General features: G+C 38.6%; 2 protein-coding genes across 3 annotated transcripts; one reads left to right on the forward strand and one right to left on the reverse strand.

The window, feature by feature from the left end:
* Positions 1–2152: 2152 nt before the first annotated feature.
* On the reverse strand, positions 2153–61561 carry MOSPD2 (motile sperm domain containing 2). 2 transcript variants are annotated; one of them, XM_032880153.1, is made up of 15 exons: positions 61288–61560; positions 61053–61122; positions 42120–42275; positions 40414–40500; positions 38592–38746; positions 35228–35288; positions 32499–32537; positions 19807–19931; positions 16851–17027; positions 15748–15860; positions 13572–13668; positions 12622–12718; positions 11962–12091; positions 4722–4824; positions 2153–2551 (listed from the first exon to the last, which is right to left on the reverse strand). In XM_032880153.1, the coding sequence occupies exons 1-15, from the start codon at positions 61294–61296 to the stop codon at positions 2510–2512; spliced, it is 1461 nt and encodes a 486-aa protein (XP_032736044.1). In that variant the 5' UTR covers positions 61297–61560; the 3' UTR covers positions 2153–2509. The 2 variants fall into 2 exon arrangements, with proteins under 2 accessions (XP_032736044.1, XP_032736043.1); XM_032880152.1 differs by lacking the exon at positions 2153–2551 and adding an exon at positions 3754–4146 and having other exon boundaries at positions 61288–61561.
* A 265-nt stretch (positions 61562–61826) lies between these two features.
* FANCB (FA complementation group B) lies at positions 61827–86562 on the forward strand. Its single transcript, XM_032880150.1, has 9 exons — positions 61827–61860; positions 68907–69924; positions 74312–74464; positions 75211–75303; positions 81179–81307; positions 83760–83926; positions 84553–85010; positions 85129–85366; positions 85891–86562. The coding sequence occupies exons 2-9, from the start codon at positions 68977–68979 to the stop codon at positions 86300–86302; spliced, it is 2598 nt and encodes an 865-aa protein (XP_032736041.1). The 5' UTR covers positions 61827–61860; positions 68907–68976; the 3' UTR covers positions 86303–86562.
* The last annotated feature ends 57617 nt before the right edge of the window (positions 86563–144179 follow it).

Here is a 144179-nt window from a genome sequence, read left to right on the forward strand (position 1 = left end):
TTTTGCTTGGAAGGGGACACCAGTGGGTACGGACAGGAAGAGAATCTTTAGACAATACAGGGAGGTAATTTTATTCGTGGAAGGACAAAATTACGAAGATGTGGAAGAGTCTAATATTTTTATTGAATTGTTACAAATTTAAGGGAAACTTAGGGATGGACTATTGCAAGATCAATTCCGTGTGTGTGTGTGTGTGTGTGTGTGTGTGTGTGTGTGTGTGTGTGTGGTTTTGAAGGGGTGTGGGTGCAGTGGTGGAAGGAACCATCTGACTGAAGTATTTTTTAGAAGGGATACTCCTTCAGAGGATTTAAGGCAGCCAGTCATCACTACCCTTCTAAAGCATGTCCCTTGACCTGGGCACTAGAATTAAGAGTGGGGTAGCAAGGAGGCAAGGGTAGGAGTACAAAAGAGGGAAACATTTGGAGAACTGATGATTGGCTTTGAATGAGGTGGGATATTCATTAAGATCAACCCAAGTGTGGAAGGTTCTAGGAAGATGGGATGGAAGGTGGTGGGGGCAACAGCAGCAAAAGCAAGGCCAGCCTCTCCAGGGCTGCTTTAAGTGCATTCTTTTCCCCCCTTGTCACACTCGTCCTGCATAGCGGCACGAGAATTATCAGCCTCAGAGACGAGGAAACTGAGGCCCAAGGAAGTCAATGAACATTGCTGTCACACAGGCAGCAGGTGGCACAGAGGGCAGCTGCACCCAGCTAACCTGACTGCAGAGCCCTCGCTCCTAACCACCTTTGCCTCCAATGGAACAGATGGGACAACTTCCATTCTGTCTTCCCGGGGTGGGGAGAGAAAGGGAGCCCAGTGCTTCTGGGGGCTGATGTTGTTTGGACATCAAGGACTTTGAGTTGTTGGTGAAAACTTAGGGAACAAAGCAGATGATGGTTGTAAAGGAACCAGCCCTTCCTTAGCTGGAACTTTCCTCATGGGAGCTTTTGTTTCCTAGAAAATTGTATCTTTTAGGAAAGCAGGGCATGGCCTCACAGTCCTAGGTAGATGTGTTCCTTCTTGGTAGGTCACCATTTTGTCTTTGTTGTAGCTCTGTTCTGAATTTTTCTCATCATTTTGTGTTTTCACTTCCTTTTCAGTTTAAGAAGATGGGTCTGTCCTATTCATTCTATTTTTTTATGGAGTGGTAGCTGCCACGTGGGGGTTATCTTCCAGGGGTGAGGGGACCACACCAATAATCCTCAGGGCCCCCCTAACCACACCCACGAGACCCAGGAGCCAGGTAGGGCTGTCTCTCCACAGCCTGCTTCCTGCTGGTTCCTGTCAGGCAGGAAGGTGTACTATGACTGAGAAGACGTTGGGTGGTTCTGGCTCATGTGGGGCAGCCTAGAGAAGGTTCCATGACAGAGCTTGTGGTCCTGACAGTGAGTCCAGTGTTACAGAGAGCTCTACTGAAGAGTAGCCTGACCCTGACCCGGGTTGAGAAGAAATGGGACACACGAAGGACAGGTTCACCTGATAACACAATTATAATTCTGGAAGCTCACGGCCCTGTCCTTATAAAAATGCAAAGCAGGTCCAAAAGAAATTAATGTGATATTTGAAAGGTCAGAGTGTGCCTGAACATTGATTTTAAGATGCTTTATCAATTAGAGACCAGAAGTTTTTCCTGATGATATTTATTTCATAAATGTAATTATTTTTCTAAAACATATTAAAATAGAAAACATGTTTTTTTGATCAATTATACAAAGGAAATACCAATATAGTAATAAAAATACTGAAAATATATGAAAAGCACCAGAATATTAGAGAAATTACACTGGCAACAATTCTAGGAATATATTTTTTTTTGCAATTGTACAATAAAGTGCTATTAAATCCAGTCAAAATTAGTGGCAAGATATAAAAACAATTATGGTATTACTATGAAATTTGAGGCTAGGTTTAACGGCAACTGCATTTTTAGGCTACTTTCAGATCAAGCTAATGATAGTTTATTAATGTTTTCGTGGAAAGTCTATTAATTTCCATTCTCAAGTGAAAACAATCTAAATCTCGGTGTTGATCCTTGGTAATTTGCTCATGAATAGCCAATGATAAGATAAAAAAATAAAATTATCATCAGAGTCCTTAGAGTAATAATCATACAAAGTGTGATGAAATAAGAGACAGAAGAAAATCGAATATGTGATTAGTTAAGACAAGACCAAAAGTTTAGAAGCCTTTGATTTTATGGTTAATTTTCAGTCATCTTGCATAGTCTCACTGAATAGACACACAAACATTAACAAGATAGGTTATTCAATTGAACCCGCCAGACATCGGGGAAGAACAACTTAGTGAGTCAATGTCATTTTCACTGGAAACATTAAAGGGACACTGTTAGGACAGCACGCTTCCAATTCTGACCAGTGAGTTCCTCATGTTTGCCGAGGAACAGAAAACATACACAGATACTTTGGGGTTAGAAGCTAGGCAGGCCGGGGATGTGACACAGAAGGGGACACCGCTGTGCACACACACAGAGAGATACTATGGCCAGTACTTAGGGTGTACTGAAGTCACTTTCACGTCTGGAGTTGGCAGACTACAACAGAAAAACCCAAATTAAGACAAAGCATCAGACCAGTGTCCTTTTAAGGTTTTATTTCTAGGCCATTTTTGAGGGGACTCTATCGTATCATGATTTACAACTCAGCTCTGGAATCCTCCGCTTCTCCAGATGAAAGCTGCCAACACCACACTCTAGAAGAGAACATTCTCCAAGCATGGCTCCATCAAAACTCAACATTTATTTAACAGGCAGATTCTTTTTTTTCTTTCATAGCAAGTAGATTTACACGTGAACCAACACGGACTGAAACTGAAAACCAACTCATTTCCTCTGCCTCTGCAGTCCTGCGAGCTGTATCCTCTCAGGACCCACCCTTGGGATTACTGTGACAAGGGGAGAGGATCCAGCAAGCCCACCAGCCCCACTCTGGAGGTGGTACAAGTGGACCATGATTCTACTTTTCACTCAAAAATGGAGATTTGACACTTGAGTTTTGATACCCCCCCCCAACCCTTCTAGGTCCTCTAGTCTTTTTGTCAAGTTTCCTTCTTGTGGCTGATTCAACCAAGGAACTGAAATGTAAATGAACTTGGCTATGCCTCTCAAAAACTAACTTTTCAAAGAAATTTTAACTTGCTTAGAAAAGAGCGTGTAGGTGGTCCAGGGTTGGGAGTAGGCCTTTCTAATAACTGAAGCAAACGGGTCAGTGTCCAGCCACCGTAAACAATGTGATACCGAATAAAAAAGACTGGGAAGTGCGACCGAAAGGACTTTTCTTCTCCATGCCACTGAGAGAACGCAAGGAAAACCCAACACGACTTAGTTTCCCAAATTCTACCTAAACGTGAGTGTTCATTAAAAAGTCCGAGATTAATAAAAGGCAGACTTTAAGTTAAGGAAGACAGATAAGAAACAAAGGCTACAGGTGGTTTGGCCTTAAATAGTTTTACATACCTAAAGAATATCGACTAGCATCTGGAAGTAATTCTCAAAATTACAAAGTCATGTTTACAGAAATTACTCTGTAAGTATGTTTTTTTTCAATATACATGTTCTATATACATAGTATAGAAAAGCTAGTAAGTTGGCTCAGCTATAATGATTTTGTCATAAACAAAAAAAGATGACATTTATTGGCTGCAACAAAGCTTGTTCCGTACACGTTTCAGTTCAGCTACTGTATATATATAATAAAACTTAAAACTTTAGAAGTCTTCAAAGGGAAAAAATAAATTCTATCTAATGTATTAATTTACACATGGCTGTGCCTTGACTGGGCAGCCTCTAGCTGTAGTCTCTTATGATGAATGTCTCCAGTGTGTCCTTATTCTAACAGACTTTATTTTCAAGATATGTATTTGTCCCCCTCTAAGTGTCGCACGTTTCCTTTCAGGAAGCACAGATGTGCGACACTTTCAGTAGTATGAATTTCTGGGTCTTTTTCCAGCTAATGATCGAGAGAGCCATGTTTCCTACTGAGTGCCACTTCTTTAACTGTACAACAAATAGAAGAAAGAGATGACGAAAGCAAGCAAGAGCATTGTTAAGGAAAGCAGCAGCTGCTGGAACCAGATACAACGCTGAACTTGGTCTTCAAGCTTCCTATTGCTTTCTAGTAAACGATTGAGCTACGGAGGGAAAAAGAATGAAAGATTGGTATCAGTAAAACAGCACGTGAATCATGGGCATGACAAATAGGAATATTAGAAATCCAAACATTTACAGGATGGGGTCCATCTGTTCTAAGCAGCTGGGAGCTGGAAACGCAACAAGGGGTTACATTTGTTTGGTGAACAGCTGTGTGCCTGCTTACTCTTATTTGGGAAAGGGCGGCTTTTCCAGTGGAGAAGGAGCAAAGCAAGTCCTTTCCTGGAGGTTCTGAAATCAGCTACGCAGGAAGAGAGCCCCTCCGTCTTTTTCAAGTTGAAATGGTACCCCTCTCGTGAGCTCCAATTCTTTGGCGCCCCCCCAAGGCACCATACACCTTGTCCAAATTAAAATGGCCAGAGCTTTTCAAAAGTTAATGCATCTCCCAAAGGAACTCACCACTTAGGATTTCGGATTTGGCTTCCCCTCGCAAAGAAAAGAGCCTTCCTGTCATGTCTATGCCAAAGATCTTCCCTTTATCGGTGGGGAAGAAGTGGATTTCTAACACTGGTTAGCATTACCAACTCTTTTTTAGTTAGGGAGAAAGAACACTTACTTGTAGATAAAGATCTTCACTGGTTTTATCGGACATGGCAAGAGCACTGTCTTTCAATGTCAGAGTGGTTGGTTTACTGCTCTCGACAATATGGCATCTTAACCTATGAAAATCCAAAGGACACAGAACTTATTAAAATTTTTAATGAAATTTTTTTTTATAAAAGTAAACTACAATGTGAGAAAGTTGATGGAACCAAGATGAAAGTACTCCTGCTTCTTCCCCAGATACACGTCCAGTGGACCTACCTTGGAAGGGGACCCTGACTAGCTGCCCCCAAATACGCTTCCCTGACTTGAGGATTATCTGGGGCTGCTTATTGTTTAAGAAACAGCAGGCCTGAGAAAGTTTTGAAAACCTCTTGTCAGGGTCATTGACATCAATAAGGGAAGGAAAGGTCCCCCTGTAAGGGTGTCTTCCTCTCCCTGCCAGGATGAGGGGATGACCAAGATCTCTAAGAACTCTTAATGGAGAAGGGACCAATTCACATCCCAGCAACCTTACCCATGTTGACTGTGATCTTCCCGACAGCCCCCCATAATGCACTCCCTTACCCCCACCCACTTGTCTTGAGCTGGAGATGGTATTTAAGGTGGTGTCTTGGGCTACTTTGGGGAGTTTTTCTGTATTCCTGGGTCTCTCCCATATATACAGGAGGTACACATGGTATTAAACTTCTGCTTTTCTATTAATCCTTAATTACAGCGGGTGGGGGCCTCAGCCAAGAACCAAGCACGGTAGACGAAAAATTATTTTTCCTCTCCTCTATTTGGCAGCCTATGCTGGGACCTGGTGAGACACCATACTTGCCTGGGAGCCTACAGATGGGAGCCTGGAAAACTGGCAGAGGCCGGCGAAGGTAAGAATTCTTACCTAAGCCCGCTTTCCTGGATCTACTATCTGGTGCCAGGTCGAGGGAGAAAGGTCAAAATTTGACCTTGTCCCTTCCTTTCCAAATTTAGATCAGCAGAAGAAAGTAGGTCAAATGAGGTCTTCCTTTCATCTTGCTCTGGGTCTTGAGAGCTTGGCTTTGGGAACACGAGAATATTCTTTTTGGTCTGTCAGCTGGAGGGTGCATGTGTACACAGGTGTGTGGCAACGAGTAGAACAGGCCGGGGATCTGAGGCACTAAGGGACAGGCAGCATCCTCTCCGTCCAGCTGTGCCAGCTCTCAGGGCAGTTTGTCATTAGGGGCCCCAGTCTGTGAGGGGCCTTTGTCCTCTCAGGTTTTGTGGTTGCTAGTTCTGGGAAAGTCCAATCCCGTAAGTCCTTCCCTGATGATGGAGATAAGAGGGTCTTAGGCCTCTCACATTCTTGTGGAAAACTGGAGATTAGCATCTTCGCTGGACCACTCTTACCACTTGGGGCAAGGGAGGTCTTTGCTTTCTTATGCTAACTCCGGGGGTCCTGTGACGATGGCATCTTTGGCACCGTCTCTGGGGATGCCTCTTGTGTCCGTTGTTAAACCACAGAATGGCCTATTGGCTTGAGTCATGAGAGAGATTAATAGAAGAGCCTACTTGCCAATGCCAGATGATGGATCTTTTGAGTTGGAAGAGCTTCTCAAAACACTTTGAGGGACTCAAAAAACTTTTTAAATGCAACACTGAAGCCGTTCAAAGTCTACCTAACCTTACCAATGCTGAAACCTCCCCCAGTCCTCTCAAAATACCTGTAGGTACTATAAAAGCTGAGGATGTTGGAAACAGAATTGTCCTGTGCTTAAGAAAAAGGAGGCAGAAACAAATTACTTTAGACATCTGATAATAGGCAAATAGATATCCCCCGAATTCCTAGAAAAAAAAAAATCCTTGACACATTCTCTGTGCCTTTGAGGGACAGATTTTCTACCCTATCTTCTCTAGGACCTGACTGCTACCTCTCTGAAATACAGATGTTAGGGAAGGGATTTCCACTGGAAGGAAAAAAGGGAGTTATTTGGGATTTTGGCAAATGAAAAAACAAAACAGGCTTTTAGCCACCTGAGCAGGTAAACGGATTCCAGCTGCCAGAAACACAATCTAAACCTAAATGTTCTTTTATATAAACTAGTGAGTTTTATGTTATTGTGCCTGATTCATGGCTAAAATTTTAGAGCTATAGCTAAAAGGTCTCTGTGTCTGTATGTTTGTGTGTGTCTACATATGTATGTTATAGATGTGTAATATTTTTCCAACTCGGGATGGTATTGCAAAAATGAATTTGTAAAAGTGCTCTTTGACTGGCTTAAAGAAAAACAGGCATTTACCAAATTAAGTATTCCTAAACCTCTTAGAAATATAGAAACTAACCTAAGTGTCTTTCAAGTTCATGTGATATAGATTAATCCTAGGTAAAATAAAAGCTAAGTTTGTTGGTTTAATTAAAATAGGCATGTCTTCAAAGTTATCAGTATTAGATGCAGACAGGCAACTTTTTTTCTTCTGGCGTTTACCTGCTCAAAAAGGTTCATGTTATGTCGGGTACATAATTTGTCAGCATGAAAAACAGCCTGGGATGCTGGCTGACTGATGTTTCACGAAGCTGGCATGAGTATTCAAGCATAATTGTTGGAAGCAAGTGATTTAGACATAAGCTGATAAGAGTTTTTAGGTGAAGTCTACTGAAAAACAGGTTCTCCAATCTCCTTGGTAACTCGAAACTTTAGTTTTGCTAAGTTAAACGGGAAATTCACGGACTGACTAGATCATTTCCAAGTAAGATAAAATATTGAAACATTAATTACTGAACATCGGTTTATCTACTTTTGGCTTCTTACTACAGAGGAACTATAAATACTGAGTCTGTTAGTAAACATATCTTGTGCCACACTGAAAAATTGTACTATGAGGAAGCATATGCTTCTAGAAATTACATATTCATAGATTTACCAATCTACTGAATGCTGGTGTTAACAGATCACAATTGCTTACCACTTAGTTGTCACTAGAAATGATGGGTTCTAAGGGTTAAGAATTCTAATTCATGTATGTAATTACTAGAAATAATAGAAGCAACTAACTCCATGTGCAGCGAAAATAGAATGTGTTTTTGGCCGAGGAAAGGTATGAAGTACGGACATGTATTTTCGTTAAGTGGAATGAAAGTAATTTTCTCCTATATCAAAGCTGGTTATTTCAGAATAGGGAAGATAATAAAGGACAAACTAAATGGATATAGGCAGTTGGAAAGAAAGACAGAAAATTTTACTTTGTGTAGTCGAGCTGGCTAAAACGGAATGAATTTGTTATAAAGGTTATACAAATAAGCTTCCATATCAGTAGTGTACTTATGTAAAACTAAAAATTAATTTCATCTGCTAAAAGGACAACCTTTTCTTGGACTATCAGTCAGCTACTGATAAGATTGCAAAAGGCTTTTCTTTAGCTTTTAAGTAATCTGCCTAGAAAGCAAAGATGGGGCGTTTTATGAGAATAATTTCCTGTGCTCAATGTTATCTTCATCAATAGCTCAGCTCTTTGAATCTTTAGAAGACGATTTCCCCATGTTTTACTCACAACTCTGCAACTTTCTGTATTTGCCTTTGATATTTTATCGTCACTATGGTTAAATGGACAATTAAGTATTATTTCATGATGATGATCCCATTTAGTCAAGTGTCTAAAGCCTTCTGATGTTTTTGACAACCCCCAGCTCAAATTCTAAATGAAGACTTTCTGACCTTGAACTATCTCTGAAAATTTTCAGAGGTCCACTGGAACATGTCCAAAGATTTGTGTTCTCTTCTTATAAAAAGAGATATAAAACTCATTAGGCTTATTTGCTGTGCTAAATTACATGGGAAGCACTGTCAGGTTAAGTGATACTATATACCTTCTTCAGATTATATTTGTATAGATGTATTATTATCGTAAGTGTTCCAGAAATAGTATAAAATTCCAGTTAGTATCTACACTGCTGTATGTCACAGAAATAACCAAATTTCCTTGTCAGAAGCATTACAATGAACTCTCATCAGAGCTATAATAATGGCCATTTTTAAGCCTTTTTGTCACTTAGAGAAGCTATGGTTTGACTCTGATCCTTTTGCAAATGTGTTTCATGTTCAGAGATTCATGGAAAGGACTCTGACAAGTACTCCAGAGAACAGGTTTCTAATAACTTTCAGATCATAAAACTGAACTGGGCAAGAACTTCCAGAACCAATGAAAAAGGAGGATTCAAACAGGCCAGGAATGAATAATGTGCAGTTGAATGAACTGATGACTGTACTTTTTTTTTTCTGCTGGTTCTTTAATGTTTGGTTTTTTTCCCGATTTAAGCTATCTATGTTTTTTCTTTTCTCCTAAGCTATTTATGATTGACAGCAATTTGGTAAACTATACATTTGTGAGCAGAACTGAAACTTCCTCCAGAATTCAGAAACTTAGTATTCTTTCATGGAAACAGAGTTGTTTTGTTTTGTTTTGTTTTTGCATAAGCATCTGTTCTCGTTATATTAGGACACAATTGGAAGCATGGTTGTATTACCAAGGCTTTCACTGGATTCATATTTGAAAATAATACACATAAAATCAGGTATGACCAGACAACTTTAAGGAACTAAGGTTGACTTTATGGAACCAATAAAGCCCCTTAGAAAGGAAAAATGGACCTGTAACCTTGCTTATAGGATTTTGGACAGCCTTACCAGGTGAGTAAGGTAGGTCCCTTACCTTGGCCGGCTCAGGGTCTTTGATAAGACAGGAATTCATCTAAATCTGTATAATAACCTTACCCTTGTTTACTGTGCTTTTCCTGATAACCTCTCCTAACTGGCTCCCCCGCCCCTGCCACTTTTCTTTTGTCTTTTGCTGGAGATGGTATTTAAGGTGGGAAGAGGCAAAATTATTTTCCCTTCCCTACCTCTTCTGCTTCTTAATGTATGTATAATAATACAAGCAATTATAGATGCCACTCCATAACTCAGGGAAACTTTTTTTTTTATGGTGTTCAGTAGAATTCATCCCGTCTTACTACTTGAAGGAAACCACCCTTTCTAGATGGGAGTCATGCTTTACCTGGCCTTCAGTACCAAACCACTGAGGCTCCCTCTGTGAGATAAGTCACCCTCTCCTGACTTACAGAAAACCAAACCAGGAGGAATTGATTTAAAAAAACCCCAAACCCGCTTCTGAGGGACTGTCTGATAAGAACTTCAAATGAATATTTGTCTGTTATACCAGTGTTACTTACTTATTCTTTCCATTTGTTTTCATAGCCATGACTTTGAGAAAAATGAACTCTTGAGAAAAATGAACTCTTGATAAAGGAGTAAGTAGACCCTGTTATCATATGGACATGTAGATATGTAACTACTCCATCTAAAAACAAGTCAAGCCCACCACGAGCCTTAATGTGTATCTGTGTTCCTTCCTTTTTCTGGACTAAAACTGATCCCTACCTTGGCTTGAGTGAAACTCCCAAGAAAGCTGAAGGGACAGGACCTGCCAATGATTTACCTTGTAGAGTTGGCTTCTCCCATTGACAGACCTGTGCCAAACAGACCCTTTGTCAACACCACATTCTTCCTTCTGCCAACAAGCCAAACCTCTAGGTTTGCCTTCATTTCTTGAGAACCTGGCTCCTGCCAACTGAAAATGCTCCCTCTGATGTCAGTGATGACCTCTGTGATGTCACCAATGGCCACTGCTCCCACCTCATCCTTCTTGGCCGGATGGCAGTACTTAGTAGCACTGGTCCCTTACTTTTTTGTCCAACATGCTTTCCTAGACTTTGAGGACACAGTTCACCTACTGGTTTCCCTCCTGAATCCCTGCTCGGACCGTCTTCCTCTGGCCACTAACTAGGCCTCCAGGCTGGGGCAACTGAAATAAAGCTCGTCTTCCCAGGCCCACGCCTGTCCTCCTCCTGTCTGTGAACAAGCCTGCAGTGATCCTGACAAAGGTGAATCAGGTCCGGTTGCCGCTCTCCCATGGGTCTCACCATGGTGACCGAGCTCCTCCTCTGGGCCCTGCCTGCCTCTCCAGCTTTCTTCTTACCCTGGATCCTTTCACCTGTTGTGTGCCAGCTACATCTGTATTCTTTAAATTCCTTTTGAAGATTTAACTTGGCCACGACCGTTACAAGGTTTCCCAGCTTCTCATTTATCAAGGGGGACAAAGAACTACCTACCTCCTAGGGTCATTTGAATGACGGAGTGAATAAATCAGAGTAAAGCACTTAGAACGGCACAGGCTGGCAGCCCAAGCTATTCGTGTTAACTCAATATCACGCTTTCACCTGTGTCTGCCTAAAGTCTGTTTTCAACACGGCCCCCAGAATAAGCCCTTAAAAAAAGAAAAAGCCAAATCACTTCCTGACTCTGCTTAGCACCAACTAATAGATTTTCCTCTCAAAATCAGACTTCCTCACTCTGGTTACCTACTACCTCTTTGACCTCATCTCCCACATTGTCTCCCCCAGCCCCCTTACTAGATTCAAGCTACATTTACCTCCTTGCTGTAACTTACACAGGCCAAGCACACTCCTGTTTCAGTTGTGGTTCCTTCTACCTGGAAAGCACTTTTCCCGGTTATTGACATGGCTTACTCTCTTGTATCCTTCAGGTCCTACAAAAACCACCCACCATCGAGAATCCTCTGTCTAGGCACTATTGACATTTTGAGCCAGATCTTTGTCTTGGGGGATGTTTAGCAGCGTCTCTGGTCTCTAACTGCTGGATGCCACAGTCCCCCACTGCCCAGCTGTGATAATGAACAACACTCCCAGACACTGACAAGTGGCCCCCTGGGAGGCAGAACGGGTACACTCCAAAATCACCCCACAGGCTTTTCCTCCTAATGTATCCTAGGAATTTTTTCATGGCGTGACATACGGATTTACCACACTCTTTTGAACAGCTACAGATTCAAGTGCATTTTCCTGTTACTTTACTGGGGTTCATTAGGTTCATTCTTTCCCATTTTTCACTAGTACACACAATGCTGCCACACACACATTCCAGTACCCAAGACAAGTGCCTACAAAGGAACTGCTGGGACAGAGCAATCTATGTAATTCTGACACGTCCAGATTCCTGCACTGGCCTGGAAGCAAGTCTGCTATTAGCGAGCTCCTTGAGAAACTGCGCTCACCTTCACCTGGGCACCCCAGAGCTCCGGAGAGCTTGAGGTCACCCCAGAAGCCTAAATGTGTGCCAAATGCGAGGAGGAGACCCCTGCCTTGTCCACGCAGGCAGTTCTCTCTCTCTCTCTCATTCTTCCCATCACATCTGAGAGTCTGTGAGTGAAAAGCATACCTGTGCTCCATCACTTTGTTTCTGGGAACTTCTTTCCAGAACGGAGTCAATTCTGCTGGGCCCGTGCCAGATGACTGCTCCATTTCTGCAGCCATGATCAGAAAACGGTCTTGGGCAGAGACTGTTAAACCTGTGTTCCAAAAGGATGACTTACTATATAAACAAGAACCTTTACAAAGGGTTGGACACAGGGCTTAAGGCATTATATTCTTGAACACAATGGAAAAATAGTATGAAGTACCTTAAAATATTTTTCTAAAAAGGGAAACTTTCGAAAAAATTCAATGTAAACTGGCATCAGTTTCAACAAACAACTTTAGGGGCACCTGGAGGGGTCAGTTGGATAAGCCGCTGCCTTCGGCTCAGGTCACGATCTCAGGGTCCTGGGATCGAGTCCTGCACTGGGCTCCCTGTTTCTCCCGCTACCTGCTGCTCCCCCTGCTTACGCTTGCTCTGTCAGAGAACTAAAATATTTACAAAAATTTTAACGAGACCCATGGACCTATCTCATTTTACACATGAGAAAATAGATGCCTACAGTGCAATGAGGTGACTTGTTGACACTCAGCTGATTTCTAGATTCTAGTCTGGCTCTACAGATCCCCACCCAGCCCAGGTACCCCCCAGCACACCCTCTGAGGCCATCGGGCCACCACTCACCCCCGTGGGGAGACACAACTATATCAACTGATGCTCCAGGGTCACAGCTGCTGTTGCTCGGCTTGACTCTGTATTTTTCTGGAGCAGTTGTTCTCACCTGTTTGTAATTACAATTGTATTTTACAATTATGCATTTATAATTACAATTGTATAATTGTGTTTTTACAATTATACTAGTCCTATAGTAACTAGTAACATAAGAAAAGTGCTTCTTGGGGATAAATGGCTTAAAAATGAGATGGAAAAAGTTAACAGTTAATAATGAAGTCTACAAAACAACCACGGTGGTTAGGCATAGAATGTATCTTTCCCCATCAACAGGAAAACAGTATCTCAATCTAGTCTCACTTAGCCTTTCTATGAAATATCTTGTGTCTGGTGATTTCTTAACTTTAATGCAAATTAAAAATTTAAAAAAACCTGGGGATCAGGACATATTTTAATAGCATTCATACATTAAAACACATTAGATATTCAAAGAACATCCAGAACATCTTAGTGGTTAAATTAAAATGATTTAAGGAAATAACACATTATGGGGCAGTGGTAAACTCAATCATTGGGTTAGTATCTAGTATAAAGTACATTCCAAACTATATCACACTCGGGGGAAAATGCACTTTTGATTTTATAGTTTTATTTTTCACCGTTAGTATGAATTATCTATATAATGAGTGATTTTCCTTGGCTTTTTATTTACCACAAACATTAAGGCCTGGAATTAATTTGGACATTAGCCTATTATGGCTCATTAAAGATTGAGATACAGATCCCGGGGAAAACTGTAGATAAGCTATGCCATGTGGTTAAAACTAGAAGGCAGTATAACATGCCTAAAAATGTCATAAAAACACTGCAAATTAAAAAATTCTCAATTGTTCAATTAAAATGTCTGAAATCACTTCCCAGATCAGATTTCCACCTAGAATTTATATCTTTCTGATATTTACCTTAAAAGCTACGATGTTTTTTGTTATATTTGTCAACACTATTAAAGTTTTCTTCTCTCCAGATTCTGTACTTCCAAAATACAGTTCTTCTGCTGGGCTAGGTGGTGACAAAAATATAAAGCATTTGTATTATTCAGAACAAATGACAATCTAATCATTAGCTGGAAGGAAAGTATTTGGTTAATATTTGCTGCTCATTTGTATAAAGAGACTTCTTCAAGAAAGAAAAGATTACAAAGCAATTACCTGATAGAGTTTGTGTTTTAATCTTACTAATTGATTGCATGCTATTTAAAAGTCCTGTGGTTTCCCCCAAGAATCAAAAGCAAACTAGGAAAAGGAAAGGAGAGAGAATTAGGAATATTCTAAATTAGCCTATAATCAGCACCATCTTAGGGTGCATGTAAACTCTTCGGAAGGTTACAGATAATCAAAACAAAGAAGAAACTGTTGCTGCAACTTTAATTACAAAGAGATTAGATGGGGGCATAATTTTATACACCAACAGAGAAAAGCATAACTTAAAACGGAAGGTCATTAGAGATGTATTTAAGTCACAGAATAATTCCTTATGTAATTCCTTAATAAAAACAGCTTTTTCTAAGTATTATGGAATACGAAAAACACAAAAATAAAATTTGGGGTGGGAAGTATTGGTTAAGCAGTAAAATCAGTGAACCTCAAAATGCAAATTTTACTATTACAGGCCCTGGTCGTACTCACAACCTAAAAGAAAAACTAAAAGACTGAAGCAGAGTTTGTGTAGTTTAATTACATTAGTCGAACTATATCAGGTGCCTCCAAACAATGGGCAGAACTGTTTTTTTTTTTGTTTTAGATAAAAAGGTGAATTCTTCAGACTGGCCTTCACTTCGAACTATATATTTAAGTAGATTTGTTTTATATCAGGAATGTCTACATATATCAGAGCCATTCATCTGGAGGACACACATTTTTAAAGACGTGTTTTCCAAGGAGGGCTTTGCCCAACTCTGGACAAGACAAATTAGCATGCTGGCTGGCTTCCTTTTAGAACCCAATCGGAAATAGACCACAGAGAAGAGAAGAAGGTCATGAATCTCAAAACCGCTCTCAGTAACCAGCTCAAAAGCCTTGAGACATGGTGGGGAGACCGATGTTGGTGGAGGTCCGTCCATGTGCCTGTGCAGGAGCAGTGCTGTGACCTGCAGCCCTACCCTGGCTCTACTCCGGCTTTCTCCCTAGGCAGCTCTTCCAGCCAACCCTTCACACTGGTAAGCTGAGACCTATGGTTTTGAGAGGCTTCCAATGAAAAAACAGTGTGTAATTCCTCAACCAGTAAAGGGAAAAATGGAAAACAAACTTCACAGGGGGGAAACCGGCAAAGAAAAACCATGACCGGCAGAATATGCATATGTTGTCCCCCTCCTCGGCACTCCCCATAAACACACAGAGATTGTAGAGATAAATCCAAATATAACAGTAATCAAAAATGTGTAAACAAACCAGATTTCTCAATTAGAATTTTAGGTTTTTAAAAAGTCTAGCTGTACTGTTCGTAAGAGTCATACTTGAAACACAGAGATTTCAAGTATGGGATGGGAAATGATACATTAGATCATCACTAAGAAAAGTTGGTTATAGCAGTATTAACATAAAGCCATACAGATTTACCAACGAAAAGAAACAGTAGTGAGAAAGAGATCTTTACATAATGGTTAATTACCAACAACCCTGAATCTTAGATTGAGTAACCCAGAAAAAAAATAGAGATGTACTGAAATCTAGCTTTGGTAAAACACCTATTTTTCTAGTTCAGCTTTAGCTTTTAGAAGGTCAAACTGATAAATGCTTAGTTCAATGCCATTTCTGACATCCTTCAAACTATGCAAGCCAAACAGTACCAGTAAAATGAGAAAAAATGTGTGTCATTCAGATTAACTATTAATATATGAATATTCATTTTTATTACCTGGTATGAAATGAGGGCCCTTTAAACACATTTAATAGAATAAATAACAAAAAGGTAGCTAGAATATCTACGATGACTGGAAACCAAGTTGAGTCTTTGGATATCTTTTAATTTTATATTTCCACAGTTTGAAAAACAGTACAGGAGTTTTCTTAATTTTGCAATTCCTTCAAGATAATCAAGACAGGTTATAAAAGCGTAGCTAATAAAATCAACTATGATTACCTGATGTGTAATAAAGGCCCTTTAAACACACTCAATGGTTTTTTGAAAGCTTTCATTTTGGAATCAACCTTTTCATTTTCTTCTGCTTTGGAAGTATGTTCAGTTAGGTTAATCTAAAGACCAAAAAAAAAAAAAAAAAGAAGAAAGAAAAGATAAAAAAATTTAGTTTCATCCTGATAGCTGGGAAGTTCATTAGCTCAAAAAGTAAACATTAACGGTGATTCAATCCAAATTACAATCTTTAACATAAGTTTAGTACACTTAAATTATGTATTTACCATATATTAACATGACCATGTACATATATTTGAAAGCATAGTTAAATAAGTCACTACAGAAAATATAACATGGTCTTTCCCTTACAGTCTTTGAATTGGCTCTGAGTTATAACATATTTATCCCTCTTACCAAGCCCCTGATGACTCAAAAAGATAACTAAGTGCCCTTTCAAAATAGAAATAGAGGAAATAGAAGGTTTTAAACTGATTTCTAGCCCAGCAAGGTGTATTGAGGAGGACACATATCACAATGAGCACTGGGTGTTACACACCAACAATGAATCATGGAACACTACATCAAAATCTAATTAGTACTGGATGGTGACTAACATAATAAAAAACATAATGAATTACTTTGACTTTATCTCAGATAAATCAAAAACATTTTCAATAAAACAGTTCCTTCAAAGTACATTTTGTCAATTTTTATACAAATGCATGAAATCAGCCTTTTTTTTTAAAAGATTTTATTTATTTGACAGAGAGAGAGACAGTGAGAGGCAACGCAAGCAGGGGAAGCGGGAGAGGGAGAAGTAGGCTTCCCGCTGAGCAAGGAGTCCCGTGCGGGGGCTCGATCCCAGGACCCTGGGATCATGACCTGAGCTAAAGGCAGACGCTTCATGACTGGGCCACCCAGGAACCCCTGAAAGCAGCCTTTTGAACCACCAAAGTGACACTACTGGTTAGCTAGTACCATCCTTCCTCTTTTTTACAAAGATGTGGAAGGACAGCAAGTTAAATGAATTACTCACAATCATGTCCCTAACTAGTTCTAGAGTGGTGGACAAACCGCAGGTTTTGAAACCATTGTATTGTTAGAATTACCTTTTTTAGAAGAGTTGTTTGTTCTTCATTAGAAACTGTTTCCAAGGTTTCTTTGCCATCACTTTCTAGGTCTTCTTTACTTGAAGCTTCATCCTCACTAGCAATAGGCCCATTTTCACACAATGGTGTCTGGAAGTCGTCATCCACTAGTGGGGGATAGCTATACTTGAAAGGATCCTAAGAGAAAGGAATTTTATAACAGCCTGCTAAGAGGTGGGTAGAGAAAGAATTCTCTAAGTAAAATTAAAATCCATTCTCCAGGCCAAAAAAAAAAAAAAAAACCACCAGAAAAGAAAACCAGACTTAATTAGTGAAATTTTTAAAAAAGGAAGCATTTCCCAACACAAAGGGAAAGAGCAGTTAAGTGGTGTGGACAAGTGGCTAGCCATCTGTGAAAGCATCGAGCTGGATCTTTAGCTCATTCTTCGCACCAGAAGATTTTCAGATGGATTAGAATCTTGGAAGTGTTTATTTTTTTAAAGTTTATTTATTTATCTTTAGTAATCTCTACCCTCAACATGGGGCTCAAGCCCATGACCTTGAGATCAAGAGTAGCACACTCATCCGATGGAACTAGCCAGGCACTCCAAAAGTGTGTCTTTTTTAAAACCCATGTAAGCTTTAAAAAAAACAAAAACAAAAAAACCTCCAGAACAACACACAGGCTTAAAAAACAGAAAACAAAACACAAAACCTAAGTAACAAAGACCTTTCGAATCATAGCACAAAACCTAGCAGGCATAAAAATATTGATAAAAATGGAGCACGCTAAAATGAAACCTCTCTGAATTGCAAAAAGTAAAACCCAGCAATCAACCAGCCACCCACAACCCTCTGCCAAGAAAACCCCCTAAAAAGCCAAGTTTGTTTCTTTAAAGCCACAACTGGGAAAATTATGTACCACATGTATCAGAAACAAGACAGCTTTTGTTAATACATACAAATCAAGGAGAAAAGAGCGATAACAGAACAAAAAATAAAGGAATGATAGAGTTCATAGAAAAAGAACAGACTACGCTTTTATATCAGAAAAAATGTTCAACACCACTTACAATAACAGAAATGCAAAGCCACAATATTCTGCACCCAAGACTGGCAAAGATTACAAAAATGAGAGTATGTGATGTTGGCACGGAAGTCGTTCAAGCATTGCCACACACTATTGGGGAGTGAGCACAATCTCTTTAGTGGGAAACTGGCAACAGATAAAATTTAAACTACGAATACCTATTGACCTGATGATTTTACCTCTAGGAGTTCATCTTCTACTTACACTGCTGTACCCATGTACCAAGGGTTATTTACAAGGCTAGTCACTGCAGCACCATTAATAATGGCAAGGTTAGGAAACAACTACCAGTCCCTTAAAAGAGAACTGATTAAAATATATTATCTTACATCTGTGTAATGGAATAGTCTGTAGTGGTTTAAAGAATGAGACCTCTAAGAATCAGTATGGTATAACCTGGCAAGAAATGATGTGGGGAAACCAGTAAAACAACATACATGAAAAAATAAAATGGACAGAGTATCTCCAGGAGAGAAAACCTGGAAAACAGTGACTAACTGCCTTTGGAGAGTGGCAGTGGGGAGTAATGTGGGGAGGGAGACATGTTTTTCACGACACTGTTGTACTTTTCAGTCTTTTGGTACTGTTTGCTTTTTTAAAAATGCTGTCTATGTATTACTTTGGGGAAAAATTTGTCCTAAAAAACTACACCATTAATGACAGAGAATGGAGATATTTTCTACCCCTAAAAATATTTTTTACTAGATCCCATCAATTTTAAGGTACAACAATTCTGTGGGCAAATTATTAAAAACAAATCAGTCAACTAGCTCATTTAATTAAAGGTAGTACCTGAAATGAACCATACTGTGTTCTGCTATTAAAATGTAAAATACAAAGCCTCAAAATAGGAAAGTTGCAAATTTCAAAGTAAAAGTATTGGTTCAAGTTTTTTTTCTAATCAAAGAAAACAAAAGGACATACCAAAACTTTCTATCTTGCTAGTCACTTGATTCTGGTTGAATACAATTATACCAGGTAAGACAGTGTATGTAGTAGATTGTAAAAATCAAACAATTGAAATATTAACAATCAAGTTAACCCAAAGCACACCAAATCCACAAGCTTTCATAGTTCAGAAGAAAAATCATTATCACCGTATGTTTCACTGTTATGTAGTATTAAAAATTTAACATAGACCTACTTATTCCTGGTCTCTCATTTGTAAGTAGCAAAACCATTTCAAAAAACTTGTTAATATATATGATTGTTTAAATTAAAAAGACTGTTCGACAGTAAACAAATGGAAGCAAACTAAAGGCACGTGAAAAAAATTCAGTAACTCATGGTTACCAGTTAAATAATTTATGGTTCATCTCTAGATACAGGAATACTATGTCACCATAAACAAGAGTAAAAAATAGTTTGTCATATTGATCTGGAACGATCTCTAAGATATGTTGTAAAGAAAAAAGGAGGATGCACAATGGTGTAAAAATACACTACTTGTTTAAAAGAGATGGGAGGGAGGAAGAATTACATACATCTTTGCTTATATGTATTACATATATCCTGCATTGCTTACATGGGCGATACCGATTCATGGAAATAGATAAAAGACACGGAACTGGGCAGAGGAAGAGAGTGACTGGGATAGCAGTAGAAAGCCTTTCTGTGGAATATTGTTTCTGAATATTTGTACTGAATACCAAATATTTTTCAGTTTAGAACCACGTAAATACAGAACGTACTCAAAATGAAAACTGAACAACTTGAAAACTTATATAAAAATGTCTATATTGGTGTTATTTTGGAGTATCTATGATCTTTCTCTGGATGTTAGGATACTGCTTTTTCTTTTTCCTTAAGGAAAGAATGCGCCAATGGCAGCCTAATGCGCCATGATGCAGTCTTATTTTAGAAACACATTTCAAGGACGATACTTACAGTCCCACCCATGTGGGGAGGCAGGTACTCCACACTGACATAGTCCTGGACGTCACTTTTACTGGTAAACTTCAACAAACTCACTGCTTCCGGACCAAGCCAGGATTTCACAATTTTGAAAGCAGCTAAAGAAAAAACAGTCACTTCATTAAATTCATTCTCTTTCTCAATCTTCTGCATGTGCTAATGTAGGTCTTCTGAAATTAGTTTGGGCAAAACTCTGTTAATATGTATCTTTCCGTGGTATGATAATTAACATTCACTAATCCCTGTAGGCATCTACATTGTGACTGTTATGGGTTTCAAGTGTTCCAGGAAGATCGAGGAAGATGAAATTACCTTGATGTGCATCAAGAAACTTACCAAGGTTCTGGCCTCTGTACAAATCTGTCCATGATACCCACTACTAAGATTCCCAGACACGGAATCAAATAGCACTGTGGTTTGAGGAATAACTGCACAATAGAATGGAAAGAGTAATTTTTCCTTATACTCCTGATCAACCCCCAACCTGAAAAACCTTCCCAAATGGGAAGTCAACAAGAGAAGGAAGTAGCCCTCCTCATGGGTTTGAGCTAAACTCAGACTTCATCCTAACCCTAAACTTCTCAGCCTTTCTCCCAAGCCCTGTAGCTTATATAACTGTGAGGGATCTTATTTCTGGAATCTACAAGAATACACCACTATCAAACACAGCTGTTTTGTAATAACAATCTTGTTCTTTCATGCTATTCTAATTTATACTTAATTTCTTAAAACCTTGTTTCCATTCTGACATTCTAAACACATTTTAAAGAAATTAAAAGAAGAATCCTGCATTAATTTGCAAAAGCATCAATGAAAAATATGAGGAAATAAAACAGCATGATAAAAATTAAATAGTGGTTCAGAAAACTGCATTTTTACTTTGGCTAATTATGCTTAAATTTTACATAAGATTTACATTTTCATTAATTTCAATTTTAAAAGTCTGTGAGTTGACATGTTGGAAGCTATGCTACTTGAATTAACCAAAGTGCTAAATCTAATTTTTTATAACAGCTTTGTTGAGATATAATTTACATATCATAAAATTCACCCTTTTTAAAGTATGCCCATCAAAGGTTTTTAGTATATTCAGAGGGTTGTATAACCATCACCACGATCTAATTTTGGGACATGTTTCTAACACCAAAAAGAAACCCCTGCCTATAAGCAATCTCTCCCTATCCTCCCTACTCCATTCCCTGGCAACCACTAATCTACTTTCTGGATTTGCCTATTTTGGCTATTCCATATAAATGCCATCATACAACATGTGGGGCTTTTTTACTGGCTTTTGTTCACTCAGCATGTTTTCACGGGACATCGATGATGTTGCATGTATTGGTATTTAATTCCTTTTTATGGTTGAATAATTTTCCATTTTATGGATCTACAACATCTGTTTATCCATTCATCAACTGATAAACATTTCAGTAGTTTCCATTTTTTACTGTTATGGCTGATATTGCTATGAACTTCTGTGTACAAGTTTTTATGCAGACGTATCTGTTCAATTCTCTTGGGAATATACTTACAAATGGAATTGCTGGATTATACAGTAATTCTATCTAACTTTTTGAGGAACTGCCAAACTCCTTTCCAGAGTGGCTGTACCATTTTACATTCTCACCAGTAACGTATGAGGATTCCAATTTCTCCATATCCTCAACACCTGTTACTGACTTTTTGATGAGAGTCACCCTCGCTGGTATGAAGTAGTATCTCATTTGGTTTTGACTTGTAGTTCTCTAATAACTAATGATGTCAAGCATCTTTTTATGTGTTTATTGCCCATTTGCATATCCTCTTTGGAAAAATGTCTATTCTAATCTTTTGCCCCTTTTAATTGGGCCATTTGTCTTTTTATTGTTGTGCTGTAAAAGCTACTTATATATTCTAGATGTAAGTCCCCTATCAGATGCAGGATTTGTAAATATTTTATTCCGTTCTGAGGGTTGTATTTTCACCTTTTGGATGGTGTCCTTTAGAGTACAAAATTTTAAATTCAATGAGGTCCAGTCTATATGTTCTTTTGTTGCTTGTGCTTTTTTGGTGTCATATCAAGAAACCGCTGCCTAATCCAAGGCCACAAAGATTTACTCCTATGGTTTCTTCGGAGTTTTATAATTCTAACCCTATGTTCAGGTCTCTGATCTACTTTGAGCTTCTTTTTGCATATGAAGGGAGGTAGAGATCTAACTTCATTCTTTTAAATATGGATATTCAATTATTCCAGTATCATTCATTAAAGAGACTATTCTTTCTCAAGAGAGATCTTGGAAGACAGTGGCAGAGTAGAAGAACCCTAAGGCTTGCCTCCTCCCACAAATACAACTAGATAACTATCAAATCATCCTAAAATGCCCCAGAAGCTTCTTTGAAGACTGGTAGAACAAACTCCACAAGTAAAGGTAGAGAAGAAGCCACACTGAAGAAGGTAGGCAATACAGAGACTTGGCTTGGGAAAGAAACAGATTATGGCTGCTACAGTGGGGACGGAGCCTTGGTCATGGAGAAGGGCAAGAGACAGACTAGCACACAGGGACGCATGTGGGGACAACAAATCCCCCCTAGCAACTGACTTGGAAAGCGAGAGCGAGAGGGCCTGAATTTCTTAAGTTCTTGCAATCAGTAGGGCTTAAAGTCTAGAGTTTAATTTTTTTAAGATTTTACTTATTTATTTGACAGAGAAAGACACAGCAAGAGAGGGAACACAAGCAGGGGGAGTGGGCGAGGGAGAAGCAGGCTTCCCATGGGGCAGAGAGCCTGATCTGGGGCTCAATCCCAGAACCCTGGGATCATGACCTGAGCCAAAGGCAGACGCTTAATGACTATGCCATGCAGGTGCCCCAAAGCCTAGAGTTTTAAATGTCAGTGTGCTTGGCTCTGGGAGAGCTCAGAGGACACTGGGGCTGCTCTTGGGGAGAAGGAAGGACCAACAGCCCACTGATACACAGTGTAGAAACAGAGATCTCAAGAGCGCCTGGGGCACACAGTATGAAGGTAATTTGCTCACCTTGGGAGCATGTCCCAGACAGGCAGCATTCATGGAGAGACCCCTCAGGTAACAAAGAAACTGGCTGATACTATTTCACTTGCCCCCGCCCCCCCAGCGTAAGCCCGGGACCACCTGCAGGAACCAGCACAGGGACACCTGCTACCTAACTTGCTTATACCCAAGCTCTTCCACACCCATACGCTCCAAAAGAAAGGCCCTTCCCAGTCACAGCTGCCTTAGCCCCAGGTCTGCAGGCTGAGAAGACTGGCCCAAACCCTTGCCAACACTGCGTCTCCTGACCCAGGAGTTTTGTGAGGCCTCAGATCCTGTGGCAGCACCAATAGGTCTCACTTCACAAACAGACCAGAGCACGACTAGTTACAATGGGCCACATTCAGGCCAGGGACCAAACACGGCCCACAGCAGGCAAAGAGAACCTCTGCAGATGACTGGCCTGAAGGATAAAGTGGGCAGGACACAAGAGCGGAGCCCACACAGCACAAACTAGAGACACTCCCAGAAGTGCCAGACCCTGGGGAACAGGAGATACTACACAGCAGGCCACTGCAGGACCTCTTCTTCACAAAGCCATTACCCTCAAGAATAGGAGATGGAGCTGCCTCTCCTAACATACAGAATGGGCATAGAAGATGTGGAAAAAAGGAGACAGAGGAATTTGCCCCAAATGAAGGAATAGGACAAGGCCCCGGCCAGAGATCTAAGTGAAACAGATATAAGTAACATGTCCAGTGGAGAATTTATTTTTATTTAATTATTTTTATTTTTAAAAAAGATCTATTTATTTTAGAGAGACAGTGTGAGCAGGGGTAGGAGCAGAGGGAGAGAGAGAGAGAGAGAGAAAGAGAGAATCCTAGCAGACTCCATGCTGAGCGTGGAACCCAACAAGGGGTTTGATCCCATGACCTTGAGGCCACAATCCAAGCAGAAACCAAGAGTCAGATGCTCAATCAACTGAGCCTTCCAGGCGCCCCCTGATGGAGAATTTAAAGCAATGATCACAAGGATACTCACTGGACTTAAGAGTGGACCGCATCCATGAGACCATTAACACAGAGATAAGGAATAACAAAGCAGAGACAAAGGGCTCAATAAACAAAATGAGAAACACACCTGATAGAATGAACAACAGGCTGAAAGAAGCAAAGGAATGAATTAGTGACCTCGAAGACAGAAATGGAAAATAATCAAGATGAACAAAAGAGAGAAAAAAGAACTAGGCAAAATGAGAACAGATTTAGGGAACTCAGTGGCTCTATCAAACATAGTAACATTCATATTATAGGAGTCCCAGAAGAAGAATAAAGAGGAAAAGGGGCAGAGAATTTATTTGAAGAAATAGTGGCTGAAAACTTCCCTAATCTGGGAAGGAAAAAGATACCCAGATTCAGGTGGCACAGAGAACCCCTAACAAAATTAACAAAAGCAGATCCACATCAAGATATATTGTAGGGGTGCCTGGGTGGCTCTATCAGTTAAGCATTCAGCTATTAGTTTTGGCTCAGGTCATGATCTCAGGGTCATGAGACCAAGCCCCATATCAGGCTCTGCACTTTGCAGAGGTGCTTGTCCCTCTCCCCCATTCTCAAATAAATAAAATCTTTAGAAAAAGACATATTTGTAATTAAGATGGCAAAATATGGTGATTAAAGAAAAAATATAAAAAGTAGCAAGACAAAAGCAGACAGTTACATACAAAGGGAACCCCATAAGGCTATCAGTGGATTTTTTAGCAGAAACTTTATAAACCAGAAATGAATGGTATGATATATTCAAAATGCAAAATGGGAATAACCTGAAGGCAAGAATACTCTATCCAGCAAGGCTATCATTCAGAATAGAAGGAGAAATAAAGAGCTTCCCAGACAAACAAAAACTAAAGGAGTCAAGACTACTAATAACCCAGCCCTGGGAGAAATATTAAAGGGGATCCTAAGTGGAAAGGAGAGACCAAAAGGGACAGTAAAAGGTAGGAAACACTGAAGCAGTAAAAATGAGTATTTCTGTAAGAAATCAGTCAAGGAATGCACAAAATAAAAGGATGTAAAATATGACACCCTACACTTAAAATGGGGGGATAGAGGAACAAAGAATGGGTTCAAACTTAAAAGACCATCAATTTAATATAGACTGCTATATGCAGAAAAGGTTATTTACATACAAACATAATGGTAACCACAAATCAAAAACCACTAATGCAAAAGAATAAAGACAAAGAAATCCAAGTATACCACTAAAGAAAATCAGCAAACCATGAAAGACAAAAAAAGGGTTAGAGAAAACCTTCAGAAGCAACCACAAAACAAGTAATAAAATGGCAATAAATACATATCTATCAGTAATTACTCTTATTAAATGGACTAAATACTCCAATCAAAAGACAAAGGGTGACAGAATGAGTAAAAAGCAAGACCCATGTATATGCTGCCTATAAGAGACTCATTTTAGATCTAAAGACACCTGCAGATTGAAAGTGAGGTGATGCAGAAATATTTATCATGCAAATGGTTGTCAAAAAAAAGCCAGAGTAGCAATACTTATATTGGACAAACTTGACTTTAAAACAAAGATTAACAAGAGACAAAGGAGGACACTAAATAATCACAAAGGAGGAAATAACAATTGGTAGAAATAACAATTGGAAGAAATAACAATTGTAAATATTTATGCACCCAGTGTGGGAGCACCCAAATACACAAAAAAGTTAATAAGAAACATAAAGGAGCTAATCAATACAATAGTGTAAGACTTTAACACCCCTTTACATCAATGGACAGATCACTCAAACAGATAATAAACAAGGAAACAATGGCTTTGAGTGACACACTGGACCAGATGAATTGAACAGATATATTCAGAACATTCCATCCAAAGACAGCAGAATACACATTTTTTGTCAAAGGCACATGGAACAGTCTCCAGAACAGATCACATATTAGGCCACAAAACACGCCTCAACAAATTTAAAAAGATCAAAGTCATATTATGCATCTTTTCTGACCACAGGAAAAAAAAATCTGGAAAGAGCACAAATACATGGAGGTCAAATAACATGATACTAAACAATGAATGGGTCAACCAGGAAATCAAAGAAATAAAGTATGTGGAAACAAATGAAAACGAAAACACAATGATTCAATACCATTGGGACGCAGCAGAAGCATTTCTAAGAGGGAAGTTTATAGCCATACAGGCCCACCTTAAGAAGCAAGAAAAACCACAAATAAACAACCTGACCTTACACCTAAAGGAGCTAGAAAAAGAACAATAAACAAAACCTAAAACCAACAGAAGGAAGGAAATAATAAAGATCAGAGCAGAAACAAATGGTCTAGAAATTAAAGAAGCAGAACACATCAATGAAACCAGAAGCTGATTCTTGGAGAAAACCCATAAAATAGCCAGACTTATCAAAAAGAAAAGAGAAAGGACCCAAATAAATAAAATCACAAATAAAAGAGGAGAAATAACAACAAACACCAGAGAAATAAACAATTATAAGAGAATATTATGAAAACTACATGTCAACAAATTGGATACCCCAGAAGAACATTCCTAGAAACATATAAATGAACAAGCCTGAAACAGGAAGAAATAAAAAATGTGAACAGACCAATTATCAGCAAAGAAATTGAATCAGTCATCAAAAAACTCCCAATAAACAAAAGTCCAGGACCAGACAGCTGCACAGGCAAATCCTACCAAACATTTAAAGAAGAGTTAATACGTATTCTTCTTAACCTATTCCAAAAAACAGAAGAAAGAAAACTTCCAAATTCATCCTATGAAGCCAGTATTTCCCCAGATACCAAAACCAGATAAAGATACCACAAAAAAGAAAACTACAGTCCAATATCTCTAATGAACATAGATGCAAAAATCTCAACAAAACACTAGCAAACCAAATTCAACAATGCATTAAAAAAATCATTCACCACAATCAAGTGGGATTTATCCTTGGGTTACAAGGGTGGTTCTATGTTTGCAAATCAATGTGATACATCAATAAGAGAAAAGAACAGAACCATGCGATCATTTCAATAGATGCAGGAGAAGTGCTTGACAAGGTACAACATCCATTCATGATAAAAATCCTCAACACAGTAGGTTTAGAGAGAACACCTCAACATAATAAAGGCCATATTTGGAAACCCATAGCTAACATCATCCTCAGTGGCGAAGAGCCTTTCCCCTAAGGTTGGGAACAAGACAAGGATGTCCACTAGAAGCCCTAGCCACATGCAATCAGACATCTAAAAGAAATAAAAGGCATCCAAAGTGGCAAGGAAAAAGTAAAACTTTCACTATTTGCAGATGACATGATACTACATGTAGAAAACCTAAAAGACTCCACAAAAAACTGCTAGGACTAACAAACGAATTCAGTAAAGTCACAGGATACAAAATCAACGTAGACAAATCTGTTGCAGTTCATACGCCAATAACGAATCAGCAGAAAGAGAAATTAAAGGTAACAATCCCATTTACAATTACACCAAAAATAATATGATAACTAGGAATAAGCTTAACCAAGGAGGTGAAAGACCTGTACTCTGAAAACTATAAAAACACTGATGGAAGAAATTCGAGACAACACAAAGAAATGGAAAGACATTCCATGCTCATGGACTGGAAGAAGAAATATTGTTAAAATGTCTATACTACCCAAAGCAATCTACACAATTAATGCAATCCCTAATCAAAGTACCAACAGCATTTTTCACAGAACTAGAACAAATACTACTACATTTGTGTGGAATGACAAAAGGCCCTGAATAGCCAAAGCAATCTCAAAAAAGAAAAGCCAGAGGTGGAGGGCATCATAATTGCAGGCTTCAAGTTATATTACAAAGATATGTGATCAAAACTGTAGAGTACTGGCATAAAAACACAAACACTGTTCAACATAACAGAACAGAAAATTCAGAAATAAACCCAAAATTATATAGTCTGTTAATCTTTGACAAACCAGGAAAGAATATCCAATGGGAAAAAGATGGTCTCTTCAACAAATGGTGCTGGGAAAACTGGACAGCAACATGCAGAAGAATGAAACGGGATCACTTTCTAACACCACACACAAGAATAAATTCAAACTGGATTAAAGACTTAAATGTGAGACTTGGAAGCATAAGAATTCTAGAATAGAGTACAGGTAGTAACGTCTGACATTGTAATAACTTTTTTCTAGATAGGTCCCGCAGAGGCAAAGGAAAGAGAAGAAAAAATAAACTACTAAGACTACAGCCAAAAAAAAAATCTTCAGAGTGAAGGAAACAATCAACAAAACTGAAAGGTAATGTAATGAATGGGAGAAGATACTTGCAAATGACAATTTTTTTTAAAGATTTGTTTATTTGAGAGAGAGAGGGAGAGGGAGGAAGGAAGGGAAAGAATGTGTGACAGAATATGTGGGGGGAGGGGCAGAGGGAAAGGGAGAGAGAGAATTTCATGCAGACTCCCTGCTGAGCCTGGACCCCCCCCCCCCCCAACTCAGGGCTTGATATCACGACCTGAGCTGAAATCAAGAGTTGGACACTTAATTGACTGAGCCACCCAGGCGCCCCGCAAATGATGTATCTGATAAAGGGTTATCATCCAAAATATACGAAGAACTTCTAAAACTCAACACCCAAAAAATAATCCAACTAAAAATGGGCAGAAGACACGAATAGACATTTCTCCAAAGAAGACATCCAAATGGCCAACTGATACATGAAAAGATGCCCATCATCACTCATCATCAGGGAAATGGAAATCAAAACTACAGTGAGACATCACTTCAAACCTGTCAGAATGGCTAAGATCAACAACACAAGAAACAACAGGTGTTGGCAAGGATGCGGAGGGGGAACCCTCATGCACCATTGGTGGGAATGCAAACGGGTGCAGCCACTGGAAAAAAAAAAACAAAACAACCCAGTATGGAGGTTCTTCAAAAGGTTAAAAATAAAACTACACTATGATCCAGCAACCGCACTACTGGGTATTTACCCAAAGAATACAAAAACACTAATTCAAAGGGATACATTCACCCTTATGTTGATAGCAGCATTATTTACAACAGCCAAGTTATGGAAGTGGTCCAAGTGTCCATCAATTAACGAATGAATAGAGAACATGTGGTGTACGTACACATACAAACACATACACACACACACACACACACACACACACACACACACGGAATATTACGCAGCCATGAGAAATAATGAAATCTTGCCATTTGCAATGACATGGATAGAGCTAGAAGAGTATTATGCTAAGTGAAGTGAGTCAGAGAAAGACAAATACTATATGATTTCACTCCTATGTGGAATTTAAGAAACAAATGAACAAAGGGAAAAAAAGAGAGTCAAATCAAGACAGATTCTTAATTATAGAGAACTGATGGTTACCAGAGGGGAGAGAGTGGGTTAAATAGGTGATGGGGAGTGAAATAAGTCAAGCAGAGTGAGTCAATTATCATATGGTTTCACTTATTTGTGGAGCATAACAAACAGCATGGAGGACAAGGGGAGATGGAGAGGAGAAGGGAGTTGAGGGAAATTGGAAGGGGAGGTGAACCATGAGAGACTATGGACTCTGAAAAACAATCTGAGGGTTTTGAAGGGGCGAGGGGTGGGAGATTGGGGGAACTAGGTGGTGGGTATTAGAGAGGGCACAGATTGCATGGAGCACTGGGTGTGGCCCAAAAACAATGAATACTGTTACGCTGAAAAGAAATAAAACAAAAACGAACAAACAAACAAACAAAAAATAGGTGATGGGGATTAAGGTACGCACTTGTCATGATGAGCACTGCCTGATTAAAATAAAAACTGAAAAAAGACTGTGCTGTCTCCAGTGAAATGTCTTGGTACTATTGTCAAAAAAAGCAATTATTCATAAATATTAGGGTTCATTTCTGGATTCCCAACACTATTTTACTGATCTATATGTTTATCCTTATGTCTATACCACATCTTAATTACTGTAGCTTTGTACTGAATTTTGAAACTAAGAAGTGTCAGTTCTTTAATTTCATTGTTCTTTTTCAAGACTATCTTTACTACTCTTGGTCTCCTGCACATCCATGTGCACTTAACAAGCTTGTCAATTTCTGTAAAAAAAAAAAAAAAAAGGCGGGGGGGCAGCTGGGATTTTGACAGGGACTGCAGTGAATTGGTAGATCAATTCAGGAAGTACTGCCATCTTAACCATATTTCGTCTTCCAGTCCATGAACAAGAGATGTCTGATTACCGAGGTCTTGAATTTCCTTCAATGGTATTTTGTAGCTTTCAATGTATGAGTCTTGAACTTCTTTTATTAATTTTTAGTATTTTACTAAATTAGATTACTTAGTAATCTAAGTATTTTATTCTTCGTGATGCTATTATAGATGGATTTTTTTCCCTAATTTCATTTTTGGATTATTCATTGCTAATGTATAGAAATACAGTTGAGTCTGTATATTGATTTGTACCATGCCATCTTGCTGAACTTACTAGTTCTTCTAATAGGGATTTTTTTTGGTGTGTGTATTCCTTAAAATTGTCCATATACAAGACTGTGTCACCTGCAAATATAAAAAGCATTACTTCTTTTCCAACATGGATGCCTTTTATTTCACTTTCTTGCCTAAGTGCCCTGGTAATGTAAGTGGTGAGAGCAGACTACTCTGTCTTGTTCCTGATCTTAGGGGGGGAAATCATTCCTTCTTTCATTGCTATGTATGATGTTAGCTCTGAGTTTCCACAGATGCAAGTTTTATATAAATGCCCTTTATCAGGCTGAGAAAGTTCTCTTCTATATATTCAAGAATTAACTCTACCCAAAGAGAGGTCTGCCCTTTGCCCTCCGCTTTTGGAAGGTCATCTTCAGGCCTGACAGGAGTGTCCTTGTTTCCCTGAGGGCCTCGGGTCACACTGAAACAGTAGGATTTAGGGTGGGGACTTTGGTCACACAGTATGAGTAGAGCTCTGGAGTGAATGGAGACTGACCTCAAGCATGTGATTAATCAGTCAGGTCTATGTAGTGGGCCCTAATACAAACTCTGAACTGCGGGTCTGGGTGAGCTTCCCCGGTTGGCAATGCTGGGAAACTAATGTGTTCCACATTTGGTACTTCCCTGCATTCCATCCTGTTTTTCTTCCCTGGGCTGATTCAAATCTGAATCCTTTTCCTGTAGTAAACCATAACTGTGAGTATTAACAGCTTTCAGTGAGGTCTGAGTAATTCTAGTGGACTTGAGGGTGATTTGGGGAACCCCTTGAACTTACAGGTGGTGTCAGAAGTGAGAGTAGTCTTGCGTGGACAAATGTGCTCTCCCTAACTCTGAAGATATCACAACTCTTTACACCTTTTATTCCTAGTTTCTTGAGTGCTTTTATCATGGAAATGTACTAGGTTTTGTCAAATGCTTTTCTCATGTCTGAGATGATCACGTGCTTGCTTTCCTCTAGTCTATGAATACGCTCAATAACATGGGTTGATTTTCATATGCTGAACCAACTTTGCATCCCTGAGATAAATCCTGCTTGGTCGTGGTGTATAATCCTTTTTATATGCTGCTAGGCTCAGTTAGTACTTTACTGGGGGTTGGTCCACCTGTATTCGTAAGGAATAATGGTCTCTAGTTTTCTTTTTCTGTGCTGTTACTAGAATATACTTGCCTCATGAGATGAGTTGGGGAGTGGTCCCTCTTCTGTCTTTTGGAAGTTTGCCAAGGTTTGGTGTTGATTCTTCTTTATATGTTTACTAGAATTTACTGATGAAGTCATTTAGGCCTGTACTTTTCTTTGTGGGAAGTTTTTTGATTACTAATTCAAGGTCTTTTGTTATATTTCTATTCAGATTTTTCTTGAATTATTTCTGTATGTTGTCTTTCTAGGAAGTTGTCCATTTCATCTATATCATCTAAGTTCTTGGCATACAAGCGTTTACAGTATTTCCTTATAATCCTTTTAATTTCTGTAAGGTCAGCAGTGATGTCTCTTATTTCATTCCTGGTTTTCATCACTGGAATCTTTTTGTCCTTTATCGGCTTAGCTAAAGTTTTGTCAATTTTATTTAACTTTTCAAAGAACCAAGGTTTAGTTTCACCGGTTTTCTCTACTGCTTTCTATATAACAATTGACTCTGGCAAACACCAAATAAAAATGTACATTCTGAAAATAACATTAAATTTATGATCATGTTAAAAGCTGGTAAAGAGTGTTTTTCCACTCTTTCAATGATTTTTTTTTACCAAAAAATGTATGACTGTCTTATGGAAGGATAATGTGACTACAGAGATTTGGAGTCAATTTTAGATTCATCCCACCTTCTTCCTCAACACCAGAAGCCCTTGTGAAAATCTAGCCAATGCCTAAGTTCTGTGACATGCCCATCTGTGGGCGACAAATTGAGGCATCCAGCTCTAGTTGTACCTGAATGGGCTGAACACCTTGACACTGTTTTTAGAGAAGGCTAATGCATGTCCTGTCCAGAACCGGGGGTAGAATGTCAACTGGGTTTGCTTAGGAACAGCCTTTGAGTGTTCTAGCTCCAGCCTCTTAAGAGGACACACCAAGCACAACATAAACATTTTTTTAAACACCACAGAAATATGACTAAATTGGTAAAAAGGAATCAGATTTTGCTTTAGCAAATTATAAGTAATACACTCACCATTCATTATCCAAGGCATATCGAAGATCACCATTTTTGCTGAAAGACAAAAAAAGTTCATTGAATGTGATTTAGTACAATATAGTAGTATCACACTTATACTTGGTCTAGAAAAAGCTGGTGATCTAAACCTAACTAAAAACTGAGCTAGTTGACTCCGTTCTAATTCAGTGAAGTGTGAGTGGTGCTTGAACCAAGTTAACTTCTCACACTGATGAGGGGCCTACCCAGAGCAGCTTCTGGAAATGACCACTGCCTTATCACTGTCCTCTGGCAAATAGCCTATTCTCTTGTTCAATTATTGCTTTTGCTGTTTGCAGAAAGGTATGAAAGAAAACAGTTAAATGGTAAGTCGTGTCTTTGGATGTGGCATGTCATATTAGTGCTGAAGCTGCATGAACTTTAAAAATGATTTCAATGTCTCTATGTTAACTGAATTTAAATTTAAAAAAATTTAAAAATGATTTCAATGTCTAATTTATTGGTTTTGATAATTTTTTAGAGATTATACTGTTAAACCACTCGCATATTTCCCCCTCACCCCAACTTTAATACACTATTATGTTTTTAAGAAACAGAATTTATACTTTTCTTTATAAGCCTCAGGAAGCCAATAATTCCCAAGTATACAGAAGTATTATTTGCATATTTAGATGAAGACTTCAATAGCCCTATTAACAATTATGAGAAAGAACCAGAAATCACAAAGGAAGTTTTGATATCCAGTACATTGTTCTATTCAAATGAATCAAAATGTAATTTCATTCCGCTCTGAGCAGAGAACCTCCTAGAATGATTATATTAATGTAGGACAATTAAAGTATGTGTAAGAAACAAGGTATCTTCACAGAGGTAGCCTGGTGCTTAAGACCTCAGTCTTCATCTAGGATATGCCTAAAAAGAAGTGGATGTAAGGTTTTATGAAATAATGGTTGTTTCATGATAGATTTTGAAGCATAATCAGTTTAAGATTCTACAAATTTAACGTCTGCAAAACTGCATTATGTAGGCAGGATATAGTCACATGACCTCTAGTTCACTGGAATGAATAGGGTTCTAATTCATCTTTATATAGACCCATGAATGTATTAATAGTTCTCTCAAAAGAATCTTAGATATGTTTTATAAGGTAATAATGTTATCTATACTAGTTATAAATGGCTCTTCACAAACTTTTAGATATTTCAATAAACAAGTGGATATTTTATTTTCATTTCGTATATAAAAAGAACAAGCTAGTAATATGGGGCTGAGATTCCCTACTGGCCACTTGACTGTACTATAAAACTTAATGAATCAGGGTACATGGTGGATCCAGGATGAATTCAGAAGGAACAGCGGATCCTCCAGGTTTCCCAACCAGAATGTCCCAAAAGACATTTTCTTTTTACCTAAAAAGGTTCATGAGTACACCCTCTGAAGACATGAGAGCACAGGGGTAGCAAACGCACTGATTCTTGAGATCCATCATGCCTGCTCTCTATTCCTTACTTCACATGAATAATGTGAAAGCATACTAAAGTAAGAGGAGTTAGGGATTTTAAGCTTTAATATCACCCAAGTCAGGAGTCTCAAAAGACCCTAATTGTGGTATTGGCCAGGGCTGTGCCTAGGCAGACTTGTGAGTTTCCATTTTCTGATATCCCTGTTGTCTTTCTTCTGCTTTTTTCACTTTCAGTCCACTGGAGTTAAAATATATGACTTTTTATATGTGGGACAGCATCTTGACTTCTCCACTGGGAAACCGTCATATAAATCCAATAAATCAAAAATGAATACATAAGATTTAGGAGTTCTTCATTCAGGTAATTAATGCAAGAATCAATTAAAAATAAGCTCTAAGGGGCACCTGGGTGGCTCAGTCGTTAAGTGTCTGTCTTTGGCTCAGGTCATGATCCCAGAGTCCTAGGATTGAGCCCTGCATCAGGCTCCCTGCTTAGTGGAAGCCTGCTTCTGCCTCTCTCACTCCTCCTGCTTGTGTTCCCTCTCTTGCTGTGTCTCTGTCAAATAAATAAATAAAATCTTAAAAAAAAAGCTCTCAATGCCAGATTTCAATGTAGTGTATGCTAGTCTAATTTTTTAAAAGATTTTATTTATTTATTTGAGAGAGAGAGTGTGTGCATGTGCGGGGGGAGGGGCAGAGGGAGAGGGAGAAGCAGACTTCCCATTGAGCAGGGAGCTTGATGTGGGACTCCATCCCAGGACTCTGGGATCGTGACTGAGCCAAAGGCAAATGCTTAACCCACTGAGCTACCTGGGCACCCAAGTCTAATGTTTTCTTAATGACAATTTTAAAATAACAATTAGTAACACAGTTTATTTTATATACGAGTACTGCTTATCACATGGCGTATTTTATCAATACTGCTTTCCTGTTTCTTCCATGGAAGAACTTAAGAAGTTCCATATAATAAATATTATTTTAAATGAGTTGAATAAAAATGGAATAATCTTTGAAATAAAGGTATTTTTATGTACTTGTGTGTGTGTGTGTTAAAGGATGCCATCGATGCAGTTTAGAACTTAACTTCTTAAAACTATAAAGGACAATGATTATGAAAATTTTCCTTTATATCTACTAAGATAACACACTTAAACTTGTATGCACACATTTAAGCTCATCAGAAAATAACACTTCATGAATTAAAGTCTATAATAATATAAAGCAATCTCAGCCATTGTTTATAGCTTCTATATATTGTATTTTTATAAAGGAGTAAGTTACTTACAGAGGTATTTAGGATAATAAACCTTAAAGCAGTTGATGATAAAGCGTACAAAGTCCATGTCCTAAAACAAAGATTATACATTTAAATCTTTAAGACTATCTATATTAGAGAATTTTATATTGCACATTTCTAAAGGTGATAAACTATTAAATACAAATGAGACAATTCTTTAAAAAATAAGCTCATATATAAATACCTATCTATATTGCCAGGGATTAAGGTTTTAAGTCATTAAGCTACTTACAACAATCAGTCCTAAAATTAAGTAAAAGAAATCAGATGCTTAAACATCATTCCCATTACCTCTAACTAGTGAGGTACTTCAGGCTACTTAAGTAACATGACATTACAATTTGGAGCTAAGAGCAATGCCTATAGAGAAATTCTAAAAATCTGTTAAATAGTTAAGGAATTACTAAAACATATATACAGTTTCCAATCTCACTACTTGGAATGGTAATACATGTAACATCAATCCTGGTATACTTGCTTTTGAAACCTGATTTCTACAACTTGTAACAGTTACAATAAAATATGTTTTATCAATCTTTTCCACAACATCTAATCTGAACATACTGGTGTGCTGTATCTACTTCACTTTTAGCCTCTTTCCTCTTATTTAGGGACCTCGAATTAGAGTAAGAATTTTTTAGTTTGTATCTGAGTGTTGTTCATTGAGCTCAATTCCTGGGAAACTTTATGAACATAACTATCTGTTGGTTCTACCGCACTGAACACAGCAAAATGAAATTAGGTTAGGAGGGTCACTATTCATTCACACGGATCATTTCACTCCCTGTTACTCCATGGCTTCAAGCCGATTTACTAATCCTGATCAGCCGTCTTATAAGGACTGTAGGATGAAAGATAATCATGAAAATTTAAACCCATCAATTACTGAAAGGTGAGCTGTCCAGAGATGAATCTATAAAGTCATTTCTAGGACGTGAGTTGAGCATCTTTAATTTCAGTAAACTGAAAGTAAGCATCCTTAACTGTCTTAAGTATTTTTTATGGAATAAATCCTAGCATATAATAGTACCTTTACAACTAATCATTATATCTACTGTGCACTGAGTTTAATAATTTAAGAGTTAAAGAAATATCTCATAACTAGATGTATAAAAACTTGGTTACTTAGTATATGATTTGTGGCCCTCAGAGACTTTGCCCAAAAAGTCTTCATCCAATATTCTTGTTTTCATCTTTTAACTGAATAGCCTTACTTATCAAATCCCAAGTTACTGCTAATTCAAGTGGATTTGATAGGATACCACTGGTTTTAAATATATCAGTGGGTACTACAAGAAAAAGCTCCACAAAACCTATTGCTGTGCATTCTGTGAGGATGTCTTCAAGGACTACTTAGTATCCTGTAAAATGTCCTCCCTTTGGGGACACATGAAATACTTTTCTCTCTAGTACAAGTATCAGGAATGAATAAAGTTCTCCTTAGATACTGGTTTTAAAGTATGGCCACTGAAATAATTTTAAATGATTCCATTTCTTTCAGGCAGGCAGATGAAAGACTGGACTCCAATTAGTGGCCCAACTCTAACAAACAGCTTTTAATTTTTTTTGCCTTGCAATTCTGCATACTGTTTATAAGCCAACTTAAATCGTCTGTGAATCATGAGGGAGTCATATATAAAAATAACTCAATTAGGATTCAGTATTTTAAAACATCAATAATGATTTAAATACTTAGTAATGCAAATAAACCTTATTTATAAATTAAAGATAAAGAGACAGAATATAAGTAGTTTGAAAAAAAAAATCAGACCATTCAAGTCAATTCCTTGCCCCTATGTCTGGCAATAAAAAACATTAGCATTTGTTTATGATTCTGGGTTAATAATTAGAAACCATCATATACAAAGGATGACAGAATCATGATTTTTACGGAATACCTATTTATCTAGGTATTTTGATTTAGACTTTGGGTATAAAACAATTTACTCTGTATTTACAACTCACTGAAATGGAAACAAGATTGAAAAGCTCCAGGGCAATGGACTCCTAAAATATACATAGAGATAAAGATGAAAATAAAAATGTGTGCTTCCACCACCCAAAATAACCTCTTGTTCTGTCTAGGTTGTTGTTGTTGTTATTTTGTTGTTGTTGTTGTTGATGTCTAAGAGTTCCTTTTTTGGGGGCTAGGTATCACTAGCACATAACCCTGTCCCCTTTTTCACTATTCATTTTTATTTTTAAAATTTTTTAATTTTTTTGATGCAGTGTTCCATGATTCATTGTTTGCATAAAACACCGAGTGCTGCTCATTATTCATCTAAAAAAAAGGTATTTTCCAGTATTACTAGAACTTATTTATAAACATCATTTTATATAGCTACATATACTCTATCAATTAATACACCATAATTTACCATTTGGCCATGCTGACATTTACATTTTTTCTAAGTTTCCCCGATCTTATTTTTTAAAAATTTTTTTTCCAAGTTTTCACTATTTTAAATGATACTCTGAAAAAAACGCTCGGCACACAATGCTTTTTTCTGTACTCGGGATTGTTTCTTTAAAAGAAATTTCCAGAACTTCGTTACCAGGCCAAAGAATATGAATACGGACACCTTAAGATTCTTAACATACGTTGCCGAGCGGCTCTGCAAAAAGGTTTCATTACTGCTCCAGGCAGGTGTGTGAAGGCCACTTCACTGCCACCAGAAGTAGCTAAGGTCTGACTGTAAGAGACAACAGCTGCAATCAGTGTGCCAAAGGATCCTCATCGCTGCTGAAGGGTCTGTAGTTACTGAGGTCATGAGGGCCCAAATTAAAGTCTCCTGGGTTTTCCTTATTTTTTAAGCTGGACAAAATTACCTGAAGAAAGCCGGTTTCCAAAGCTAACCAAATCAAGCAAACAAAAATCGCCAACAAAATGACCAAGTGCCGTAGGTGCAGAAGGCAGGCGAACATCTCACGATTGCCAAACACGGTATGAGTCTAACAGTACTACAGAGAGCATGCATCACTTCTCTGAGTGTTTCCTGAGCCACTACTCTGTGCCAGGCATGGGGCTAGGTGCTGCAGGATATTAGTTCTAACAGAAGAGTTCAGTGGTACCACAGCTACTCATTACCCCGCCGGCTTCCACGGCCCACACTAACATCTTGTATATCACATGAAGAACATTTCTAGGAAACACACAGTTTTCCATGCCAACTACCGAAGCAAATTTCTTTCTTTGCAATCCTATTTGATATCCCACTTGACTCACAATACACAAGGAAAACAAATCCCAAACAGACCTTGGTCAGCTCAAACATACAGCAATATTTGGTTGGGAGGAGGGTCGGGGAGGACGTGATGATAAATAATGCTTGCGAATTAAAGAAATGCTTACTATGCTATTTATGCCAGTTTCTGACAGGTCGAACATCACTGTTACGGGTTTCCCATTTTCTCTTTTAGCATAACGTTCCAGCCAGAATGCGATAAGCTTCTTTTTGTCCAACATGGTTTTATGGTCTTTTACATGATACTTCACCCTGATCCAGACTTTTAACAGAACACAGGATAAAAATAAGAAAAATATCTGTCAATAGAATATGATTATACACATAGACCATTCCTTTCCCTTGACATTTTTCTTCATTTACAATTCATTTGCTTGCTCAGAATAAAAACATCTCTTCCTTCTTTTAAATAAGAAATAGTGTGCACTTGGGAACTTAGAGAGGAGTAGAGGGGGAAAGTCTTCTCCCCCGCCTTGGAAAATAAGCAAACTTCTCTAGTAAGTAAGAGGGAAAAGAAAATACAGGTGAACAAACAATATTTGGTAATAACCTAAAAGTACTGTTCCCTGTGCGTGACCAGAAAGCAAGCCAGTGGTTCTGAGAAAACCAGGACAACATCCCACGCGGAGAAGCAGCCCGGACAGAGGCACGAGGGTGGCACGAGTCGGGGCGGGCAGAGTACCACAAAGCGCAGCGCATGGCAGCTAGGGCAAAATGTGGCCAGTGCTGAGACAAGAAGCTCAAGAGACAGGGCTGGGCTGGAAAGACTCCAAGTCATACGCTAAGGTGTGCTCTTCCTACTTAAGACATCTCTTGGGGGCAGCAGCACGGAGAGGAGCATGGGAGAAGCAAAGAAGGAAACCCAACAGGCTATGCCCTGGGAAGGCAGTTAGGGTCTGAACGGGGGAAGTGAGGACTGAAGCGGGGAAGGGGCTCCACTGAAGCTGTGGCAGGAGAGGAGGTGCGGAAGGGACAGAGGCTGTGGACCTGAGCTGGGTGGCGCGGAAGGAGGGCCGGTGGTGGATGTGGCCCAGTGGGGCTTTTGTGGGGAAGGTGGCCAGCAATCAGTCCAGTGGGATCGGTCAAGTGGGTAGCGGGGTATATAGATGCACATCCCCCGGGAACCGTGTGGGGTCATCACCATCTGTGGGGAGGCAAGGTCCTTGAGATCACCCAAGGGGCCGTATCAGCTGGGAAGGAAAAGCAGCCAAGAAAGGAAGAAAGCCTGGAAAGCACATGTGAGGGACGGGGAAAGACAGCAAAGATCGAAATGAAGACGGGGAAAGAGAGCCGGTGACAGCGGGAAATGCCAGGAGAATGCACCTAAAACAGGAATGGACCACAAGCTGCAGAGAGGGAGGGCAGGCAAGCAAGCGCTCAGAGTACGGCTCAGACACTCCTGCCCAGTCACAGCCTTGGTACAAACCAAGCTGGATTCTGGACAAAGGGGAGAGAGGAATAACAAGGTAGTCATCAGAATCGTAGGGGTGGTTGTTACTGGTCCTTCTGCTATGACAGATTTCACAAGAAGCTAAGGGGAGAAGACTGGTCGGGGTTAGGGGGTCACGGACAGGACAGGGACAGACTTTGAACTTGAAAAACGCTTAGCAACAATTGAAAAGATTTTCCATGAGAATACTGTGCTGAATTTTAATATCACTAAATTACAAAGAAGATAATGGCTCTGAATTACATTATTTTGGCTATGTTATAGGATGCGGCATTTGCCTTCACTGCTTACTTTATCATAATGCAAACAGTACATACAACTAAGTGTTTGACACTCCATCAAAATGGCCCTAATGGTCCCCAATTGTGGGAAACTTCATGAGTGGCACATATGAAGAAGGTTCTGCCTATTATTAATTCAGCTGAGATAAATGCATCTCAAAATCTTGAAAAGCCAGCACATCAATTAAATATACTTACACAACTTGTTGCCTTCTTTGTCATAACCGTGGAGATAAATACCACCAATTTCCAATAACCATCTGGGAATGGAGGATTCAGTCAGGTCTAAAAAAGGATAAATGTGATGAGTAGTTGTAACTCGGGGGCCTTTTAAAAAGAAAACTTACAGTGGAAAGGTGATGTTATATAGTAGGTCTGATATTAAAAAAGATAAGCTTATTGAAATATCTGGAAAGAACCTCTGGCAATAAAAAAATGGTGTTTCTTACTAAGTAAACATATTAAAGACATGGATGAAAGAAATGAGAATAAAATCCATTTCCCATGACACATCAGCTATTAATATGTGGACACATTCCCATGTCTTGGTTGTGTTTCACATAGTAACTTTCAACAAATACTATCACTACTGGACAACTTCAAGATAACGTGCTAGTAAATATTCACATTACAGCCTCAGGATTGATTTAAAAATCACTTACGGTTTCTCTAGTAAAATATTTTTCTACAAAGACTGATATCCAATAGAGTCTAACACATTTTATAATCTTGGGGTAAGTGGAAAATACTTCAAAAAAAAAAAAAGTTAGATCCTTTAGCAGGAGGAACAAAACAAGGGTCTGCCCAGTCTCTAGTGAGAACACAGCAAGGCAGCAATGCCAAGGCTTTTGTTTCATTCACCAGTAGTTCCCAGAGAACTTTCGAAGGTTCTTTACACCTTTCTGCACCACCCCTTTACCGTATCTTGGCCATGTGTCACTGGAAACTAGCAATTCCATATAAGGAAAAACTACTGTTGAGCTTTAAAGTTCATTCTCTAGTTAAATGATTTACATTTCTTTGCTTGATTAATAAATGTTTCACCGTTTGTTGAAATGATCTATGGTTTTTATATTTCCAATCAAATTATCTCTTAAATACTCCCCTTCTCACGGATTCTTTCTCTAAGTATGAAGACTGGGGAGAGTATCTGCTCTAGATTTATTTGTTGATTTTTTTGTCTGAAGTCTCCAGACTCACTCACTCCAGGGTTTGTAACCCTCAAAGTCAAGAAATCCTTCTTTGTACTTCATCAAAACCAGTAGTTATGCCAGATTCCGCCTGTTAAATATTTAGAAGAGAGATAATGGGTAACCTTTCCTGTCAAGGGTTCTTCATATACTTGAAGACTATTAAAAAAAAAAAAAAACAAACACTTCCAAGATTGAAAACTCCCATTTTGGGGTAAAATGTCAATCTAGACTTGGGTCTTGAAATCAGTAACTTAAGCAGAGGCTGCCGTAGGCATCCTTGGGGATAAGCCTGCTTTTTTAGGGACCCCAATTATTTCGTAATGCTACAGGGGGCACCTATGAGCACAAGCAACTCTGGGGAGAGAGAAAGACATAAGGCAACTACTGAAAAACAGACGAAACAAGTAGAGATGATGCAGTCTGGCTATGGCTTAATGGTACTGAACTAAGCACGCCCAGATTGGACTCTGCTCTGAGTGAAAGAGTCTAATGTAATTCTGCTCCCTGGTGATCGCATTTCCCTATGAATGATACCACGTTGAAGACATTTGTAAGATGCTCTTTCAAAGGGTTAGTGGGTTTTTATAAAACGTTGTATTTTGGTGTTTATGACGATTACCAAGAATATCTGCAAACACACTATTTGATAAATGTAAAACTAACATTTATGCAAGGGACCATATACTGTCAAGGTTAAATTTAACGTCTTACCGTTGACGCACATTTCTTTCCTCCACTGAAAACTCTCATCAAGCATCTTCAGTGCTTCATCAACAATATTATGTCTCCAAATTAAGTAACTTTCAACCCAGTTATCATCTTGTTGTAGCCTTTCAACATCACGTGGATCATATTTATCTGGCTTATCTGGGGGAAAACAGTAATAAACAGCCAGGTCAGATAAATTCTGCTGTGAATAGTAACACCAATGCTGGGAGAGAATAATTCAGGCAAGACAAAGCAAAGCTATAGAAGAGAGCTACTTGAAGGAAGCAGTTCAGACGAAAATACAATGTAAAGGACTGATGGGATTTCTAACTGAGAGGAGAATAAAGTCATCCAAGGATGGCAAGCTTCCTTTAAATAAGCCACAGTAGAATTAAAACATAAGACCACAGTAAAATATTTTTTTCAATTTTTATTTGTTTAGGGGCTCCTGGGTGGCTCAGTGGGTTAAACCCTCTGTCTTCGGCTCAGGGTCATGATCCCAGGGTCCTGGGATCGAGCCCCACATCGGGCTCTCTGCTCGGCGGGGAGCCTGTTTTCCCCGCGCTCTCTCTCTGCCTGCCTCTCTGCCTACTTGTGATCTCTGTCAAATAAATTTAAAAGTTTTTTTTAATTTTTGTTTATTTGAGAGAGACAGAGCAAGCATGAACATGGTGGAGGAGCAGAGGGAGAGGGAGAAGCAGACTTCCCGCTGAGCTGGGAGTCCTACCATGTGGGGCTTGATTCTAGGACCAGGAGATCACAACCTGAGCCAAAGGCAGACACTTAACCATGTGAGCTACCTAGGCAGGCCAAAACCACAGTAGAATATTTTGCATGACCCTAACTAAAACTATAAACCAACATCTAGGAAGATTGTGTCGCCTCAACTGGAAATCCTTACCCTGGTCCACAAAAATATGAAGTCTTATATGTAAAGAAAAAAGCTCTACTTAAGAAGACATCTGTTTGGCAAAATCGTCTTAATTTTTTAAAAAAAGATTTATTTATTTTAGGAGCAAGGGGCAGGGAGAGTCCTAAGCAGACTCTGCACTGAGTGCAGAGCCTGACCTGGGGCTCAATCTCACGACCTTGAGCCAAAACCAAGAGTCAGAGGCTCAACTGACTGCGCCACCCACGTGCCCCTGGCAAGGTCAGTTTAAAAAAAATGAAATACAAGCTTCTGCACAGCAAAGAAAACAGTCAACAAAACAAAGAGGCAACCCACGGAATGGGAGAAGATATTTGCAAATGACACTACAGACAAAAGGTTGATATCCAGGATCTATAAAGAACTTCTCAAATTCAACACACACAAAACAGATGATCATGTCAAAAAATGGGCAGAAGATATGAACAGACACTTCTCCAATGAAGACATACAAATGGCTATCAGACACATGAAAAAATGCTCATCATCACTAGCTATCAGGGAGATTCAAATTAAAACCACGTTGAGATACCACCTTACACCAGTTAGAATGGCCAAAATTAGCAAGACAGGACAACATGTGTTGGAGGGGATGTGGAGAAAGGGGAACCCTCTTACACTGTTGGTGGGAATGCAAGTTGGTGCAGCCACTTTGGAGAACAGTGTGGAGGTTAGTTAAGAAATTAAAAACAGAGCTTCCCTATGACCCTGCAATTGCACTACTGGGTTTTTACCCCAAAGATACAGATGTAGCGGAAAGAAGGGCCATCTGTACCCCAATGTTTATAGCAGCAATGGCCACGGTCGCCAAACTGTGGAAAGAACCAAGATGCCCTTCAACGGACGAATGGATAAGGAAGATGTGGTCCATATACACTATGGAGTATGATGCCTCCATCAGAAAGGATGAATCCCCAACTTTTGTAGCAACATGGACGGGACTGGAAGAGATTATGCTGAGTGAAATAAGTCAAGCAGAGAGAGTCAATTATCATATGGTTTCACTTATTTGTGGAGCATAACAAATAACACGGAGGACATGGGGAGATGGAGAGGAGAAGGGAGTTGAGGGAAACTGGAGCGGAAGGTGAACCATGAGAGACTGTGGACTCTGAAAAACAACCTGAGGGTTTTGAAGGGGTGGGGGGTGGGAGAGCCAGGTGGTGGGTATTATGGAGGGCACGCATTGCATGGAGCACTGGGTGTGGTGCAAAAACAATGAATTCTGTTATGCTGAAAAGAAATTAAAAAAAAAGAAAAAAAATGAAATACAAAATGGAAAACTGACCATGTGTGTAGTAGTCAGTATTTCCCATAACTTATTGGAATAACTGTTTCCGAGAGTAATTTCTTATCTGCTACACATAAGCTATGGTACTTGATACTCCTCTTTCCACATGTTGCTTTATTTTTCTGTAAGTGAACTTGGTTTTGTCACAAGCACCCCTGCACATCCAAATTCTACCATTATGTAAGACTTCTTTCAAATGCTTCCTCTTCCACAAAAATTCCCCTTAGCCCAGAAGGAATTCCTTCCCTCCTATGACCAGCTACAGGACGTAAACTAAGCCTTTCTTAAGGCACTTCACATGTCTTTCCTTCAATCAGAGTGCCTGAACTTCCCATGTAGGGACAATGTGTAACAGTACAGCCTACATACAATGTAGGACTCCTTCAAAGCAGGTTATACTAGTGCCAATGAAAAGGCTTGCAGGATCACTGAATCTAATCCTTCTCCATTTTCATTTTCTCAGTTAATGCTACCCTCCCAGGGGCCCAAGTGGGAACTTTAGAAAATTCCCTGGCTCCTTCATCTCATTTTTTTTTTTTGCATCTTGTTAGATGCCAAGTTTTATAGATTTTATCTCCTATTTGCTCCGCCTTATTTCAAGCCATGAGAGATAACAGCCAACAAGGCAGGAAAATATAAACTGCAAAGACGCCTCATTGAGCCTCAATTTCCTTATCTTTAAACTGCTTTAGGTAATCACAGGGCTGTGTGACGATCAGATGAAAAGGTATATACGAAAGTACTTGGAAGTATAAAGCACGATCAAATAAAAGATTAGACCACGAATCATGCATTTGGTATTGTGTTACCTTGGATATCTGGGCTCTACTTTTCTAATCTATACGATGACTGATTCTATAGCAGGTAAACCCTGGAAAATGTTTTTCGGCTCTGTTCCTCAAAAGTACATATGTAAAGTAAACATTTTCTTTAACTTATAAACATGAGTTGGATAGGAAAGAGCGGACACTGTTTCACATCAGGAGGGCCCGTGAGAGCACCTGAGCCCTGGGAAAGCACCCTCCAGTCCGGCCACTCTCTGCTCTGCCAATACAGTGCTGTCCTTGGGACTTACAGGCTAGACTCCTTCATTTTCAAGAACATTTCCGCCAAATGCTGAAGGCTGAATAAGCGCAGTTTGCTGGCCACGAAGAACGTGACTAATTCAGTTGGCAATTCAAGCACACAGAAGTGTTTCATGTGTACTGCCCGATTCTGTCACACAGAACATTCAAAGGACATGTAATAAAGGGTCAAGGTTTAATAAAATTTACTGCTTCATCAGGGGCTTTCTAAAATAAAACCGGCTTCTTTTTTTGTTGCTTTAAACAGAGTGGCCGCAGTGAAGACTACTATGACCACTGGTCTTGATTTGGGCTGATGAGCTGGCAGGTTTGCCCATTCTGGTTTCTGTGCAATCAGCTCAAATGTCAGCATTATTAAAAAAAAAAAAAAAAGGCAAATGGCTTCTTAGCATTATTATGAAAATAGTTTTGACCTCACGGGCTCCTGCAGAATCCTGGGCAACCCCCAGGGTCCAAAGACGAAACTCAGAACAACTTCCCTAGAACAATGTATGGCAAGTGGTAAAAAATAAATATTAGCCATAGTAAGACGAACAAACCATGACTGTTGTTACTGTCATTATAACCACTTCTGGTATTACCACTAGGGATACCGTAAAAGAGACAGTGCCTGTTACTACGAAATGTAAAGCGAACTGCTTTTGGATAGCTTTTAGGGATGCAAGTCTTTGAAATTAGAAATCTCCATTTATATCAAAATGACTAATTACTGTTATTGTCAGGACCTGTGCTTACATATGAAATGCCTGTTCAACATTTGCCCCTCTACACATAGACAGGGAAAGAGAGAGCGGGGAAAAGACAGAGGAGAGGATTGGAGAGGAGGTCTGTATGGTGGTGGGGAGGGAGGGAGGCAGGAAGAAAGTCAGGACAGAGAGGAGGGCTGAAGGGGGGAGAAGGAGGGGGAGAGAGGAGGAGAGAGGGGAGAAAGGGAGAGAGACAGAGACAAAGAGAGTCAACTGAACATTTAAGGAAAGGAAAGCTTGGCCAATGAAACAATTTGCTGCTTTCAAGCACGGCCCCCAGGCAACTTAACCCTCAAAAGTGTGAGGTGGTTTTCAGAAAACCGGTCCTCTGGTAAGTGCAGGTATTATAGGAATAAACTAAAGAGGTACACTCGAAAGGTAACTAGAGCTTTCAAACACACGTTTGTGCACGTACACCTCTGCCCTTCCCACCTACTCAAGACAGCATTTTGAAAGACTTTACCTCTCCAATAATTAAAGCATAAAAACGAGGAAGAGATCAGGTATTTATAGGCCTACATTCTCATAATACCTTATCCTCACTACTTTCGTCTTGCAGAAAACCAGTGAAAACTTCATCGCAAACCAACATTAATCTCAAGTAATGGCTTTTTAAGCCTGAACTCTGCAGCTCTTCCAAAGAGCTCGATGCTCATTTTGGCCACTCCTTTGTAAGAAACCTTAATGGTTCACGTATGGTTCACTGTGTCTTTCCATTATTTATTTCTTATATGAATTTTGCTGTGTAGATAGGTCCTATACTTACACAGTGGATCACCACCAAACACTTACTCAGGTTTAGAATTTGGCAGAGAAAGAACTAAAGATAAATGGCAATGGAGGTTGAGCTCTCAGAAAGACAGTACTACATGTTTCACTACATGTTTCAAGATGACTTCTCTTTCTCAGCTTCTCATCTCTTTCTCTTTTGTGTGTATGTGCACACACACACACACACACACCCTCACTCGCACCCCTTCATACTGTCTCTCACATATACACTCCAAAAAATTTTTAAGTTTTGCAGGATAAATACAGTTTTTATTTGTAAAATGGTGAAATTTACTATTAACTTTTTCTCCCCCATATTTGTCGGCTGGTGAAATTACCAACAGGTCAGAACTGTATTTTAAAGGTAATGAATATGAAAAAACGTCTAGCCAAATTCAGGATATGGGGCAGAGTGATGGGATCAGAAGACCCATGCTACTATCTATAGGTACTGAGCAAGTCACTCTAGGCCTGATTCTCTTCTCTGTAAAATGGAGATAAGGTCTGCCTACCCGCAGCCTTACGAAGATCAAGAACATTCTGAAAATTTTAAATACTATATAAATGAATTTTCATTAACATAAGGTAGAATGCTATCCATGAATGTAAGATTAAATTCTAATTGACCTACTAATCCGTTGAGAAAATCTTAGAAGTATACTGTAGTTATTATAAATGCGCCTAAATAAAATTCAGATCAAGTTTGGAAAAAATACAGAAGTATTCTGTTAATGAAAACTAGAGAACAGTTCCTAACTAGACAATGTAGTGATGTTCAAAAGCAGCAAATATACAACTGTCAAACATTATAGTAATTTAAAACCTCCTAAACCCTCTTATTTCTCCAGGACTTTGAGCACTGATCCACTTCAAGTCCTGGCAGGGCCCTGGAAGAGCATCTGTACCGGTTGGACCATTTCTATCGGCTGGACCGTGTTACTGTCAGGAGTGATCAGGCTGAAATAAGAAAACATTCCCTTAAGGACATCCTTAAGGGAATGGTAGTAGGCCACAACCTACCCTAAACCTCCACTTTCCTGTGATGTCATCTGGTGAAAGACTAAGAGGTAGGTGCTTTTTTGAGATGGGATGAAGCCACTAGGCTACAGCAGTGATTCTCAAACTTGAGCGCCTGTTAAAATCACCAGGAGGGCTTGTTTAGAAGGGGATTACGCAGCCCCACTCCCAGAGTGCTTAAATTCATGGATGGGAACCAAAAATCTGCATTTGTAACAAGCTCCTACAGGATGTTGATGGGTGCCAGTCCAGGGATCACACTTAGAGAACCACCGGTCTATTACAGGTGTTGAAAACCTTTCCACAAAGGGCCAGGTGGTAAATATCTAAACGTCTTAGACTTTGAAGGCAAAGATGGCTGCCATTGTTGATTCTTCTTTTTTTTAAGCCTTCCTTTAAAAATACAAAAACCATTCTTAGGACAAGGGCTGTACAAGAAGAAAACTTTGCTGACCTACGATTTGTTTAGAGAGGGGAGGGGCTTTCTATCTTAGATGATATGTATCTCCATTTATTTATACAGGTGGTCTTTCAATGTTCTTTAGGAACACAACTGTCTTGATAAAAGAAAAAAAATGTTGTAAATTTCTTCTATTAGATTGAAGCAGTTTAGAGATTGTGTTGCTGTATGAGCCAATAATAACATGAGTGGCAAACCTTATACCTCTTATTTTCCTTGCCATATTGGTAACTAGGTTATTTTACATACTGTAGAATTTTAGGAATGATAGTGGAGATCACGGTCTTTCCCTTGACTTTATGGGAGTTATTTTGAAGTTTCAGTTAGATGTACCATTTGCTGTAGGTTTTTAGAAGATATACTTAGAGCAAACAAAGTTTTCCTTGTTTGCGCCAAGTTTTGTTTGCTTTACACAACGTTGAATTATAGCCAGTGTGGTTTCCTCATTGAAATAAAAGCTTTTCCTCATTTAATTTTGTTAATGCATATATATTTCTATTTGCTCAAGTAAGTATAGAAAAAAGAAAGAAAACAAATATGGTTAGCTAAAGACAAAAGAGAAGGGGCAGAAGAGGCACGTGAGATGAAAGACTTCTAAGTGTTTACTTTTTGTATGTGGCTTTGATTGTTGAACCAGACCTATTCAGAAATGTCATTGAGAAGCATGTTATCAAGGTAGTAAGCTCCTCTGCTACATTTTCTGATTATCATTTTTGTGTCCTGGGACTAGCCAACTGCCTGGGCCTTATTTGTGTGCACATCTTTCTGCAACGGGGACAGTGGTAGGGACCTGTGGCTGCCGACTCAGTCTCTTTGATGGTTACTGATCCAGGTAGGCTTTTTACTTCTCATTGAGACAATGTGAGATGATTTTTCTCTTCTCCATTAAGTTTTCCACTTAATCTAAGCTTTTTAACTTACTGTGATAAAGCTGGTGATTGTATTCTTTTAGGATTTTTATAATCTCTACCACATCTTTAATTAGGTCTGCTTTTTTGCTCCTCATGTCTTTGCATTTTCCCTTTGCAATTAATCAGTCATCCTAGGCTTGTCTGTTTCACTAGTTCTTTCAAAAAACCAGTTTATGTTTATTACATTGAGTAGCTTCTTTCCTATATCAATGAGTATCCGCTCCTATTTGTTTCCTTCTACTTTCTCTATTTACTTATGTTCATTTTGCAGCTCCTTGAATTCAATCTCTAGCTGATTTTAATTTGGGCCTTGTTTTCTAATCAATGAATGTAAAACCATAGATATTCTGTTGCTCAGCTTTAACGAGTAATTTCCATTGTGATATTCCTCTTTAACCCAATTGTTATTTAGCAGAGCTAAGAATTACACACAACACAAGGAAGTTGTTAACCTGTGGCTTATTCAGAGGTGTGTTATTTTAGTTTCCTAACATTTGATTTAAGTACCTGGTTGACGTGTTTTTTGGTGCCAAAACTCAGGATTGTGACTTTAATACGGTTGCTTAGTGGTGTGAAAACATGGGTTTGTATGATGTAGCTGCTCTGGAATTTCTGAGACTTCTTTTATGACTTAATAATGTGGTGAATGTTTGCAAAAGCTCCAAGAGCACAAATATATTTTCTAAAGTATATATATTCCCAATTTGTTGAGAAAGGACTATACATTCATATATACACATACACATATATCTTTGATCAACTCTGTTCATTGTGTTAGAATCTAAAATCTTGGGAAGCCTGGTTGGCTCAGTCAGTAGAGCAGGAGACTCTTGATCTCAGGGTCCTGAGTTTGAGCCCCATGTTGGGGGTAGAGTTTACTTAACAAAACAAAATTTTAAGGATCTCTTGCCTGCTTGCTCTATCTATTTCTGAAAGAGGTCTGTTAAAATCTTCAACATGTTTGTGTATTTCTTGAATTTCTCTCATAATTTTGGAGGCTTTTGCTTTATATATGTGAAGGCTATACTGTGAGATACTTATGTTCTTAGTTCTAAATGTTATACCTTTTCAGAGTTCCATTAATCAACAGTAGAATTCCTTTTTAAATGTACTGTTTTTCACTCTAAATATTTTGTCTAACTAAAGTGCAGCCAAGATATCACTTTTGGTTGGTACACTTTGTTTTGTACACTTTGTTTCCATCTCCTTATTTTCAACCTTTCTACATTAGTGTCTTGTAGGTAGAATGCAATTAAGATTTTTAAAATCTGCTCTGTTAATAAGTATTAAATTTGTCCATATTTATGGTAAACTCAATCCCAGGATTCTGGGATTATGACATCAACTGAAGGCAGATACTTAATTGACTGAGCCCCCTAGGGGCCCCCATCTGTTTTGTTTCTTAAATTCCATATATGAGTGAAATCATATGATATTTGTCTTTGACTTATTTCACTCAGCATAATATACTCTAGTTTCATCCACATTGTAGCAAATGGCAAGATTTTATTCTTTTTGATGGCTGAGTAATATTCCATTGTATTTAAATAACACTTCACTGAATACAAGGTGATATCCTAAGAAGTGACAGTATACTATTGACAGACTCTTTAAAGTTGCATATCTCACTTAACATTCAGGATGAACATATATGAAGAATAGGTATCAACAATTTAAAGAGGTAAGTAAAAAAAATATTTGCCAGGCACTGATAAAAGTCATTACTGAGAATAAAGATTAAAAAATAAGCAGGTCTACCAATTCTCTATCCCATCACCAATTTACCACTCAAGTCACCATGTAAAGTTACAATCTTACATAAATGGATAAAGAAGATGTGGTATATATACACAATGGAATACTATTCAAACATCAAAAAATGAAATCTTACCACCTGCGATGTCATGGAGGAAATAGAGGGTATTACGCTAAGCAAAATAAGTCAATCAGGGAAAGACAATGATATGATCCCACTCATCTGTGGAATTAAATAAAGAAACAAAGCAAAAGATCATAGGGGAAGGGAGGGAAAAATAAAACAAGACAAAATCAGAGCGGGAGACAAAACACAGGAGACTCTTAATCACAGGAAGCAAATGAGGGTTGCTGGAGGGGAGGAGGGTAAAGAGATAGGGTACCCGGATGATGTAATGAGCACTGGGTATAATACTGACAGATCACTGAACTCTACCTCTGAAACTAATAATATACTATATGTTAACTAATGGAATTTAAATAAAAAATAAAATACAATATCAAAAAGTTATAACCTTATAGTCTCTATGACAGAGGGCTAGTATTTTTAGATAGGTAAAATAAGGACAAAAATTGATAAACTCTTAAAATCTCTTCCTCTTGCTCGGATCATGACAACTTTAAAAGGTTAACTGTGAGATGTTAAAGATGGAACAAAATTTAAGAAAATCCAAGTGTCTGTTTACCTATCTTTTAAAGGCTTTCACTATTGGAGGATAATACATAACTCATTAGCTCTGAGGACTAACTTACGATCTCCCACTATATGCCAGCTCAAAATGGAGACAGGTATTGCAGATACAAAGAGGAATAAAGCCTGAGTGGATCTAGAGAGCTTATGTAAAACATTCAATAGTGTAGTTACACTTTAAATGTCATTTTCCTTCTATTCTTCCTCTCCAGAGAGGGCAGTTGATAAGGACAATCCCCGTTTTATGCACCCTTTACCTACAGAGGTTCCCTCCCATCACTGCTAATCATCCTGTCCCTGAAATTCTCTGAGATCATCCTGGTTCTTCTACTTCTCTAATCACTTTGTCTCCTTCATCCTAATAAAATGAAGGCACTCTTCAAGGTTAATTGCTTAATGGGGAAAAAAAGAAGGAAGACAGAAGAAAGACATTAAAGAATAACCTAAAGGTTATACTTCAGATGAAACAATATTATGATCCCAGATACAAGATCCAAAACTCAAGAAGGGATGGTAAATAAAGATACTAGTAACTATATGGTAAGTAGACAAACACTAACATATAAAACCGTAAGAAATGGGGGGAGAGGTGACAATGGAGAATGAGGTCAGAACTACACAATGACTCTATTTTTCTTGGAGTAGAAAAGAGGAAACATTCTTAACTCATTTTATGAAGACTGAATGATCTTGATGTCAAAATTGCGTAAGAGAAGTATAAGAAAGGAAAATTATAGGCTAACTTATGAATACAGATGTAAAACTCCTAGACAAAACGTCAGCTAACTGAAAACAGCAATGTATTTTAAAAACCTGATTAATAGAGGCTACCATATTAACAGATTAAAAAAGAAAAAAAAACAAGTGAATGTCTCATCAGATACAATAAATGTGTTCAACAGATGAAGAAAATACATTTAGTAAATGAAATTCAACCATCAGTAGCGATGGGAAAACAACAACAAAAACCCAAATGAACAAACCAGAAGTAGATGGAAACTTCTTCATTTTCATAAAGTATATCTACAGAGATCATACTTGATGGACATGTTTGGGGCTATCTTTCTAAGATCAGGAACAAGACAAGTAGGCTTTTCTCACTGCTTCAATTCAACAGTGTTCTAAAGTCCAGCCAGTGTAAAGTAAAAGCATTTAAAGTTGTAAGAACTGGGAAGATAGAAGACTGTCATTATTTCAAGCTGATGTCAGTGCCTACAGAGAAATTCCAAACTAATCTAGAGATAAATTATCAAAATTAGTAAGAGCTGGTAAGGTTTTTGATTCAATATTAATGTAAAAGTGTCAAATGTACTTTCTGTTAACCACGAACAATCAGAAAATAATTTCTGAACAGATACCATTTAAACCACCACAAAAATAAAACATGTAAGTACCCAGGAATGAATTTAACAAAAGTGAGTTAACCTTTATGGAGAAAACTATAAATCTTTCTATAAGGAAGAGTTTAGCAAAGATATCCCAGATTCTTGGTTAGGAAGACACAGCCCTGATGATGTCAAGCCTCCCAGAAGTGGTCTTCTGATTTAATACAATTCCATTCAAAATTCCAACAACAGTTGGTTTTTTTGCAGAAACATGATAAGCTGATCCTATAATTTATATGGAGGAACAACGGGCCAATAGCCTGTTGAAGGAGTGATTTTCACAGAAGCAGAAGCCAAATGGTCCATAAAGATATGAAGAAATGCTCAGTCTCGCTGGTACTCAAAGCAATGCAAATTAAAACCATAATGAGTTATCCCTACACCTTAATCAGATGGGCAAAAATTAAAAAAAAACAAAACAATGAAACACCACCACCACCAAATTTTAAAGTGTGGAAAAACAAGGACTGCTGGTTAAAATGAAAGCTGGTATAATCACTTTGGGAACCAGTTCAGCATTACCAAGTTGAACACGTGCCTCATCAATGACCCACACATTTCACTGTCGGGTGCAAATCCTAGAGCAGCAGTCCTCAAACTTCTTGTTCTCAGGACCCCTTTTACACTCTTAAAAATAACTAAAGACTCCAAAGGGTTTTTCTGTTTGTTTGTTTGTTTGTTTATATGGGTTATATTTACCAGTAGTTATTCTATTGGGTATTAGAACTAAGGAAAGTTTTAAACATGAGAACACATAAGCACATATCCTAACGGCTGTCAGAGCAATGACATCACCACATGCCATGTAACCTCTGGAAAATGCTATTGTATGCTTGTGAGAGAATGACAGTGAAAAAGGAAAATGATGCTTTGGTGTTATAAAAGTTGTTTTGACCTCTCAAGCTCCTCGAAATGGTCTCAAGGAACTACAGTTCCTGGACCAACTTTGAGAACCACTGCCCTAGAGAAAGTCTAGGCACCAGACATGTTTAAAAATGTTTGTAGCAGCACTGCACATAATAGCAAAGCCTAGAAACAACCCCAAATTCACCAGCTAATATTTTCATTCCATGCACTACTATGCAGCTATCAAAAGCAATCAATTATACTTATGTTAGACAATACAAATGATTCTTGAGTAGCAGAAGCAAGTCATGGAAAATACATTCACCTTTTTTTTTTAAGATTTTATTTATTTATTTGACAGAGAGATCACAAGTGGGCAGAGAGGCAGACAGAGACAGAGGGGGAAGCAGGCTCCCCGGTGAGCAGAGAGCCCCATGTGGGGCTCGATCCCAGGACCCTGAGACCATGACCTGAGCTGAAGGCAGAGGCTTAACCCACTGAGCCACCCAGGCGCCCCAGTTTTTTTTTTTTAAGATTTTTATTTATTTATTTGACAGACGGCGATCACAAGTGGACAGAGAAACAGGCAGAGAGAGAGGAGGAAGCCCGATGCGGGGCTCGATCCCAGGACCCTGGGATCATGACCTGAGCTGAAGGCAGAGGCCTCAACCCACTGAACTACCCAAGTGCCCCCCAAGCTTTTTTTTTTAAAGATTTCATTTATTTATTTGAGAGAGAGAGATCCTAAGCAGGCAGAGAGGCAGGCAGAGATAGAGAGGGGGAAGAAGACTCCCTGCTGAGCAGAAAGCCTGATGCAGGGCTCGATCCTAGGATCCTGAGACCATGACCTGAGACGAAGGCAGAGGCTTAACCCACTGAGACATCCAGGTGCTCCTACATTCAGCTTTCACTTAAAGTTAAAAAATAGCTAAACTTAATAAAGTACTGGTGAAGAATACATCATAGGCAGTAAAGCTAATGAAAAGCAAGAGAATGAGTAACACCAAATGCAGGACACACCACTGCTCCTGAATGGCAGTGTTAAGTACATGGGTGTTCACTTTATTCGTGTTTCATATCTGTACTTAAAAGATATTTCAAATTGTAAAACATAATAAACCAAGAAAAAGCAAAAATTAAAAGGAAATTATCAAATGAGAGAAAATTATTTAATGGCAATGAAAGAAACCACAAAGGAATGGATAGTTTTGAATAAATTGGAAACATGAAAAAACTTTCAAGACATGTCTCCAAAGGCAAAGGAAACAAAAGCATAAATGAACTTTTGGGACTTCATCAAGATCAAAAGCTTCTGCACAGCAAAGGACAGTCAACAAAACAAAGAGGCAACACACAGAATGGGAGGAGATATCTGAAAATGATACTACAGACAAAGGGCTGATATTCAAGATCTATAAAGAACTTCTCAAACTCAACACCCAAAAAACAGATAATCATGTCAAAAATGGGCAACAGACATGAACAGACACTGCTCCAATGAAGATAAACAAATGGCTAACAGACACGTGAAAAAATGTTCATCATCATTAGCCATCAGAGAGATTCAAATCAAAACCACACTGAGATGGCACCTTACACCAGGCATTAGAATGGCAAAGATGAACAAGGCAGGAAACAACCAATGTTGGAGAGGATGTGGAGAAAGGGAAATCCTCTTACACTGTTGGTGAGAATGCAAGTTGTTGCAGCCACTTTGGAAAACAGTGTGGAGATTCCTCAAAAAATTAAAAACAGAGCTACCCTATGACCCTGCAATTGCACTACTAGGTGATTTACCCCAAAGATGCAGATGGAGTGAAAAGAAGGGCCATATGTACCCCAGTGTTCATAGCAGCAATGTTCACAATAGCCAAACTGTGGAAAACGCTGAGATGCCCTTCAACAGACGAATGGATAAAGAAGATGTGGTCCATATATACAATGAACTATTACTCAGCCATCAGAAAGAATGAATACCCAACTTTTGTATCAACATGATGGGACTGGAGGAGATTATGCTGAGTGAAATAAGTCAAGAAGAGAAAGTCAATGATCATATGGTTTGACTTACTTGTGGAACATAAGGAATAACATGGACTTTAGGAGAAGGAAAGGAAAAGTGAATTGGGGGAAATTGGAGGGGGAGACAAAGCATGACAGACTGTGGACTCTGAGAAACAAACTGAGGGTTTTAGAGGGGAGGTGAGTGGGGTGATGGGTGAGCCCGGTGATGGATATTAGGGAGGGTACAGATTGTATGGAGCACTGGGTGTTGTACATAAACAATGAATCTTGGAACACTGCATTGAAAACTAATGATGTATTTTACAGTGACTAACATCACACAATAAAAAAAAATTTTAGAAATGAAAAAAGTGAAAGTGACATAAATAAGAAAAGCCCAAACCAATTTTAAAAGCCATAGTAATGAAAAAAAAATGTGAACTACAAACTGATGTAAGTATCTGAAAAGAAATTTACTCTCATTAGCAACCAGGATGCAAACTAAAACAAAGAACCATCAATTAAGGAGTAAGGACGCCACACATGGGTAAAGCTGTGGTGAGACTAACATTATCACATGTGCTGGTGGGAATGAAGCTTGGTGCAACTTCTGGGGAGGAAAAGGTAGCACATACATGAAGTGTCTTAAAAATATTCACACTCTTGAAACCAGTAATTCTGGTTCTAGACATGAATCTTAAGGAAACAATCTGAACTACTGCACAAAAAACTGTATTAACAAAAAACTGGAAGGAATATAAATATCCAAATAGGAAGTATGTAAAAGAAAATTCTCTTTTTACAGAGCTGAGTATTAAACAGTAATGAAAAACACTATTTACTTCATCAATCTAGGGAAAATAAACTGGATCGTGTCAAGTATAAAATGCAAGCCCTCAAATTACATACACGATAGTCTTTTAAGTACTTTTTAACATACAGGGAAAAAAAAACCATATAGAGGGCACCTGGGGGCTCAGTTAGTTAAGTGTCCCAGCTGGATGTCAGCTCAGGTCTCAGTCACAAGATCGTGAGTTCAAGCCCCCTGCTGGGCTGAATGCTGGGTGTGGAGCCCATTAAGAATAAAACCAAAAACCAAATGGAAAAAAAAAATGCCTCCATTGTTAGCAGAGCTATCTCTGGATGGTTAGCTTATGGGGGACTTTTCCGGCTTTTCTGGTATCATCCAAATTTATTCAAATGAATTCATATACTTGTAAAGTCAAGAAACAAACCTAAAATAAGAAAACACACCAATCCCTCAACTGCTCTCCAAACTCACTAAAGTACAAACATCGTTTTTGTTCAAAGCTTTCTACACTGCATTCCCACTGTTTTCAGCAGGTGTGCTTACCCTCCTCTTAGAGCTCATCAAAGCGGACTTCCCATGGCTTCCTGAACATGCCCTGTACATTCTCACTACAGCGCCTTAGCTCAGACTATTTGATCCATCTGGATCACATCCTCTACCTGCCCAAGTTCTACCATTTTCCAAAGTTCCACCTTTTCTGTTTTCTCACTTGATGCTAACCCAATCACCCCAACCACATGTGATTTTTTTTCCTTGTCTTTGACTTCTACAAAAATGATTTTAGCACTTATTCCTCTTGATACAATTTGCCTGAATTCTAATAGTTAGCTCTGTCTTAATGCCTCTACTAGAATGTAGTAGTTCAGGAAGTGGCTCTATCCTTCTTCAGTTCTTTCTCTAATAAGGACACACTGCTTCTCAGAATTAAGCACATAATGAGTATTTGAGGAACCAAATAAATTACTGTCACAAGGGAGTAGTCTTTTGCCTTGGCCACCAGAAGGAGGAAGAGAGAACGGGAAATGTTTCTCATTTGAGACTCAGCATGGAATTTCTCACAGAAACAGTGAGGAAAAAAGGACCACTTGTAATGCATAAAACAATTATGAACTTTTATTCTTTCTGACAGCTACAAATCTATCCATAATTGGCAACTTAATTCCTATGGGAACAAAATTGTGCTTGGAATTCCCAAAAACCTATCTCCAAAAGAGTTTCTGGAGTATAGCCAATGCTTAAAGTGATGTATTTGCAGATCATATTTTCTTTTAGGAAAAACGTCATGTTTGTTTGCTTAAGTCAGCCTTAAGCGTCTTTTGAAACAAAATATTGTTAGTGATAACAGAACAGGTGAAATGAAAGAGGAATTAGGAAAGTGCAGGTTCTCTAAGCACTTGAGTCAATATCTAAAAAATAAACTTGAAAGGGTGAATACAGGCAGACCAAAAATCCCTTTTTACCACTTTCCTACTTTACCTGATGCAGTATCTCAGGAAACAAGGTAGAAAAGTCTTCGCAGGTTTTTCCTTTCCCATTCAAGTCTTTAAATTAATTAAATTAGTATGTACAACAGCTGTGCAGGTAACCCATTCACACGAACCCAAGTGTGTATATTTAACGACAAAACCCTCTCTATACTAATGCCACAGAGTGCTCTACTTGGAAATAATGCTTGTCTTTATGAAACATATTGCGAGGGCTGCTCTTTGCCAGACTTTGTGGAGGGTGGGGAGATGGGATGGGGAACCAATTAGGACAACTCATAAAGCAGACTCAGATTAATCTTCCTATGTATATATTTAAGCATTGCTATATTAAGTATATATTGAAAACTGTGCTAAGTATACAGAAGTGAGTCAGTCCTTGCCATGGCTGCCCCAGACCCATATACATTTTACTGGAGGAAATGAACAATAAGTAAACAAATGAACACGATAATTACCGGTTATGGTAAGAGCTGTAAAGGGGACAAAACAAACAAGACAGGGAGGCTATTCAGTAATCAGCAAAGGCCTCTGAGATCCATTTAAACCAAGATGGAAAAGAAAAAAAGGACCTAGCCATGAACATTATCTGGGCAAGAGCCTCCCAAACAAAGAGAAGTGGAAAGGTCCCAAGATAAAAACAGATTCAGTCTGTTTGAAGAACATAAAAGAAGCAGTGTGGCTGGTCATGTTTTTCAAACCCTGGGTCATGTAGGATGTGATGTCAACTTTGTGGGTCACTGCAACAGGGGTCATGGGTTTTCTGAATAAATATTCTTTAAGGAACTTTTGTTCCAGTTATGTGTGCATGTGTAAGTGTGTGAGGGATTGCTATGTGTTGCAATGTGTGATATGTTTCTTACTGTGGGCAGTGGTGAAATCTGTACTAAGTGAAGAGAGTGGTTACAAATTAGGATGTAAGGGTGGGCATGAGCTTCAGCATATATGGCCCTGCACTGTAGGCCACCATAAAGAATTGAGATTTTTGGGCGCCTGGGTGGCTCACTGGGTTAAGCCTCTGCCTTCTACCCAGGTCATGATCTCAGAGTCCTGCGATCAAGTCCCGCATCGGGCTCTCTGCTAGGCAGGGAGCCTGCTTCCTCCTCCTCTCTCTCTGCCTGCCTCTCTGCCTACTTGTGATCTTTGTCAAATAAATAAATAAAATCCTTAAAAAAAATTTTAAGAATTGAGATTTTTATTCTAGACACAGTGGGAACGTATTGAAGAGTTTTAAGTTGGGGAGTGACATGATCTAAGGCAACATGATGGTGTCCCAAAAGATTTTCACTATAGTGAAATTCAGAAAACTAGCCCAAGGCCTAGCCATTAACACCAAGGATTCGGAGTGAATCACTTAATCTCTCTAGATCTTACTTTCTTCATTTTAAAGAGGAGAAGGCTGGACCAAGATAACTCTTAAGATCTTTTCTATTGCTAAACTTGTATAACTACACACACACACACACACACACACACACACACACATACACGTATACATATATCCTGCTTCCTCCATTGGGCATGAGTACTCAACTAATGGGAAGACACTAGCCCCTTAGGTCAGGTTCTGGGTTCTTAAAATACTATAAACCATGTACCTATAAGAACATTTCTATAGAAAGCAATCTCAGAATTACCTTTTTACTGGAACCACCTATATTATTTAAATGGGATCTCTGGGCTAAATGTGAAATCAAGTGCTTTTGCAACTCTCTGGTGCAAAGTTTGGGATGGGAAGAAAATTGACAGGGAGGATGAACAGATTTTCTGACCAGGTTATTTGGAACACATTTCCTTACTTGTTCTAGGTCATCATTGACATTTAATCTAGGGCAGTTTAAAGTTGCAGAGAATCTCTACAGGGTACTGAATTCAAGATGCAGAAGCTTAAACCCTTCCACAGCAACCAAATCAACTTGGGACAAAATATTCACTGAAAGCCTACAATAGGTTAACCCCATGCTAGAAAGTTTGATCTGTGTTTTTTCAGTTAATCCTCTTAACCTAATTATTCATATTTCACAGATAAGGAAACAGGGCTTAGAAAAGACAACTAAGCTATTAAGTGGCAGGGCCAGGATTCAATATTTCATATTTATGATAAAATCATCCTGCAGGTTTTAAAAAACTACTGTACAAGGATTAAATCATCAGTTTCAAGTATCTGGGACATCTGTTCAACCATATGAACACATAATGTTCAACCAATAAATCAATTCTGGACTCACAGGTACTTTGTCTAGGTACAGTGTGGGATGAAAGAGAATTTGTTCCAGCCCTGGAAAGCCTACTCCGTGGGTAGCATACTGGGTTGTATGAAGTGGAATTATGTAAAATATCCAAGGAATTTGTATCCCCAATTAAGTACACGTGAATAGCATTATGGCGGTTTCCAGATTCTTTTTCTCTATTGTTGCTGGTGAAAGGTCAGCAGAAAACCGTGCACTGGGCAGTGTCACCTGTACCATGGGCCTTGAAAGTGTCCTTCAAGTTCCACGAACTCGAGATGCTAGAAACTGACCAATTTCCAACTTATATTAACCCTTTAGGAAGCAACGGGCGTATCACCTGACCAGTTGGGAGCAGTATGCATGGCGTGTTATGTTAAAGAAAACCTTAGAAACGTGCAGGGCATCATTACTGTGAGGGTCGAAACGGTCCCTAAAGCCTCCCAAAGACACCTGCAAACACCTTTGGAAAGTTGGGGACGCTCATGCACACCTGCCTCAACAGCGAGAACGCGGTACCCACCTGTCACGTATTCGGCTTCGAATCTCCGTCGGGTCTCAGAGATGAGCTTGGCTTTATTCTGGGCGTGATACTGAAAGGGAGACACGAAGGGACGCTTAGACACCACGCGCACCACCCCGCTTCCCTTCAGCCCAACCCACCTACACCTGGGCGCAGAGCCCCCGGGCTTCAGAGGAAGCTTCCGGGTCTGCCGGGAGGGCCGGGAGGGCCGGCAGCGGCGTGGGTGCCTCCTCACCTCGGCCATGGTCGCGGTCGTGGACGTGATTTCGATCGCCGTGGCCACTTCTCCACCTGTCCGAATATCTCATCACTGGCCAGGCTGGCCGGGAGGTAAAGAGGGAAGGGCGGGAGGTGGAGACGGTCGCGTGACACCGGGAGGCGGGCGGAAGCGTCGCTGCGTTGTCCAATCCACTGTGGCCGCCTGGGTCTGGAGGCGGAACCAGGCCCCAGCCTGGCTTTCCATTAGCTTCTCCTTTGGGCTCCGCTCCCCCGACGTCCCCTGCACTGCGGGCCCGCCTCCGCCTACCGCCGGATCACGGGAGCTTCCCGCGCGGAGCACCGCCCGAACAAGCTCCGCCTGCCCTTCGCTTTCACAACATTCCCTGGAGGCCCCGCCCCCTCAGCCTCCCTTGGCAACCGTCTCCGGGAAGGTTCGGCAGGCTCCGCCTCCCCCGCTTTCGACGCAGCCTCCAGCCCGGATCTCCCAGGATGCAGCGCGCGGGCGGGAGGTTTGGAGCGGAGGGGTTCCGCGCCCGCGTAGGGAGTCGGAAAAGTGGCGGCTCTGAGACGCAGGGCCTGGCGCAGTGAGGTAGGGCTGGCCAGTCGTCCCTTACCCCTACCTGGCCTTCGCGGGGCTGGGCGGCAGAGCTGGGTTGGTTCCCGTCTTTGCGGAATAAGGGGATGGAGACGAGTGTGCCGCGGCCTATGTTCATCATGTCCTTGCTGTATAGGATTATTTCGCTTGAACCTTTCTTCACCCTCGCCGCATCTTTCCCACTTGGAGTGTGAGAAACTTAACAAGGATCATGTTTTTGAAATCCTTAAACTAAAGCAGTTATATAAACTTAAAAGGTGCAAAGCATCTTAAAAGTTTATGAACTGGGGTAGTTCTTAACTTGGGGCAATTTTGTCTCGCAGGGGACATTTGGCAGTGTCTGGAGGTGGTTTTGGTTGGCACTACCGGGATGGGGCCTAATACTGGCAACTAGTAGGTATCGCTAAATAGCCTGCAACGCACAGGGGGGCCCCTCTGACAGTTATCCAGTGCAAAATGACATTAAGTGCCAAACTTCAGAAAGATGTAGGTTTATAAGGCACTGGAACAATTTTGTAGTTGTTGGCTAAAGTAGTGAAAGGAAGTCATTTTGCATTCAAACGATTCAATACAGGCTTTAAAAAAAAACGGGAAGATAATGAAAACTACAGAGAAATTGCAGGAAGAAAAATCCCCATATTTTCACCATCTACAGTCAACCGTGATTGACACTTTAGCATCTTTGGCCGAGACTTTTTTTTAATATGCTACAGATTTTGATGGGGGAAAATTGACATATTGTTTAAAAATAATTGAATACATTGTTAAAAAACAACATTGCAGCTCTAGCGGAAGTCTCCTTCTGGCTCCACTCCCCTACCTGATATCTCTCCCCTTCTCCAGAATAAATAGTCATTGGAATTTGACATGAATCTTTACAGAATCCTTGCTCTTTAAATTTTGGACAAGTTTGCCTGGGTTTGAATCCTGGCTCTGTCACTTCCTATTTTTAGGCCTTTGAGAAGATTCTTAAACTCCATGCCTCAATTTCCCCATCTGTAGAATGGGATAACATTGCCTATAGCATAAGAATGTAGTGAGAAATAAATGAGTCCAAAGTGCTTAGAATAGTACCTGGCAGAGAAGCACTCAGGGAATGTAGCCTTTGTAGGTAAACAGAAAATATGTAATGTCGTTTTATGTTTTTTGATTTAGATACATAATGTACCACAGAATACATTTTTCTGCAACCCAGTTTTTTTTCATTTGATTTTTGAAATTAAGCCATGGTGGTATATACATAAATCTGATTCATTTTTTTTAAGATTTTTATTTATTTATTTGACACACAGAGATCACAAGTAGGCAGAAAGGCAGGCAGAGAGAGAGGGAGGGGGAAGCAGGCTCCCTCCCGAGCGAAGAGCCTGATGTGGGGCTCGATCCCAGGACCCTGAGATCATGACCTGAGCTGAAGGCAGAGGTTTAACCCACTGAGCCACCCAGGCGCCCCGATCTGATTCATTTTTAACTGTGTTCATTCCTCTGTTGATGGTCATTGAAGTTTCTTTTTTGCTGTTACAAACAACAGCACAATGAACATTCTAGAGCAATGTCTTTGTACATTAGTGTGTAAGATTGTTTCTCTGGGTTCATATCTAGAAACGAAATTGCTGGATATATCTATTTCAAGTGACTTGCTAAGTTGCCTTCCAAAGGTACATCTTTTAATTAAGAACTCATAATTATCTCCTAATTGATGGGCTCTGCCTCCATTCTCACCTTACCCCCATCTTCAACACTGTCACCAGGGTCTTTGTCATTCAGAAGTACAGTCCTGTGATTTCTATCTTTGAAATCTTTCAGTGATGTATCACTGTTCCGATAAAGTGAGAAGTCCTTAGGATGACACAGAAAACCTTTAACGTAGTCTTTCCTAATTCTCTTAGTGCATCACCATTCGCCTGTGTTCACCTACTTCTCAGATACCCTAAGCGTTGTTGGAAAAGGGAAAATGGAGCTTGATTCTGGGTAGGCTCCAACAAATGATTTCCAGTTATATAGGTAGAAAAACGTTTTTAACAGCAGACCTACTCTGTAGCCAAGTTAATTTACTTAGGTAAATAATGTCCTAAAGGTTGTGAAAGGTACATCTATCCGTATTATGCTTATAAAATGTTTAATATTCTTAGGTTTTCTTTTGAGGTTTTGAAGTCTTAGGGTTTTTTTGAAATTTTTGTTTGAGTATCTTAATTCTACCTTTTTTTCCAAAGATACTTTCTATTGCTCACGCTTGATACAGTTTCTTAGAGACATTTTTAGATTTTATCTGCAGATAATATAGTGCTCTTTTTGGATCTTCCTCAACCAGACAGGTAGTTCATTTGAAGAGTTCTGAAATTTATGACACCCAGAGGAATTTATTAGCATTTAAAAGGATCATTGTTTATTTGACAGGAGGCTGATAGGGAAGAGTGGATGAGAGTGATGATTTATTGCCAATCTACTATATTTCTGTTAGCATGTATTATTTCCCCAGTATATTCATGTATTTTCTTTTTATGTACAAAATATGTACAATCACCTATGATGTATGGTAATACAGAACAGGAAAAACTCAATTTAATTATGTAGTATTTTATAAATAATCTTCCAACCCCTTCCCCACCCCACTAGCTGCAATAGGAGGTAAAACTTAACCGGTTTGAGTTACCTGTTTGTTTGTTTGTTTGTTTGTTTGTTTTCTGTCGTAAAGGTGTAAGCCACTGTTGTAAGGATAAGTAAAAAGTCAGATGACCAATAGGCTGGAATAGTAAGTCTGGTGCCCTGATAATCAGGGTTTGATTAATCAGGGCTTGTTTATGGTGGTCTTAGAACCTCTAAATTGACCTTAGTCTCACTTGTTTCCATACTGCTTTTATCTAAAAAAATAAAATCAGCATTTATTCCATAGGCTCAAAGGTTTTTTTAATGAACATATGCTAAGAACTCTTACTCTTAAAACAGATGTTGCATCAATATAAAATAAAATGTACACAGGTATGCAAATTCAGTAAGCCTTGAGATTATAGAAAGTTTGAGGAAAAAAATTTTCCTTCGTAAGTAAATATATTAATGACTTCTAATTTTTAACTCTGAAGGTGATCAATTTTAAATAACTTATATTTAAAATGTGCATGGTTTTGCACTAGTATTTAAATATAAAGGCCTTTCATAAAACAGTCATTTAAATCTATTTGAACCTAAATCCATGAGAATAAGTTTGCATTTTGCCTAGAGCTCATGCTGCAAGTATATTGGGTTAGGATTATAACAGGGCTTTGAATGCCATGATAAACTTTATAACAATGGGTTGCAGTCTTTTGTCTCTGTGTCATTCGTATGTTCAGTTCACAGTATTTAGCATCTAATCTTTCCAGTAAGCAATTCACATATATATCTGTTGAGAAGGGGGAGAGGGTCCATGCAAGGTTTTTGAGGTAGGGGACAGTTACCAGATCAAGTTTGTGTTTTAGAACAGTAAGTGAGGTAGCATAAATAAATTGCTAAGTTGGAGGGGAGAGCCTAGAGAAAGGAAGATCAATTTAAGAAGCTTTTACGTCAGCCTAAGTGAGAGTTGAAAGCCTGAAGTACTGTAGTGGTAGTTGGCACAGAGTTGGAAGATAGTAGTTTCTAAGTTAAGATATTTGCTGGTAACATTGAAAGAAGAGTGTTAGGGGTCTGATTTTCTTTCTTTCTTTTTTTTTTTTTTAAAGATTTTATTTATTTATTTATTTGACAGAGAGAGATCACAAGTAGGCAGAGAGTCAGGCAGAGAGAGGGGGGGAAGCAGGCTCCCTGCTGAGCAGAGAGCCCGATGTGGGGCTCGATCCCAGGACCCTGGGATCATGACCTGAGCCGAAAGCAGAGGCTTTAACCCACTGAGCCACCCAGGCGCCCCGGGGTCTGATTTTCTTAAATCATAACTTTATCAAGGTGCAACAGTACATACTTAGAGTTTAGTAAAGGGGGATATTCTGCCGACCTTTTAGCAATCAGATTCTCCTGTCATATTCAGATACTGGTGAACCAGAGCATTGCGTTGATTAAACATTAGTTGTGACATTTAATAGTAAAATAACAAGTGTTATTATGTTTGATGGGGGTCACTGAGTTCCCCAAATCTGTTCTTGTTTTGCAGAATTCTTTTTTCTTTCTTTTGTTCAGCTTGATTAATTTCCATTACTCTGCCTTCTAGGTCACTAATTCTTTCCTCTGCTTCTTCCAGCCTGCTGTTTATTTTGTCAAGTGTGTTTCTCATTTCGTTTATTGAGCCCTTTATCTCTGTTATGTTATTCCTTATCTCTCTGTTAAGGGTCTCACACATTTCTTCCAAAATCCTTTTCTGTATAGAGGTTTCTTTTGGTTGTTTTTAGTACTTAAGAAATATGAAAAGCAAATAGGTAGTAAAAGACATGTTCTTATACACTTACCTCAGATTATATAATTTTATTTTATTTTATTTAAGATTTTTCTTTATTTATTAGAGAGAGAAAGCATGGGCAAGGGGAGGGGCAGAGGGAGAAGCAGGATCCCTGCTGAACAGGGAGCCCCATGCGGTGCTCAATCCAGGATCCTGGGATCATGACCTGTGCCGAAGACAGACTCTCAATTGACTGAGCCTCCCAGGTGCCCCAGATTATATCATTTTAATGCTAAAAGAACAATGTATCATTTAATGCTGAAAAAGGAAATTTCTTTTAGAAATCTAAGAGACCTGACATATCTGTGGGAAATTTTAAATAAATTATTATTCATACATTTTGTTGTAATACAATATTACCTTTAAACTAAAAGATAGTTTCATAAGTAAAAGCCACACCTTTGATTTACCTACTTATCTTCTTTACTCATTAAGCTGAAACTACTTTATGATACCTGTTGTCCCAGATATTTGCATTAATTGCCTAACAACAAACCAGTAAGCCAGTGACTTCTGCTAGTTTGTATTATGATACAGTTTTTCCAGTTGCTTCAAGTAATAGGTTTCGTGAAATTCTCAAAAACAGTATCATCAACTTAAACAAATTACCATAGAGAAATGTATTTATCTGTTACTGTATAACAAATAATTCCCAAATTTAGCAGCTTAAAACAACAAACATATCTCAAAATTACCAAGGATCAAGAATTTGGGAGCAGCTTAGCTTGGTTCTTCTGATTCAGGAGCTCTCCAGGGGGCTGAATCATCTGTAGGCTTGACTGGAGATGGAAGATCTGATCCCAAGAAGTCTCCCTCACATGGCTGTTGTTAAAAGGCCCCCGTCTCTTGCTGACCATTGGCAGGAGGCTATAGTTCCTCGCTGTGTACACATCTCCATGGGGCTGCCTGAGTGTCTTAATTATATGGCAGGTGGCTTTCCTCCTTGCAGGTGATCCAAGGATCAAGTCAACAAGGAAGCCACAATGTTCTATGACCCAGTCTTGGAAGTCTCACGTTGCCCCTTCTGTCGTATTCTGTTGGCTAGAAGTGAATCATAATGACCAGCCCTCATTCAAGGAGAGAAGAATTAATTGATGGAAGGAATTTCAAAGAATTTGTGAACATTGTTTAAAACTACAACAAATGGGGGCATCTGGGTGGCTCAGTCGTTAAGCATCTGCCTTTGGCTCAAGTCATGATCCCAGCATCCTGGGATCAAGCCCCACATCGGTCTCCCTGCCCAGCGGGGAGCCTGCTTGTCCCTCTCTCACTCCCCCTGCTCGTGTTCCCTCTCTCGCTGTCAAATAAAAAAATCTTAATATAAAAACCACAACAAATGATGTATTTGGAAATTAGACAATAAGCCACAAAATCTCCAGTTTGAAAGTAGATGCTGACTGATCGAGTCTGCATTTTAATAGAATTGCCTCTAAATTAAAATCATTTCTACAAAATGCTACATTAAGTTAAATTTGTAGATGGTTCAGTGGTAACTTTTTTCTAATTGGACTCTTGGTAGATTTTTATAATAAAAGAACAAAACCCAAGCCTTTGCAGTTTGTTTCTCATTCAGCAGAGGAAAACATTACCTAATTACAAATGATGTATTTTTCTGAAATAGTTGAATTTTCTGGTGTAAATGATCCACAAGTAGGAGAAAAGAAAGAATATGAGTTAGAGTTATCTATAGTGGAGAGGGACCTTTCAGCATTCACAAACTTAAGTATGCAACTGTACTGACGTTTCAAAGGTTGGGTACTATATAAACCAGAGCTGGCCATGGTGATGATAAGGACAACTGTAGCAGCTAAGCTTTATCAAGCACCTTATATATATGTGTGTGTCAGGTTCTATTTTAAGTGGGTTATTTTAGTTAATTTCAATACCTTGTAGGGAAGTACTTCACCCCATTATAGGTGGATATGAGGCATAGAGGGACTAAGTAACTTGGCCAAAGTCATACCTCTAGTAAGAGGAATAATGACTTAAAGTCCCAAAGCTGCACTGTTTTTGCAGAATATGGTTTAGTATTTATTTCTGTTACTCCTATGGAGATTTTTTTTTTAAACTATAGCATAGAATCCTTTGTTTTTCTTTCTTTTATTTTGGCCATAGAGTCTGTATGAGCTCCTGTTTCAGGAAAGCATGACCCCAAGTGCCTGGGTTGTGGTAGCAGTCAATCTGAGTTGTTGACTACTCAGTTGTCATTGTTGAGGGTGTAAGGGTGAGAGAAAAAAAACGAGGTTTGAGTCAACAGAGTAGAAAATGGCAGGGGGGTGGGGTTGGAAGAAAATGGGAAAACTAGATTAGGTTGGTAGGTTTAAAAGAGAGACAGAAGTGGAACCCTTAAGAAATCCCCTAAACCAGAAAAACGGTCAGGCACTTTCAGCAGACCACGCACAACTTTTAATAGATGCTGTTAACACACTCAGTTATCTTTTGTGATGTGGTTATTTGCATTGTTTGCAAACTCTGTTTTTTAACTGTACAAAGATGATATTTGGGATGTAGTTTTTTGATAAGTATAACATTATTAAGATGGCATAAAAAGCTTTAAAATGTTCATAAAACTTAATAGTTCTCTAGCAGAAATGTGTTTTCAACTGCCTTCTTGATGGTAGTTTTCTCATTACATTTTTAGGTTTAAAAGCATCAACTGGGATCCATTTGAATTCGAAAATTGGACCAACACAAAGACTTGATATTGTGGAATGTCTAGCAAACAAGCCGTGTCATCTAAGGAACAAGAAATGCTCTTGTGTTATAATGGGGAAGTCCTTATTTTTCAGCTGTCTGAGGGACATTTTGCAGGTAAAGGTCCTGCAAAAACACCTGTATTACATGTCAGGAGAATGGTGTTTGACAGAAGAACAAGAGCATTTGTTCAGAAGTCCACTGGATCCTTTATGCTAAAGGAAGAAAACTCTCATTTAAAAATTATGTGTTGCAACTGTGTGTCAGATTTCAGAACTGGAATTAATCTCCCTTATATTATGATACAATGCAATAAAAAGAATAACATCTTCACATATTTTCTTCTATTTCTTCACAGTACCAATAAATTCGAAAAGCGTTTGAGCTTTAGACTAAGCCATGAGTTGAAGGATGGTGTAAGGGTCCTTAATGGTCCGTTCGTTTTATGGAGACATGTGAAAACATTCTACTGTATCTCTTCCCAAACAGGCAAAGTTACTACTTTGTCTCTTAATTTTTCCTCTGTTGAGTGGGCAGGGGAGATTGAAAATCTAGGTATGGTTTTATTAGGACCGAAGACATGTTTTTTATCTGAAGAAGGATCCACTCAAAAGCTTTCAAAATCAGATTATGCAATTTGGAATACCAAATTTTGTGTATACTCCCTTGAAAATGAAGAAGTAGTAAGTGATGCATACATTATCCCTCCTGCTTATACCAGTGTAATAACTTATGTGCATGTCTGTGCAACGGAGATTGTCAACAATCAGTTAAGAATGTCTCTGATTGCCCTTACTCGAAAGAATCAGCTGATTTTATTTCAAAATGGGACTCCTAAAAGCGTGTGCCAGCTTCCATTTGGAGATCCTTGTGCAGTTCAACTTATGGATTCAGGCAGAGGAGACTTTTTCATCGTATCCTTTAGGTCTGGTGATGCTTGTGTCGTTTGGAAAAAGAACTTTCAGGTAGAGTACTTATTCTTATAATCATTCCATTGGTGTAGCCTTAGACCTTTTACACATTTATATGTTTCAGAGAGTGTATCCTGGAGTCTTTTTAAAAAATATTTATTTTTTGGGGAGAGAGATGGCAAGAGAAAGCACCAGTGGGGTGGGGGTGGAGAAGGGTGAAGCAGACTCCCTGCTGAGCAGGGAGCGCAATGTGGGGCTCAGTCCTAGGACTCTAGGATCATGACCTGAGCTGAAGGCAGACACTTAAATGACTTGAGTCACCCATGCACCCCTATCCTGGAGTCTTATTATCCAAATCAATTTTTAGTGCTGCACTTAAAATCATATATATTGCATCATTCTTATTTCTTTAAGTTATCTGAATACTACCTGGTAAAGGTTTTGCCTTGCCGTTTTGAGTCATAAAACCTTTGAGTTGTTTGGAAATATATAAATATATAGCTACAATTATTATATATTTATTTGTCTTTTAGTATAACTATTTCTAATTTGTTTAAAGATTTTATTTGTTTATTTATTTGACAGAGAGAGAGCTCACAAGCACATAGAGTGGCAGGCAGAGGGAGAGGGAGAAGCAGAAGCAGCCTCTCCACTGAGTAGGGAGACTGACTCACTGCTTGATCCCAGGATCCTGGGATCATGACCTGAGCCGAAGGCAGACACTAAACTGACTGAGCCACCCAGGCACCCCAAGATTTTATTTAGTTAGAGTGTGTGAGTGGAGGGAGGGACAGAGGGCAAGGGAGAGAGAGAATCTCAAGCAGACTTCGTGCTGAGCGTGGAGTCCAATGCCAGGCTCTGTCTTACGACCCTGAGATCATGACCAGAGTCAAAATCAAGAGTCGGACTCATACCCAACCAGGCCATCCATTTTTTAGGTGAATCCTTACTTCGTGTGTTTCTGTTTGTGTGTATGAAAGTATCAGGTTGAGATTGTGTTTTATCAGGCTTTTCCTTGTAAATCACCATTGTGTTTATAGGGGTTATGTAACCATATTTAACCTCTGTAATACATACAGAACTTAAATTCTCAAAAGGAGTGCCTGGGTGGCTTAGTCAGTTAAGCATGCAGCTCTTGATTTAGGCTCAGGTCATGATCTCAGAGACGTGAGATTGAGCCCTGGGTTAGGCTCTGCACTGGGCTTGAAGCCTGCTTCAAAGATTCTCTCTCCTCTCCCACTGCTGCTCCCACTGTGTGCATTTGCTCTCTCTTTCTAAAATAAATAAGTAAATTTAAAAAATTTTTGAAAGAAAAGTAATTTAAAAGTACCCTATTTTATTTTGAAAGCGATCTTTTAAAAGCATATTATACTTTTATTTGAAGGTTGTTTGGAAAGTAACATTTTCTGTCTTTCTCTACTCTCTTTTCCTTTCCCAAAATGGTAGCAGGGAAACATCTAGCATAGCCTATAATTCTTATTGGGGTCCGGGAAATGGAAAGAGCACACTTAACCTGGGTTTAAATCCCAACTGAGCCACTTACTAGTCTTACCTTAAGGAATGTGTTGAATTTTTGTGAACTCCTTTCCTGTCTTAATGAAATTGGGATCATCCTGCCTCTGAGAGCAGAGAATTAAAGCAAATGACATTGTAAAGTGTCTTGCACAGTGCTTGGCACACAGGAGAAGCTCAGTAAGTAGCTATTATGTTATACAAGGGCTAGGACTGTCATCATTGACTTGGACCTTTGAAGTCCCTTATTCACCCGGATAAGGAAAAACAGTCCCCTTGTGCCTCATTAATTCAGTGTAATATAGTCCTTATACACTGTAAGTGGGTCGCCTGCTTGGACACTGTAAAGCTCTGCTGCTAACACATTACCCAAAGAAGGATACTGTGCCACTCTGGAAGTGAGCCTGTATACTGCTGGTTGGCTTTCCTACCTTGAAACTGTGTTCTAGGTTTCTTTATCTAAAATGCACCATCATCCTTTGCACAAGTTACTTACCTAAGTCCCTACTGACACACCTCTTAAGCTACTTCTTCAGGGATTCTGTATGTCTAAGCTGTTTTCAAATGCCCTGTATCAAAAGCTCTGGAATTACACCCTGATATCCACAAATTGAGTGCTCATGAATTCCTTTGGTAACCTTGCTACTCTGGGAATTTTGCAGCTCTTGCCTTAACCTTGGTGTTAAATTTATATTCACCTACTTAAGAAATATATATCTTAGGGTAAAATATGCAGTTACTTTAAAAACAGGAATAAAGGCTAAGAATCTACAAACTAAGGAGGAGGAGAGATGACCATGTCAGAAAACCTGGGTTAAGGGAAGTGATTGCCTTTGAGGAATTATACTTAGTTTAGTAGTTAGGACAAAAAAACAAATACAGCAGGTTTTACAACTGATTGGAACATACTGTCAAGGCAAAGTTTTTTTTTTTCTAACATTGAGTTCTGAGAGGGATTTACTGTTTGTGGTATTATGTAAGAGGTTTTGAATAATAAAGTGAATACATTATTGAATAATAAAATGGTGTCTATGATAACAGTTTTGCTCCAAAATGGGAAAAACCAATAGATACAATCTTCCTTTGGGTTGGCTACGGATTCATCCAACCATCCTTTTACTACCTCGTTCTATAAGAGAATTAAGGCAGCTTAAAAGACAGGTAAAGTGCAAACAAGCATAAATTAGAATAAATACTAAAAATCAAGGTTAGCATGTTCTCAGATCAGTCCTTCATAAAAGCCCCCGGTATAATGTTTAATAGAACTTGATAGAGAGTGATAGAACTTGAAACAGAGCTGAGTTAGACAAATGCGTGATTAACTTTTCTCTTAGGCTTTCTCTCCTGAGTAGAAATTGTCTCTGTAAGTTTTGACAAGAATCTATGTAGCAGGTATTTCAAAACTGAATCATATACCTAAAACAGATACTGGTATGTTGCAGATAGTGGTTTGTATGTTCTAGGGGTGTGCTGTCAAATATGATAGCATCTAGCCACATGTAGTTATTCAACATTTGGAATGTGGCAGGTCTGAATTGGAATGTGCTATAGGTGTCAAATACATACCAGATTTTAAAGGCTTAGTAAAAAATGATAGGAAAATGTCAAATTAATAATTTTATTGATAATATTAAATTGAAATGATGCAATTTTTGGATATAGCACATCAAATTAAATATAAAATTTCACCTTTTTCTTTTCAGTGCTGCTAGAGAATTTTCTTTTGTTGGCTACTGGAAAATTTAAAATTAAATATATATGCCTTGCGTTGTCTCTCTCCTATATTCTGGACAGCACTATTCTAGAGCTATAGATTATAAATGTGTGTGTGTGCATACATGAGTACATAGCTCTATCATGTTTGCTTGTCAAGCACATTCTTCTTAAAAAAATTTATTAGAGTGGGGTGAGGAGGGAAAGAAATCTCAAACATACTCCCTACTGAGTGCAGAGCTGATGCCAGGCTCCATCTCATGACCCTGAAATCATGACTTAAGCCAAAATCAAGAGTTGGGCATTCAGCCAACCGAACCACCCAAGTGCCCCTGTTGAGTACATTTCATACCTCTAATGTCTTCGCACAGTTCATTGTATTCCTGATCCTCATGGTGGGAGTGGGGGTGGGGGTGGGTATACAAATAAGCTTTCTCCCTGCATACATAAAAACTCCTGGCTTTGGAAATCAGCCTTATATAGGAAAGATTAATATTTGGTTATATAGATTGAAGTCTTACAGGCTTGCTCTAATACATGCCACCCGCTATCATCTATCTGTGCTACCGCCAGGATTCTGAGTGGGAGTTTTAGCTTTTCTGTTTAAGCGAGAAGGAGAAGCTAGTCCCCATGGTATTAGTTCTCCAGGGGACCAATGTGGAGGCTTTCAGCTTCATGGACCTTTACGAATTTGTCTTCTGTTTTAAACTTGGGGTCCCTTGTTCTGGTATAAACTGATCAAATCATTCCAGTTGGCTAGGATGGTTCTAGGTGCCTCACTAATAGGATCCCTCCCATTCTGTGTCCCTAGTATCAGCTTTGTTTTCTTCTACCAGAGTTTAGTGTATTAAGAAAAGTTACTCTGCTTCGAGAATTTTTGAGTGGTTACCACTACCTTCTAATTACCTCAAGTTTCCAAAATAGTCATGAGAAGTTTAGAATTTATAAATCATAATAAAATCTTAATATAGAAAGCAGAAATATGACAGACCCTGGACAGACATTGATAGAACATTAAATTTCAGTATCTTGCTGTTTGTAAAACTGTTATAAATCTTTATGTTGTCTGATCCCCCAATATCTTTAGTTTTTAATGTTTACCATTTTCATTACTGTTTATAAGATTGAAGAGGACACATTACACCTACATGCACCGAAAGGATTCAGTTTATTTCATGTCTGGTTTTGTTTTTCTTTTCTACTCTCTTTCTTTCAGGTTGCTGCTAAGTGGGAAAAAATTAGATCAGTACTGATAGATGACTTTATAGGAACTGGAAGTGAACAAGTACTGCTACTTTTTCAGGAGTCCTTGAATTCAGATTGCCTGAGTTCGTTTACAATAACAGATCTTGGCTACGTAAGCTATTCAGTAAGTTCTGTATACTTAATATATATTACTTTAAGAACAGTTTTTTTAAGAACCATTTTAGAAAGTTGAAGCTTTAAAGCTTTTGACCCACTGTGTCAATGTTTATAATTTCATACTTACAGTAAACGTTTTGAACTTTAGAAATACATAGATTGAATTTTTAAAATTATACATCGAATCCCCTTTCAGGAAATGTTATACAAATTGACTATGCTTTTGATGTAAATTTGGAGTATAGTGATAGTAACACTGTAGATTAACTTATTATTGCTTTGAAAATCACATTTTATACCAATAAACATGGTAACATTGGATTAATTAAGGAGTAAAATGAAGTGAACCTGCTTTATTAAAAGAAGTAATAGTTTATAATGTCTTAAGATCTTGGACAGAAGGGAAATAATACCCCTGGAGTTTCAGATCTGCATAAAATATCTGAGTCTGTGTTTTTCCTTAATATAATGAAGATCATTCTTACTTTCTTTAGTTGTGGGATTTTTTATAAAAATTTAGTAAGCTGGTACTTTTTGAAGCAGTATATAAATGTTAGGTCAGTGGTAATAGTACTAGTAATTTTTTCTAGTTACAAGAAGTGATGGGGAAAATACATATTTTCTGTCTCTTATATAGTGGTGTATAACATGGAAAACTGCCCTTTGGATAAACTTTAATTGTATTTTGTTAATCTTATAAATTTTCAATTTATTTCAAAATTTCATTTTAGTGTTTTTTTTTTAATTTCTTAGAACAAAACATTGGATTGCAATGAAGATGACTCATTTGAAGACAAAGAACGGAATCGTTATATGATGGTTCCACCTCTGGAAAGAGGATTGAAAGTTAGTGTCTATGTTTGCTTTTTGTTTTTGCTTTTTTGGGTTGGTGCTATTCTAAAAGATGCAAAGAACCTTGAAAGAAAGGATCTTAATGTGTAAACAACACAGTGATTGAGAAAAAAATGATAATTCAAAGGATCATTGCCCTTTTAATACCTCTGTAAAAAGTATTATGACATTACTTATAAATGTATTATCTAAAAATGATACCTTTTTGTAGTAGGATTATAAATTTCATAAGACTCATAAGATAAAATATATGAAGCTCACTTTTGAAAACACATTTCTTTCTGGTCTTAAGGATCATAGTATTTCTTAAAGTTTCTTTTTTTTTTTTTAAGATTTTATTTATTTAACAGAGAGAGAGAAATCACCAGTAGGCAGAGTCAGGCGGGGGTGGGGGCGGAGGGGGGGGGGGGGGAAGCAGGCTCCCTGCTGAGCAGAGAGCCCGATGCGGGACTCGATCCCAGGACCCTGAGATCATGACCTGAGCCGAAGGTAGCGGCTTAATCCACTGAGCCACCCAGGTGCCCCAAGGATCATAGTATTTCTTAAAGGAGCATCAAATATAGTGACTCATAACATGTCCCAAACATGAACAGTTTGCCCTCAAATTTTCCGTACAAAGCTCTCTGAAAAAGAGCTTTTGGTTTTTTCAAAGTGTATGAAGGTAATGCATAGTCCCTGTAGAATACTCAGACTGTACAAAGAAATATTAAAAAGAAGCTAATAATTACTTATGAGTCCACTACTGAGATATAACCCATTTTAACAACTTTGACATGTATATTCTTGTAGATTTTTTTATGAATATATGCAAATTTACATAGAAATGTGATTATAAGATCCATGTTCTTTTGTAACCTGCCTTTTTTCATTCATAAAATATGTTTTAAAGGTTTTATTTATTTATTTGACAGACAGCAGTAAAGGGAACACGAGCAGGGGGAGGGGGAGAGGGAGAAGTAGACTCCCTGCTGAGCAGGGAGCCCGACTCTGTGCCTGATCCCAGGACTCTGGGATCATGACCTCAGCTGAAGGTAGACGCTTAACAACTGAGCCACTCAGGCACCCCTTTCATGAAAATTTTTAAGTATTCCAAAAAGTTCAAAGAATAGCACTGTAGTTATCTCTAGTCTTCACGTGGATTTAACTATTTGTACTTTTGGAAAAAATTCTGTCTTCCTCATCTGTGCTTTATATGCATATGCATGTGTGTATGTACATTTTAGCAGAACCATTTGAAAATTGCAAATATCATAACTTCACTCCTATATATTTTAGCAGGGATTGCCTAAAAAATAAGGACATTCACCTATGTAAACACACCATACTATTATTACAGTTAGAAAATTAATAATAATCTCTTGCTCTTATTTACTATTTCCATATTCAGACATCTTCAATTACCACAAAAATGTTTTTTACAGATGCTTTTTTTCAGGATCTAGTCAAAGTTTACACTTGCACTTGATTATTATATGTCTTATTGGTCTTTTTATCTAAAATAATGCCTTTCCCTACTTTCTTACGATGATACTAATGAGGAGGCCAGGCCAATTGTCCCTTTTTGTGGATTTGTCTATTTCCTTGTGTGTCATTTAACTTTTTCCTCTATCCCAGGCAAACTCATTTTTTAAAGGGCCAGATAGTAAATATTTGTACTTTGTAGGGTTCTGTAAGAAATTTTTTGCAACTATTTTAATTTTGAAAGTGAATTTACTAAATGCTTATTGAACACAGATATTAATGTGGTCAGTAGATAGTAAGATATCATAGTGGGCATAGAACCATAAAGGAAAAGACCAATACATTAAAAACTTTGATTCTCTGGACAAAATAAATTATATAAAAAGACAAGTTGTGTAAATAGAAATTGTAACAAGAGACAAAGGATAAATTTCCATAATGTAGATATGCATTCTGAAACAGTATTCTCAAGAACGTAAAGTGGCTCAACCTCAACATTTTATTATTGCTAATTAAAATGTGAATTGGACATATCTTTTTACTCTCACGGTTTTACTTCTAGAAATCTGTTCTAAGGATATACTTGTACAATGAACAAAGACGATTTTTTAGGAATGTTTATATAGTATTTAAGAATGACAAAATGCAGTCATTTTAAATATCCATCATTAGGTGTTTGGTAGATCAGTTATAATATACTTGAAGTATGGAATGGTGTGCGGCTGTCAAAAAACAGTAGGTCTTTATACTGATTTAGGAATGTTGCCAAAATAATTTATGAATTATGACTTTTAGAAATTCCACCTCTACTAATGTGTTACCTAATTTATTTAGACCAAGTCTTCTGATAAAAACCAGTTAAAATCATAGTTGAAATATGTTTTTAAAATTTCCCCTAAAAGCTTCAAAATGCTGAAAATATAAGAATAAATTATCAGGCCAAACTGTAAAGGCTGGAACCCAGAGAGAACCAGAGAACACTATTAATACTTTTGCCCTGGGAGCATTTGTGTTTAACCGAAAGCAGTAGTACTCTAGAAACAAACAATACAATCCTTTCTCAAAATACACATTTTATCCTAGGCCTCTTATAAATCTCACAAGTAATTTTTCAAAGAAAATGAACCACTCACAGAATAACTAAGCACATAAATAAGACATCGTGAGCAGTTATCCCCAGGAAATAACCAAATAGCCTATCTATGAATGAAAAATACATTGAAATAAAAAAGTCTCATCAGCTGAGTTTAAGAGTTCACTCAAAGAGATTCAGAGCAAAGAAGTAAACCAAACTGTGTTTCAAAAATTACTAGGAGTGCATGTGTTGAGATGAGCACTGGTTGTTACATGCAGCTAATGAATAATCGAACACAATATCAAAAGCTAATGACGTACTATATGATGGCTAACTGAACATAATAAAAAAATAAAGATAAATTAAAATCCCCAAAAAAGTACTCAGGAGGTAGCACAGACTCATAGAAGTAAAATAAGAAAGGAACACAGAGAGAAGGCAGGAGCATATGGAAGGGGTAAGTGAGAATTTCATGTCCGTTTTGTTTCAGGTATCCATATGTTATCACTAGCTCCCAATTTGCATAAAAATATTTCCCAACCTTTTATTTTAATTTTTTTTATTTTTTAAGATATTTGTTTATTTGAGAAAAAGAGAGGGAGTATGAACAGGGTGGGGAGTGGGTAGAGGGAGAGAGAGAAGCAGACTCCCCACTGAGCTGGGAGCCCGACATGGGACTCAGTCCTAGGACCTGGAGATCATGACTTGAGCTGAAGGCAGATGCTTAACCCACTGAGCCACCAGGCACTCCTGGATGGTCTTTTAGGGATTAACAAGTCTACCCCTCCTCCCCCATTTTACATATTAGGAAACAAATAACCGGAAAGGTTAAGGGACAGGCAGAGCTAGAACCAGTGTCTGTTTCACTGCTCTTTCCCCTATGGAATTTGTTTTCCAGCAAGTTGGAAGGGAACCAGTTGGAGGGGAAATGGGGAAACCAGGACCTTAGAGAAATTTGTGCACATGTACAGGAATGTTCACAGCAGCCCTGTTAGTAATAGTCCATGCATGCCTGGACATAACCCAGATGTCCATCAGCAGGAGAATGAAAAAGCGAGCTGGTGTGGTCATATGATATTATGCTACAGAGCAGTGAAAGTCACAGACTACAGCTACTAGTGACAGATGGGATGACTAAAAACCTAGCACAATACAGAATGACTTCATTCATAAAAGTTTCCAAAGCAAAACACAAAAACCTAAAAATATTCTTTAGGAGATATAGAAATGGTAAAATTATGAAGACATACAAGAAAGTTACCTTAAGAGGCTAGGGTAAAAGCTCACACCCTGTCCCTGAGCCGTTCTCATTGTTGGCAGGGCTGGGGGCACAGGTGTGGGCAGTCAGGGTCCTATTAGACCCTCTGTGCCCTGGGGCAGGGCATTAGTGTGGGTAGGCAGAAGCCTAGAGTCCCACCAGATGGGGAGAGGAGCCGACTATTGTGGAGGTATTTGTCACGTGAGTTGGAGAAGGTGAAGAATGGGGTACAGAGTGTGATAAGTGTCTAGACCAGGGGTTAACAAACTTTTCCTGTTAGGGGCCAGATAGTAAATATCGCAGGCTTTGCAGGCCACATCGTCTCTGTCACAACTCCCCCACCTAAAATATGCAAATGAATGAGTGTGGCTGTGTTTCAATAAAACTTTATTCCCACTGAAAAAAATAAAAGTCTAGGGTAGTGTTGCCTCCATTGAAACAAGAGAAGTCCCTGACTGGTCAGTGCCCATGGGCAGCTGACTACATATGGTTACCCCGGTAACTACCTGGGTAGTTTGTAAACTCTTTTTTTTTTTTTTTGGTGTTATGTCCTTTTCTATGTGTATGAGAGAGATCACAGTAAAAAAGACCAAAAAAACAAGGTTTGTTGTCCTGCAGTGCAGTATGCTCCTGTATTTGGTTTGGGATAGGTTTTATTTGCTTGTTTGTCGTGAGAAGAAAGCAAAGATTCCTTAACATACACAGAGAAAGGTTCTGGAAAGGTAAACAATCTGTTGACTATGTAAACGGAATTGAGGGTCTAGAAAGAGAATTTGAGAGGTATTTTTATGCTGTTTAAATGTTTCATCATATGGCTATTTTTATAGTTTTATAACAAAACTTTACAACATAGAATATTTACGTAGTCTAGTGATTCCCCGTTTAGTCCTGGAATAGGGCAGGGGGCATTTTGAGGAGAGTAGGGAAGAGAGAACTCAGATAACTTTTGAGGGTGCCTCCATTGTCAGTCTGCCCACATATTCCTCTCTTCTACTCCCTGCCCCTCCAGGATTCTCCCATTTTGCTCTCCCCCTCTGATGTGTACAGCTCTCTTCCCTAAGTCACAAATTTCTCAGCGAGTGAGTGTGAATAATGGGGAGCCGGCAGAAATAGGTCAACAGGTGAAGTTTTAAAATACTAGTTAGACACTTTACATGTTTTGGGCAATGAGGTAAAATATAATTCAGTCTTCATTTTCATGCTTCTGTTCACCAATAAAAAGTAAAGGAATTTACCTGACTGAAACTGTAATTTGAAAGAAGGGGATTAAGAAACAGGATGTGTTTTGTGTTTTCAATCTAGAAAATCATGTTAGATTAAAAGCTGGATTAATACTTGAACAGTTTCAGATATCCATCTGAAATGAAATCGCTTTTATTAGATCAGTGACATGACTATATTTTCAGTAGCAAAATACATTTCATGAATGTTTCGTCCTTGGTAGTGAAATCTCTTGATCTGGTGTGATAAAAACAATGGGTTGCTCCCTGCCCAGTTGAGAGCCAATCTTTGTTTCCTGTAGTTAAGAGCCCATCTTAGTGCTGAATTTATTAGCACAAAAATAAACTTGTGACAGTTTGGGAGCTATGTGTTATCTTTTTAAAATTTGCTATAAATATTATATGAACAGGATTAAATAGTATCAAGAGTGACCATTTCTACTCATAATGATGTCTGTGCTTTTTGAAGCAGTAACTATTTCAACAACAAGAAAAATAGTTTATCTGTGGGGGTAGGAGTGTTGGTAGCCCTTGATTTTTAGTTTTAGTCCTATTGATTAGACATCCATATTTGTATCGATTGATTACTTAATTCAGCAGGGAAATGCATGCTAACATGTTGGCATTCTCCCAGTTGGGTACATAAACTCTATTGCAGTTTCTTGCCATGTTCATTTCCTTTATAATTACTTAACATTTGTGAAGAAAATAGTTTTGCTCTGAGAAGTATTCTCTGCTTTTCTACAGAAAAATGAATTTAATAAGCAAATTTGGAGAAAGTACTTTCTGAATTAATGGTATTTTCAGATTTCATTTGAAATGTCTCTGACAATGGGTTTTCTTTCTACTTTACAGGTTGGTTTCACTTGTATTCAGGAATTGCAGCAGCATCTCTTGCTTAAGGAAAAAATTATTTCAAAATCTTACAAAACTTTAATAAACCTGGTTCAAGGGAAAGATGATAGTACATCAAGTGCAGAGAAGGTAAAATTAATCACGTGACCATTTTATCATTTTATGAATTGAAAATCTGCAAGCTATTGAAGTGTTGCTTTAATTGGAATATTTGGATATATTAGAAAATGCCGTTCAATGATCCAAGAAGCAAAGTGGCAGGGATTATAATGCTGGACTTTTATGACTTGAAAATATTTGATTAATGAGCTAATATTTTACCAATTTCCTAATTATTCTGTAGGATATTAAAATCTCAGTTATCGGGAACCTTGGGGAACAAATCCTCTTGTTCAAAAGATTTTATTAAACTTTTTTATTTGTACGATTTGCATAGAAATTACCCGTAAGTGAATTATGAATTTTCTCACTCCTTTAACAGAATATGCAGAGTATTATTCAGCCTTTCATTAATGAATACATAATTTCATCAGTATTCTAATTGTTCTTTTTGTCTGTTGCAATGTTCATTTCTAAGGGTATTTATTCCTCTGGTTAATGCCCCTAAATTGCTCTGCTTTTTTAGTGTTTATATCTGCTTTTTATAATTTTACTCTCATTTTCCTTGTGGTTGCCAGCATAGGAACCTCTTTTAAGTACCTTGCATTTGCTTATATCAGTACAGTAATGTAGAAAGTTAGCAAAAGCTCCCTTGACTTCATAAAAAAATAGTATTTATGCACATTAATTCTGTACAGAGAAAGACAGCATAGCAAAGTTACATTTAAATCAAGAAAAGCTAGCATTGAGAAACTTACTCCTGTAATTTCCTTTCCCTCAAGTCACCTTAGTGCCTAACTCTGATTTCCTTCATAGCAGTCTACCCCTTGTGTCTATATTTCAGTCTTAGCAATATGAGGACTTGGGTCCAAAATATGATTCCGTTAATGTAAGAATCATAACAGAAGCACATCGTGTTGCTTTTCTGTGTCACAGTTCCAGTCTCTTGGGAAAGCTCATGAAAGTAATTTTTGAAGTCTCATTTCCCTTCGCTAACTTACCCCAACTCTTTTGCCAGCATTATTATTATTGTTGTTGTTAGTTTTATTGAGCAGGAGAGAGAGAGGAAGGACAAAGGGAGTGGAAGAGAGAATCTTTTAATTAATTAATTAATTAATTAGACAGTCAGAGTTCACAAGTAGGCAGAGAGGCAGGCAGAGAGAGAGAGATAGGAGGAAGCAGGCTCCCCACAGAGCAGAGAGCCCGATATGGGGCTCAATCCCAGGACCCTGGAATCATGACTCAGAGGCTTTAACCCACTGAGCCACCCAGGTGCTCCAGGAGAGAGAGAATCTTAAGCAGGCTCATAGCTAGTGCATAGCCCAGCATGGGGCTTGATCTCACAGCCCTGAGATCATGACCTAAGCCAAAATCACGAGTTGGATGCTTAACCGACTATGCCACCAAGACTCTCTGACTTTGCCAATATTAGAAAAGGGGAAGAAATGTTTAGAAGTTATTGCACTAAAACTTCTGTCTGCAAGGCACCATTTGGGGCTGTTTATGTGTTTAATTTTAAGAACTAATTCTGGCAGGTAGCAAAAATTTCCCCAGGTTTCAGATGAATGGCCTGCCTCAGGTCACAGCGACCAGCTGAAGCATCAGGTTCCTAGGAAGTTGTTTTGTCCACTAGAATGTAAGTGCCCTTATCTTTTCAGTAATTACTGCCCACCTAGAGGGGCAATACAGAGTAGTGGTTAAGATAGAGCATGGGCTCTGGAACCAGTTTGTTTTCATTCAAATCCCAGCTCTGCCACTTGCTAGCTGTGTGACTTTGGGCAAGGTACTTAGCATCCTTGTGTCTTGTTTTCCTTATCTGAAAAGTGTAGATAATAATACCAACCTAGGATACTAGAGGGTTTTTTTTGTTCAGGTTAAGCAAGTTGAAACATGAACGGCATTGGGAACAGTGCTTGACACACACTAAGCATTCAGTAAGTTTTGTGAATTATCATGATTATTACTCCTCCTCCTCCCACCATTCCAGTTGTTATTATAAATCCATCTGTGCATGGAAATGAATGAGTATGGCCTGGACTTTAAGGATACAATTTTAGCCATAATTGATCATTAGTCCAAAGATAACCAGCTTTATTTGTACAAAATTTTACAGTTATAGGTTTAGTACAACTCACTTTAATAATGATTGGATTTTTTTCAGCATGCCTGGGACACAAACTCAGATTTTTTTCAAAATGGATTCCAAGTTTATGTCTTTCCTGGCTCTGTGTTGGATACCTCATCTTATTTCCAATCAGGCCATGCTTCCTGATCTGAGTAGATAGTTAATTACATATAACTTCTATAGATTTCGTTTTAGTGATTTATATATAATCTGCAATGTAAAATACTATAGAAGGCAGTTTATTTTAAGATATGTAAGCTATAAGACCTAACTAAAAACTGACTTATATTATTTTTGTAGTTTTGCCACGTTGGTAGTATTTTTGGTAATCAGTTATTTAACATATTTTTCTATAAGGCACATCTTTTTACTCTTTGTGGTAAAGAAGAAAATCCTGTCTGTACCTTTGATAAAAACATACCAGACAATTTTCAAGATTCAGAACAGCTAGTAGAGAAGATATGGTATCGTGTAATAGATGACAGCTTGGTTGTTGGAGTGAAGACCCCATCTTCTTTGAAGCTGTAAGTATCATGATAACATTATCTTGATGGTCTAGAACAGCACTACCCAACAGAAATACAATATAAGCCACAGAAGTAATTTTAAATGCTCTAATTAGCCATATTAAAAAAGTAAATAGAAACAGGTGAAATTAATTTTCACAATATTGTATCCCAAACAGTATCATTGCTGAGGAATACACAATGTTCTATATTAAAAAGCAGATTTTATTCAAATTATTTAGGGGAGTATAGAATGCAGGTTTTACTTTAGATTTATTTGCCTTCTAAACTATTACTAAAATAAACTCTTAAAAAATGAGTACTTTTTTTCTTGTTTAAAAAGAAAAGGGGGAACCTACCTCAAAAATAAAATCCAGCATTATTTTACCATTCCTTCCTCTTGAGAAAATTATTTTCCTACAGTTCAACATATTTACAATGTTTCTGCTTTCCTATTTCAAGAAAAGTGCTATTACAGGATCTTTAAAAATGTGTTTGGTTTATATACTTGATTTTCTGATATAGTTGTAAAATGTTACCTAGGAAAAGAGAGAAATTTTGTTATTGTTTGTGTAACATTTAATCATCTCTTTGATTTTAAAGAATGAGCTTTTAGACTGAACTCAACTCTGGATGTTTTACAGGTCCCTGAATCATGTGGCTTTATCACTGTTATTGGATCAAGCTCATAGCTCCAGCTGTCGGCTTATTAAGTGTCAAAATAGGGTGATCAAGTTGAGGAGGGATTTTTTCCCAGCACCATGCTCGCTGCCATGTGAAACAGGATCAAATGCAAAAAGGATCAAGTTGACTGTTGATAGTGAGGAGGAAGAGGGAGAGGAACAAGAAAAGGAAGAGGAAAGCTTTGTTTGTGAACAGTCATCTGAGAAAGAGGGTGTACAGGTCATTACTGCTGTAACATCTCTTTCACCACTTTTAGCGTTCAGTAATTTTTGTTGTACTGTGCTGCTACAAATTAGGGAGAGGGAAAACGGTAACTCTTCTGAAGATCGTTATATTCAGTGTGGCAGACTTTTTTTAAGCCTAGAAGACCTTTCAAGTAGGCAATACCTGCTGATATTTCCAAAGAAGAAACCTATAGGTAATTTTTGTTGGTACTTCTTAATCATATGCCTAATTGAATTAGAAAATTTTAAGATCTCTTTTTATTTGATAATGGACAGTTTAATGACAGAGCTTGTGACGTGTTTTTCTTGTAGAACACATGGAAGATCTGTTTGCACTTCTCACAGTGTTTAAAAAAACTTGTTTTCAAATCACATCATCCAACTATTCTCTGACTTCAATGAAGACGTGGCTCCTGGAATACATGAAATGTGAAGAAATCAAAGAATTTCCAGAAATTTGCTTTTGCAAGATGCCAGGGAATTTCTATGGGACACTCTTCCAGTGGAAACAAAAAACACCATTTGAAGGGATTTTAATAATCTATTCCAGGTAATGCATACCAAATTGGAATACATCCAGAGAAGTTAGTGCATATCCGTGTGGTCCAAGAGCCATTTCCACAGTAGAGATCTTTGTCACTGTGGGACATGTCCAGGTCATTGCCTAGTATAGCCTCAGTAGACAGGTGGCCTCATGTAGAAACTAAAGCTGTTTTATCCTGATGTTTGTTTTTGGCTTTTTTTTTTTTTTGGTTGATTAGGGCCTGGTGGTTATTTTAAGATTTCCACTTACCTTTCCCCTTCAGTGACATTTTAAAAAACATATTATTAATCTTATTACTCAGAGAAAAAAAATAATCAGGAAGCAAGTGATAAACATTAACTGACTTGGTATAGGATATGTATATTTGATTGCTACAGACTGAATTATGTCAGAGTTCTCATGCATGCATTATTGGTTCTATTCATCATGAGAGTAATTATAAATGAGTATTAATTACTACAGTAAGTTGTATACAACTGCTACGTGCTCTGCCAAGTTTTGTAATATTGTGTTTGGTTTTTTTATTCCAGGAATCAAACAGTTTTGTTCCAGTGCCTTCATAATCTCATCAGAGCTCTCCCTATAAACTGTTTCTTCAAAAATCTAAAATTTGGAAGTGTTAATTTCCTAATTAATCATTTGGCGTTAACTTTGGAGAAGGAATTGGTTACCCATCGTTCTCTTTCTTCTGCCTTAGTTAAGGTTGAAAACAACTTGGTGCAAAGTTGTGAAGCAAGCAAAGAAAAGAGTAGTGGTGTGGCGGCTTTATCAGACAGAGAGGAAAACGTCCATCCCTACAGAAAAGAACTACAGAGAGAAAAGAAGCGAACGTTGGGGACGGACCTAAAAGTGAGTGGTGCCCTTTATAGAGAAATGGCTTTGAAGTTAGCTGAGGTTCAGCTGAGATCAGACCTTGCTGCACAGAAACTGGCTGGTTTATAATTATAGTCTTAATTTGATTATATTTTAAAATATGTTTTCTCTACCAGGACATTTTGGTTCCAAATTTGTTTTCATTTTACATTATATGTCTCCTTTGCAAAAATAAAGATTGAGGCCTATAGAATTGTAGGTACTGATGCAAGAAATAGCATGCCTCAGTGCAGCAGTTCTCAACTGGGGCCATTTTGCTTTCTTCTTTCCACTCCCCCTACCCAGGGGCATTTGGCGGGATCTGGAGACATTTGTTTTTGGTTGTGAGAAGTAATTGGGGGTAGGGAGGGTGAGGTTGGGGTGCTATTTGCATCTAGTAGGTGGAGACCAGGGATGCTGCTAAACATTCTACTGGGCCCTGGGCAGCTCCCACAGCAAAGAAGGATCCTGCCCAAAATGCCAGTAATGCCAAGGTTGAGAAGTCCTGCCTTAGAGTTACCACTTGAGTGAAGGCAGAAGTGATCTAACAGTACTTTGGTCTAAATCTTCAAACAACTTAAATAGTCCTTTTATTGTGTCCTGTTTAATAAAAACCTAGCATATAAAAATTAGCTTCAAACAGATAAACAAGGTTAGTAGGATTCACAAGTTTCTGTAAACATCAAGCTCCTGTGGAAATTGAAATTGCAGAGTGTCTGGGTGAGACCGTTAAAATGAAAATCTTTGAACCCCTTGTTAACTTAAATTTTGTTAGAGAGCTTCTCTGAAATTGTGTAAGTCTATAGGAATATGAAAGTTTTAGGGCATTTCTCTGAAAAGCTTATTTCTTTCAAAAAGCTAAGCATACCACATGGGCCACTATTTGAAAAAAATTGAAAATGCCTTTAAGCCATTTGTAATTCCAACTCTGGGCAGAGCTAAAATATAGAATTCTAACTAAAGTAACTTAAAGAATATGATGTTCCTTAGAGACTGAGAAATTTAAAAATAAGTGGAAATTCACTTAACAGTTAAAAAGTGATTTTTAAGGGGTCCAGTGAAATATTTCAAAGGGGTAAAAATGTAACCTATTCTTTTTTTTTTTTAAATAAGAATGCTGGAGTAATAAGAGAATATCAGTAGAGGGGAAGACACAAAAGGATAGGGCCAAGAGGAATGTTTCTGATTCTTTTTGCTCTAAAATCCTTAAGCAAGATGGAAGTTTTGATCTGAGTTGAAAGAGACAGATGATTATAGAAAGTGGCATTTCATGCTTGCAGCTCTGAAGTGCTAATTCCCGCCATGCCTTCAAAATGCTCGTACTTAATGATCTGGTGTTGCAGATGGGGTTTAGGAAATATAGGTTATTATTTTCCTGTCTTGCTTTTTATGATTGTCTTTATAATATGCTACCTCTTGTTTTAGTAGTCCATTATAGATGGAGATAGAACCTTATAGCTCTAGTTCTTTGAAACGTCAACAGAAAAGATTTCAGACTTTCTGGAAATGGAAATGGTATAATTTCAGGATTAATTATGGAAATCTGGAAGCAGTATGTGTCAATAGGTACATTGAAACCACCTGTGACATATTCTGAAACAACAATCATGTATAAAATATAGGAACTAAATTGAAAAATGGAGGCTGTCAAAAAGTACACAAAACTTAATTGTAATAGTTTATCTGTAGGAAAGTTAGGATAACACAAAAAAGTATGTTGCTGATTTTTTATCCATAAAAGCAACCGAAAAGTAGTCATCTATATACAGCAAATAACCTCTTTGCAAGTGAGTTTTGTACTCCAGTATATTTTTCCTATTTACTACCAACAAGAACAGCCAAAGTTTGAGGGAATGTTGCCCTTGCCACTCTCTCATGATTCAGTAGTGTTTGCGTGTACCCATAAGCACATTCCTCTGACCACTGTCCTCATCGTGATTCTGAGTTTCCCTCAAAAACATGCTTCTCCCAAATCCACACTGAAGTGAAAATGAGTTTTGTTTTAGAACAGAGCTCATCACAGTTTTCGGACACAAAACTTTCTGTTGTCCTCCTGATGCCTTAACTAAGGAATGCATGCAAGCCAGCTTACGTATGACGTTATTCTGTTCGGTGAGTAGGTTGAGGGTGGGGGAAGAAATGTAACATTTATTGATTTCAACTATATGCCAGACAGTGGTAAGCTTGAAACACACAATACACGCAAGTGTCCATACCCATACATACATATGGCTCCATCCTTATAGCAGCCCATAAAGTGTAATTATTAGTATTGTCTCCAGTATGAACAAAATGTTAGACCAAATTAAGGGGGTTCACGCAAGCAAGTTAATGCTATATATACCCTTGTTACAAAGATTTTCAAAATGAGCAGATCCTTTCAGAATTCTAATAATATATAAGTGAATCTTTTATTGTCCTGATAACATCTCTTTATACTATATAAAATTGAATACTCAGTTTTCCCAGTCTTAGAAGAGATCTAATGAACTTACTTCTCTGCCTGCTCTTTCTGATACAGGCAAAGAGTCAGCTGTCCGGATTAGGAACCTATGTGATGCTTTCTCTCTTGCCTAAAACTTGGACAGTACCAAATATTGAGAGGTACCCTTTCTCTTCCTTATATTCAAACTTGCAGAACATTATTTTCCATTCTAAGAATTTGAGAGTGAAAACTATTTCTTAGGTAACCCCATGTGGACAAAGTTAGGCTTCTGCTTCCAAAGCCAGTATGGTGTAATGGAAAGAATGCTGATCCAGAAACTGTATTTAATTGAATCCTTTGGTTCGTTCTGTTTTCCCTTTTTGAGTTGCCTGGATCTATTACTTAAATTGCTTTATGCCTCAGCAAAATAACCCTCTCCTATAAAATCCTGCCATGTTGAATATCTTCACTGTGCCATTGGTCTGGCCCCTTTCTGTGATCTTCTTTCAATAATCCTGTCTTGCCTTTTTACTGAGTAGGGTAACAGGCATTATCAGACAGTGAGTGGTCATAAGGGCAGAAAGTCAGAAACCTACTCTGCCCTCACTGATCCCATTTTTTGTGCACAATCGAAACCAATGTAATGGTCCTGAGTTCAGCTGGGTAAATTATTTAGCATCTTAAGCTTTTTTTTTAAGATTTTATTTTTATTTATTTGATAGAGAGAGATCACAAGTAGGCAGAGAGGCAGACAAAGAGGGAGAGAAGGAAGTAGGCTCTCTGCCGAGCAGAGAGCCTGATGGGGGACTCAATCCCAGGATCCTGAGATCATGACCTGAGCCAAAGGCAGAGGCTTAACCCACTGAACCACCCAGCGCCCCTAGCATCTTAAGCTTTATCTTTAGTTATCCATGTCCTCACAGCAGCTGTCACTTACCGCAGAAATACAAGTGGTGTTATGGGCCAGTAAAGCATGCCATTAGTGACCAGCTAGAACATTCAGCACTAGATGTCCAGTCAGTCAGTCAGGAATGGGAAGGAAGTGTAAGGTGCCCTGTTGATTGCCTTTTCCACATTGATTTCTTCCTTTTCTTGTACTGGAACTCTCATTTTATGCAAGAAACTTCTTTCTACAGCTCATGTGACTGGGAAAGTAGACCCTATCCCCAGTTGCAAGGTTAGTCCTGAAGAGTATAAGCCAGTTAATATAAGATATTTGCCTGGCAACTGTGACTGCTCTGGGGTGAGCACAAGACCTAAATTGGGCCTAATTGAACTGAGGGCCTAAAACAATTTGGGTTTTGGGAGAGGAAGCGGCTTTTCAGTCCTGTGGGGAAGTGGGTGGCCCTAATTTAAAAATCACAGGAAATTAGGCTTAGAATGAATCTGATATTACAGCCTGCAAAATTGTTTTATTGTGCTGCTGAATCAAACCTAAATCCCCCCCTTTCCTGGGACTACTTATTACTTCAGAAAAAAAAAATCCCCTCTAACATAAATCAAGGTTTTGGTTAACTGCACTTGAAAACATTTCTTGCTGCTAGACATGGGGAAAAGAATGCCAGAGAACAGAACTGACTTTTGGACCTGTGGACTCCCAGGACAGGAACAGGTTACTGCAGAAACAGGATGCTTGGGCTTGCTGAAAGAAGAGTGGGAAAGAGCTTCCTATTCCTTTCCTTTCTGGACAGTGGCTCCCTGGCCTTCCTTTTTGATTTTTTTTTTTTTTTTAGTTTAACTCATTTTGGTCTGCACCTCATGGTGCAGATGGTAGTTTATATCTGAGATAGGCTTTAATTTTTTAAAAATTGTTTATCTTTTCTCTCTTCCTTAGCTGAGCTTCCCTCTGGTATTACACCAGGCCACTTACCCAATGATGCCTTTCTCAGTGAGTTAGAGATTTGTGTCCGTTTATTTAACCTTTGTTCATGTTTCCTGTTTTATTTTTTAATCAAATTTTGCTTTTTATTTTTAATTTGTAGAAAACTTTTAATTGAACTGTAGTGGACAAGAAGGTAAGATTATACATGTAAGGACCATATCTAGTGTGTTTATAATCCTAGCTGTATCCTCTCCAGTAGGAAGAGAATTGTCTTTATCAATTTTGACTTTCTAAGAGTCTTTGTGCTAGGACAAACAGATTTGATATGATGGGACTGTTTTGGAAACAGAGTAGTACTACTGTACCAAATAGATGAACAGCATTACTAGTTTAGAGCTTGTACCTTTTTCAAAGGTAACAAATAAATGTACTAGAACGTGAACAGTTGCCTTTTAACATATGCTAAGGAACAGAAGATAACCCTTTCTAACATCATTCATTTCAACCTCATAACAACAACAACAACAAAAACCATGGGAATTTTTAGTGTAGTTTTTGTAAGCCCGATAAGATGTTTTAAGGTTTAGAATTACTAAGTAATTTATTTATGTCAAGTGCAATAATAAAATCCTCTTATCAGTTATCCCAACAGGAAACAAATATGCTCTCACACTCAAAAGATTCCGGTAAATGTGTAAAATCTTTGGGAGTTCGGGCAGGCAGTAGCATCTGAAGGGAGCCAGGACCAAATGTATTCTTGATAATCTGCAAAATTCTCAGAGAAAGTGAACAGGTAGTACATGTGTTGGGCCAGAATAGGGGAGGTGGGGTTTGCTGTGCAGATGGTCTGGTGTTTCCTATAGCTGGTGTCACCTGGAAGGGGAAAGAATTAGAGGAAAAATAATTATAACTTATTTGGCTTATAAAGTCAGTTTGTAATAAAACAGTGCCATGTCCTCTGACAGTTTTATATGAACAAAACACAACTATTGTTAAAAAAAAAGTTTTGAAGATCACATTGAAATTATCTATAAGGAAGAAAAGATTATAAGAAATGTACAATACAACAAAAATATAAATTTGTTCATATAATTGAAATATCAGGGAAAATGTGGTCCATGTTATCTTCAGGCTTGTGATGGACAAGTTCTTAGAGTTAATTGATGGCCCTTGCTGAGTTTTATCTTTTGACTGCTTCCCTACAATTGTATCTAATACCTGAGTCTCTCTTCCCTATTTCCTTTCAGTTGTCTTTGTTAGAACCATCACTCTCCAGAAATATTGCAATTTACCATTGCTCCGTCATATTTGGGGGTTCCTTAAATGAAAGTGTCAGTTCTTTAAATAACCCTTAAGTAACTTGTTTTTGAGCTATCTCTAGGAGGTCTTAAAATTCTCTGAAATGTTTATTGTTGGCAGGGAATCACTGTGGTGGAGAGTGGAATTCCAGGAAAAGTTGTAAGCTTTCTAGCCTAGAAAACTTAGATCTTTATTCCATATGACTACTACATCACTTAAGAAGAAAAGGAGTGGAATTCTATTTTCTTTTTTAATTGCTGCCATGCTCTAATCCTTCCAAATGATGTGCCAATTAGAAAACATTTCACCTCTTTCAAAATATCAGTGGTGTATGAAGTGGAAGAGGATATAGAGATTTTCATTCAGTCATGTGTTTATTGACATTTTTATTGAATACATTGTCATGCCCAGGTGTATAAGCAGGTGCTGAGTATATAAAGATGAACATGAAACCTTCTTAGGCTTTAAAGAGCTTGCAAACTTAATTGGAGAGACAGTGACATAGAGTCGCATGTTACACTGAGAAAATTCATACAAGTATACCCGCAGTTCCATGGGAATACCCCTATAAGGCAGTGTGCCCATGAAGGGCGCCATCTGAGAGCAGGAGTTCTTAATTTGGGGGAACAGGACTTTTGGGAATCTGATAAAAACTAAAGATATTCATGTTGGAGGTAGCTGTGGATTAAAGTGTTGTAACATAACAGAATTTTGCCTGAATCAGGGATCATCTGCTAGACCTGTTCATACCCCATAAAGGAAGGTGCAGAGAGAAACGTATACAGGAAGAAGTTCAAACCAGAGCACTTGGTTCAGTGCCAGGGGGTCTAAAATACTTAAATCATGCAGTTTTGAAATACTTATTGATTGAAAAATTGGCCTTATCAGTGAACCCATACAATAATTATATCCAAAACCATTTTTTATTTTTATTTTTTTTAAAGATTTATTTATTTATTTGAATGAGAGAGAGAGCGTGAGCGGGCGCTAGTGGGGCGGGGCGGTGAATGGGGGAAAGGAAGAGGGAGAGAGAATCTCAAGCAGACTCCCCACTGAGTGTAGAGCCCCAGGTAGGGCTCGATCCCACAACCTGGAGATCATGACGTGAATTGAAATCAAGAGTTGGTTACTTAACTGACTGAGCCACTCAGGCACCACTCCAAAACCCTTTTAGAAACAAAAGGAGCAAAACAAGTTTGTTCTGAAAATTAAAATAATATATCCATGTAGGTTAAAGCAAATAGCTTCCTTAAATTGATTATCTGAATGATTTTATCTATTTTATTGCAGTAAACAATAACATTAAATTTACCGTCTTCATCACTTTTAATTGTCTAGTTTAGTAGTGTTAAGTATATGCACATTGTTGTGCAACAGATCTCTAGAAGTTTTTGATATTGCAAAACTGAAACTGTGTGCCCATTAAACATTAATTCTCCCTCCTCCTCTCCTCTGCCTTTGCTCCACACTGATAATTCTCAGCAGTTATTATACATAGCAATCTCCTGAGGACTTCCTGGAGCAATTTGCTGATCCTATGCCCCACCCCAAAGATTCTGATCCAGTTGTTCTAGGTTCTGCCTTGGGCCTTGGCAAAGGTGTAAAAGCTCCAGGTGATTGTGATGTACATCCAGGCTTGAGAGCTACCACTTTACTAGAAGCAATGAATTAACTTGACCATTTCAGGGGGCATATCTTCACAGATTTTTCTTTGTCAGTGCATCTTTCTCTTAATAATGTAATATCCCATTGTTTCTCAAGCTTTAATGTACATATAAGTCACCTGGGGATCTTGTTCAACTCTGCATTGGGATTCAGCAGGTCTAGGGTGGGGCCTGACACTGCAGGTCTAACAAGCACAGAGATGATGTTGATGCTGCTGATTGATGGACGTCACTCGTGGTCGAGGGTGATAAGCCACTCTATCTTATTGTTAAAGTCAAGGCTTGTATGTTGGGGAAAATTCAAGTTTTCAAAATATAGTGTTGTTGTCATTCCATATGTTCTCACAGTCTGATGTGATTTTTTGAATGGTTAAATACAAAGAAATCCCTCTCTGCTGGCGTTGTGCTTCCATTGATACAAATTCTGCGCAGAAGTATTGCCTTGCATTATCTGTGTTCCAGCATCTTTGATGATGAAGGGAAAACCAAAGGATACATAAGACTCTTACTTTCTTCTTTGACATTTTCCAATTTAGATTATCTTCCATGCCTGATGTCCATAATCATTGTGGAAGGATATCTTCTCTTTAATTCCTAATAGTGAAAATTACCCTGAACACTGAACAATGGAAAGATGATGATTGTACAGTGCCTAAGGGCACCCATTATCCATTAGGACTTAGAGTGAAAGAATACCCAACTCAAACCAAATTTACCAGTGAAAGAGATGACCTGGTTATAACTGGTGGGTGGTATGCAGGCTTGAGTTGATTTGGTTTAGCAGGTCAGCAGGATATCAAGGATGTTCTCATCTTTATTCTAAGGTTGGCTCCCCACACAGTACAGAAAGGCTGCAAGACTTCCAGAGTATATATCTGCACATCATTCTATCCAGAAAGAACTTACAGAGAGCAAGGAACCTTCTTTTCCAAAGGGAAATCTTGCCTCATGACTTACTGCCCACATTTAGTCACACTTTCAGTCCCAAAATGGTCTATGGCCATTTGAATACCCTGTATGGATTGGCTTAGGCCTGGGTTGTGAGAAGGAGACGTTTCACTGTTTACTACTACTTAAACGTTTTTATATAAGCATTTGTTAAAGCTTGAATTTGTGTTCCCGAAAAAGATACATTGATGGGGGCGCCTGGGTGGCTCAGTGGGTTAAAGCCTCTGCTTTCGGCTCAGGTCATGGTCCCAGGGTCCTAGGATCGAGCCCTGCATTGGGCTCTCTGCTCAGCAGGGAGCCTCCTTCCTCCTCTCTCTCTGCCTGCCTCTCTGCCTGCTTGTGATCTCTATCAAATAAATAAATAAAATCTTTAAAAAAAAAAAAAGATACATTGACGTCCTAACACCCCTCCCATCCTGGTACCATAGAGTGTGACTTTGTTTTCACATCTGCAGTCACAATGCAGATGTGATTAGTTAAGTTGAGATGAGATCATAGTAGGGTGGGTCCCTAATCCAGTATGACTGGTGTCTATAACTTGCAAGATGTGAAGACATAGGAAGAATGCAGTGTGACAACATAGGCAGAGATTGGATTTATGTAACTGCGAGCCAGGGGCTTCCAAAGATTGCCAGTGAACCATCAGAAGCTAAGGACTCCTCTACAGATTTTAGAGGGAGCATGAGCCTGCCTACTACTTGATTTCAGACTTCTAACTTCCAGAACTGTGAAACAATACGTTCTGTTGTTCTAAGCCACTCAGTTTGTGGCATCTTGTTTTGGCAGCTCTAGGAAACTAATACCAGACTTATTATCCATTTCATTTGTTTTAAAATTTCAAAAAAAAATCAAGGGTACTTTGGAGGAAGGTTGATGGGTCATTGTGAAGGCCATGAAAAAATAGCAAGATGTTTGTATAGGAGTAAAGGCAGATGGTTGTTGGTGTTAAAAATTTGGTCAGTCCGTCCTCCTAAATCTTAATTTTACTAAGTTTTTCCCCCCCATTTTCATTGCTACCCCTCTATTCCATGCTACCATTATTTCTCACCTGGATTATTTCAGCGCTTTCCAACTTGACTCCAGGGTTTTACTTTTGCTTCCTTCTAATCCTGTTCTCCAAACAGTAAACAATTGTCAAAGCACAAATCTGATCAGAAAAGCTGCTCATCATCTTTCCATTCGCTCAGTGTTCATTCAGTAGCTTCCCATGTTACTTTTAGAATAAACTCAGAATTTCTATGTGGCATGTTAGGAATATGGTGTCATCTAGCCTACCTCATGCACTTAGCTAGGATTCTGCTTCTGTTCCTGTGGACACTAATCACTGACGTCCTATCATTTCTTCAAACATAGCATTTTGCTTTCTACCTCAAACTGTGCATGTGCTTTTCCTGTTGCCTGTGCTGCTTTCTCTTCAGTCTTACTCTCCTTCACCTCATGCTCAGTCACCCTGCAGATCTCAGTTCTTAATTTGCTTCTTCATGAACTCTAACTCTCTAAGACCAGGTCAAGTCCCCCGGTATACAATTTTGTAGTATACTATACTTCTTTCCAGCGACTGTAATTATAATTTAATCACAAAGTAATTATAGGCAGGTACTGTGGTTAACTCCACTTTGAAATCAGGGCTGTTAGCTCCAAAATGTAAAACCTCATACTCTAAACTTCCTTATGGGCAAAGTCCATTTTCTGTCTCAATCAACTTTATATCCTGTCTAGCGTAGTACTATGCATGTAATTGGTCTTTAACTAATATTAGTGTAATTTTTTTAAAAAGAAAACATAAATAAATGAAATGTAGTTGTAAGAAATTTAAGTGAAGAGCCAACCAGGAGTGTGTTTGTGTGTGTATGTGGTAGAGGGGAGGATTTCCATGTTCCCATGTTACATTGAGAGGCTTCTACTTAATTCTTCAATCAGTGATTTTTAGACTTTGATCACGTAAGCAGGTGTAATTTTAGAAATGGCAGTGACCAGCATAGATTTGACAACTTTTTGTTTTGCCAGGTAAGGATATAATGATGACATTCCACTTCAGTGAGGAAAATATGGTCTTAGGAAATCCAAGTAGCCACCTGGGAAAGGGGAGAATGAGCCTATTACCAGGATTAATTTGATACAGATCGAAGTTTCAAGCATAAAGAAAGAAAACAAATGCAGATTGTATGAAAAGCAAGGGATGCCTTCCAGGTTAACCTGGAGTGGGGGAAGACTTATCAATATATTCCACAAAATTCAGAAGCCCTAAAATTTGTTCACATTAAAAGAAAGTCAAAACATCTTTATTTCAAAAAAAAAAAAAAGTCAAAAGACAGCACTGAAAAAACATTATTTGTGACATTTCTCAAAATAAAGATGAATATTCATAATACAGAGAAAATGTCTTGAAAAATGATAAGAAAAGACATCAATAGAAAATGGGGCAAAGAAACTTCAAAATAAAATTAATAGAAAAGGAAATGCAAATAAACATTTAACAACATGTGCAACTTCACACAGTGAGCAAAGCACAAAGTAAAATAGCATTGAAAAAACTGGACTTTCATGTAACAGTGAAATGAAATAGGTTGCCACAGGCCCACTCTCCTTTTAGGCAAAACTGGATACACTACAAAGATCACATTTTAAAGGTTTCAGAAAGCTGTGGAAACAAGGACTGGATAGATTAAAAATACAGAAAAAGGAAAGTTGGTTCAAAGTGACTTGATATTTCCAGCCTTTTGTTTACCTTTGGATCAGGCTTGGCCTAGGCAAAGGGGTTCTGCTTGGGGACAGAGAAGTCAGCAGTCTTTTAGGAGTTGCATAGCGCTGTAGTGATGAATTGAATTGTTAAGGAGGGTTAAACGCACATAATTTTGATTATGTGATATTTTCGTAGTTCTGTGGCTGCACCAGAAAGGGGGAAGCCAGCACAAAAACTTCTAAAAGGAAGACTGAAATCTCTTTCAATTGTACACTGCTTCCAGGAAGGGGCTTTGCTTCAAAGACATGGCTGGTTTCCCCTTCAAGACATTTGCCAAGTTTTGAAGTTGAATGAACTAGGAAGCTTAAAGGGCTAAACTATAAAGTTCTGAAGGTCAGAACCATCTCTTCTAGGGCTGAGATCTGTACTTCCAGAATCTACGAACAAGAACAGACCAGAAGTAGATTGAATCTTACTAAATTTGTAACAGGTCTCTAATCAAGCTCAATTTCCGACTGGATTGAGCTGATTAACTACTCAACCTAACTGCCTAATGAAATAAAAGGGAAACCTTCTTTTCCATGGAACTTCTGTGCTTCTTCTATACATACTATCTGGCACACAATAAAATAATATCTACATAAGCAAAGAGGCAAGACTGTATAGTAATTAAGAAAAAAAAAGATACAGATCCACAGGTGTTGCTGATACTGAAGTTAGCTGATAAGAACTCCAAAATATACTCAAAGTAGAGGAAAAAGACAAAATACATGAAAGGATGGAAAATGTAAGACAACTGGAATCTATAATCAAATAGGTTAGAACTGAAAAATGCAGTATCTGAAATTTTAAGAAGTATGAGTTTAGCAATAGAGGGGACATAGCAGGATGTGGAATTAGTGAACTGGGTTATGGGCCAATAGAAAATGCTCAGATGGAGCAGAGGAAAAAAGGTGGAAAAAAGAAGAGAGATAGATGAAACATACTCAAATTCATGTAATTGAATTCCAAGAAGAAAAAGAGAGATTGGGACAAATGCATTATTAAAAGACCTGAGAATCGGTTCCAAACTGATGAAAAGATATCAACCAAGAGATTCAAGAAACTCAGAAAACTCCAGATAGGGGGGAAAAAAAGTAGGAAACCACATGTGAATTGTGGAATAATAGCTGATAAGCAAAGATAAAGTCAATTAGAAAATCTTAACAGTAGTTAAGAGCAGAACAACAGTATAACTGACAGCCAGCTGAAACAATTGAAACCAGAAAGCAATGGAATTTCATTTTTAAACTGCTTATAAAAAAATAACTGAGCCTAGAATTCTATGTGTAGCAAAAATATGCTTCAAAAATGAAGATAAAGACATAGAGAATTTTTTGCTAGCAGGCCTATACTAAAAGAAATATTAAATGGATTTCTTTAGGCAGGACCAAAATGAAACTATATAAAAACAAAAATGTGGGAAGGAATGAAGACCATAGGAAAGGATATAATGAGCAAATTATACATGAATAAATATTCTGTAAAACAATTAATTGTCATTCTTGAGTTGAAATCATTTGTAGAACTTAAATGCCTAACAACAGGGTGACATCACCAAGATGGTGGAGTAGCATACCAAAGTCTCCATCCCCACACAAAGAACAAGAACTGGACAGCTATCCAAAAGTGAAAATAGCTCCAAAAGAGCTCAGGAGTCCACTTAAGAAGCTTTAGCAATACAGCTGCCCTTCACCTGCATGCTGCCAGCCTCATTTCTATCACCACTTTCCACTGCTCATTGCGCACAGTTGACATGCCCACAGCTAACCCCTGCAGCCATATGCTTGCACAGCAACAGCCTCTTGTGTGCCAGGAGCTGGTCCCAACCCCTGTCATAGGCCTACACCACTTCATGCACTAGTGGCTAGCCCCTGTAGTTGTGCACTTGTATGTGGCTTGCTTAAACTCCTATCGCTGATCCTCACTGCTGTGTGTGTGTGTGTGTTTGGGACTAGTTCCTATAGTAGCATTAGTGCACATCAAGAGCCTCACAGCTGCTTGGGTGCCTGGGGCTTGGCCTGACCCTGTCACATTCCTATATCAACATATATACCTGCAGCTAGCCCCTGCAGATGTATGCGTGCACGTTAGTGGCCCTAATTCCTTTTACTGGACCTGCCATGCATGTACATTTGGCTAGCCCCTGCAGTTATGCAAGGGCATGCTAAACACCCTGGGAACCTACAGATGCTTCTGTGTCTACAGTTGGCCCTGGCCTCTGAAATTGGCCTTGGCCCTTGCCAGTGCTTATATGCTAGCAGCTGGCCCCTGCCACCACACAGGGACCTGTAGCCATTTCCCACAGCTGAGCATGTGCACACCATCAGCTCTGGTCCCTTGCCTCTGGACCTGAAGGTTCTACCCCAACATCCATTGCAGCCATCACAGACACCTTGCATGTTTTACTGCAAAGGATCATACAGTTATCATTGTGGAAAACAGCTGCCTGAGCTGATAAGACAGCACACACACCCCCCCCCCCCAGACCCAGAGGTACCACATGCCCCCAACTTGGAGTCCTATACCACTAGACCAAGAGCCACAACATGCTCCAACATGTCCTGACCCACAGGCAAAGGTTTTTCTTAACAAAAGTCAATTCATAAAGTCTGGAAGAAGTGATTGTTTCAAATGTGCAGACACATACCACAAGGCTACATGGATTGCTATGAGTCAGGGAAACATGACAACACCAAGTACACAATAAGCTTTCAGTAATTGATCCCAAAGAAATGGAGAGCCATAAATTGCCAAAGAATTCAAAATAATTGTTCTAAAGAAGCTCAGAGAGTTACAGAAGAACTTAGAAATTTTTTTAAAAATCAGGAAAATAAAGTAACAAAATGGGAAGTTCAACAAAGAGATAAAGCACTAAAAAGACCAAATAAATTTTGCAGAGGAATAAAATGACTGAAATTTTAGAAATGCTAAAGAAAGCTTCAGTAGCATACTCAAGCAAAAGGGAAAAAATCAGTGAATTAGAAGATACACCATTTGAAATTATCCAGTCAGCAGAGAAAAAAGAGAAAAGAATGAAAAAAGCCTATGGGATTATAAAACAACATTAAGCAAAGTAATATTCATATTATAGGATCCTAGAAAGAAAATAAAGGAGCAAAAAGCTTATTTAAAGAAATAACGGCTGAAAACTTCCCAGACCTGGGGAAAGATATGGACATACAACTATAGGAAGCTTCAAGGTCCCCAATCAGGTTCAGCCTAGTATTCACTGAGACACATTATAATAAAACTGTCAAAAATCGAAGACAGAGAACATCTTGAGAGCAGCAAAAGAAATTTGTCACATACGAACCCCAGCCCCAGGTTAAGGGAACCTCCCTATAAGACCTATGGCAGATTTCTCAGCAGCAACTCTGCACATCAGGAAAGAGTGGGATGATAAATTCAAAGGGCTAAAAGGAAAAAAACCAAGAATACTTTACCCAGCAAAATTATCCTTCAGAAATGAAAGTTTGGACTAAACTAAAGTTTGGACTACAAATGAAAAAATGGACTAAATATAAGTGGATCATTACATTCCTAGACAAACAAAAACTGAAGGTATTCACCACTAACAGACCTACCTTACAAGAAATGCTAAAGGGAGTTCTTCAAGTTGAAAGGAGAGAATACTAACTAGTAAGATGATATCATATGGAAGTGTAAAACCTACTGGTAAAAAATATATAATCAAATTCAGAATGTACTAATATTGTAATAGTGGTGTATGAATCACTTTATAACTAGTGTAAAGGTTAAAGGACAAAAGTATTGAAAATAACTGTAGTTACAATAATTTGTTAATGGATACAAAATATAAAAAATATGTAAATTGTGACACCAAAAATATAAATTGAGAGAGGGGTAGTAAAAAATGTTGAGCTTTTGTGTGCAAATTTAAGTTGTTATAAGCTTTAAACAGACTGTTATAAAATGTTTTGTGTAAGCCTCATGGTAACCCAAAAGCAAAATCTTATGATAAAGAAAAAGACACAGAGAAGGGGGAGTCAAAGCATATCACAATAGAAAATCATCAAATCACAAAGGAAGAAAGCAAGAGAGGAAGGAGCAAAGGATCTGTAAAACTCCCAGAAAACAGTGTCCAAATGACAATAGTAAATCCTTCTTATCTATCAATAATTACTTTAAATGTAAGTGGACCAAATTCTCAAAAGACAGAGTGGCTCAATCAATAAAAAAACAAAAAAACAAAAAAACAAAGAAGACCCAACTATATGCTGCCTACAGGAGACTAACTTCACCTAAAGACACATGTAGGCTGAAAATAAAGGGATGGAAAAAAAGGTACTCTGTGCAAATTGAAACCAAAAAAGAGCAGTAATAACTATGTCAGATAAAATACAGTTTAAGTCAAATATATAATAAGAGAAAAAGGTCATTATGTAATGATAAAGGGGTTAATTCATCAAGAGGAAATAACAATAGCAAATATATATGCACCCAACATCAGAACAATTAAATATATAAAGTAATTATTAGCAGATCTAAGAGGAGAAATAGAGAGTAATACAATAATAGTAGAGGACTTCAGTACCCCACTTTCAATAGTTGATAGATTATCCAGATAGAAAATCGTTAGCCAAACTTTGGACCTGAACAACACTTTAGATCAAATGGACGTAACAGACATATACAAAACATTCCATGCAGGGGTGCCTGGGTGGCTCAGTAGGTTAAGCATCTGCCTTAGGCTCAGGTCATGATCCCAGGGTTCTGGGATCAAGTCCCACATCAGGCTCCCAGGGAGCCTGCTTCTCCTTCTCCCTCTGCCCGCCACTCCCCTCGACTGTTCTCTCTCTCTCTCTGTCAAATGAATAAATAAAAATATTTTTAAAAAATTCCACGTGATGGGACCAGAATCAAATTCTTCTCAAGGACTCATGGAGCATTCTTTAGGATAGATCAAACGTTAGGCCACAAAACAAATCTTAACAAATTTAAGAAGAATGAAATCATATCACATGTCTTTTTTGACCACAGTAGTATGACTAGAAATCAGTAACAGGAGGAAATCTGGAAAATTCACAAATATGTGGAGATTGAAAAACACATTCCTGAACGACCAGTAGGTCAAAGAAGAAATCAAAAGGAAAATCAGAAAATATTTTGAGATTAACAAAAATGGAAGCACAAGATTCCAAAACTTTTGGGTGCATGAGAAATGATGCTAAGAAGAAAGTTTATAACAATGAATGTTTAGGGATGCCTGGATGGCTCAGTTGTTAAGTGTCTGCCTTCCGCTCAGGTTATGATCCCAGGGTCCTGGGATCAAGCCCTGCATCAGGCTTCCTGCTCAGCGGGAAGCCTACTTCGCCCCCACCCCCACTTTTATTCCCTCTCTCTCTGTCAAATAAATAAATATTTACAAAGAAAAACAATGAATGTTTACATGAATTAAAATAAGGATCTCAAACAACTTTACACCATGAGAAACGATCTAAGAAACTTAGAAACAATCTAAGCCCAAAGTTAGTAGAAAGGAAGAAATAACAAAGGTAAATAGAGACTAGGAAGACAATAGAAAAGATCAATCAAACTAAGTTGGTTTTTTGAAAAGATGAACTTGGCAAAACTTTAGCTAGACTAAGGGAAAAAAAGAGGAGACTCGAATACAATGATAAATGAAAAAAAGAGATATTATAACTGATGCCACAGAAATAAAGGATTATAAAAATCTACTCTGAACAATTACTTGCCAACAAACTGGATAGTTTAGAACAAATGAGTAACTTCCTGAAAATACACAACCTAAAAAGACTGAATCATGAATAAATAGAAAGTTCAAAATAGACCTATAGCTACGATGAGGATTAAGTAATCAAAAACCTTCCCAACAAAGAAAAGTCCAGGACCAGACGACTACATAAGTGAATTCTACCAAATATTTAAAGAAGAATTAACACCAAACATTCTTAAATTCTTCCAAAATATTGAAGAGAAGGGAACATTTCCAAACTCATTTTATGAAGCCAATACTATTCTGATATCAAAGCCAGACAAAGACACCACAAGAAAACTATAGGCCAGTGTCCTGATGAATATAAATTTAAAAATCCTCAAGAAAATACCAGCAAATGAATTCAGCAGTACATTAAGGGATCATACACCATTACCATAGGATATTCCTTCCTGGGAAGCAAGGAATATATGGTTCAGCATATGAAAACCAATGAATGTGATATGCCACATTAATGGAATGATGAATAAAAATCACATGATTATCTGAATGGACACAGAGAAAGCATTTGACAAAATTCAATACCCTTTCATTATAAAAACTCTCACCAAAGTATGAATAGAAATAAATGACCTCAATATAATAAAGGAGATACATGACAAAGCCATAGCTAACATCATCCTCAACAATGACAGGCTGAAAGATTTTTCTCTAAATCAGGAACAATGTAAGAGTTCCACTGTCACTACCTCTATTCAAGATAGTACTGGAAATTCTAACCAGAACAATTAGGCAAGAAAAAGCAATAAACAGCATTCAAATTCAAAAGGAAAAGGTCAAATTATCTCTCCTTGTAATAACGTGATATATAAAAAACACAAAAGACTCTACAAAAAAACAAAAACTGTTAAAACTAACAAATGAATCCAGTAATGTTACAGGATACAAAATCAACATACAAATATCAGTTGCTTTTTTATACACTAACAATGAAATATCAAAAAAATTATTAAGAAAATCAATTTATAATAGCAACAAAAAGAATAAAATACTTTGGAATGACTTTAACCAAGGAGATGAAAGATCTGTACACTGAAAACTATAAAACACTAATGAATGAAATAAAAGAAATCATAAATGGAAATGTATTATGTGTTATGGATAGGCAGAATTAATAATGTTAAAATCTCTGTTCAACCCAAAGTAATCTACAGAATCTATGCAATCCCTATCAAAATTCCAATGGCATTTTTCACAGAAATAGAAAAAAAATCCTAAAATTTGAATGGAACCACAAAACACCCACAAGCAGCCAAAACAATCTTGGTAAAGAACAAAACTAGAGGCGTTACCCTTCCTGAGTTGAAACTATATTACAAAGTCACAACAATCAAAACTGTATGATACTAGCAGAAAAACAGACATTTTCAACAAAGGTGCCAAGAAATACACAATAGGGAAAGGATAATTTCTTCAAAAAATGGTGCTGAGAAAACTGAATAGGCATATGCAAGAGGATTAAATTGGTCACTTAAACTCTTCATAAACATCAACTCAAAATTAAAGACTTAAATGTAAGACCTGAAGTTGTAAATCTCCTAGAAGAAAACATAGGGAAGAGTTCTGACGTTGGTCTTAGCAATCATTTTTTGGAATTGACATAAAAAGCACAGGCAACAAAAGCAAAAATAAACCAGCAGGACCACATCAAACTGAAAAGGAAAGCAAAGGAAACCATTCATAAAATGAAAAGTTAACATAGAGAATGGATGAAAATATTTGCAAACGATGTATCCAATAATGTGTTAATATACAAATTTATAAGGAACTCATGCCACTCAATAGCCAAAAAAAAAAAAAATGATTAAAAGATGAACAAAGGATCTGAATAAACATTTTTCCAAATAAGACATACAAATAGCTAACAAGTACATGAAAAGGTGTTCAACATCTTCAGTCATCAAGGACATCCAAATCAAGACCACAATGAGATAGCATCTCAGACTTGCTAAGATGGCTTTTACCAAAAAGATAAGAGGTAACACACATTGTTGAGGATGTAGAGAAAAGGGAATCTTGTTCACTGTTGGTGGGAACATAAATAGTACTTCTACTATGGAAGACAGTTTGGAGGGTCAACAAAAAATTAAAAATGGAAATTAATTAAAAATTTAAAAATCGTATGGTCTAGCAATCCCTCCGGAGATTTATATCCAAATGATATAAAATCACTATCTTGAAGAACATGGTCTTATGATCATTGCATCATTATTCACAGCAGGCAAGATACAGAAACAATGTAAGTGAGTTCTGGAATGCAACTCCCTCCACAGAGTTGCAGTGGATTTGTTGTACACTGTGGTGTGATGAGAGTAGCTTTCCTTTCCCTCTTGGGGCCTGCCAGGTAAAGCCTTTGTTGGGCCTGAAAAATCACATATAGGTTTTTCGCCAGAAGCTGGATTCCTCAATTTTGATTGTCAAATGAAGACCATAAATGACATTATACATATAAAATGTTTAGAAACACCTGACACATGGTAAACTCCCAATAAGTCTCTATATTGTTATTTTAATGTTATTGTCTCTGAGTTAAAACTCCTTGTTATGATTTTGTGATACATAATCAGAAATACCTATATTTGGTCCTTGTCCCCATTTCTCACACAGAGCTTCTAAACCCCTTGGAATTTCCTGTGATGAGAGTGATAAGGTGTTTTTTGTTGTTTTAATGAGGTGGCTTTTAGACCTAAGGATGCCAGTGAAGCCAGCCATGTGATTAGAGGGTTGGAAATTTCAGTCCCACTTACTAACCTCCAGGAAGAGGGAGAGGGGCTGTAGGTTTAGTTCAGTTACCAATGACCAGTGCTCTAATCAATCATGCTTATGTCATAGAGCCTCCATTAAAACGCAAAAGGACTGAGTTCAGAGAACTTTGGGAATGGCAAATACATGAAATTTGGGGAGAATGCAGATGATATGATATTATACAGAAAACACTAAAGACTTCACCAAAAAGCTACTAGGTAAATTAATTTGGTAGATTTTCAGGATATAAAATTAATATATAGAAATCTGTTGCATTGGGGTGCCTGGGTGGCTCAGTGGGTTAAAGCCTCTGCCTTCAGCTCAGGTCATGATCCCAGGGTCCTGGGATCGAGCCCCACATCGGGCTCTCTGCTCAGCAGGAAGCCTGCTTCCTCCTCTCTCTGCCTGCCTCTCTGCCTACTTCTAATCTCTGTCAAATAAATAAATAAAATCTTTAAAAAAAATAAAAAAAAAAGAAATCTGTTGCATTTCTATACATAATGATGAAGTAGTACAAAGAAAAATTAGGAGAACAGTCCCATTTACAATTTGACCAGAAAGAATAAAATATCTAAGAATAAACTTAATGAAGGAGTTTGAAATATCTGTATGCCCAAAACTATAAAAACAATGATGAAAGAAATTGAAGATGACAAACAAATGGAAAGACATGCCATGCTCATAGATTGGGAGAACCAATATTGTTAAAATGTCCATACTTTGCAAAGCATCGAAAATTTAATGCAATTCCTATTAAAATAGCAATGGCATTTTTCAGAGAACTTGAGCAAATAATCTGTATGGAACTACAAAGAACCTGAATTGCCAAAACAGTCTTGAAAAAGAACAAAACTTGAGGTATCACAATCCTAGATTTCAAATATACCACAAAGCTATAATAATCAAGACACTATGGTACAGGCACAAAAAACGACACATAGATCAATAGAACAGAATAGAGTCCAGAAATAAGCCCACATTTTTATGGTTAACTAATCTATGACAAAGGAGGTAAAAATATACAACAGGAAAAAAAACCCAGTCTCTTCAACAAATAATGTTGGGAAAACTAGACAGCTACGTTGAAAAGACTGAAACTACCACTTTTCTTACACCATACACAAAAATAAACTCAAAATTGATTAAAGACCTAAATGTGAGACCTGAAAAATTCCTAGAAGAAAACACAGGCAATAATCTCTTTGACATCAGCTCTAGGAACATTTTTCTAGATATGTGTCTTTTGGCAAGGGGAACAAAAGCAAAATTAAACTATTATTAGGACTATCCCAAAATAAAAGTTTTTTTACAGTGAAGGAAACCATCAAAAAAAAATGACAAGACAACCTACTGAATGAGAGAAGATATTTGCAAATGGTGTATCCAATAAAGAGTCAATATCCAAACTATATAAAGAATTTAACCCCCCCCCAAACCCTACAAATAATCTAATTAAAAATGGGCAGAGGACTGAAGAGACATTTTTCCAAAAAGACATATAGTTGGCCAACAGACACACAAAAAGGTGCTCAACATCACTAGTCATCAGGAACATGTAAATCAAAACAAGAATGAGACATTATTTCACACCTGTGAGAATAGCGAGAATGAAAAACACAAAAACAACTGTTGGCCAGGATATGGAGAAAAAGGAACCCTCATGCACTCTTGGTGGGAATGCAAGCTGACGTGGCCACTGTGGAATAGTCCAGAGGTTCCTCAAAAAATTAAAAATAGAATTACCATACAACCTAGTAAATCCACTACTGGATATTTCCCCAAAAAAGGCAGAAACACTAATTCAAAAGATTTGTGCACCCCTATGTTTATTGCAGCATTGTTTACAATAACCAAGATAGAGAAGCAACCCAAGTGTCCACTGGTAGATGAATGGATAATGAAGATGTAATAAATATGTATATACAGTGGAATATTACTCAGCCATAAGGATGAAATCTTGCCATTTGCAGTGACACGAATGGATCTAGAGGGTATAACGCTAAGTGAAAGAAGTCACAGAAAGACAAATACCATATAATTTCACTCATGTGGAATTTAAGAAGCAAAAGTGAACAAAGGAAAAAGAGACAAAAATCTGATTCATAACTATAGAGAACAAGCTGGTGGTTGCCATTGGGGAGGTCCATGGGGGGATGTGTGAAAGAGGTGAAGGGGAATAAGAGTATACTTATTTTGATGAACACTGAGTAATGTATAAAACTGTTGAATTATTATATACATGAAACTAATATAGCACTACATTAATTCAATAATAAAAAGAGAAAACCCCCAAATGCCCATGCCCTTTGACAAAGCAATTCTACTTCTAGGGATTTCTAAAATTCCTAAGTTATATTTTCAAACATGTGTGTTTGTGTATGTGTGTACACACCTGCAAAGTTGTTTCCTTCGCCATTGTTTATAATGTCAAAAGAATGAGAACTGAATGGAATGGATGAGATAAGTTGCATACATGCATTCAGGGCTGCTCTGTGCACATGCGCACAAGGAGGTTGCTCTCTATGCAGTGATAGGGAAAGATCTCAACTTATATTGTTCAGTCAGTAAAGCAAGATAAAGATAATATATGGTAAATAACCTTTTGCGGTCAAAAGTGAAAAAATGTGGGTAGATTTTCCTATGTGCTTGCATTTGTTTATATCTGGAGAGTAGGAGTCTGTGGTAGCCTAAGTAATGGCCACTAAAGATACACTCGCTTCTTAATCTCTGGAATCTGATTGGTACTTACTTGGAAAAGATGTGATTAAGTTAAGGAGATTATCCTGGAGATTGCAGAGGGGCTCTAAATGCCATCACAAGCATTTTTTTTTAAGATTTGTTATTTATTCATTTGACAGATCACAAGTAGGCAGAGAGGCAGGCAGAGAGAAAGGGGGAAGCAGGCTCCCCGCTGAGCAGAGAGCCTGATGCGGGCCTCGATCCCAGGACCCTGAGATCATGACCTGTGCCGAAGGCAGAGGCTTAACCCACTGAGCCACCCAGGCGCCCTCATCACAAGCATTTTTATAAGAGAGAGGCAGTGAGTGGTTATACACGGAAGAGGTGAAGGCACTGTGACCAGGGAGGTAGCCGATGGGGGTCAGAAACTGGAAGGAGGCGAGGAGCGGTCTCCCCTAGAGCCTCTGGAGTGAGCGTGGCTCAGCTGACACCTTGATTTCCTTTCAGTGACACTGAGATCAGACTTCTGACCACTAGAAATTTGGGAGAATAAACTTCTGTTGTTTTAGGCCCCAAGTTTGTGGTACTTTGTTACAGTAGCTGTAAGAAACTAATTGAGAAGCTAACAAAGGTCATTACCTCTTTGGAGAATTGGGTGATTGAAGTAGAGCTGGAAGGAAAATTTTTCACCAATGATCTTTTTGATCTTTTTATGGTGTTTTTTTAATTAAAAAAGATGAATACATTTATATTTTAAAATATAAACTGTTAAAAATTAATATCTCATTCAATTCGACATTTCCCCCCTCTTCTGAGTTCAGGCCCAGCCCCCAGGTCTGTAGAGCAGCAGCGAGGAAGGGGAATAGGTTCGACTGGGGACCTTCCTATACTGTGCTGTCCTGGCTGGCTCCTGACATGGAGACTTGAGGCAAAGAGCAGTCCCTATGGATTGGTAGCTGTTGGGACCTCTGTTACCGAAGCAGGTCCTAAATGCAGGCTCTGTATTTCACAGCTTGTGTGTGTGAGCTTTTTGGAGATCTTTGTGGAAGCTTTAGTACAGCCACATTTCATGATCAGGGTGAGAAATGACTTCTTAGGACTCCACTTTAACTGCTGGCTTTTGAACCTTGGGAAGCAGCATGGTGTTCCAGTGTCTTTTCCCACACTGAATAATGGATGCCTTCTCCTCTGGATATTTACATAACCAAAGGATTTCAGTAGGTTTTAGAGAACAATAAAGATCAGTTGCAAGGACACCACCCGCCCGCCACAGGTACCCTATTCGATATCTGCCTTGACAGGTCGTCTGTCATGCACACAGTCCCAAAGTTCTGCCATTTTGATGCCAAAACATTCCTCAACTCCATTAATTTTTCTGGCCACTACCTTGTTTGGGCCTCATCTTTCACCTGGATTACTGGGGCGGTTTCCTAACACCGCCTGCCTTTTATTACTACTCTCCCATCTACTCTCAGGATGGCAGCCAGAGTACTCTTTCCAGACACAGAGCAGATCCTGTCCCCTCTTTGTTTACAACAAGTGCAGTGCTTCTCGTTGTCCACCTCGTGAACCCCTTGACATGTTTTTACAAGACCTTCATGATCCGGCCCCTACTTTTACACGTCCTCTTTCCCTGCCTTCTCCATCGCTCACTGATCCCTTTCCTTCTCTCCTAGTCCTATCCTCCCATCTTCCAACAGGAGTTTCTTGCTGCTCCCTTAATCCCTTTGACCTATCCTTAATCCTCCCTTGAAGGAGGAGAGAATGTCCCCATGAGAAAGAAAAAAACATCAGGATGCTCTCATGACTTCTCACTTTGGGAAATCACCTCTCTTCTCATTTTCCTAATAAATCAGTGTTTCTTCTAAAGAAGCTGGAGGTAGGTGATGGTCACTGAATCAGTCAAGATATGACTATGACATCACCTGTCTAAAGACTCAGGACCCTAAAGGATGACAGGATATCAGATACCCATGGACATCAGCTTTGGGGGCTTCATGGACCCCCAGGTGATAAGAAAAGCCCCATTTAATATCATTTTACATTAGTTGAACTTGGCCTGGTTATGTGACTGTATGAATTTGGAGCAGACTAAAAGAGAACTGAAATAATCATCTTTTAAAATAACTAGGTTATATATGTCATAGATTATGTTAAATATCTTATCCTATTCTATGGAATATTTTATGCCATGTCAGATGTCAGAAAGATAAGTCAACTGTATGACAGAGGGGTAATTTGTTAGAGGGCAACATTTTATGAATATGTATTTTAAGATGTAATGAAAATAGACACTTTTTCTTACGCTTTACTGGCCTTTATCAAGCTTATATCCTTACCATGGAGCTTTGCTTCCCACAAGATTTTTTTTCTCCCTCTCTTAAGGGCTTTCTGTATTGATACACATAACCTATTACCAACCTGTGGTACAATTGCAGTGTATTTCAACTACACTGATGTAGTAGTTTCTTACCTAAAAATAGTATTTTAGTTATTGTAGAGATTATGGAGTTTTGAGAATCAAAGCTGTTTATGGTAAAATGCCTTAATTTTCTATATCTGCTTTTATCTTTACAGTAAGAAGAGAAAGTTGTAATAGACCAAACTCATCATGATGCTTTTAGTAATGCAATGGAAAGAGTATTTTAGGCACTCAGAATATATCTCTGAAATCCTTGATCTGTATTAATTTCAGAAAATATTCAGATTCTCCTACTTTGGCTTGACATGTTTGTGGAATTTTTTGGGAGAGGATTAGATAGCTAAGAAGAAGAGAACACAAACAAAAAAAGCATATTTAAAAATTTTTAGATCATTTTAGAGTTCTGAAGGGTTGCAAAAATAGTACAAAGTTCTTGTGTACTATTCCCCCAGTCTCCTTATGTTAACATCTTTCATAACTATAATAAATTTCATTTTAATAAAAATACTATTTTCATATAAAGATCTGTATAGCTGAGATTATTGCCATCTATCTTTCTAGTTATCTTTTTTATTTTATTTTTTTCTAGTTATCTTTTTTAGATTTGAACTTCAAGAACGTAAAATACAGGGCTAATCGGATTTGTACCGTGGCAAAGGCGATTTATTATCACCACTCCATACTTAATAGTTCAGTTACTTGTGATATTATATTTTATTAGGTTTTATTTATTTGTGTGACATTTTTATTCTGTACCTCCTATGGATTAAACTCTTACAAAGTCCCTGCCCACAAAGAACTTCCCTTCTAGGTGGGAAACATGAAAAGACAGAACAGATGAAATGGACAATTACAACACAATATGAACATGATGGATGTTCTAGTACGTTAAAATTACTTCAGTAGTTAAGGGAGCCTACAAGACATGACTCTAACCTAGTCTTGGAGAATCAGCAAAGACTTTCACTGAGGTGGCTTTAAATTGTGACATGAAGAGAGTAGGAAGTATATCAGTAAAGAATAGAAGGGAGATTATTTCAGGCTGGGGAAAAAGAATGAGAAAGTCTGGGAAGTGAGAGATGGGAGAGGGAGGGAGGGGAGAGGAGAGAGAGAGAGAGAGGTTACTTGCCAGAAAGGGTAAGTAAAATAGGAAGCAAGGACTAGGAAAGGGACCGGTGAGCAGTGGGGAAGGCAGGGAAAAAGGACATGTAAAAGTAGAGTTTTGTAAAAACATGTCAAGGAGTTCACGAGGTGGACAACGAGAAGCACTGCACTTGTTGTAAACAAAGAGGGGACAGGATCTGCTCTGTGTCTGGAAAGAGTACTCTGGCTGCCATCCTGAGAGTAGATGGGAGAGTAGTAATAAAAGGCAGGCGGTGTTGGGAAACTGCCCCAGTAATCCAGGTGAAAGGTGAGGCCCAAACAAGGTAGTCTCCAGAAAAATTAATGGAGTTGAAGAATATTTTGGCATCAAAATGGCAGAACTTTGGGACTGTGTGCATGACAGACGACCTGTCAAGGCAGATATCGAATAGGGTACCTGTGGCAGGTGGGTGGTATCTTTGCAACTGATCTTTATTGTTCTCTAAAACCTACTGAAGTCCTTTGGTTATGTAAATATCCAGAGGTGAAGGCATCCATTATTCAGTGTGGGAAAAGACACTGGAACACCATGCTGCTTCCCAAGGTTCAAAGTTAAGGAGACCTGTAAATGTAGGCCAGGAATACCTCTTCAAGAACTAGCGGTAGACATGGGCAGTGACATCCTGTAAACAGGACTGAAGCAAGGGGGTTGCTGAGCAGCCACAGAGACAAGGGTTTTGGAGTTTATGGGGAAGGGCTGGTTGGGGCACAGTCTATGGCTGGTTCTGGACCCTCCTTCAGGCCTAACTTCCTGGTGGTGCATGATATGGCATTCCTCAAAACCAGAGATGGGTGCTTGACCAGTCTTTCCAGCAGTCAAGCATACAAGACCTGTTTACAGCAGCAAAATTGTGTGAGAAGTCTGTCAGATACCAGTTATCTAGCTGGTTCCCCACTTACATGGAAGAATCAAAACCATCCTTCCCAGCCTGATCCCACTCCTTGGATTGAGGAATCCCTGGAGGTCTTGGTCAGTTATGGGGAGATGTGATATAAAGGGAGGAAGTGGACTTGCTGCTACCAGGAGGGGTGGAGGCTTGAATATAAACTTGTTTATGTCCGTATTTCCCCCGTGATGGTGAAACAGGTGATACCGGTTCCATTTGGGTGTTAGGAGTGAGGAGAGGGAGGAGTCAAGGATGTTTCTTACGATTTTGTTTTGGGATCTGCGCCAACAATAACACCATTCCCACATGTAGGGAATTTATTTCCTATCCCTGTTCTACACTTGGCCAGGCTTTAGGCGTTTATGGCTCTATCAAGACACTGGACAATAACTAACATTTGCACAGTACTTTATCATTTGTCAGGAGCTTGCACAAATATTATCAGATGTGCTGCTTTCCAGTGCCCTGAGAAGTCCACCAGGCAATCCACTATTTCTCTGTTTCATAATAAGGAAATGAAAGCTCAGAGAGGTAGAACAAGTTGTTCAATGTAAGAATTCCAGCTCTGAATCCATTTCTTATAATTTAGTCGAATACTTGTTCATTTACATATCCATTCTTTATTTCTTTTTTAAAATACATACATATATGTGTGTGTGTATACATATATATATTTAAAGATTTTATTTATTTATTTGTCAGAGAGAGAAAGAGCACAAGCAGGGGGAGCAGCAGGCAGAGGGAGAGGGAGAAACAGGCTCCCTGTTGAGCAGAAGGCCCAACACAGGGCTCAGTCCCAGGACCCTTGGATCTGAGCCGTAGACAGATGCTTAACTGACTGAGCCATCCAGGCGCCCCTGTTCTTTCTTTCTTTTTTTTTTAAGATTTTATTTATATATTTGACAGAGAGAGAGAGAGATCACAAGCAGGCAGAGAGAGAGGAGGAAGCAGGCTCCCCACTGAGCAGAGAGCCCTATGCGGGGCTTGATCCAGGACCTGAGATCATGACCTGAGCAAAAGGCAGAGGCTTTAACCCACTGAGCCACCCAGGTGCCCCCTATTCTTTATTTCTTATACAAGTATTTATTGGGTACTTCCTAGACCAGTCACTGGGCTAATCTCCAGAAATACAAAGATGTGCATGATACGGGTCCTGCCCTGAAGGCTTGGCACAGGCAGATGTGTTCATAAGTAGGAAAAATGCAAGCAGATTTCTCCAAGAGAGTAGAGGTGTTGTAAGGGCCCAGAGAAATTCACATGAGTCAGCTCCATTTTCCCAGAGGGATATTTTAACTGGCACATAGATGACATGTAGGAGATATCAGGTGGCGGGGAAAAAAGGACACTCCAGGCAACTGCTTTCCCTTATTGTGTGTTCCATGGTTCTCTGATTTCAAAATCTTGAATGTCATTGAGAGAAGTGTAAAGTTAATGAGACTGAGTTATATCTTTTATGAAAAATTTGGGAGGAGAGAGGCAAAGATTGAATTGAGGGAGAACATTGTTTTGTACAAATGGTTAGATTTAATGAATAAATTCTTCCTTTAAAGATCTTTTTTTTAAAGTCAGTTACGCAATAGAAGGAATTATGTTTCTAAAGTGGGTAATTATCTCTATTGTATTTCACAGTTTGAACTCAGAATACTACGCATTCCTTCAAATTATAAGGTAGGGGAAATGGAAGTTTCATAACTAACAAATAGAAAAGTGTAGTTGTTCACCAGGGTAGCATTAAAAATCTCTTGTTAGAGCAGGTGAAAGTATGGTGGGTCCTTTTGATCCTTAATGGAAAATACTGTGACATTTCTATGGGAAGAGAAGTTCTAAAGTTAGACCTTTCTATCCTAATTCAATTTGAGCACTACTCCTTTCAAATGTTAAATGGTATAATGTGTCATCAATTTCTATTGAACTAAATGTCTTCTGAATTTTCCTGCCTCATAATTTGTGGTTTTTCTGTCCTCCCATACCCATCTCATTGCAATAGCTCATGGGCAGGAGACCAACACCAGCTGGCCTCCCAAAGCCCTTCGCCAGCTCCTGCACCATCACTACTGTATAGAGGAAGATGTCTCCATTATACCAACTCCACACAGTGCTTACGTGTCTTTTCCCTCTAAGCTAGGAATCGAATTACTTGGTTGTTGTTAGGAAAGGTAAGAAGAGCACTTTTACATATGGCGAATGAAACTTGGAAGAAGCAGGATAGGATTGAGACTGATCTATTTCCAAGGCAAAAAGCACTGTCGGTGACACTGTACATGACTCCTGTGGTGTAGGACAGAGATAGTGCTGCAGGCAGAGCCATCTGGGAGTCAGTCTTGGCTGTGAGCCTAGCAGTGCACTCTTCCAGCGCAGCCCACCTGCCTTCTCTCTAGAATGTGAACACCTAGACCTTTGTCTCAGTAAATGCTGGTTGAGTGAATGAGGCCATGGAACAGATCTGTCTGGTTCAGTCTCTTTGCCCATTGGAAGCATTTCTTTGAAGACTTATCTAACCCTAGAAATCTATTGTTCCTGGAGTGGCCAGTGTCTTTTCACTCAAAATACCTCCCTGGATGATCTCACTCACTCAAATGGTTTGATCTATCATCTATTTATTGGTAAATATTAAACTTAAAACTTGGAGTCTCTGTCTCCTTCTGCCTCTCCCTCCCCTTCTCTCAGGTCTGCTCCCTTCTCCTCCTCCATTCTTGTTTTCCGTAATAATTGACCCATTACTTTCCCAAGAGTTCACTAGGAGCTTCAAGTAATCTGTGAACTCCAGGGCCACCTGGCTGGCTCAGTCTGTAGAGCAGGCGGCCCTTGATCTCAGGCTCCTGCGTTTGAGCCCCACATTGGGTCTACAGATTACTTAAAAAAGAAATAAGTGAAAAAGCAGAGGCACAGAAACGTTCTTTAAAAAAAAAAATCTGTGAGCTCCTGAAAACCACCATGGAATATAATTTCCCCTGTTAAATGTGTGTAGAGGATAGAAGAGAGACAAAACAAACACAAAACAAAAACCCAACATAACACAAAGCAAGCAAAACCCAGGTCCTTCCGAGGTCTTCAGCCGGGGTTCTTCTGTGTCCTGGCCTTTCTTCAGCCTAGTCCGTTCTCCTGTCCAGCAAACAGCTTCTCAGATTCTTGCCTCCGCCTCATTCTTTTTTCCTACCTCCACTTCTATCCCTCATTATTTCACATTTTATTTACTATGCTAAACTGTCCGTTTGTCTCCCGGACTTTGTTGTATTTTTTTTTCTCTGTTCTGTTATTGATTAGTCTCCCTAGAAATCTGTTTTTCTCATGATATCTTCTTCCTTCTTGGCAACTCGCGTAGAGCGGCTCTGTGCTGTGTCCTAGCTCGTATGCATTTTCCCTCCAGATACCCTGAGTCTGCCATCCATGGGCCTTATGTCACCTGGGAACCCGCCTTTAGACCTGCACAGCCTAACTTGTAACTGCTAGCTACATGTATGCTTGAACCCTTGAAATATGACCTGTAGTCCCAAGGAATCAAACTTTTATTTAATTTTAATTGATTGACATTTAAATTTAAAAACTGAAGCAGTTTTGTCAAGGTGGATGGGAATATTAACAAAATGATAATTGGTATTTGATTCAGTTACTGGAAAACTTTAAAGTATGTTTGGAACAACTTGGGTATGTGAATTCATCTTTTCAGTTACAAATCTTTATAGTATCTAAATACAGACCAGATATTTCTGATGAATTTAACATCCAAGATATGAGATATGCTCTAAGTGTAGAATACACATGAGATGTCAGAGACTTAGTATGAGCAGAAGAATGTCAGATATCTCAGTAGTTTTTGTATATTGAACTTTGTATATTGAAATAACATTTTGGATATATCACATTCCAGAAAATATATTTTTAATATGAGTTTACAGGTATACGTCATTTTATTGAGCTTCCTAGTGTATGTTTTACACAGTGAAAATTTGTGGCAATCAAGCCCACATTGAGAAGTCTTGTGATGGCATTTTCCCAGCAGCCTTTGCTCACTTTGTGGCTACATTTTGGTAATCCTTGCGATACTTCAAACCTTTTCATTATGACTCTACTTGTTATGGTGATCTGTGATCAGGGATTATGACTTACTGAAGGTTCAGATGATGGTTAACTTTTTTTAGCAATAAAGTGTGCTGTAATTAAGGTATGTACTTTTTTTAGACCTTATGCTATAACATGCTTAACAGACTACACACTATAGTATAAACAGAATTTATATATGTACTGGGAAACCAAAAAATTTATGTAACTCACTTTATTATGACCCTTGCTTTATGGTCTGGAATGGAACCTACAGTGTCTCTGAGATATGCCTGTAATCTGTTGCATTTTGCTTTTTTTTTAAAAATGGGGCTACTAGAAAATTTTAAATTACATTGTGGTATGCATTATATTTCTATCAGACAATGCTGTTCTAGAGCAATTAGGCCATTTTCCTTATTCTCCCCTCCCTTCGACTTAAATTTTCCAGGTCAGGCTAAATTTTTATTATTTCCTACAACTACCCTTTCCCCTATCTTCATAAATAACTCATACTTGTAAGATAATCTATTGAAATGAATGACTTAGAAAATGTGATCCAGGCTTCCACCCCCATTCAAGAGTTTTCTTTAATCTTGTTCTTTGCATCTGGGACATCTTTGTTTTCGTTTCCAAAGTCTATATTATCCTTTGGGTCCAACATGGGTGACCTGCCTTACCCCTGTGCAATCCTTGACCATTTGCCATGGGTGGGTGTTTCTTATCTCTCAATTCCCAGAAGACTTAGAGTTGGTTTCCACATCCTAAGACTCATTGCCATACCCCGTACTGCTTTGCATCACTCTGGTTTCTTACATGTAAATCATCCCTTCCCTTCTAGAAAGTTCAGTCATTTGAGTTAGGCATCATGCTTTCTCTCTTCTTTGACCCACCTACCAGATCTGAACTATTTTTTTAGCAACACAGAGGCTCAGTAAAGACCAGTTGATTGATAAATCAGTGTGGAAAAATTCCATATAGTTGAAGCACACCTTTACTGAGTTTCCAAATACTAAATTTGGCAATTTTAATTAATTAAAGAAATATATTTGTATTTTCAAAGCTGTACCTTAGTGGAAACAGAGCTTGCCATCAAGTCAGCAAAGTAAGGCTTTAGTTCTAGTTCTGCCTCTGTGGGCACGTGGCCTTGGTAAGTGTACTTTACCTTTCTGTAGCTAACTTGCTTCACTTAGACAACAGATTAGCTCATCTAGCTCATCTCTAGGGTATATGGCAAATTACATAGTTTATAAGTCTGTGCTGGAAATCTTTCTCAAATGCCATACACAGTACTCTGAATTTTTTAAAATGGAACATGCTGAACAGATATTAGCAGTTTTTAAAATGTCAGAGTCATTATTAGGGATGTCAATTATTATGTACTGACAGCGTAAAGCAGCTAAGGGGTTATTGTGATATGTATGGCTGTTTACTCTCCAAAGCATGTGGTTCTCATTTTTTAATTAATGTCTGCTATTTAATTTCATCTTTTAATGTCAGACTGTCACCTGTCACTTATTGGTGATGCCAGTTCTGCCTGTATTAATACCTTCCCTGTACTCATTCCACCTCATTTGGGACTTGTAACCTAAGGTGATTTGGGAAAACCCAGTAATGATAAGCTCATCTGACTTACATCTGAAATTGGTCCTTTCATCCATCAGCAACCATGGACTGGGTGCCTGTACCTGTGTGCGAGGCACCAGATGGTGCAGGGGCTAAAGAAAGAATAGTTTATGCGCCGTCTTAACGCACTTGGGGGACTTCCCAGTGAGAAACGTATCTAAACATTGGTGCAAGGGCTTCTGCAGGCCTTTTTCTTCATTTCTTATTTTCCAGTCCCTTTTCTGATGGCTGCATCTCCCAGACAAGCCACCTGCAGGTAATACAGAGCTTAATAGTGACAGTGGTAAATCAACACAGTGAGGAATTCTCCCAGGACTATGCAGAGACAAGTAACACAGGACAGAAAGTGCAGAAATAGACTCCATGTTTATATAGGAACTGGCTTTATATAGAAGTGATTTCCTTAAACAGAGAGAAAAGGAGGAGTTGTTTATTGCGTCATTTAATCCTTACAATAAGCTTGTGAGCCAGGTAACATTATTCTCCCTATTGTATAGATAGGGTAAAGAAGAGATTCACAAGTCTTGGTGGTAGATCTGGGAGAAAGTATATTCTCTTTGTTCTGTTACTACCTGTCCTCAATACCGGGTTATTCCATGTGGCAAAGAATCTGAACTCTTCCTAGTGCTCAAAGGAAGCAAATAGAAAATATTCTTAACCAGTTTTCAATGTTACCCCCGGGGATATTTAATAATATCTGGAGACATTTCTGGTTGTGACAAGTGTAGTGGGAGGGTTGCTATTGACCTCCAGTGGGTGGAGACCACAGAGGCTACCAAATATCCTGCAACTCAGGACAGCCCCCAAGAAGGATCTGGCCCAAAACGTTAATAATGCCAAGGTTAAGTAACCCTGCAGTAGATAAAAGAAAACCCTTAGTCCTTCACTGTTTCTGTAGATTCATTTAAAATAAATAACGTATTCACAGTCTGTTTTTCATTCCCTTGGGGGGGGGGTCACACCGTACTGAAGCAGGAAACGAGTGGGAGGAAGGTGGGAAAAGGCTTCTTATGCTTAGAAATACTGGAGACATTTTCATTTTGTCTTTCCTATAGGAATACAAGTAAAAGCTAAAGATCCACTATATATCTACAGTAGACATGACTAATATTTGCCATCAAGATTTCCAAGCCTCCACTTTTTGGTTGGGTGCACATGCCCTCTTGAAGTTAAATGCTGTCATACGACTGAAATGTGAGTTGTGGATGGAAGCCAGTTTATGATTTTCCATGTTCTCTTCCTAGGCCACAACAATCACAGGAGTATATATTGGGATGGAGAAACCATAAAATCTAACCAATGTGGAAAATTGTGCCAGCACATGAGGAACAGCAATCCTGCCCAGTCTCCCAGATCTCCTAAAGACTTTGAGTAAGACATAATCTTTTGTTGTGTTACACAAGTGAGAATTTTTGGGTTATTACTTAAGCATATTCTAACTTATCCCAATATACCCGAGTTAATGAGCAAGTACTCTGGAATTCTTGAACACAAAAACTTCTGGGTTGTTACTTTTGTCTTGGGAATCAGGATATATTAGTATTTCATATACATATTCATTCCCACTGTTTTGTCAAATTCTGATTCACATTGAGGTCCTAGAGAGATGTTAGTCTCTATAAAACTTCAGTGACTCTGCTTTAAGTACCCAGGTGTTCTCACATATAGTTGTGGGGTGGATATGTGAAGGAATATTTTTTTAGGCTTTGGAAATACACCTTATGTTTGAAATGATTTCTTTTGGCATTAGAATATGTTCTGATTTGTGACATCCCAAGTTTGATGACTTTTACCTGCTTATTATATAAATTCTCTTATGTAAGCTATAAGGTAGATTTTATTTAGTTTCCTGAATTTCTAGATTAAAAATTAGGAAAATTCTAGTACAGTGATAATCAACTTCTCCCTCTTTTCTTCCGATCACTTTACTCTTTCTTTCACCGTAATTTGAATCAAAACCATATCGTTATTTCTGGGACCTTTTGGAAACAGTACACCTTTTTTTTTTTTTTTTTTTTTTTTTTTGTAACTTAAGGATCCGAAGGTGAAAGACCAGTCTTTTCTATTAATGTTAGCATCAGGACTTTTGTAATGTTACTTTATCTCTACAGTCCAATGTGACTTTTGCCAACCCCTTCTCTAAGTGTGTTCATTTTAACTTACACCTAACATAGTTATTACTGCATTTATTTCCCTGCTCAAGAAGATTTACTTCTTTGCCATCTTATAACTTTGTTGTATCAGCTGTAAGTGTAACCCCAGGGTCATCTGCCTGGAAATTGCCCAGTCTTTCTGCCTTATAGGAATTGCATCCCTTTTCCCTTGGATGTCAAGTAAACTGTCCTGAGACACAATGCCTCAGGTGGTAGAAAATCTAACGTGCCGATCAACCTGTCTGAGCGGTTCTCCGCATCTGACTTTCTTGTGGTCAGTCCATGCCGTGGCCTCTTTTGTTGTCACCCCCTGAACCCTGGCAGCTGCTGTCTTCTCTCCATACCGCCTGTGCTGTCTCCATCGTTGCTTTACCTCTGGCTTGGATTACTGTTCTGCACTGACCCAGAGTGCTTCTGGGACAGATCTTTTTAGAGGGTTTAGGGGGAATAGAGGAGTATCACGACACAGAATAGTCAAGACTCGCCCTATAAAATGGAATCACAGGCACTCCAGTTCTCAAGAATCCCTTGGCCAGCCCTTATCACTGGGAATTGCTCAGTGGGTATCTCTTCTCTGGTCCCAGCACGTCCCCCCGATACTGGGCTTTCTTTCATTACACTCTCTTCACATGGCCCCTTCCCTCATTTCTCAGGGCCCTACTCATTCTTTATCCAGTTCTCCCTAGAAACCCATAATTGCCCTTATTCTAGCATATACTATAATTTGACTTTCCCAATCTTTAGGGCAATCCTGGTCCTGCTTTTTCATTTTATAAACTTCAGCCAGACACTCTGCCAAACAAAGGTCATCTACTCCGGGCAGACACCCTTTAGGAACATGTTTTCAGATTAGCATTTTCTTTCATCTGTCACACTGTTAAGAATGAGAGCTCCTAATTTCTCAGTGAGGAGCCAGCAACGTAAGCATCAAGGCATTTACAAAGCCTGAGAAGGAGTAGATGACTTTGTGGGCAACAGCAGCAGGTGAGAGTACGGCTAGGTTGTGGAACTGCAGCTGATGGGATCAGAGCGGTCAGGGCGCCATGGAATGCAGGCTCTTGGGAAGTGTCATGTGGGCAGAAGGTTATTATTGAAAAGTGTAAGGAGCAGAACATCACACTCAAAACCAGAATGATCACTCTGGCTTCAGTCAGAGGGCCACAGTTAGTGTGGAATCAGAGAGAACAGTTATAAGACTTTTACTCCGAAAGGAAACATAAAATGCTTGGGGTGAGGCAGGACAAGGGTAGTGGGGAGAAATGGATTTGAAGCTATGAAGAAGGTGGGATTAAAGCTGGATGGGCAGATGAGTCAGTGGGACCTGGCTTGAGCAGTTAGGGGGTGATGGTATGCCCTGTGAGATAAGGCGCTGAGGGAGGAGGAGCACGTTGGGGTGAGGATGGAGAAACTGAGGGATCCGGTTATTCGTGGTTAGTTTGAGGTACCTTCTTGCCGATGTTGAGTAGGCAGCTGTGGACTCACAGGTGCTGGCTCCTACACACTTACCAGACTTGGTTTTAAATATTCTTGAGGGTCATGAGATTGCCAAAGCACAGACATAAATCAAGAGAAGAAGGAGTGGTGTTTCAGATGAATCATGTGGCCCGTGGGCAAGATGCACACATCTACTTTTTTAAAAATTTTTTATTTCAATTCAATTTAATTAACATATACTGTATCATTAGTTTCAGAGGTAGAATTCAGTGACTCGCCAGTTGCGTTCAACATCCAGTGCTCATCACCCCAAACCCCCTCCCTCAGGCCCCTCTCCCAGTCACCCCATCCCCCTACTCACACATCTACTTCTTGAGGAATGAGGAGAATTCAAGAAGGTCGGGCTCCAAGACAAAGGGGGAAAGTCATGGCTAGTAGGATGAGAAGGAGGAGGCAATAAATACGATGGAGACAGGTGGGGTTTGAGTCGCCAGAGCGACACACAAAACCACTAGAAAGTCAGAGCTGGGGCTGGCTCAGGGAAACAAGTCCAGTCTGTTTTGCCAAACTGCTGCCTTTGATTTCTCAGCTCCGTTAAATGGGGCGGAACTGAGAAGCAGGCCCTGGCGTTTTGAGTTTGCTCTACTTTCTACAAGCACCCTGTTAAAATCGGCAGAGGCAGGTAGCTCTGTAATAATCTGCAAAGGGATGGAGGTGACTAATACACTTGGAGAAACAGGATAAAATCTAACCCACATCAGTAGAATTATAACTTTGTTGTCTCTATATGCTGTGGGTGAAAAACAAGCATGGTATTTGAAGCCAGAAACATGCTAAATTTGCACTTCTTCGTTTAATTTTTCTTATTTTAATTTTGCTGATGTCTCTGTGATGTTCCCCACCACCCTCCATATCCCCCCAATCTTGGCAAGCTTCTTCTCCTTCACACTCCTTTGCCACTGCCCCCACCAACTCCTGTGCCTTGTACACACACCCAAAGAATTATTATTAGGTAATTTAACTCAAAAAGTCATTTCAGAATGTGATTTCTTTTTTGGTGAAGAAACACATGGTGATCATTTTAAAATTTGGAGTGGCTAAAGGAATTTCTGAGTTCTTTAAGACAACTGATTAAACTGGAGTCCTGTTCTGCACTAACATACGCCAGCACCAAGTTCATTGCTGAAATCCAGGGACCATCTGTGCTTGGCCCTAGCACCATACATGCCTAAGGTTAGTTGACAGGTCTCGAAATCCCTGGGTGATCTGCACGTCTTATCCTTAAGAATAAAAATCTCGGGGGTACCTAGATGGCTCAGTTGTTAAGCATCTGCCTTCAGCTCAGGTCATGTTTCCAGGGTCCTGGGATTGAGCCCCACGTTGGGTTCCCCACTTGATGGGAAGCTTGCTTCTCCCTCTCCCACTCCCCCTGCTTCTGTTCTGTCTCTCGCTGTGTCTCTCTCTGTCAAATGAATAAATGAAATCTTTTTAAAAAAAAGAATAAAAATCTCTCCCTTTAGGGAATCTTGAGCCTGAATTGTTCAACTATATCCTTTTGGTGTACATAAAACAGTAGATTTCTTAGAGTCCAGAGATAAATTTGTGAGGTTGGAACCACAGCGTGGCCCAACTAACTCTTTTCTACCAACTCAAACATCTTGGCCTTAAAAATGAAGCTTAGTTTTCATATACTGATGTGAAGAAAATTTATTCAAGTCTTAGCACTACCTAGATCAGAAGATACCAGCACCAGTGCCCCAATTTTTCTAGGGTTTCTTGTATTTGGTGCATACTGAATCCTTTCTTTCTGAACTATATCTCTAATGCTCATAGTAGAAACTGTTGCCTGGTGACTTTAAAGGGAAGGGTTGATTGACTGAGGCCTGTAGATTTTTTTTTAAGATTTTATATATTTATTTCAGAGAGAGAGCATGAGTGGGGGTAGGGGAGGGACAGAAGGAGAGAGAGAAGCAGGCTTCCCGCTGAGCAGAGAGCCCAACAGGGGGCTTCATCCCAGGATCATAGGATCGTGACCTGAGCGGGAAGGCGCAGGCTTAATGAGCTGAGCCACCCAGGCACCCTAGAGCCTGTATATTTCTTGGGTTGTTTGATTATACTTCAGCTTAGAAAACAAAAGAGGGTTTCAAATCCAATTATCTAACATCCTCATTCACCTGGTATCCCCAGGCCCAAACCAGACTTACTATCTCTGTCCACACTGTTGCTCTCCTCCCACATTCCTGTGCTGATGGAGAGTATGCCATCCACCTGGACACCCAGCTGAGAAGGATGGGAGTTTTCCAAGACATCTCCTGCTTCTTCACCAGTCTCCAGATTCTCTTGGTTCTATCTCTACAATGTCTTACTTCTATTCTCTTGCCTGTTTTCCTACCACTTGAATGAAGGTCCCCACCATGTCTTAAACTGTCTGTAATAGTGTTCTGAGCTTTACTGCCTCTCTGCAGCCTATCACCCCTTATCTCAGCAACTGGCCTTGTCCTCCTTCTAGAAAGGCCCTTCTGTGTTGCAAGTCTGACTGTTTTATTACAGTTTAAGGCCCCTCAGTGATTTTCCGTGACTCCAGGATGATGTCTGAACTCTTTAGCATGATCTGTAAGGTATTGTCTCTATGGCCTGGTCACTGCCTTCCTTCATTACTCCACGATCCACCATTCTGCTGGTTGACCCAATGTTTCGGCCATGTCATGTGATGCCATGTGATGATCCTGTAACACACCCAAGTTCCACGGAGTTGTCCTTTGTTTCATGTAGCCTGCATATTCCGTTCTCTCTGTCTGGAATGTCCTTCCTCTTGTCCTCTGATGGGGAAAGTCTAGTATGTGTTTATGTGTATTGGATCATAAAAAAACTGTATATCATTCTGTGAGTCATGTTTTTGAAAGTTTAAAAAACATAGCTTTAGGACATGATCATGATCTCTAAATCCCCTTTAGTCTGAAAGTGACCACTGGCCCCTTGTACACATATACAAACGTGTGTGAAAAAAACAAGAGAGAAGAAAGTTTCATGAAATAGTTAAGTTTACTACATGGCAGGCATTCTGATATTTTCTATTCTAATTAGTCTGTCCCATTCTATTTTGTGTTTTAAACAATCCTGGTTATAGTTATTCTTGGCCCTACCTAGAAACAAGTGTAAGTGGGAGCCAGGCACGTGCTTGGTGGGGTTAGTATCATGCTGAATAGAATTCCTTGCATTTTAAAGAACTGGAAAAATGTGTGACAGGAGCTCCATTCTGAGTCTTCAAAGAGCCAAATGAAGTTGCCTGATTAACAAAGCAGGACCTCAGAGACTGGAGTGGCAGATGACCATTCAGAGCCAGGGACTTGGGTCTGAGGGATTTGCAAGCCTGTGCTGTGGCCCCGTCACTTGAAAATACTTCCAGCAGCCACACTGGGGGTCAGTCACATCCGTATAGTGCTTCTGCTTCATTTAGTTCCGGTGCTCCAGTTGTTCACTGTGCATATCACACCGACTGATAATTAGCTGCTGAGCATGTCAACAAAGTCAGTGCAGAATTTAAATCCCTTACTAATGAGCAGTGATGTTTGTCAAGAGAACGCTCTTGTTTACTCTCTTGGATTTCACATGCAAAAATATTTTTTGGTATTTTTGCAACCATGGGAGAAAGGAAGAGGAAATTAGAGAGCAAGGCAGATGCAAACAGGCCAAAATGATAAGTAACATAACTTTTAAATGTATCTTAAGCCAAATTTTAAACGAAGTTATTTAATTATTAAGTTAATGAAATCTAATTGTTTATTAAATTAAAACATTTATCTTTTGTTCCCTCGGCACTCCCAGAATATATGTAGGTTCAATGTAAGAGGAAATTTCAGCTCATCGGTACTTATTTTCAGTACTTCCTATATTGGCTTCCTAGGGCTGTTGTAATAAAGTTTCACAAACTGGGTGGCTTAAAACAATAGGAATTTATTCTCTCATGGTTCCAGAGGTTAATATTCTGAAAACAAGACCATGTTCTGTGAAGGCCCTAAGGGAGGATCTCTTGCCTCTCCCTAACTTCCGATGGTTTGCTGGCAATCATTGGCTTTCCTTGGTTTATAGATGCACCACTCCACTCTCTGTCTCCCCCATCTTCACAATGCAGTTTTCTCTTTGTATCTCTGTCTTCACTTGGTGTTCTCTCTGTCCCTCTTAGTCCAGGCTGATAGTGTTTTTGCTAGTATAAAATTCCCAATAATTTGTCCATTTTCTGGTAAAATTCGTGGGAGTCCTAGCCATTGGACATGAGGGTCTTCCACAGATCCTTCCATAGCTCCATCTTTATTCCTATCTTCTGCCAAGATGGTTGGTTGGATCCATAAATCAGGTGTCCACTCTCTTCAACAAATTATTATCTAGCCACCCACCCTTGGTGTTCTCTCCAGAGCACATTTTGTCATCTTTTGCTATCTGAATAGATGGAGAATTTTTCAGGTCATCAAGTGCCGGTCCCTTTTTGTTTAACAATTCCCCCTCAATCTGTCCCTTTCCTTTAGCATTTTATTATAAGCAGCAAGGAGAAATCAGGGCACACCTTCTGTCATTTGCTTGGAAATCTCCTCAGCCACATGTCCAAGTTCATCACCTCTAAGTTCTATTTGCCATAAAACTCTAGGATACGATTCAACCAAGTTCTTTGCCACTTTATAGAAAGATCAACTGATTGTGCATGTTAATCACATCTACAAAATACCTTCACATAAACATATAAATTAGTGTTTGATTAAATAACTAGTTACTCTAACCTAGCCAAAGTGATAAATAAAACTATCCATCACATCCCCAAAGTCAGACTTGGTCACATTCTGTCATAAATAATAAGTATTTGATCTTTTATAAGATAAAGTATTGCTTACTTACGCTTTTATTTGTGAGTTTTAGGCTTCATACTTAGAAATCTCTTGTATTTGTTTTATAGTCTTGTGTTGTAATACATATGGTTTTGAAAATGCTAGTTATTAAATTCTCTTGAATATCATGCCTCTATTTAAAACATAGTGCTTTGTTGCATTAAGAAAAGTATTTTGAATTTTTTAAATTTCCATAATGAAATTGAGGTGGTTTCTCTTTTATTACATGCAGTTTTCACACTTATTTGCATGATACAGTGCAACATTAGGGCTGGCAAAATACAAACTGTGGTGCTGTGTGCTTCTTGCTAAGGGCTTACAGAATCAGGAGACACAAGAGTGGATCCACATGATAGAAAGAACTCTTTGCTACCTATTAGAATCACTTGGATAGCTTTTAAAAATCCCAGACTCTTTAAGTCAGAAGGTCTAAGGGTGGTAGCCAGGTGTTAGTATTTTTTAAAGTTCTCCAGATGTGGTGGTTTAAATATATACCCATAAATTCTTTGATACTCCTTTCTTCAACAGGTAAAGTTTAATTCCTCCCTTATTGAGAGTGGGCTGGACTTAGTAACTTGTTTGTCACAAGAGCATATATGGTGGTAGTGATTGTGTGTGACTTCTAAAATGAGGTCATAGAACACTATGAAGCTTCCTCCTGACTTTTTCTCTTGAGCCACATGCTTTGGAGGACATGGACTACCATTGTCATGAGGACATTCAAGTAGCTCTAGAGAGTCCCAGGTTAAAAGTAACTGTGAGGCTTCCTACCAACAGTCAGCAAGGAAATGAGGCCTTTGCAATGGTTTATTTTCTGTGTTGAAGGGAAGGAAAAATTCTTATTCTACCCTTCAAGGTCTTCCAGCTGGACCAAGAATTAAATTGACATGAGCCAGACTAACAGAAGAAAAACCCAAGTTTTATTACATGTGCACAGGGGCCCAATCATTAAATTGAGACCTAAAGACATGACCAAGGCAGGCGGGCTTTATGCTTTTTAGGCAAAGAGACAATAAGTCTGGGAGAAACTGATGGGACAAAGAAAACTTAACGTTGGGATCTGTGATTAGTAAAGAATTCTAAACAGAATTTGGGCTAGGGTAGTCAATTAGTCAAAAGTAACAAGGGTTGTTTATACAGCTTTCTCAATCCTGAATTCCCTATCTTTGGTGATAAGGATGTCTCCTGATTCAAGGAAGGTGCCTTTCATGTGGGAGACTTATTTCTTGGTTTCAGGGGGACAAAGGAGCTTCTGAGTGTCCTTCTTATACAGGCTGTCTCTTAAGTAGCTTTTCCTTAAAATAATAATAAGGTAATAATTTTGGAGCAGCCTGCCCTTGGGCCCCACAGTTTCAACTTGTTTCCCTGACATTTGGACAAATATTATTCTGGGTGTGTCTGTGAGAGTGTTTCTTGATAAGGTTAACATTTGAATAGGTAGGCTGAGTAAAGCAGATTGGCATTCCTAACGTTGGTGGCCCTCATCTAATCCATTGAAGACCTGAATAGAACAAAAAGACTGAGAGGGAACTTCTTTTGCCTGAGTGCTTAAACTGGGACATCAGTCTTTTCCTGCCTTTGGACTTGAACTGAAATATATATTCTTCTTGCATGACAAGCTTGCTGGCTTTTGGACTAGAACTGACACCATCAGCTCTCCTGGTTCTCAGGCTTCTGAACTTGGACTAGAACCACAACCTTGGCTCTCCTTCGTCTCCAGCTTGCTAACTATGCATCTTGGGACTTAGTAGCCTCTGTAATGTAATGTAATGTAAGCAAATTCTTCATTTTATAGATATTTGTATCCTATTTGATCCTCTTTGGAGAAGCCTGTGTAATACAGCCTTCTGCCAGTAGCCATGTAAGAGCACCATCTTGGAAGCCCCATTCAAGCCTTCAGATGACTACAGCCCAGGCTACAGCAACCTCATAAGAATTCCTGAGCCAGAAACCTGAACTAAGCTACTCCTAACTTCCTGATCCATAGAAACTGTATGGGATAATAAATGCTTGTTTTAAGCTACTAAGTTTTGTGGTAATTTGTTATATAGCAGTAGATTAGTACTATACTGGGTGATAGCAATATACAGCTAAGCTTAAGGAGTACCACCTTATTCTTCAGTCAGTAAAAATTGTGAAATACTGGCCTTTGAGTAGAGGGATCTTGACCACAAGATCTTGATCTCGTATTGTAAGAGATCTGTCAAATGTCTAACTGAAGCAACAGATCTGTTGTGCTAAATCTTCTGTGCTTCTTCAATATTTTCAAGTTTCTCCTTATGTCCAATCAAATTCTCTATCAGTGAGCTTCTTACCTGGACTGTGTTAAACTGATCTGGCCCTTTCCTCTGTGCACTCAGAATTAACTTCCCAGCACTAGTAATTCTGGTATCGTGTTTGGGTGTAGACATCTTTGTGTTTGGGACAGGGTAAAAGCTCTGTGAAAGACATAATTTTGTTCAAATTTTCTCTGCTTGTTTGAGCCTTTCTTCTTGATTTTCATAAGAAAAATCCCATCAAAAAATAATAGAAGCCATTAGACACAAATTACCTGAATTTTCTTGTCATCAAACTGCCTTTGTATGCCATCTTTTCTCTCCTCTGGCTATTGTTCTTGAAGAGCAGATGTCCTCTTTTCATAGGCTAATGTTTCCACCAGTGCTCTACATCACATATCTCCTCATCTCAGGGGCTGGTCTACATCTTCACTGCTCCCCCACTTCTGGCTTGTTCTCATTGAAATTACTCATGACTTAAGGACTGGACTCTTTCCTCAGTTAAACTCTAGTCTTCTAGAAGGTAAGAGCAGTGTCTTATTAACGAAGATTCATTGAATGTAAGAGCGAACATATTAATTGTGAAAATACTGAAACACTTAATGAAGAATAGAGTTACTCTTTTGCCATATCTCCCCCCAAATTTGTATTTCATTTTGTTGAAAAGGAAAACTAAGATGAAAGACCCTGTTTTCCAGAGATGTAGTAAAAGGATCTACAGATGTATTAAACTTAAAATAGAAATGTATCTAGCTGGTGGTCAACTACCACTGTGGCAACCTAATGGCCATTTAACAGCATTGAAAGCATTATATTGAAATAAGCTGGAGATTCAAGACACTTCTTCTCTCTTTTTTTTTAAGATTATTTATTTATTTATTTTCAGACAGAGATCACAAGTAGGCAGAGAGGCAAGGAGAGAGAGAGAGGAGGAAGCAGGCTCCCTGCCGAGCAGAGAGCCTGATGCAATGCTTGATCCCAGGACCCTGGGATCATGACCCGAGCCGAAGGCAGAGGCTTTAACCCACTGAGCCACCCAGGCGCCCCAAGACACTTTTTCTCTTATTGATACATGAGTATTCTTGATTTTTCTTTATTTTGCATAGTCAAAAAGGCATGTCCAAAGAACCTAATGAAATTTTCCCTAGGAAGCAGAGTAAGAGCCATTATTAGGTGTGAGAATCACTATAGCAGGGTGGCTGCCCTCCCTCTCAATTACACCCTTTATTATAGTCCTCTTTTGAAATGTAAACTACAAACCAACTACATCATTGGATTCTTCCATTGCACCCAATAATGTGTCTATTTTCTCCTTATTCCACAGGGCTTTTTTCTGGTTTTTGTTTTTGAAGCTCCATTTATTGCCATGACTTAAAGAAGGTCAACAAGACACAGAGAAAAGAACATGGACTTTGTATTTAATGAGAGTTAGTTGAATCCTGGTTCTGCCATTTATTTGTTATGTGACTTTTGGGAAGTTACTTGGTCTTTCAAAATCTCTTCCAAAATTTAAAAATGTCCTCATCAGTAAAAATAATGTATGGCTCAGAGTTGTCATGGACATTAAATGAGATAATTTTAAAACACTTGTTACAGTGACAGTTTCATTTCATTCTATATTCACAGATGGCTTCCAAACATCTAACCCCAGTTTTCTCCTTAGATCCAAATCTGTGATTGCAACTGCATATCTGAAAGACATCTCATAAAGGTATCTTCAATACACTGACTCCACTCATTATCTTTCCTTTCATCCTTTCTCTTCTGGTGTTCTCTAATTTAATTAAGAGTAACATCATTCAATTTTCCAACCTAAAACACCTTTGCTTCATCATGCATCATTCATCTTCCTTTCCCTCAGTCTTCATCCCCAGGATCTGTCAGTCAACAAACTGTTGATTTTTCTCTAAGGTACTTTTAAAATTTATTTTAATTTAATTACATAATTTATTTATATTATGTTCAGTTAGCCCCCATATAGTAAATCATTAGTTTTTGATGTAGTGTTCAATGATTCATTAGTTGCGTATAACACCCCATGCTCATCACAACATGTCCCTTCCTTAATACCCATCTGCTGACTATCCCATCTCCCATTTCCCTCCCCTCTGAAACTCTGAGTTTGTTTTCCAGAGTCCATAGTCTTTCATGGTTTGTCTCCCTCTCTGATTTCTTCCCCTTCACATTCAATTTTTCTTCCCTTCCCCTATGGTCCCTCTGTGCTCTTTCTTATATTCCACATATGAGTGAAGCCATATGTTAAGTACCTTTCTCTGCTTGACTTATTTGACTTAGCCTAATCCCCTCCAGTTCCACCTATGTTGATGCAAATGGTGGATATTCATCCTTTCTGATGACTGAGTAATATTCCATTATCCCTAAGGTACTTTAAAAATATAGGCTCTCTGCTTCCTCCCCATTTCTACTGCTTTGGTTCTGACTCTTGGTTCTTCAACCTGGCCATTGCCTGGGTCCATGTAAACAAAAGTGTGTCATTCATCTGGTTACACACAAGATGCATTTGTAACAGTGTCTTAGAGGACCCCAACAGCACTTGTAGCTTCTGCAGATCCCCCACAGTACTCTCCAAGGATCATGCATTTGATGCTGTGGACCCTAGGAGCTTGAGCCGATGAGTCACCACAACCCACTAGACCCAGAGTCTCCAAACACCCCTTCAGTTGGCACCTTGCATCGCTAGATCCAGGGTCACAGCATACTCCAGTGTGATGCCACCCACAGGGGAAATTCTTTTCTTACTAAAGTCAGCCCATAAATTCTGGAAGAGTTGACACCTTCTTCAAATGTGCAGACACCTGTGGAAGGCTGTAGAGATCACAAAGAATCACAGAAATATGACTCCACTAAAGGAACACAGTAAACTTTCAGTAATTGACCTGCAAAGAAGTGGAGATATAGGAATCGCTCAACAAATAACTCAAAATAATTGTTCTAAAGATGATTAGAGAACTAAGTACAAGACAACACACTTAAACAATTTAATGAAATCAAGGAAACACTCCAAGAACAAAATTAAAAGTTCATCAAAAGGAGAGAAAACAAAAAGAACCAAACAGAAATTTTGGAAGTTGAGAAACAATGACTGGACCGAAATTCCGTAGACAGCTTCAAAAGCAGACAGGACCAGAGAGAAGAAAGAGTCAGTCAGCTCAAAGACAGATTGTTTGAAATTTTCCAATTAGAGGAACAAAGAGAAAAAGGAATGAAAAGAAATAAAGAAATCCCATGGGCGTTAGGGACACCACTAAGAGAACTAATCTATAGATCAGAGGATTCCCAGAAGAAGAAGAAGAGAGGGAGAAAGGAACAGAAAGCGTATTTTTAAAAATAGTGGATGAGAACGTCCCAAACCTGGGAAGAGACTTGGAAATCTAAGTTCATGAAGTTAATAGGCATCCCCAAAATTTCAGTCCAAAGCAGTCTTCTCTAAGACACATTATTACAATGCTGTCTAAAAATCTAAGACAGAGAAGTTTCAAAACAGTAGGAGAAAAAATTCTGTTGTACAGCTGACCCATATAAGGCTAGTAGATTTCTCAGCAGAAATCTTGCAGGCCAGGAGAGGATTGGATGATATATTCAAAGTGCCAAAAAAAGAAAAAACTGCCAGCCAAGAATAGTCTACCCACCAAAAATGTCCTTCAGAAATAAAGGTAAGGTAAAGACTTTGCCTAAGAAACAAAAGCTGAAGGAGTTCATCACTGCTAGACTTGCCTTAAAGAAAATGCTGGAAAGAATTCTTCAAGCTGAAATGAAAATACACTAACTAGTAATATGAAAATATTGAACACACTGGTAAAGGTAAATATATATAGCCAGATTCAACTATTCTCCTGAAATATGGGGGGTATTAACCTCTTAACTTTACTATCAAGATTAAAAGAAAAGTATTAAAAATAGCAATAGCTATTGGGTGCACAATATAAAAAGTTGTAAATTGTGACATCAGAAACCTAAAATGTAAGGGTGGGGGTAAAAGGAAGAAGTTTTGTATGCAATCAAAGTTAAGGTCTGCAGCTTAAAATATACTGTTGTATCTATTAAGATGTTTCAAGTAAGCCTAAGGGTAACTACAGAGCCAAATCCTAAAGTAGATCCATACAAGATTAAGAGAAGGGAATCAAAGCTTACCACTACAGAAAATTATCAGTTTACAAAGGAAGACAGCAAGAGAGGAAGAAGGAACGAGGGAACTACAAAAAAAGCCAGAAAACAATTGACAACAAAATGGCAACAGCAAGTTCTTACCTATCAATAATTACTTCAAATGTAAGTGAAATAAATTCTCTAACTCAAAAGGCACAGAGTGGCTGAATGGTTTAAAAAAAAAAAAACAACAGACCCACTGATATGCTGCTGTCAAGACTCACTTTAGCTTCAAGAACACAGATAGGCTGAAAGTGAGGAGTGGGAAAAGATATTTCATGCAAATGGAAACTAAGAGAGCAGGGGTAGCTATACTTATATAAGACAAAATAGACTTTGAGTCAATTGCTGTAATAAGAGCAAAGAAAATAATTACATAATGATAAAGGGATCAGTTCATCAAGAGGATATAACAATTGTGAATACACATCCCCCCTAATATTAGAGCATCTAAATATATTAAGCAAATACTAGCCGATCTGAAGGGAGTCGTAGACAATAATATACAGTAGGGGACTTCAGTACTTCGCTTTCAAAACAACCTAAGTATCTGTCAGTGGATGAATGAGTAAACAAGATGTGGAATATATGTATACAATGAAAGATTATTCAGCCATAGAAAGAAGGAAATCCTGCCATTTCTGACAACATGGATAGATCTTGAGGGCATTATGCTAAGTGAAATAAGTAAGAGAAACACAAATACTTTATGATCTTACTTATATAGGGAATCTGAAAACATTGAACTTATGGAAACAGAGAGTGAGTAATAGTTGTCAGAGGCTGAAGGATGAGGGAAATCAGGAGATGTTGGTCAAAGCACACACATTTGTAAACATACAACTAACAGGTTAATAAGTTCTGAGCATCTGTTATACAGCATGGTGACTACTTAACAATACTATACTGTATTCTTGAAAGTTCTATTAGAGTAGAGCTTTAATGTTCTCACTGAAACAACAGTAACAACAAGAACAACAAAATGGTTATTATGTGAGATAAAGGATATACTAAGTAACTTTATTGTGATAAACATTTCATAATGTATGCATCTATCAAATCATCACACTAAACTTACACAATGGTATATATTAATTATATCTCAAAGAAGCTTAAAAAAGAAGTAATGAGAATGCATGTTAGAAAAAAATCTGCATTTGAAATCCTTATCCAATAGCCTAGAATCTCCATAGCACATTTCCTTTTTTAATTTACAAAATTTTAAATCGAGTTATTATTTATAACAAAATGCCTAGATTACTTCCAACTTTTTGTTTTTAACTCTTGACAAATTATAACTCTTTTTATAATGAAGCAATATGTTTAATTTTTAAAATCATGCATCGATACTAAAACCAAGTCCCTTATTTCTGTTGGCCAACAGGATTTGATGTATGTATTCATTCCAGAAAACTGCTTGGCTTCTGGAAGGGACGAGTCAGCCAGGTGGAGGAGAGTCCGGTTCTAACGAAAGTAGATCATGATAAGGTGACTGGCTTTCAGGAAGAGCCTTGCTTTTTCTTCAGATCAGACATATTCAGCATCTTGAAAAAGTCCTTTCAGTAATTTGTGCACATATTTTGAGACTGATGCTCTTGGAAGGAAAGTACAAAATGACAGTGTCTGAGAGCAATGCTTTTACCAAGATATTCCTGACCCAGTTAAAGAATCTCAAATTTCAGGCAAAAACCCATGCTCCCAATTTCCTTGGCAGGTCTATGACATTTTTAGTGAATTCATTACAATTTTTAAACATTTTCCTATATAAAATATAATGAATGTAATTGTAAGATTTTGAGGTGTAATACAATTGTCATCCGTTTTTGTTTGTTTTTGTCTTTCTTATCCTAAAAGGAATGGAGGCTGCTCAGGAAATCAGGCTGTTAAAATGTCCCCTGTTCGTGTGTTAACAAAAGTAATTGGTTCATATAAAAGAGGACATGGAATCTTAACGGCTGCCTTAGGAAGAAAAGGTATATTAACAATTGAGAGGATAATAGCAGGGTTAGCCATTGCCTCAAATAGAATGAGCACATAGGACACACCTTTTGGCAGTGTAGGTGCCAGTTTTAGCCACTACATGTTGTAGCTTTCCCGCTCTTCATTTAGGGGGAGCTGAGAAACAAGAGGATAGTCTCCAGCCTCAACATGTCTACCTTCTGTGGACTCTGTAGATGTTTGTAGTGCCCATGTCACCTCTCTTGCTCGCTCCTAATTTCCGCCAAAGCTGTGTTGCTCAGTTCTTTGTGTCAGGGAGCAAGAATGCCTTGCCACCTTCACAGGGAGCAAGGGCCCCTATCCCCTTTAAGGTCCTTCTGGCTGGATTAAGAATCAAATCGACATGATACAGGTTAACAGGAGAAAATCAAATTTAACAGGTATACATACGGGGACTCCACATACACATGGAAATTCTGGAGACAGGCAAAGTAAGGTCTCTGTGTCATTCTGAACCAAGGAGAGGGGGGCAGGTGTCTGGGAATTCAGAGGAAATGAATGCACTTCACAGGGTGATAAGAAGAGTAGAGGTTTGGTAATTAGATGTTTGCCCTACCATACACATGGCTCACTCAGATAAAGTTTATCTCTGTTAATAACCCTTATTCTGAGAAAGACCCCCAATTTAGATTCTTCTGTGTGGTTAAGAGAGGGACAGAAGTTTCTCTTGAGCCCACAGGGTCTCAAATGCCTTCAGTTTAAAATAATTCACATGCCACAAGTGGCACATTTTGGGGGGCGCTCTCCTGAACCCCTTCACTTGCTTGTATAGATTTGCCACACCAGTGTCTGTATTAGTTTCCTGGGGCTGCCATAACAAAGTACCACGAACCGAGTGGCTTATGTAACAGAAGTTGTTGTCGCACACTTTTGGAGGCTAGAAATTTGAGATCAAGGTGTTGGCTGGCCACACTCCCTCCAAAGGTGCTGGGGAAGGCTCTCTTCCAGGCCTCTCTCATTGGTTCTAGTAGTTTCTTGGCTTGTGGAAGCAGAACTCCAATCTTCACATGATATTCTCCTTGTGTGCTTGTGTCTGTGTCCAAATTTCCCCATTTTGGTAAGGATACTAGTCAGATTCAGGGCCTGCTCTGATGACTTCATTTTAATTTGATTTCCTCTGTAAAGACCCTGTCTTCAAATAAGGTCACATTCTGAGATTCTGGGGGTTAGGGCTCCAATTTTTGAAGTTTGAGGTGGGAGGGGTGGCACAGTTCAACCCAGAATAGTGTCACACCTTAAACTCACCTTAAACCCTTGCTTTTTTGTCTTGTGCCTTCTCAAAGCTAAAGCTGTAGAAATCTGCTGGGCTCCAAAGGTGGGATTGCTGACATCCTTGGGGCAATCTTCTATCAATCAGAGATGGAAACCAGTGAAAAAATGCACCAGCCTCCTTTCCTTTGGATGGATTCTTCTGGCAGGTATTCTGTCTTTTCTTACAAGTCCTGATGAAACTGGTTTCTAGTTACTTAAATAGCAACTTCACTGATGTACTCTGACGTTGACATTCTCTCCTGTCTCACTGTCCCTATGTCTGGACTACAACTTCTTGGGATACCCTCTCAAACAGATTACCAACATTCTGCTGAGATTATCTCCTCATCTCAGACTCTACTTTTGAGACAATCCAAACAGCTGCTTTTTTTTTAAATCTTCAGTAGAAAAACCAAGTAATGTCCTATAAGGTTGCATCTCAATTCAAGTTATACATGATAGTAGTGCCTATGGTTATGATATTAAGTATAGAAAACTGTATTTTTCTAGTCCCCATAAACATGGCCTGTCTTGCTAGTATGATTATAGTAGAGAGATAGAAAACATAACTTTATTGCTGAAAATAACTTTGAGACCCTACTCTCGTGTTGGCAGGTGAGAGAATTGAAGCTCAGGGAGTATAATTGATAATACAAGAAGTTAAAAGTAGAGATAGGGCTAGAACCTAGATTTTCTGATGTCTAAATTAGCATTTTTCCCCACTACACGCTTAATTCCTGTTGCCAGGAATATTTCATATGGTAATAATTGTCATCCTTTCAAGAGTGTTTTATAAAGCTTTTAAGGTAATGGAACATAAACTTAAAGACAGGGCAAATTCCTATTTGTATTCTGACAAATGGGGTTAATGTCTCTCATAGAATGGGTGTTAAAGAGACATAATATTAGCTCTATAATGGCACAGATTTTTTTTAACTGAAGTATTGTTGACACAAAATCTTGCACTAGTTTCAGATATACAAATAATGATTCAAAACTTCATACTTTGTTCTGTGCTCACAAGTGTAGCTACCATCTGTTACTGTGTAATGCTGTTAGAATACCATTGGCTCTATTCCCTAGGCTGTACCTTTCCTCTTTATGACTTATTCATTCCATAACTGGGAGCCTGTATTCCCACTCCCCTTTACTCATTTTGCTGATTCCCCTCCATGACCCTCCCCACCGGCAACCATCAGTTTGTTCTCTGTATTTATGGGTCTGTTTCTGCTTTTTTAGTTTGCTTGCTCATATGTTTTTTAGGTGCCAAATATAAGTGAAATCCTATGGTTTTTGTCTTTCTCTATCTGACTTCACTTAGCTTGATACCCTCTAGGTCCATCCATGTTGCTGCAAATGGCAAGTTCTCATTCTTTTTATGGCTGAGTAATATTATATTGTATATATATACACCACATCTTCTTTTTTCATTTGTCTATCAATGGACACTTAGGTTGCTTCCATGTCTTGGCTATTGTAAATAATGCTGCCCTAAACATAGAGGTACATACATTTTTTTCAAATTAGTGTTTCCATTTTCTTAGGATAAGTACCCAGTAGTGGAATTACTGATCATATGGTGTATCTATTTTCAATTTTGGAGGGGATCCTCCATATTGTTTTCCACAGGGGCTGCACTGATTTACATTCCCACCAGTAGTGTGCAAGTGTTCATTTTTCACCACATCCTCACCAACACTTGTTATTTCTTGTGTTTTTGATTTTAGCCATTCTGACAGTTAGGAGGTGATATCTTATTGTGTTTTTGATTTGCATTTCCTTGCTGATGAGTGGTGTTGAGCATCTTTTCTTGTGTCCATTGGCTATTTGGATTTCTTCGTTAGAAAAACGGCTATTCAGGTCCTCTCCTCATTTTTTTTTCCATCTGTTGATTTTTTACATTGTGTTATTTGGGTTTTTGTTGTTGTTGTTTTGTTTTGTTTTGGTGTTGAGTTGTATAAGTTCTTTATAGATCTTGGATATTAATTCATTACTGAATATTTCATTTGCAAATATCTTCTCCCATTTAGTAGGTTGACTATTCATTTTGTTGATGGTTTTCTTAACGGTGCAAAATTGTTTTATTTTGGTGTAGTTCCAATAATTTATTTTTGCTTTTGTTTCCCTTAACTTAGGAGACATATCTAGAAAAATGCTGCTATTGCTGATGTCAGAGATTGCTGCCTATGTTTTCTTCTAGGAGTTTTATGGTTTCAGGCCTCACACTTAATCCATTTTAAGTTTATTTTTGTGTATGGTGTAAGAAAGTGGGTCACTTTCATTCTTTGGTGTGTAGCTGTCCAGTTTTCCCAGCACCATTTATTGAAGAGACTGTCTTTTCTCCATTCAATATTCTTGCATCCTTTGTCATAGATTAGTTGACCATATAAGCATGGGTTTATTTCGGGGCTTTCTATTTTGTTCCATTGATCTATGTGTACCCCTTTTAGTGCCAGTACCATATTGTTGTGATTATTATAGCTTTGTAGTATACCTTGAAATCTGGGATTGTGATACCTACAGCTTTGTTCTTTCTCAAGTTTGCTTTGGCTATTTGGGGTCTTTTGTGGTTCATTGCAAATTTTAGGATTATTTGTTCTAGTATTGTGAAAAATACTATTAGTATGATAGGGATTACATTGAGTCTCTAAATAGCTTAGGATAGTATAGACATTTTAACAATATAAATTTTTTCAATCATGAATATATATGTCTTTCCATTTGTTTGTGTCATCTTCCATTTCTTTCATCAATGTTTTATAGTTTTCAGAGTGCACGTCTTTCACCTCTTTGATTAAGTTTATTGTTAGGTATTTTATTCTTTTTGGTATAATTGTAAATGGCATAATTTTCTTAATTTCTCTTTATGTTACTCCATTATTAATATATAGAAATGCAATGCATTAACTAAATGAAGGATAAAAATTCTATGATCTCGATAGATTCAGAAAAAAAATTTGACAATATTCATTATTGATTCATGATAAAAAAAACTCTCAACAAAGTGAGTTTAGAATGAACATAACTCAGCATAGTAAAGGTCATAAATGAAAAACACACAACCCACAGCTAACATCATATTCAATGGTGAAAAACTGAGAGCTTTTTTCCTAAGGAAAGGAATAAGAGAAGGATGTCCACTTTCACCACTTTAATTCAACATAGTACTGGAAAACCTAGCCACAGCAGGCAGACAAGAAAATGAAATAAAATGCATCCAAAATATTAAGGAAGAAGTAAACCATTACTATTTGCAGATGACATGACACTATATATAGAAAATGCTAAAGACCACCAGAAGACTATTAGGAGTAATAAATGAATTCACTGAAGTTGTAGGATATAAAATTAATAAACAAAAATTGGCTGTGTTTCTATAATGGGTCAGATTTTTGTCTGGTGTGTTAGTGATCTATCCCAAGAACCTAGAATAATGTGTGGCACAGAGCAGGCATTCAACTAACATTTTTTGAGTGAACAAATGAATGTATACACGCTCAAAAGACAAGAAATAGTTCTCTTTGTCTTCTGTTAGAGGGCCACCCAAAATCTAGTAATAGTATAATTATACATATCAAAGAGTATTTTAGATTGTTTATATATATCTAAGATATAATTTAGTTTTTACAATATCCCTATAAGGTAGGGAAACTGAAGCTTAGAGGGATTTTGTAACTATTCCATTTTCACAAAATTAATGCTTGTCCCAACCATGTCTTGACTATTCGCCTTTGATGAGCATAAGTTAGATAGGTACAGTGTGAATGCTATAGAAGATGAGGACACAAAGATCTCTAGTCTCTAATCATAAATGAAGCAATCATCTTGCAACTGTCATAAGCCAAAAGGCAAAGGACTCATTCCAAGGTATTTTTAAACATTGAATCTGATGGAGTGTGATGACTTATCATAAAATCTGAAAGAAACTTTATTTCTCCTTCCTGGCTTGTTGTGAGTCTGCTGGGAGTGAATTTTATTAAACTGAAATTACTTCCAGTGTCATAATTCCTTATGTTATTAAGTGCCATTGTTATTAGGGTTTTTTGTCCAATTCATTGTTTCTCAGAAAAATAATGTTCTACTGAACAATGGCATCCAAACAAAATCTTCTTCTTGTGAAATGTCACCTTCCTTTGACAACCTGAGAAATATATCCCAGAGGTTAAATCAAGGGCTCTGTATCAACTGTGTGACTTTGGAAAGTTCCTTACCCACTCTAATGTCCAGGTTCTATATCTCTACTATGGGATCAAAAAAGTACTTAGCTCATAGTGTTGTGATATTAAGTGGAATACTGAAGTCCAAATGCATTGCACAGGACCTAAATCTTAATGTAAATGCTGAATAAAATATTGCCATCGCTACCACCACTACTGTCATCATCGTATTGAAGAAAAGTCCTTTTTGTAATGGCGTAATACTATTACTTGTGTGAAGAAAGATCACCTTTGCTTGGTTGGAGATGGTTTCTCTGGGTCTGCAGATGCAACAGAGAGGGTGAAACTTGCCAAGATGATTTGTGTTCCTTCTAATGTGATTTTGGGCCTCACCATCCTCCACAGCTGTGTTGTCCTACGTGGTAGCTACCATCCTCATGGAGCTCTTGAGCGCTCCAGACATAGGCAGTGCAACCGAGGAACTGAATTTTAAATTTTACTTAATTTTCATATGTTTAATTTTCAACTTAAATGACAACTTGTGGCTAGTGGCAAGCTGACTGGCCAGCACTGTGCTTTGTCATGCTGGGAAGAAACCTTTGCCAGCTAATGCCCTCTTAGGCTCTACCAGGAGGGGGCACTAGAGGGAGATGTCCAGGTTGGGAGGAGAAGGGCCTTGCTCCTTCCTGTCCACTTTGGCTCCTGTCAGGCAGTATCAACATGGCAGTGGCTCTTCACTCTGACAGTGGCAGTTGGTTTCAGGACTTGCCACACTTCCAGAACTAACCCTCTTGCACCCCTCCAAGTCACCAGGACCACCCAGCTGCCCAGGGCCCCCCCTCCCAACCGTTCAGTTCCAATTACCCAAACCGCTCACACAGGGGGATGTTTACTCCTTTTTTCTTTTCAATCCCCTGACAACAGTTCCGTCTACTCTCTAGATGAAGTCTTTTCAGTTCATGTACTTGGCCTGATGTGTCTTCTCCTGCCTGGACTCCCCATATGGGCTTCCTGGGATCTTTGTCCATGTGAGGCGTGTTCCTGCTACTTCAGACAAATGCTGTTCCAGCCCCATGACTTTGCCCTGCACTTCACTTGGGACTTCACTGCTAATACAGTCTAGCCAGAGTTTCCTCCTTTCTTTCTGCTAATTCTTAACCTCACCTTTTAACCAAAAAATTGGAGGTTTTATTTTAACTACCTCCTTCAACGCCTGTTTCTATTGTATTTCTCACCGGATCTCAGTTTTTTCATCTTACATTTATTAATTTTCCATTTTTCTTTAAATGGGTTTTCAGTTATTGTTATTTTAGTTTTGTCTTTTAGTTTCCTCCTCTCTTACTCTTGGTTTCCTTACTCTCATCTGTTTCATTTATGTTTTTCTTTCTGTTATTGATATTGGGTAGGTTTATGACAAAAACTTTAAAATGAACAAATGAACTTTTATTTTAAAATTTATAAATTTATGTCTCTGCTTTTTCCTCATCTCTTTGTTTCATATATGCTTTAAACGTGTTTAAAATTGTAGTAAGATAACTTAACATAAAGTTTGCCATCTTAAGCATTTTTAAGTGCATGGTTCAGCGGTATTAAATACATTCATATTGTGTAACCATTACCACCGTCCATTCCTGTGACTGTTTTCATTTTATAAACCTGATACTTTGGCTCAGTGAGTTAAGCCTCTGCCTTCGGCTCAGGTCACGATCTCAGGGTCCTGGGATCGAGCCCCGCATCGGGCTCTCTGCTCAGCAGGGAGCCTGCTTCCCCCTCTCTCTCTGCCTGCCTCTCTGCCTGCTTGTGATCTCTTTCTCTCTGTGTGTCCAATGAATAAATAAACTCTTTAAAAAAACTGAAACTTGGGGTGCCTGGGTGGTTCAGTGGGCTAAAGCCTCTGCCTTTGGCTTAGGTCATGATCCCAGGGTCCTGGGATCGAGCCCCACATTGGGCTGTCTGCTCAGCAGGGAGTCTGCTTCCTCCTCTCTCTTTCTGCCTGCCTCTCTACCTACTTGTGATCTTTGTCTGTCAAATAAATAAATAAAATCTTTAAAAAAAACCTGCAACTTTAGGGGCTCCTGGGTGGCTCAGTCGTTAAGTGCCTGCCTTCGGCTCAGGTCATGATCCCAGGGTCCTGGGATCGAACCCCACATCGGGCTCCTTGATCTGTGGGAGGCCTGCTTCTCCTCCCACTCCCCCTGCTTGTATTTCCTCTCTCGCTTAGTCTCTCTCTGTCAAATAAATAAATAAAATCTTAAAAAAAAACTGAAACATTATATCCATTAAACAACAACTCCCCATTCTTCCCTCCTCCCAGCCCCTGGAAATCCCTATTCTACTTTCCATCTTTCTGATTTTGACTACTCTAAGTACCTTATATAAATGGAATCATCCAATTTTTTTTTCTGACTAGCTTATTTTACTTAACATAATGTCCTCAAGGTTCATCCATGCTGTAGCATATTGTAGAATTCCCTTCCTTTTAAAGGCCGAATAATATTTCATTGTACGTACAGACCACATTTTGCTTATCCATTCATTCATCAGTGGGCATATGGGTTGATTCCACATTTTAGCTATTGGGAATAATGCTATGAACATGGATGTTTATCATATATGTTTCAAATGACTTTTCATAAACAGAGCAAAAACTGAGTGAGTCCCAAAGACCACTGATGAGAGAGTTCTTTAAATGTTGACTTTATTTCTCTGGCTTCCCCTAATGGGTCCCTCAGCCTAGGTGAGGGATGTTCTTCCAAGGAATTGACTATGTAGTGACTGAAGTCATGTGAAAGTGACCTCTCCTTGGAGTCATAATCCCCATTTGCATTTGATTCATTTTCTTCACAGGAATACTTATGAACTGTGACATTTCACATCATCTAACTCATTGTGCTCTAAATCTATGGTTTATGAAATACATTATCACTGGATTCTGGGCAAATCCTTCTGGTGTCACAAACCTGGAGAGCTTGGCACTAGAGAAGAGGTAGCCAGGGCAAGTCGGGTTCCATGGTGTTCTCAGGTGGGCACGAACTTCTTGATACCAGTGGAGGCCAAATAAGAGGATATATTGCCACTTCTTGGGCAGTTTTACCCCAGTCTGCTCTACTTACATTGAGGATATTTCTTTTCAGTTTTTTTTAAATATTTTTATTTATTTATTTGACAGAGATCACGAGTAGGCAGAGAGGCAGGCAGAGAGAGGGGGAAGCAGGCTCCCTGTGGAGCAGAGATCCTGATGTGGGGCTCGATCCCAGGACCCTGAGATCATGACCCGAGCCGAAGGCAGAGGCTTAACCCACTGAGCCACCCAGGTGCCCCTCTTTTCAGTTTTTTAAATCAGAGACATGGAAAGGCTTTGTTGAGGTACATTTGTCCTTAACTGCCTTTCCTTGCCATAAAGGCCGAAGAGAGAATGGGGAACAGGAATTAGCACAAATATGAGTTTAAAAATAGTTTATGTTCTTTTGGGG

The sequence above is a fragment of the Lontra canadensis genome, unplaced genomic scaffold, assembly GCF_010015895.1.
Source record: "Lontra canadensis isolate GAN:19392208 unplaced genomic scaffold, GSC_riverotter_1.0 scaffold68, whole genome shotgun sequence".
NCBI lineage: Eukaryota > Metazoa > Chordata > Mammalia > Carnivora > Mustelidae > Lontra > Lontra canadensis.

Excerpts from the sequence above, each read along its gene's own strand:
- MOSPD2 (XM_032880152.1), bottom strand. Across the intron at positions 35,289-38,591 it reads AAACTGGCATAAATAGCATA|GACATGGACTTTGTACGCTT; the intron begins GTAAGCATTTCT and ends TCTTTGTTTTAG. Across the intron at positions 4,825-11,961 it reads AACAAAGTGATGGAGCACAG|GTTAAGATGCCATATTGTCG; the intron begins GTATGCTTTTCA and ends GGATTTTCATAG.
- FANCB (XM_032880150.1), top strand. The coding sequence starts at position 68,977 with ATGTCTAGCAAACAAGCCGTGTCATCTAAGGAACAAGAAATGCTCTTG. Across the intron at positions 81,308-83,759 it reads GTACATCAAGTGCAGAGAAG|GCACATCTTTTTACTCTTTG; the intron begins GTAAAATTAATC and ends TTTTTCTATAAG. Across the intron at positions 83,927-84,552 it reads ACCCCATCTTCTTTGAAGCT|GTCCCTGAATCATGTGGCTT; the intron begins GTAAGTATCATG and ends GATGTTTTACAG.